The sequence below is a fragment of the Chionomys nivalis genome, chromosome 18 (assembly GCF_950005125.1).
Source record: "Chionomys nivalis chromosome 18, mChiNiv1.1, whole genome shotgun sequence".
Taxonomy (NCBI): domain Eukaryota; kingdom Metazoa; phylum Chordata; class Mammalia; order Rodentia; family Cricetidae; genus Chionomys; species Chionomys nivalis.
The window spans coordinates 26,340,147-26,484,325 of NC_080103.1; the positions used below are offsets into that span (position 1 = coordinate 26,340,147).

A 144,179-nucleotide genomic window follows, 5' to 3' on the forward strand; every position below is an offset into this window, starting at 1 on the left:
TTTTTAATCTAAAATATTCATATCACCACTATTGCACTGATGAGCATAACCTGCCTAGTTTGTCAGTATTGTAGCATAAATAATTTGGAGCTGAATAATATAGGTGATGCATTTTCAACCTCAATATCCTATATGCCATCATCAGACACTGTGAACCCTAGGTAGCAGGAAGAGTGCTACCAGTTAGGTTCTATCTTGTTTACTCTGGCACATGTAACCTAAATGTGGTATTTTCATCAATATGGATTACCACCAAGGTATGGTGGTCAAATGAGATGAATTACAATCTATATTTTGTTGGGTTTCTCTGGGGCTTCTTTAGCCAACAAATAATAAGGAGGTAGGTAGCTCCCATCAGACACTAGGATTTTTGTTTCAAAGTCTATGATTCTGTGAACAATATTATCTGTCTGATAAGGGTGCCTCTGTTCTAATTTGTTTTATTAATTTTTACTTGAGTTGTAATTAAATGTTGTATTTATAAATCAATGGGGTTTTTTTATGGTTTTTTTGTGTATTCTTAGATGTTCTTAGCCCCTGTTCTCATTTCCCTTCTCCCCTTATCCAACCTATCACAAGCATTTAAACCTCTTTACATCTAGTATCTCCCCAGTTTCAAATTTAGTGTTTTTATAATTCCCCCTATAGTTTGCCACTTACATGCCTTTATTCTTGCTCATTGGCTTCTGTAAGCCCACTTAAATTTAAAAACAAAAATCTCCATTTGAAGCGAGTCTCTGGATTCAACATTTTCTTCCTGAGCCTGGCTACTTCACTCAGAATAATATTTTTCATTTTCATCAACTTTTATTCAAAGTTCAGTTTTATTTTTATGGATGAATAGAATTACATTATATAAATGTACATTACATATTTCATTATGCATGTATGTGTGTATATGTATGTTTCAGTCATCAGTTGATGTACATCTAGTCTGATTAAATTACTGAGATATTGTAAATAGATCCATGAATTGGGCTGTAAAGTCCTTTAGGCACACACCCAAGTTTGATGTAGCTAGATCATAAAGAAGTTACACTTTTAGCTTTTCAACAAACCTCCACACTGATTTGCATAGAGGTGGCACGAATCTACGTTCCTACCAATGAGGAGTAAGGATCCTACTTTCCCACTACCTCTCCAGAATCTGCTGTAATTTTCTTATATCCATTCTGACTGAGGCAAAATGAAATCATAAAGTACTTTTAATTCACATTTGTCTGGGGCCTCATGATGTTTAAACACTTTTTTGTGTGTGTGTTTAACACTTTTTGAACTGTTCATATTTCATTTTGGGGGGCAGAATTTTCTGTTTAATTCCATGAACCAATTTTTGATTGGGTTGTTTTCCTTCTTGGTGTTTAATTTCTTGAGATCTTTGACTTTTCTAGATATTTTTTTCCTCTATCAGATATTTAGCGGGCATGGGGTGTTTTTTCCATTCTATAAGTGGCTTCGTCACATGATTGCCAATTTACATTCTGGTACAAAAATTTTATAACTTCACAACACTCCATTTGTAAATTGCTGTTCTTATTTCCTGAGCAATTAAAGTCCTATTTTTAAAGTCATTGCCTGTTTCTGTATCTAGTCGTGTACTTTCTTTTTTTTTCTCTAACAATTTCAAAGATTTGGGTTTTGCGTTGAAATCCTTGATTCATTTGGAGTTGAATTTTGTGCAATGTGAGAGAAATACAGTTCCATTCTTCTACATATAGATATTTCATTTTTAGTATCATTTGGTAAGGAAGCTGTCTTTTTCTCTATTTATTTTTTGAAGCCTGTCAAAAAAATATCAGGAGGTTGTAGGTCTATATCTGGGTCCCCAAATTATTGACTAGCTTGTACATTTAAACCAATTTATTCCTATTCATCTACGTATTGTCATGTGATCCATGGCTTACTCATCCCCAGCATCCTCCTTCTTGGATAGCTTGTGGCATCTTCTCCAATTCTGCCACTTTCTTTGAGCTCCTACTTTGATTCCTAAATCCAGCTTTTCCTGCCTTGCCAAGGGCCAAAACAGATTATTATCAACTAATGAGAGTAACACATATTCACAGTGTACAAAAGAATCATCACACAGCAATTTACACAATTCAGATTTTATATTCTGTGAAAGGACAATGTTATCAAGTGTTAACTTAGCACTTTCGAAATAATATTTAAAACATACTTTTCAACATTTTTTATGTTGAAAATAAATGTTTCCACCCAAATGGTCATTTTTATTTTCTGTTACTTTATAGATAAATTGGTTTTAAATTTCTACTTGTGACCTGTGAAATATTTCCGGGAGTACCACTTTGGCTTTAGGATGCTACCACTTTAATCATGGACTTCACGTTATTCAACATAAGGGCCACTCTTTTCAAACTTCTTTTTTCCTCAGATTAGGTGGAAAGGTATTTTTCTTCACATTGTCATTCCCTCATATAAGACCAGATGACAGCAAGACACATATTTTCTTCAGGGAATCCAAAACACAGAATGAGCAGAGATATTTTCAGACAAAAAGTTTTCAAAGATTGAAATTGCCAAATGAAAGGTTACAATGAAAACAGGATAAAAGTTCTGGTCAATCTCAAGCATCCTTCCAACAGGTGGTGCCCTTAGCTATCATCTATCATTAGCTCCTTCTACATTCATCTCACACAAAAGCCTGGGAATCTATTACTGACATGTTGCAGGCACCCTCACCCATAGATAAATTCAGTAACAGATGGCCAGCTAGATAACTAAATGTCTGAAACTTCTCACTATTAGGGAGGGGAAAAGATGGGAGACCAGGATTAGAATCAATTTTCAAAATTTGTCTTCTTTTTTTTGGTGGGGGGGGGAGTTGGAGTTTTTCAGTGCTGAAGAGTTTTATCCTGATGGGCTATCCACCCAGAGGAGGATACCAGGCATCCCTGTTTCAGTGCGGAGGAGTTCCATCCAGACAGGGACAGTTCCTGCTCCTACAGTGAGGAGATCCACCCAGAGAGTCAGTCACAGCAAAGTCTGGACCAAGACACCAGGCCTCTCCTGGCTCCATTTGAAGGAAGAAAAGGCCAGGCGCCAATGCAAGAATTCCTCCAACAACCTGAAAGGCAACATGACATCACCTGAATCCAGGGATCCCAAAACAAGAAGAATTGAACACCCTACTCCAGAAGAAATAGAAGAAATCGACTTTAAACGGAACTATATGAAAATAATAGAGGACCTTAAACAGGAGGTGAAAAACTGCCATAAAGAAATAGAGATGAAGCCGGGCGGTGGTGGCGCACGCCTTTAATCCCAGCACTCGGGAGGCAGAGGCAGGAGGATCTCTGTGAGTTCGAGGCCAGCCTGGTCTACAAGAGCTAGTTCCAGGACAGGAACCAAAAAGCTACGGAGAAACCCTGTCTCAAAAATAAAAAAATAAATAAAAAAGAAAAAGAAAGAAAGAAAGAAGTAGGTCGTCCACGTACTGGAGAAGCATCGTGGAACCTGTTCCAATGTTTGAGAGATCTCAAACCAGAGAAATGGGGACTGTCTCGAAAACCTTGAGGGAGAATAGTCCACGTAAGCTGTCTGGAGGACCGGGAGTCAGGGTCCTCCCAGGTGAAGGCAAAAAGGAAGTATGAGTCAGGGTGTAAAGGAAAAGTGAAAAGGGCATCTTTTAGGTCTAGAACTGTAAAGTAGGAGGTGGCAGGAGAGATGTCAGACAGAAGATTGTAAAGGTTGTTAACCACTGGGTGAACTGGAATGAACTAGGCGGTGGGTGCCAGAGGACTTCCACACAGGAAGAATTGGAGTGTTACAAGGTGAGTCGATAGGAATTAAAAGTCCTTGAGACAGGAGATGGGTGATGATAGGCTTAAGGCCTCAGTGGTGGGTTTCAGAAATAGGAGACTGGGGTCTGGAAGGGAAGGATGAAGGGTCTTTAAGGTGAACTGGCACTGGCTGGTAGTGAGTAGCAATCAGAGGAGTAGAAGTGTCCCATACTTGAGGCTCTACTGGGTAAGGGAGTGTAGGAACAGAATAGTCTGGGGCAGCAACCTGAGAGGCTGTTAAAGTGAAAAGAAAGTGTGACTCAGAAGAGTGGGGGGCGGGGGCGAAAGTGAGTGTGACCCTGAAGTGGCTAAGGACCCAGTAAATGTGCTGGGCAAGCAGGTATTAAGAAAGAATGAGAGAAAAATTGTCCTGCAAGAATGCAGGGCAGTGGCAAAGTTTTAAGTGGGGGAGGAACAGGTCATGTCTACCCCCATAACTGAAACTGCTGAGGGGAATGTAAAGCCTGAGTGAGAAGTTAGAACAGTATAGGTAGCTCCCGTGTCCAATAGAAAAGTAATGGACTCACCCACTACCTGTAGCATTACCCTAGGCACGGATAGGATTACAGGATACACCAAGTCTGGGCAGCATCAATCCTCTGAGAAGTTCGAGGGCTGGCACAGTTTCACTTGCTGATGTTGGTGAGGCTGGACCTCCATGGCGTGGCATATAGGACAAGCCTGCATGGGGGCATTGTGATATCCAGTCTCTAGGTTGCTGGCAGATAGGACATAACCTCGGAGGAGGCATAGTGCAATATTATGCCACATGACCATTTAGGCCACACTTGAAATAGCTTGCCTGTGAGGTTGACTTATGCTGGGCTCTATCAGGGTAGAGCCTTGTTGTTGGCTTCCTTTGTCCCCCCTTCCTGTGGCCTTAGGGCGGCTGCTAAGGCCTGGGTATGTAAGGTACCTACCTGTTGTAGTCTTGTTTGTTGGGAAGACTCAGCTGTTTCTTTTTGGGCATTAAAAACTTTAAAGGCCGTTTTCACCAATTCCCATATGGGGACACTCCTAAACCTTTCTTAACGTTTTCCTAATATCTGGTGCTGCCTGAGAAATGAAATGGGTAGCCAAGACCATGGCTCCTGCTGGGGAGGCTGGATCTAGCCTGGTATATTGTACCATGGTCTCTTGTAACTGATTTTAAAAAATGGCTGGATTTTCATCTGTTAGCTGTGTAATCTCTTGGAATTTGTCAAAATTAACTACTTTTTCTGAGACCATTTCCATACCCTGAAGGAGACAACGGACCATGATGTCCCGCCTCTGTTAGCTACTTTGGCCAGGTTGATAGTCCCAGTTTGGTTCTCTGACCAGCACAGCCACTTCTCCCACAGGGACTGTAGTGTCGATCATATTACCTAGCTGCTACCTGAATTCTATTTCGCTCCTCAGTAGTGAGAGTAGAAGCTTGGATGATGTGATAGTCATGCCAGGTAAGATTGTAGGTCTGGGACAAATAAAACTCCTTGATATATGCAGAAGGATTATTAGAAAAGGAATCTAGTCACTTTTCTATCAGAGAGATCTGGAAGAGAAAAGGGAACATGAACTTTCATAATGCCATCAACTCCCACCACCTCCCTAAGAGGACAGAAAAGGGCAGAGCTACACTGAGATCTGGTATGGGAGGAAACTGGGGAGGCTTGGGAGGGGCTAGCTCAGTGTGCAAAGGGGGTCCAAAGGCAGAGAGATGAGGTAGGAAGGGGAGGGGAGGTGGGGAAGGTGGAAGTTGACCTTGAACCTTCAGATTAGGATGGGAGAAGTTTTTCTGGGAAGGAGAGGAATGAAGAGAATGTTGCTCCACGGGAGGGGGTTGGGTAGTGTAGGCTTGAGTGAGTGGGCGAGGGGGCTGTGCCTCTGGCTGTATATTTCAGCTGGAATTGTCGGGGTCCCAATTCCCAGATGACTGGGAATTCGGAGGCATTGCAGATTTAGCTATGGAGATTGGTGCTGCGAGACGCTGGCTACTAAGGGAAGGGTGGAAGCACAGAGCCCAAAAATCGTGGACGTACGTAAGATCTGCCCATTTGTCCTTATGGTGACAAAAATTTTCTAGGTCCCAGACGTCGGTAAGCTCAAGGCTTCCTTCTGTTGACCAACACATCCCATTTTCAAGATTATACTGAGGCCAAATCTTAGTGCATAGGGAAATTAGCCGTTCGGGACAAATTGTGTCAGACAAGCCCAATTTTAAGATTTTGTAAGAGGCATTCCAAGGGAGACAGTGGATCTGACTTTCAACTGCAAGTGCCCATTTTAAAGTCTATGCCCAACCAAGCAGCCTAAATCTATTACAGCCCGTCTGCTAAAATAGTTCTCAGGCCCAACGGGGTTGTGGAAATTGAATACTTGGTGTCCCAAAACAAACAAATCCCACCTCAGCCAAGCCCAGTCTTGCCAGTCTGGCTGCTGCTGAGATAAAACCCTTAGCGTGAGCTCACAGCTTCAACAAGAGTCCAATAATTGACAAAAGTAAGTACAAATGGGTCCCCCCAACACCCTGTAGTATAGACAAGAAAAAGGGACTCACCAAGACGCAGCTGCTGTAGGCCCAGGGGCCCGTTTTAACATGGTGTAGAGAGCTCAGATTGTGGACTAGAGACTTTTGACACCTGGCCTAGGGCCACATGGAAATGCCACCCTACCCAGTGGGACCTCCAAGATGTTAGAAATTTTTCCTAATGCGAGCTCTCTGCCCATACAAAAATCCCAATCAAGACAAATCACAACAAACCAAATTTTAAAATATTCAGGTTTAATGGGATTCCTGCACTCTCCAGTGGCCCCAAGGGGGAACCGGGAGGCGGCTAATATGACCAGGAGGAAGGAAAAGAGACCATGAGGAAACTTTCCAGGAAGGCAGTTTAAATGGACTAAGGGCATGGTCAAGATTTTGGTGGGCTCATCTTGACCCTCCTCCAGGGAGGGATTGATCTTGAGACTTGGAGGGCACAGGGATGGGGCCTCCAAAGATGGAGACCAGAGACCGGGGCTTACAGAATAATTTTTCTTGCCATTCTAATCAAGGTCCATATAGAAAAGAACAATAAATATAGTAGAAAGATATATATTTAAAATGTTCAGTTTTGGAGGATAAATGGCTCACAAACTACAGATAAGGCCAGTTTATGAAAAGCAATTGTAATCCTTAAGGAAAAGCCTATTGTTAATGACTGGAACAAATGAAAGAGCTGTCCGAAAGGGGCTGTTCCACACATCACAAGCTTCAGTGCATGGAAATGCACATTTGCTTGAAAAGACAAAGTCACTAAAGTAATTTCCAGGTCTTAAAAGGAATTCTCTAAGGCAGGATTTCTTCAGAGTCAACAAAATAAGCAGTATGGAGGGCTGGAAATTTACACATTAGACCTTTAAAAAGAAAAGACAAGAAAAAATAGAGGAGTAAGTGATTTGTCAGGAAGAAGAAGAAGGCATCTGGTAGAAAATGGAAGAAAATAATGGAAGATAAGTGAGTGAATAAGATAAGAATAATTATATATACGTATATACTTTATATATGAAATAAAGAAAAATATATTCAATAAAGAAGAGACATTAGGGTACTATGGAACAAATGGTACTTGTGATAAAACAGTATGTTTGACAGGACATCATCTTAAATCTGGGAATTGCCTTTGACAAATAATTGAAAGATAATCATCTAAAATATATTAAAAGCCTGTATGTAACTTTCTTAAACTTATGTACAATTTTAATATGCTTTTTTACCAATTCAGTTTTATTGCTGTAATAGATTTTACTAAATGTGGCTGAAGTATAAAAATTAAATTATGCAAAAGAAAAAAAAACAAATGATTTTTTGATGCTCTCAGTACGTATTTATTTTAAATTTTATATTTTTGATTCCACATGGATAGCAATAAATGGGTCTTCAGCAGAGTTACTAATAGAAAATTGAGCAGTGCCATCGTCAGAAACATAGACTTGAATTCCGGTGCAATAGCCATTAACTTTATCTCCAGAAATGATATCACAATATGTGCCAGCAGGGAGACCAGTTTGTAAAGTTGTTGACAAAGACCTGAAAAAGTAAAAGTAAAAAGTCAAGTTCAACAAAGCCAACTTCAAGAAAACAGACTATCTCCAAATTAAATAATTTCCTAAACTTGGTACTATAAAAATAAAACTTAGAATCAAGATAGATAGATATAGATAAATAGATAGGTAGATAATTGGAGATATTGTGTCATTGAAAGTAGACCTTGAGAAAAAAACACTCCTACATTATCTAATCAGCTCTTTCTGTGCTGTACTGTGGTTCATAGTGTAAGCCATCAGGGCTCCTCCCTTCATGCCCTGCTTTCACAAAGTCTAACCCCTGGATTTGCAGGCCAAATGAAATCTTTCTTCTGTAAGTTGACTTGTTCATGCTATTTAATCAATCACAGTATCAAAAAAGAAACTAATAAAATAATCCAAATGAGAAAAAATAAAAACCTCCCAACTGAGATTTTCAACTACTTGCACTGAGATTCTCTAAGTATAGTTGTATATATAGGAAAATGTTAAAGGAGAAAAAAAAAGAAGCTTGGATCAAAAATGGAAGGCCAATCTTTGGAATCTGTAGAACCAAACTCAACTGCCTCCTGAGGAAAACCATCAGCCATAGCAAGTTTACAAATGCATTGAAACTATTCATCACACAAAGGCAGAGAATTTAAGATTAGATAACAAAGAAACAGAAAAAGAAATAGTTGTGATACAGAGCTAGGAAATGGGGATATACTTTGAATATAATGTCCATGTTTGTTGCTGATTTTTAAGATTTTTATTGAATGTGTATATGCTTTGTACAGATGAGTATATGAGTGAGAATATATGCACATGACAGCGGAAGAATACATAAAGAACTATACCAAAACTCTACTTGGAATCTACAAAAATATAGAAACAAGTTAAGAGCAAGCATCATTTTTTTCTAGTTTTCAAGTCACTATGCTTATTTAAATCTATCAATGAAAATATTTTCAGCTACAAATGAACAGGAAGTGAAAGGAAGTGTCTAAAAAATAAGAATATACAATCCTACTTTAATTGATTTCCACTTACCAGTCATCATTGTTAAAGACAATGAATCCTTTGTTTCCTCTGCCAAAAGCTACTTGGTTGCTGCCATTATCCCACCAGTTTGAGAAAGGCTCAAAACCGACTATGTTTCTGAAGGCAACCATGTTCCTAAAAGCACAATTACACGTAAAATGCTCGTGCCCTTTATATTCAAAAATTTAAAACAAAAAGTTAAACAATTCTCTTATTAGACAAGATCTGTAGGGGACACTCCCAACCTGATCTGGCGCCATCGATGTTCACAGACCCAGCCATTGCCACAAGTGGTGTCTGCATTAATCGTCACTTCTTTGGTTGCTCCATTGTCATTTGGTGGTCCAACCCAATTATTGACATCCTTAATTAAAGAGAAAATTTTCAGGATTTTAACATGCATATTCTCATTTCCATTGCACTAAACTAAAAAAAATTCTGCTACTTGAGTCTCTAAAGTATCTACTTAGTGTCTAACTTTTTCAACATTTATACAGACCTTTACTGAGTTTTCCTATTTGAGTATATACACCATAATTTTCTAGAGCCATATTTCAAAGAATTACACATTTTTATTCACTCAGAGCCTTTTCATGCAATAACTTCTTATTATCTCTCTTACTTCTTTAATGTCACAAAAGTGGTAAGAGCATTTGTACCAGAAAGATAAGGATTAAAGAAAAGGTTTCAGTACCAATGATTTTAAAAACTCATTAAACATACATAAGATCTCTAGGCCTAAATTTCATCATTTATAAAATAGAAATAACAGTTTGTTGTTATAAAAATATGATGTCTGTAAAATTCTTTAACAAGTATAATTAATTTCCAAATTTATATTAGTTTATGTTCCATACCATCTTTTAAATAAAAGTACTAATAAATATACCCTGATATTCTGTAATAAATTTTCAAAAGTTTTAATATGCATTTCATGATTGTCAACACATTTACACATCTTCCTGAAGCAATTGAACAAGCATTCTCTCCACTGTCAATATAGGAAGGGTTTCTCTCCTAAACCTAGAGCTAACCATTTTGGTGGTCCAGAAATCTGTGATCTCCACCTATCGGGCAATTGTGTTGAGACAAACTTCTTAGCATTGCAAGATGTCAAGGAACTGAACCCTTATCCCTCCTGCAAGAGTTTTACCCTCTAAGTCATCTCCCTAGACCGTTATTGCTTTTTGAAACTGTTCAGATTAATGTATTGCATAATATTTTGCCATCTTTAGATTTCCTGAATGAGTCTTCAAATTTGTTTGCTTAGTTTAACATAATTTTGTAGGCGTATTTTTTAGATAACCCCAGTTCAACTGAATGATTTCTTTCCATTCCATTGAAAAATGTAAAAGTACATAGCAAATACTTATCTTGGTCAAGTTTTAAACTACAGGACTGGCCTGAAGCTAAGATGTTGAAGTATGCCTGAAACCTAGATTTTTCTCATTCTGAGAGGTAAGATTTGGCCACTTCTTCCTTCAACTCCATACCCATCCCCTGCCTTGCTCAGATGCTATCAGACCTCAGCAGAAAGACATCCCTGGGTGTAGTGCCTAGGTGCACATAGCAACTGATAAGTGCATGCATCTCCAAGGCCATGAGGACTGGTTGCCATTTATCTGACCACTAAAATATCCTTTCTTTTCTACATGACCTTATGAGGTTCCTTCTCCTGGCCCCAAAGGTATACCACCACATGATTCCAACTGGCTATTCTTCCTGGGCTATAACTGTCAGCTGCTTCCTCCTAATAAATGAGCTGTCCTTCAACTATCCTCTTTCAGCGCTGGCTGGTGCAATGCCCGAGATGAGGCAGAACTCCAGTATAGCATTAAGCAAACTTGTTTCCCTTCTTTAAAGGTATTACCATGCACAATCTCCATATCAAATTGACAAGGTAAGTATGATTAGATGCCTGTGTTTTGCTTTATGTACCTTGTTCTATAATTTTCAAGGTTTTTTTAATACTGAAAAAGCAGTGGATACTTCTGTAATAAGCTTATATTGCTAACATTACAGTAAATAAATATTTGATGACATGTATTTTATGAAAAAATTTTATGTAAAATTGAAACATGACTGCTTCCCTTTTCTTAGAAAAAATGTATTCAAACTTACCTCTCCATTCTCAAAATATCTTGGCCAGTAATAACTTGACATTACTCGTGTGAGTCCATAAGGATGAGCCAACATAAATCCAACTGCCATTTTATAGAGTCTGAAAATTACAAAATAATATTATAATAGAAGAATAAAAAACTTGCAATCACTAAAGGGCAAGTAACAAATCATCAAAGAATAGTTTTATTTACCTAGCATCCCAAAATGTCAGGATGGATGATCCTCCAGCCCCATGACCTCGCTGATTATCATGGTTGTCCACAAAGACAAGGGCTCTATCAGAAGGCATGAAACCCCAACCTTCGCCCCAGTTCCTATTTTTTAAAAAAATATGAATATATTATTATTTTACAACACCTTTAGACTACCCTAAATCTGTATCTCTTTCTACTTAGATTTAACTACTAAATCTATTGAGATTTAACTACTGATTCTCAAGCTAAGTGATTATTCCACAGGAAAAATTTCTTCTAGGTATGTGCATATACACATATATAATTGTCTAACATGTTTCATGATTCTATGTATGCTATTATTTGCTTTTCATTCACATTGCTCCTGTAACATTGTAATGTAGATAAACTCAAGAAGGGTAAAAATTCCATATCACATTATGTAAAATGAAAAACAAAATAAGATTGAATATTGCACTCTATATTATAAACAAACATTTCAAATTAATTATTGCACTATATAAGTAGAACAAAATGGCCACATTATAGCTTTATTTATGAGTAAATGGTTTTAAAGTAATGTCTGACTTTAGAAGATTATAATTACCAAAATCTAATTGAGAGATGGTGTATATTTACTTTAAATAGGCCATCTTCTCTCCATTCCACTTGCGGATAACATTGCCCAGTTTTGCTCCATACTTGAATTCTGTCACACGGCCATTTCCATAGTACTCAGAACTTGTCACCGCCTCACCACCCAGATCAATCACCTAGTAGAGATAAAGGGGGAAAACTGTCAGTTGGGTAAAGTAATATTAATATCCTATAAATTTCTTATGTCTTTGATGCTTTAACTGATTTTCTTTGATTCTTTATAAAACATATGCATCACTATTGAAAGAAACTTAATGCTAGTGCCATTTCTTGTCCAATAAAGAAGGCTGACATATTTCAATTTAACATATAATTGAAAATTTAGAAATTCATACAAATTACTTTCTGTCAGATAAACAATTTCAACACTTACAAATTTATTTAGTTTTCCAATGAAATCAAATAAAAAACAATTCTAACCTCTTCACATGAAAAATGTGAACAGAAATATTAATCCGTTTACCCAAATTTACACACTTAATACCTCAGACAAGAGTTAAATTTAGGAGTCGCCATGATTCTCTCACCCGACACAGACGCAGGTTAAGATCTTTCCTGGTTTCTAGATCCAGACATGTACTCTCTGCTAGAAGATTCAACAGGTGATTTAAGAAGCCAAAATTTCTAGAAATTGACAAAAGCTGTGTGTGGCTTGATTGATGACTACAGCATGGTTCGGTTTCTGCCATACGATCAGTCGGACGAGGAGAGCATGAACATTGTGCTCCAGCACATCGACTTTGCCATTCAGTATGGCGAGGACTTGGAGTTTAAGGAGCCAAAGGAACAGGAAGAAGAATCTTCCTCCATGTTTGATGAGTATTTTCAGGAACGGCAGAAAGAGTGAGGTTGACTGCACAGTGACCATCTGATTGTGGCTGTAGGAATGCATTTCTGGAGGAGGTGACTGGAAGCCGCTGCTTGTTTTAATGTAAACAACACTGGACCCTCCCCTCAGTGGGCCTGGATTGTGCTTGGAGCTTTGAAACCATTACTCTTTCTTTTTCTTTCTTTTTCTTTCTTTTCTTCTTCTTTTTTTTTTTTTTTTTTGTTTGTTTTTTTGTTTTTTTGGTTTTTCAAGACAGAGTTTCTCTGTAGCTTTGGAACCTGTCCTGGAACTACCTCTTGTAAACCAGGCTGGCTTCAAACTCACAGAGATCCGCCTGCCTCTGCCTTCCAAGTGCTGGGACTAAAGGCTTGTGCCACCATTGCCCAGTGAAACTACTACTCTTTTAAGAGATTCTATTCTGACAGCATCATTTTGGATTTAAAAAAAAAAATCAAAGTAGCAATTGATGCACAAAGGCTTGTATATAATATAAATCAACCGATCCACACACATATATCTCATGTGTGTATGTGTTTGTGTGTGAGAGAGAGAGAGAGATTGAGAGAGAGAGAGAGTGTATGTCTAACTTTATTTTTACGGTTGGATTTTTGGTTTTTGAGGGGTTTTCTTTTGATTAATTTGTTTCTGGAGAGAAACAATTATTGCAACAACCATATATCTCCATCCAAATGAAAAAACTGAAAAGGTATACATAAATCTTATTTTCCCAAATCAAACATGTATTATTTATATAATTAAAAATTAAAACTTTTTTTGAATATGTAAAAAACGAGTTAAATTTAGAAAGACTTGCTGATGTCAATGACAAAGATTTTCTGTCTTGCATAATTGTCTCCGAGTATACACTAAATGGCCCAATAATGTCACAGGCTACACAAATTTTCTACACTCCCTTAGACTCTTATTTTAGTAAAGAATTAATTTATTTTTTTTTAAATAAATTTAAAAAAACTGCATTGTGTTAACTTAGAAAAGATGGTATATTAGCCTTCCTTTTCTGGGAATAAAGCCTGACATCTGTTTATTACAGCAAACTTGATACTATTACTCATTAAACACATGTATAAATAAAAAAAAAGAATTAAACCTATTATCACCCAATAAAAGTGTTAAATAAATTGCACATTTCATAAGGCACTCAGGCATTAACCTATTGAAATTGTCTTTAATAAAATCTTCCATCCATCTTCTGGTTAACAAAAATGATGTCATTTACATATACATATATATGGATTACTTTACCTCTTGATAAATGAGAGGTCTGCTTCCTTCAGAGAACCATTGTGTATTTAAGTTATTCAGTTTGTCCAGAATCGCCTTTATATCTCCAGGCCACATGTGTTTAGAAGCATCAAGTCTGAACCCTGCCACACCAATGTCAATGAGATGGTTCAAATAGTTAGCCAACGTGGTACGAACATAGTCTTTTCCAAGTGCAAGATCCAAAAGACCAGTAAGACGGCAGTCTCTGACCTATTGAAACAAACAAATAAGCAAGCAAGACAAAATGGTTATTGTTTCAAATGTTACCTGTCACCTGAGAATCTTTTTGACTATTCGCGTATTCATGTCTATAGGAAGCTTCATAAAGCCTGTTCCTGGGACACTGGGAACATTCACAATCTATTGTGAATACACCTTAAGAAGATTTCCATTATGAAGACTGAACTATGGGGAAATAAAGTAGTTAATATTATTAGTTGATTGAGAAAATGCTTTGTTTCTTTCTCTTGTCTTTCTTTTAATGTGGTAAATAGTCAAACCCAGAAATTCTAATATTTAAAGCGCTTTCCTTGAGCCATTAAATAACTAGGAGAAGCTTTTTAAAGACTGATTTGCATTTCTAGATTTTAGTAATATGTTTACTAAGGATTCTAAACTGTGTTTCAAATAGTATTCTAAAAGATCTATATACATACTGAGGGCAGATTTTTTTTTTAAATTCTGATTATCTTCCTCACCTGAGCAGCATCATTGTAGCTTTCAATGCCTCCACTTGAAGTCGTACATTTGCCATCATTAAAATCCCAACCAGAGTATGGAACTTCTGGGAAGTCCCTGGTTCCTGGGTTGAAATAACTTCCACATGTGCTGCTTGTTCCTGCTTCAGCCCCTACTCCACACATGTGATTCATGACAGCATCCACATAAATACGGACCTCGAAGAGAAAAGTGTGTGCTTCAGCTTAATTTACAGACATAAAATGTGTGTACTTAAACTTTACAGAAAGCATGAGATAGATGCATAGATAGATGATAGATAGATAGATAGATAGATAGATAGATAGATAGATAGATAGATAGATAGATAAATTATGGACAGATAAAAGATAGATGGATGGATAGATAGATATATAGATATTGATACATTATAGTTTAATTTTAGACAATACAAAAAGTCATGTGTGAAAGAAAACCAATGTAAAATGAAGATCACAAACAGCTCTAATATTTAGTTGAAGATTTACAGAACAGATAAGTGGAAAGCCGGAAACTGTTATCACTATAAAATCAAATGAAAAGTACTGTTTTAAAAAAAACTAGAATTGTGTTAAAATTTGGATATTGTTGATTTTAAAAGGAGTTAATTTGAGTCATTTTTAATATCTGAAGGGAAAAAAGGGTAGATACTGATCTATATTAAATGGAGAAATAGTTATTTATCATAAAATGGCAGTAAATATTAAATCTGAAATTTCTAATTCTTGACTAGAAAAAGGGATCGTAGAAAATGAGTGTGACTGTGAGGATTAATAGCAAAGTTGTTCTTTATGAGTGTTCTTCTATAAATGGTTTCTATAAAAGAAATTTTCATGACCATAAAGCAGTAGTTACTTCTGAACTATAAGTAAAATATAAACAAAAATTAAAGTATGAAGCATTTTTCTCAAGAAGAATAAGAAATACAAGATTGAAATTGGTTTTTCAAATAATGACTTCAAAGGAAATATGACTTCACTTACCCCAACATTGTTACACCTAGTCACCATATCTTTGAATTCATCTTCATTTCCAGACCGTGAGCATATTTTGTAGCTAATTGGTTGATATCTTTCCCACCAAGGTCTTGAAGGATTGTTAACTACTAGATTTTCATTGGGTGGAGAGACCTACAAATAAAACAAACAAGATTATCAGATTACAGTTTACTTTAAATAAATAAATAAACCCTTTAGAAAAATATGAATGATTCTGCAAGTCTTAAGTTGTGTACTTGTAGACCTATTCTTTAGAACCACTAAAAACATTGACAGCACAATGGAGAGGGCCTCCTGGTGTCCTAAAACAAGACACAAACTTACCCTAAGTTTTTTCTTCCTCAAAAAAGTTATATATGAAGTAAAACATTGCTAAAAATAATCAAAAATATAATAGAAAACAATTTTATATATGCACAGTGAACTCTGCATTTAAATTGTGAACAAATATTACCTGCACCCCTCCAAATCCATTAGGAGCTAAGTATCTCTCACATTCCTTGGCAATATCAGCCCAGCGCCACTCAAACAAATGGACAATAGAGCTTCGTCCATATAGAGTATGTGGGTCATACTGAGCCCAGCAGAACCCAATGAAGGAAAGCAGAAGGAAGAACTTCATTTTGCTATGATGTTTTTAGTGTTTTTTTCTAGCAACCACTTTATTCCTGAAAAATAAAAATTAGAAAGAGTACAGTGAAATAAAAGCTAACGTGAATCAATATTCAAGTACTAGTTATTTATAAACTGTAAAGGATTGCAAACAATATGGTCCACAGTTGCCTAATAGCAAGAAAAAGAGAAATGCTAAACATCTAGGTTTTTGAAGGTACTACCACTTATTAAGGAGAATAAAGGAGAACGTATCAGACCTGAGAAGAATAACAAGACTGATACAGGTTTAATTATTCCTCTCTCAATTCTGATGCTCCTCTTTGCTCCTTCCCCCAACAAACTGCATAAACACTCTCTTAAAGAAAACTAGACTTTTTCATATTTCACAGACAATTCCAAGCTTCTATGATATTTCATGTTATTCTCATGACCCAAGTACTCAACTAAAAGAACATTTTTTAGTCTACATTTATAACCCAGGTAAAATTAGAAAATGTTTATGCATGACAGTTTTTAGATTACATTATTGAACTGATTGATTTGTATTATAAGTATATTAATATTTACAATTCACCATTCTAAACCAAATTTTATTAATATGTACTTAATATCTAATATTCATAGGCCTAGCAAATGATTGGTAAAGTCTCTTTTCTTCTCAGTAAATGGCTATAGCAGACATACACTAAGTTCCAGATATTACTCAGATATTGATATGAATTATGTTCCCATTTTTAATAAATGAACACAGTCTCAGAAAATATATATTATAGTCTATTTTAAGCCTTGCAATAAACACAAAAACATACACACAGGACCAGGGAGACCAAGTAAATTAGGTTTATGTAATGATTCACAATGGAAGAATATATCTACTAAAAATCAGTGTATTCTTTATTCCAGCAAAATTTCTGAAGTTCTACTTTGCAATATGATACCCAGTAGTAGTAATTACTTGTATAATATAACTAAATGGGGAGAAGTTTACAGAAAGTCCATTAAAATCAAGAGCATGACACAGCGTACTACCTCTCTATATCTATTCAATAAAGTAGTGAAAGTTCAAGTTAGAGCAGTAAGAAAAATGGTGGAGATCAAAGAGGTACAAAATGGAAAAGAAAAAGTCAAAGTACAATTATTTAAAGATTATATCAGAGTATAAATAAGTGGACTGAAAAATTCTACCAGGGAACTCCTACATCTAACAAATATCTTCAGTGAAGTGACTGGAAACAAGAATAACCCTGAAAAAATAAGCAGCCCTCCTAGATACAAATGACAAACATACTGAGAAAAAAAAATCAGGGAAACAACTTTAACAATAGTCTCAAATAGTAGAAAATACCTTGTGGTACATCTAACCAAGCAAGGGAAAGAGTTGTACAACAAAAACTTCAAGTCTTTGAAAAAAGAAGTTGAAGAATATATTAGAAGATGGAAAGATCTCCATGTTCATGGCTCAGAAGGATTAACATAGTAAAAAATGGCCATTTTTACTGTTAATGTAAAACAAAAGCAAACTAAAGATTCAGTGTAATCTCCATCAAAACTTAAACACAGTAATTTGCAGATCATTAAAAGCAAATTCTCAACATCATGAGAAAAAAAACAGAAAAACCCAGCATATCAAAAACTATCTTGAAAAATAAAAGAACAGCTGGAGGTAACACTGTCACTGATATAACTTTGTACTACAGAGCTATAGTAACAAAACCCATGTGGTGTTGAAGAAAACAGACATGCTGGTCAATGGAATCAACAAACACACAGGCATAAACCCAAACCCACATTGAAACTATTTTTTTTTTATAAATAAGCCAGAAAACAGAAAGTATCTTTAGCAAATTGGGCTGGTCAAGCTAGAGGTCAGAGCACAGAAGAGTGCAAATAGAACCATATCTTTCACCCTGCACAAAACTCAAGTCCAAATGGATTAAAGACATCAGCAACAGTGAGGAATAGCCTTGAAATCATTGGCACAGAAGATAATTTTCTGAACTGAACTTGATAGAACAGGCACTAAGATTAACACTTAATAAATGGGAACTCAGGAAAATGAAAAGTTTCCAGAAGATAAAAAACAAACTGGCAGCTACGAGAATAGAAAAAGAGTTTTAGCAACTCCACATCCAATATAAAGTCTTCTATCTAATAGCCAAATTGTATAAAGAACTCAAGAAACTAAATATCCAAACATCAGATAATGTAATTAAAAAAAAATGTCATGCAGATCTAAACAGAGAATTTTCAACAGAAGACTCTCAAATTGCTGAGAAATGATTGATGAAATGTTCTTGGCACCAAATCAGCTAAACAGAGCTCACAGGGGCTGAACACTGAAGTGGTAAGCACAGAACCTACATGCGTTTGCGTCAGGTTCTCTGCTTATTTATTATGGCTGTTAGTGGGTGAAGGTGTATCTCTGACTCCTTGGCCTGCTCTTGACAATTTTCTTCCTATGAAGTTGCCTCACCCAGCCTTGATATGAGGGCCTTTGCCTTGTCTATTGTATCTTGCTTTGTCCTGCTTGGTTATTGTCTCTAGAAGGCCTGTTCTTTGCTGAAGAGGGGACAAGGGGGGAGTGGATCTTGGTGAGAAGGGTGGAGGGAGAGGAAGCTATGATCAGGATGTATTATTGTAAGAGAGAAGAATATATTTTCAATTTTTTTAAAGAAAAATTAAAAAGTAGAAGTGTTCAACATCCTTAGCCACTAAGGAAATGCAATCATAACCATCTTGAGATTCGATCTTACATTTGTCAGAATGGCTAAGATCAATAATGTAAGTGATAGCTCAGGCGGGCAAGATTGTGGAGCAAGGGGAACTCCTCCATTGCTGGTGAGAGTGTAAACTTGTATAGTCACTATGGAAATCAAAACAGTGTTCTTAAGAATGTTGAGAATTAAAAAAAAAAAAAAAAAAAAAAAAAAAGAATGTTGAGAATTGGGTTGGAGAGATGGCTCAGTGGTTAAGAGCATTGCCTGCTCTTCCAAAGGTCCTGAGTTCAATTCCCAGCAATCACATGGTGGCTCATAACCATCTGTAATGAGGTCTGGTGCCCTCTTCTGGCCTTCAGTCATACATGCAGACAGAATATTGTATACATAATAAATAAATAAATAAATAAATAAATAAATAAATAAATAAATAATTTAAAAAAAAAAAAGAATGTTGGGAATTGATCTATCCCAAGAACCAGTTACACCATCTTGGTCATATAGCCAAAGAATGCTCTGTCCTACCACAAGGACACTTTCTCAACTATGTTCACTGCAGTTTTATTCATCATAGCCAGAACCTGGAAACAACCCAATCAACAAAAATATATATTAGCATTTTATATATATGGAAAATGGATGACATTATAAAAAAATTATCTTGAGTGAGGTAACCGAGAGCCAAAAAGATAAATATAGTATGTATTCAATTATTAAGGAGTATTAGCCATTAAGTAAATGATAACAAAGCTGTAGCCCATAGACTCAAAGTGGTTATGGAAAAAGGAGTGGTATAGGAGGAAATACAAGGATAACCTTGAGAGGGGAAAACAAAAATATGAGCAGACCGGAGGAGAGCAGAGACAAGAGCAGGGGGTGGGGAGAGATAGGGTTGAAGGAGAGAGTGCAGGAAGAGAGAGCTGGAACAATGGGCACTCAGGAGGTGGTATGGAAACTTATGACATCGGAAACTTCCTGAAACCTATAAAAAAAAAGTGATCATAATGAGGACTTCTAGTAATTAATGATGTGGAACCCCGGCCTTGTAGGCTTCCATTGTGGTACTAGGGTACATTCAGTTGATGTTGGACAAAGAGTTCCCATGTAAATCCCCAAACAGCCAAGCCTGTTAATAAGACAAAAATGCTGTTTTTCACAAACTGATAGCAGGACTCAATTGCTGAGAACAATGCCACACAATTCAGTGAATATGAAGAGGTTGAACTGGTGACTACATGGAGCCTCATCCTCATGCCCTACTCCCTGCAGTGGGAAGGCACTCCACACGCTACTGAAAGAGAAATGTGGACACTAAACTAGTCACAAGGTCTTTAATCTACAATATTCCCTACCTACAATGTATGCGAGGGCAATGGTGGCATAGAACTGTGGGAATAGCCAACCAGTTTCTGATTTGATCTAAGGTACACTTTAGAAAAATGAACCCATACCCAACATTGCTTGGGTAACCAATGACCAGAGACCAGATAGCCCAGAGGTCTAGCGAATAACCAAACACTACTAGTCAATAAGATGATTCTTAATGATGTTCTGTATATGCATAAATCAGTATGTTACCCAGTCATCATGATAGAGGAGATTTCTCTTTGAATTTTATTACTCTTGCTTTACATCATCATAACTTGTGGAGCCTTCTGTTTCACTTCCTACCGTTACTCAGAGGCATTTGGTAGACGATTGTGAAATGAAATCGCCTAAGTATTGTGGATAGCAATTACAGGTTTATCAAAAACTTTGTTTTACAATTAAGATTTTTATAGTTTTCTATAATCTCATCCTTTTAACATTCACTCTTAAAACCTTATATAATTCTCCAAATATGATGTCTGTTGGGAGCAGTGAGACCCCAGATCCTGAATTTCTTGTAAACAACTTGCTTTCCCCTGATCTGAGTGCCTACAGCTGCTATGAGCATGAGACCTTCAGGAGTTCCTGATGGCAGGAGAGTGGTTTCTGTTGGGTTTGGCTGGGGCGTGGCTATCTCTATATAATCTGCCCCTGAACACAATAAAGGGGGCATTCTTGGGGAATTCAAGGATGACCCGTGTCGCTGTCTCTTTGTCTGTGTGTGTCTGTGTATTTTAACCTCCAGCCCCCTTGCCTGAACCTCGCGAACTGGGTGCCAGAGCACAGATTGCAGACACGGGGGTGTGGTGCGCAGCAGATATCTGTCAGTATTGTGATATGATCTCCAAGGTGACCGACGGTGGACTGGGCACACCACCCTGATGTCCTTAACCAGCTGTACCACTTCTTCTATTACAACATAACTCACCAGTTTGCTTTCTGAAAACACAACTTTTCCTCCTACTTTCAAATTTTCCTCTGAATCATTTATGTAAAATATAAGGGTTAAGATTCTAGTGAAATAATTTTAAATATCATATTAGCTTATCACTGAGTCAAATTTAATCAATTAAAAAGATGACAGCATAATAGGAACAAACGTTTTATTTAGAGGCCTCCACATGTCAAAATGGACTTTTCATTTTCATTTCTTTCTTTTGATGGTGAAGAGACTCCTAAGAATCTCCTTGTTGATCTTAGATGAACATGAAAATCAAATTTGACATTTGTAAGTCACTGGAATTCAGGGTTTTATTTCCCTAAAACAGTATTTGCTCTAGTGATTAATAAACACATTTGTTTCTAGTGCTCAGTTTAAACCACATATTTAAATAGCATTCATTTCTCATGGGATGTATGATGCCAAAGGGAAATAAATCAAGTGTTGTAAAATATTAACAATGAAAGAAAATTTTGGAATAATTTAATTCAGTACTTTCCAAATGGTTAAATGGGTATAATCTACATTAAGACCCAGCAATACCACTCCAGGGCATATACCGAAAGCATATGCAAATATACCACAGGGACACTTGACCAATATTCACAGCAGCATTATTTCTAATAGCCAGAACCTGGAAATAGCCTAGATGCTCCTCACCTGAAGAAAGGATAAAGAAAATATGGCACATTTATGCAATGGAGTATTACTCAGTTGTGAAAAACAATGCCATCATGAAATTTGTAGGCAAGTGGATGGAGCTAGAAAAAAACATCTTCAGTGAGGTAACCCAGACTCAGACAAACAAGGTATGTAATCACTCATAAGTGGATATTAGGTGTAAAGCAAAAAATAACCAGACTACAATCCACAGCTCCAGAGAAGCTAGGTAACAAGGAGGGACACATGAAACACCCAGGGAAGGGGAATTAGATGAGATCTCCCAGGTAAACTAGTAGTGGGGAGGGGGGCGTTAAAGAGGGAGATGAAAGCGTAAGAGAACTGGGTGGTAGAGTCGGGAGAGGGACAGAGTGGGAAGGCAATGAAAGACAGATCTTGATAGAGAGAGCCACTGTCCTGTTAGGGAGAAACCTGGTATAGGGAAGTCCCCAAGAATCCACAATGACCCCAGCAATAATCCATGCAATAGGAGAGAGAGAGCCAGACTGTACTTCCCCTGTAATCAGATTGGTGAATACCCCAACTACAATCTTAGAGCTTTTATCCGGGAAATGAAAAAACCAGATTCAAAGATCGACAACTAAGCACAAGGCTGAGCTCCAGGAATCCAATCGAAGAGTGGAAGGAGGGAATAGATGAGCAAGGGAGGTCAAGATCATGATGGAGAAATCTACAGAGACAACTGAACCAAGCTCGTGGAAACTCAGCAACTCTAGACTGACAGCTGTGGAGACTCCATAAAACTGAACTAGACCCTCAATATGTGGAAGACAGTGGTGAAGCTTGAACTATCTGTGAGGTACCTGGCAGTAGGAACAAAATCTATCCCTGATGCATGAGATAGCTTTTTGGAGCCCATTCCCTATGGTTGGATGCCTTCCTCAATCTTAATGCAGTGGGGAGAGCTTGATGCTGCCCCAACTTAATGTGTCAGACTTTGTTGACTCCCATGGGAACCCTTACCCATTGAGAGGAGTGGATGGGGGGTTGGATGGAGGAGTAGGTATCAGGGGTAGGTAGGGAGGCAGGATGGCAGAGGAGCATGGGAGGAGGGATGGGGAAAGAACTGTGGATGGAATGTAAAATGAAATTTAAAAAATAAATTAAAATAAAATGGTAATATAACTTTCAATATTAATCAACCCCCACCCCATTTTATTGTAGCTGTGAAGATAAACCTGGAACTTTGGTTTGCTAGCAAAGAGCTCTAACTTAAGACAAATTTCTAGTCCAAGTGTGAAAAAAATTATAGAATGACTTTCCACTTTGATAAATCTATCTAATACGCATTTCTTAATTTTTTATTTAAAGTCACATATATCTATTTTTATTTAACGTCTATGAAAGATGAGGAGTAAGAACAGACAGTGGCATGTGCTTAAATAGCAAATTTTAACATTAAAAACAATTTTACAAAGTAAAAGTTTGAAAAAATAACTCTAGAATATCTATGGTGCTATCCTAATTACTAACCTATACACAACTAAACTTGTAGCAGAATAAGTACTGAAAAATAAGCAATAGGCTGGAAGAATCTAACAATATATTATAAAAATAATGAAAACAGCCGGGCGGTGGTGGCGCACGCCTTTAATCCCAGCACTCGGGAGGCAGAGGTAGGCGGATCTCTGTGAGTTCGAGGCCAGCCTGGTCTACAAGAGCTAGTTCCAGGACAGGCACCAAAGCTACAGAGAAACCCTGTCTCAAAAAACCAAAAGAAAAAAAAAAAATAATGAAAACATAAGAGCTCTAGGTACTAAATGAGAGGGAAAAATAGAAAGAAATTTGAAACAAAATGGCAAACCTTTTCAACAGGAAAGATGATCAAAGAAACATAGCATAGCTTAAACTACCTTTTTCAACCATAAAGGCAAAAATATGAAACACAAAAGCACAAATTATCTGTTAGAGTATGAAAAATAATTCAATAGTGCCCTATAAAGAAAAAAGAAAATATGTTGGGTGGTGTTGGCAGACAGAGGCAGGGGATCTCTGTGAGTTCAAGGCCAGTCTGGTCTACAAGGGCTAGTTCCAGGACAGGTTTCATAGCTGCAGAGAAGCCCTGTCTAAAAAAAAAAAAAAAAGAAAGAAAGAAAGAAAGAAAGAAAGAAAGAAAGAAAGAAAGAAAGAAGGAAAGAAAGAAAGAAAGAAAGAACAGAAAAGAAAATACAAAGTGCTATGTATTTTAAGGCATATTGGGCATTATAATTCTAAATATAGTGTAAATTCTGTTTATATTTATCTGTGCTGCAGGATGGCTCACCTATGCACACAGAGAAACATGCACACATGCTCATCAGAACCTTTCTTGTAACAGCAAAGTCTCAAATAATAAATGTCCATTGCATAAAATAATTAGGGCAATACAAGAATAAATATTTCCTATGTGATCTTTGTCCTGTTGACAGTAGATTACTGTCCTGTTCGAATTCTCTAGAAGAGTCACTGTCTGAACTCACGGGTAAATGACTGTGGAAAAGACAGGTATATTTATAGACATGTCCAAATGGTCCTTAATAATTACTTGTGTTAGTATTTTAAATATCTCCCAATTTGATTGTATATTTCTTTTTTTTTTGATTGTATATTTCTTAATATTCCTAATCTCCTCTCCCTCCCTTGGTCTTGACTTTTTTAACATAAAATTGATTCAATAATTTTGAAATTGGTGAGTTTCTAGTCAGAGTTATATATTTTGATATATAAAAGATTTACCATGGTCATTAATCTGGCCTCTCATTTATTTTGTGCTAAACTCACATTCAATGTTTTGTTGTTGCTGATTGATTTTGTTGTCACAGTTTGCATAGGCAGTTTTTGCTATAAAATCTTGTCTGAAAATGCTTGGGTTTTTGACAAAGACAATCTTCTTATATTGAATTATTCTTATTATTGAATTATATTTGGTTTCTTATAGTCTAAGTTTATAGTTCGTGTGTTTATTTTTAAACCATGCTCAAATTTAATCATATTACTTTTGAAATAGGGAAAATAGTGTAGGTTAGACCATATGCTTGCCACTTTATTTTCTACGTACGTGTCTGATAGCTCAGAAGTTTTACGTAGGATTACTTTGATCATCCAAAATACTTACTTTATAATTTTTGGTGACTATATTCTCAGACAAATTCTGTTACTTAGTGGTCTAAAACTGATACTGTCTTTTTTACTTTTACTGTTGAATTTATTGCATAAATAGAATTATAAAAATAGTTTTCTTTCAGTCTTTTGAAGGTATTCTGAAGACATCTGCTGTATTTAATAAACATTCAGTGTAAAAATATTTTCAGCAGTTCCTAATTTAAAATATTTTGTGTTTATGACAAGATGCCTTTACAAGTGTTAAATGCATGAATATTTATTTGCATATTTATTGGAGCTGGAGACATAACTTATAAGTGTTTGCTACTCTTGCAGAGGGCCCACTTTCAGTTTCTAGCACCTTCGTGGCAGTTCACATTCACCTGTAACTCCAATTCCAGGGGATCCAATGCCATTTTCTGAACATCGTGGACTCCAGCACATACACAATACACACACATACACTCAGGCACATACTCATCCATAAAAATTAAATGATCTTAAAATTTTATTTATTCCTTTCATATACACTAAGCTATATTTATCAGAAATGGGAACCATAAAAGTTGCAACGTTAAACTGTGTTTGACTTCTTAGGTATGTTTTGGTAGCTTCTTCCCACTTTTTTATAACTTAAAGGACATATACAAATGGTATTACTGATACTAACATTTCGATTAATACTACTTCCACATGGTCCATTTATAATTTTTTATTATCAAAGCTGGGTTTTGTAGAATCTCTTTAAATATATGTGGAGAAAAGCCTTGCCCTGATCTGGGGTTCGCTCTGATGGACAGAATAGTAACATTCAGGCTATGCTTTGCCTGAGTGAACTGATTTAATAAGGAGAAGTTTGCCACAAGGCACTACATCTTGAGTTTAAGTGTCAAAGAAGAATGCCCTGTTTAAACAAGTAAACGCCCATCACTCTGACACTTCTCCAGGGGACATTTTGGAAAAAGCACCTGAAAAAGAACTTCTTGCTTTCTCCAGGCTTCAGCTCAAGCATGGTTTCTCCTGTCAATGGTACATAGTTTTAGGGTGACACTCAGAATTGCCTGTCACATGAACCTGCACCTGGTTGTTTTGTGCCTTAGCATCTTTGTGGCTAAATAATATATTTTTTCAAATAAATTAAACCATTTGTTTAAAATGAAACTAAAAATTAACTCTGGTAAGTCAATGCATGCTTTGTACTGTAGTGTAATATTATATCCCTCTTTGTCATAGATGACCACAGAGTTAGAATAGCCTCAATTAACACAGATCAAAACTTCATGCTTAATGCGATGGGAAATCATACCACACGGAAGGAAGGGCCTTATTCTCATGAGGAACAGGCTAGTAAATGAAATACACAAAGCATCATAAAGAGGAGAAGCAAGCATCAGATAATGCACCTAACATTATTTTAATGAAAATTGCTGTGTCTCTTTTGACTAATTTGTGACAGTGTTTTTTTGTAAGATTTGTTTATTTATTTGATGTATAGATGCTTGCCTGCATCTATGTATTGTGACGGTGTCAGATCCCCTGGATTTGCCATGTGGGTGCTAGAAACTGAACCCTTATCTTTGGAGTGTAGCCAGTGCTCCTAACTGACGAGCCATCTCTCTAGCCCCTGTGACATAGTTTTAATCACATTGTAGGTTTCTGATTTAATGATGATATATATGTAGATTGTTGAGATAGAATTTTTAAATATAATTTTATATCTTATGGGACTGTTCATGTTATATTTTCCTTAACTAATTACTTTGTGAAATGATATGGATACCCAGTTACACTTAAGTATTGTCATGTCTAGTGAAATAATTACTGAATATCATTTAATTCCACTCAAAACAGCACACAATACCTTCCACAATCAATAAGCAAAGAAGACTATGGGCTTCAACAAACAAGCAGCCATAACATAAAATACAAATTCAACTGCACTGAAAAAATAACATAAAAATACAAACACAAAATTTGTATTCAAACAAGCTAGCATGTCCTTCAAAGAACACATACCATGTGCGGCCTTCCAGTGCAGTTGGACTATTCTGCTCTGGGTCAAGAATGGTTGCCCTAATCTTAGCAGCAGAATTTATTATCAGCTAGGAAAAACATTGTTCTTATTTTTGGCAATTCTATTTGGACTTTGCTTCCAAAAACCTTTCACAGATAATCTCTATAAAATGCACCATGTAGAAAGAACAATGTGTGTTTCCTCTGGACACATAGCCATTGCAATTCTGGTGTCAGAGTCATGGGGTAGATTGTAGTGAACAGGCTGTGCTTTGATTTTAAAAGTTCAGTGTGACTAGAACAGCAGCTTTTGGAGTATATGCTACCCTGAGTTTTCTATATTTTGTGGCAATAGTTTTTTATTAGTTATTCCATTATAAGAACAGTGATCAAAGTAGAACACTGTATCATGTTTAAACAACTAATCAGCAACTGTCTACTTACCAGCCCATCAAAAGACAGACTGAATATTAATTCATGGTAATTAAAAACTCCATTTGTGACTATTCAAAATGATATCAGAATTACCAGATACATGTGTTAATCAATGTAACTTCCTCCCATGAGATTATAAAGGAAGTGGTAATACTAGATGATAATGCTGTACTATTCAACCCATCACTCTGACACTTCTCAGGTGACATTTTGGAAAAAACACCCGAGAAAGAGCTTCTTGCTTTGTCCAGGCTTCAGGTCAAGCATGGTTTCTCATGTCAATGGTACATAGTTTCAGGGTGACACTCAGAATTGCCTGTCACATGAACCTGCTCCTGGTTGTTTTGTGCCTTAGCATCTTGTGGCTAAATTAATCTCTTACCTTCTGACAATCAATATTGTGTTCCAGCCACTGCTCTCTACAAGTGACTTCAGTACCAACTCTATGTTCATTGACTTGTTTAAATATGTTCATAGCTATTCTATAACTTATATACTATATACATATGATGTAGGTCATGTATGTATTATTATACAAAGTGTAATGTGAAATCTGACTGTTACTGGCATTAATGGTTAAGTTTGAATGGTATAGAAGCGGAGACTGCTGTAGTACACGTTATGAAGCAACTCAGTTGTTCACAGAGACTAAAGTTGCTGAAGCTGAGATAGGAATAGCTATCTTTTATTCAATAATTGGTGATAATATTTATACAAACATGTTTGTTTAAGCCAATAAACTCCTTCCTGGCAATTGCTAGAGTTTGTAGAATTCAATTCATTAAAGAAAGAATGCCATAAATAGACTGACCACTGACATAATATTCGAAGTTATATAACTTTATCACAAACAAGTTAATCAGCTCAGTGATATATACAAAATATATTTACAATACAGTGTAAGATTATTCTTCCTACTGTTATCCCTATTTTCTGTGATGGGAAGCAGCACAACTTTAACATTAATATCAACAACTGAAACTTAAGAGACCCTGGAAGGCACACACTTTCTTTTCTGCCTACACAGCAAAGAGTATCAGTCTTGGAGAAAAGTACCTAGCAAAAGAACTATACAAAGCTTCAATAAGTAATAAATAATAAAAATAAATAATAAAAAACACAAATTTCAGATCAAACATAATGTCAGAGTAAATTGGAATGTAGAGTTATCATATACTAAGAAATTATTTGAATTAGCCTGAAGACCGGACTAGGCAGAAGCTATGCCAAGAAACAACAACAAATAAAATAATGAGCATTTTACCAATCCAGAGAAAGAATATCTAAAATTTTCAATCATGAATGCAATTGTTGATTTTCAGAAGGCACTTAATATACTATCACCAGTATAACAGCCATCATGATGTCCCAATCACATAAAATATTATTAATAACAAAACAACTTCCAATATTAGTACCTCCCACAGTCAGAAAAAATTAAATCTAGAATACTGAACTAACCAAACACATCTCTGATGAACTAAAATCAATCCAGAATTATAGACTATAACAGAAAGCATACAAAATTTTTACAATAGATAAGTGATGAATATGAGAGGCCTAGGGAAATATAGGACAACAGGTTACATGAATGTAAGCAAAAGGGCAGAACAAGTTTTTTTTTTTTTTTTTTTTTTTTTTTTTTTTTTTTTTTTGGAATTCCTACTATGTGTTTATTCAAGTCTCCTCCTGTATTTGAAAATTCAAGGGCAGACCAGTCAGCAATACTCCCATACAGAACCCAAGAGTCTAATGTAAGACTAACACTTTTCTTTGGAATGTCAACAATAACATACTTGTAGTTTGAGATGACTCATTTGTATAACTATTAATCACTGTTGTTATTTTTAAAGATTTGTTGTATTTTATCTCTCTGGGTATATGTATGTCTCTGTGTATATATAAAAATGCATACAGGCTTCCATGGAGGCCAGAAAAAAAAAATCTGATCTCTTGGAGTCGGAATTTTACATGACTGTGAGCTGATTAACGCGGGGGCTAGGAACCAAATTTAGGTCCTTAACTGTGGAGTCCAGTCACCACTATTATCAACAATTCTTTTTCTAAAACTTTTCATCAAAATTGTAAAAGGAAACTCACGAATTCCTTTAATTCTTTCCCCTGCAGATGGGAGGCAATTTCTCCGATTCTGGTTTCCTTGGCACATGGATAACACATGGGTGTGGCGGGAGAGGTTCATTCTAATTCTTTCTCAGGGACTTGACTCACACCCATAGGATGTATATCAATAAAGAATTTATCAAGTGAGAGCACAAATCATGGGATACTCTAGTGGTCCAGCGCACAAGTACTTCCTGATGCCTGGCAACTTGGAATTGGCAGCAGGATGATGAGGCTATGTTGCTCAGGATTAGGATGTGGTTTCCCTGTCTTGCTGCCGAACACATCCTGCAAAGACGCCCTTGGAACTCGTGGTTTCTTCAGGGAGGTACGTTAGCTAATCAGATTGTCCTCTGTTGTGGCTTTGGAAGAACAACTGGGTAGAGTTACTGTGTTTAGAACACATTCCCTTCAAGAATTCCAAGATAACAGGAAAAAAACACAAAAAAACTTAGGGTAATATATAATACATACAATAAGAAATAGAAATTCAAAAAATAGAAAATCACATTTACATACTACAGTGACCCCATTTTACATATGAGAGCATATATGAAAAATTGTGGAGGGCTCAATTTGTAGAAAAGAGGCTAACTAATATGATAGTAAAAATTCCAGAGCAGCTCAGCACTCAAGTGGTATTATAGGGCTATTTTTTTTTTTTTTTTGGCTGCTTTCAGCAATACAATGGGAATCAGAAACATAAAGCAAAGCGGGATTAAAAAACTTTCAGTTTGGTGAGGAAAGAAACAAGCTTAAAGTTGGGACTTAAAAACCTAGTAGCTAAAGAAATTAGCATCATGAGAAAATAATGAAGAAATTCACCTTGAAGGTTTAGTAAAAGTCCAATGAAGGTTTCTCAGGAATTGGTCAGACCATATCCACAACAAGCTACACTAAGTCAAAACATATAATCATTGGGAAGACACTGACTTTTAAAGAATTTATCTTCAGATTTCCTGTCTCAAAGTTCACATCCCCACACTTAGTTCTCCTGGTTCTCAGTGGTTACTGCAGCAGTGATTAGTGATGGAACACATATTGCTCAAGTTTTTAGTAGATATTCCTGACATCCATATGACAATGGAGGTCTTTCAGGTATAGTGATGGAAACTTGAGTCATACAAACTTCAACCAAACTTTTACAAGAAGATGTGGGAGGCTAGGAGAATCAAAATTCCTCTAACATATGATTCAAGAAACATTAAAAAATGAAGCTAAGATGTTATTTAAGAGTTACAGGTATTTATGGATATTGAATATCTGTTGAGGAAAGCACAGGGCATGAACAGAGCCAAAATACGTTAGTTTATGTCTGCTGTATCTGGCGAGGTGATGGAGATGTGAATTCCCAAGATTTGGAAGCTCACACCACAGTGCAATGTGGTCAAAGTGCTAGGTGTAGAGACACAGGATTTGGCATTTTTTTTATTGGGTCTTGTTCTTTCCTTGGTTTTGCTTTCACTATTTTCTATTCCTCCTCTTGAAAATGAACCTTTCACCCCATGGCACCTTACACTGAAAGCGCAGAGTAAATTTTCTACAGAGTATCACAGATCAGATGCTTTCTTTAGTTCTCAAAGGAAATTCAGGACTTGAATTTTAAGATATACATGATGACTGAGACGTTTGGAACTCCTATAGTCTGGCTAAATGTACTTTGAATTTTGATGTGCACATGAATCTGTTGCGGCCAGAAGAGGAAGGTTGCTATTTGAATATATGGCATCTTCCAAAAATACACATATAGAGGAAGTTTCATCCCCAACTTATGAACATATTAAAAAGTGATAAAATAAGTAGGGTAGTTACTACATCAATGAATTAATCTGGTCATGAGTTATTATTCAGAGGTAACATAAAGGATTGCACGGTTGAAGAAGAACATCACTGAGGACATACCTTTGAAGAATGTTTTGTCCCTGGCTCCCTCCTATCTCTCTCCACTTCATGAACATGAAATGAAAAGCTTTACTCCAACTCATGATCTCTGTCATTATTTTCTCCCTCATCACAGTTTACACATAATAGAGGAAGCGGATTATAATGAAATCTTTTAAACTGTGAAACAAAGTAAATCTTTCCTTCCATTTATATCTGGGATTTTTCTACAGTGATTGAAAATTACTAATGCACTTTTAGTATTGGAAATTGTATTTGTATTCTATATTCTTAAAACTTGCGCCGCCAAATTCTGCACTGCATCATTGAAAAAGAATAATGTGTGTTTTTTGTCACTGGGGAAACTTTGGGCTCCTGCTATCAAGAGTGACAGCGTACACTACCATGTATTGAAGTACTCTCTGTTGTTTAGAAGAGAGGCTTAAGTTTGTACATTCTGCTGTTTTATTCTACTGAAAGAACCAGAAGTTTCTTTGTACACATCTGAAATACAATAAAGAATGAAAACTCTAACATGTTAAATTATTACTTGAAACTTTTAACCAGACTTCACATCTAGCAATAAAACTTACATATTAAATAGCATAGTAATAGAATAATTTGATTTGCTTTTGAACAGAAGAAAAATAGGAAATTTTCAGTTAAAAAAAAAACAAAAACCTCACCTTGAAACATATTTTAATTGCTTACTCTAAATAAGCCAATGTGACAAATATCCTTAGTAACTAGTGTGTCTAAGTCTTATTGCTTAATAATCAGTAGAATTAAAAGAAAAAATGAACTTTCAAGATCATTTCCTCAAAACAGTGACAAAGGAAATTCATGTTTGATTCTTTGGAATAGGAAAATAGTATTACTTCTTCAATACGCAGAAAGTTGAAATCACACATTTATCATGATGTGGTGACTATAATGGAACTGAAATTAGGAGAAATATCTTTACATACATATTTTTTTATGATTCTTGTGCCACATATTTTTTTATGATTCTTGTGCCTTTTTTCTATATTCCATTCTTTCTTATCACCTAATGTTATACTGTCTAGGTCTCCTTTCTAAATTTTTAGATTTTACCTATGTGTATGTCCATTTATACACATACATACACACACACACACATATATATATATACACACATACATATATACAATATGGATTTACATTAAAGGCTGGAACAGAATATGACAGAGAATTTGCTGGGTTTTTTTCCCATTCTTTCTTCCTTCTGAGTTTGGGTCATCTCACTTAATATTATACTTTCTATGCTCGGGCATTTTCTTCAATTTTTATTACTCCATTTTTCTTAACACTTGGATAATATTCCATGATGCATGTATATGATATTTTCATTATTCATCAGCTTTTGATTGAAATCTAGGCAATTCCCTTTTTGTTGTGAGTGTAGCAGTAATAAACATGCATGTGCAACTCTCTCCATGGTAAGAAATGTCACTATTGCCCTACATGCCAATGAGTGGCATGGGTGTAGCCTACACTAGTTCGACTTTTATTTTGTGAAGAGTTTCCAAGTTAATTTCCCTAATAGCTACATTAATTTGCAATCCTGCCAATAGTGAATAAGAGTTTTTCTTTCCCTTTATCCTTTGCCACATTTATTGACAGATTTCTTAATGATAGCCATTCTGACTAAGGTGAGACTCTGTAGTAAGTTTAATTTATTTGAACACTGAACACTTTTAAAATAGTCTGTCCATTTCAGTTTCTTCTGGTGAGAGGTATCTATTTTATTGACCCATTTGTTCATTTTGCTTCCTTGGTATTTAATTATTTATATTATTTATAAATTATGAGTTTTGGACCTCTGTCTGTTGGAAATATAGCTGATAAAGATTTTCTCCCAGAAAGGGGCACACTCATCCATTGCTGGTGGGAATGCAAACTTGTGCAACCACTTTGGAAATCAGTGTGGCGATTTCTCAGGAAATTTGGGATCAACCTACCCCAAGATCCAGTAATACCACTCTTGGGAATATACCCAAGAGATGCCCTATCATATGACAAAAGTATCTGTTCAACTATGTTCATAGCAGCATTGTTTGTAATAGCCAGAACCTGGAAACAACCTAGATGCCCTTCAATGGAGGAATGGATGAAGAAAGTGTGGAATATATACATATTAGAGTACTACTCAGCGGTAAAAAACAATGACTTCTCGAATTTTGCGTGCAAATGGATGGAAATAGAAAACACTATCCTGAGTGAGGTATCCCAGACCCAAAAAGAGGAACATGGGATGTACTCACTCATAATCGGTTTCTAGCCATAAATAAAGGACATTGAGCATATAATTTGTGATCCTAGAGAAGCTAATAAGAAAGTGAACCCAAAGAAAATCGTATAGTCATCCGCCTGGAGAGGGGAAGTAGACAAGATTGCAGGGCAAAAACTGGGAACTTGCGGGTGAGGTGGCATGGGGCGAAGGGGAAATGGGATGAGAAATGTGAGAAGGGGAGGATGGGAGGAGCTTGGGGGATTGGGATGGTTGGGATATAGGAAGGGTGGATACGGGAGCAGCGAAGTATATATCCTAACTAAGGGAGCCATCTTAGGGTTGGCAAAAGACTTGACTCTAGAGGGGTTCGCAGGTGTCCAGGGAGATGTCCCCAGCTGGTACCTTGGGCAACTGAGGAGAGGGAACCTGAAATGACCCTATCCTATACTGATGAATATCTTACATATCACCTTAGAACCTTCATCTGGCAAGGGATCGAGGTAGAGACAGAGACTCAATTTGGAGCAACGGTCTGAGCTCTTAAGGTCCAAATGAGGAGCAGAAGGAAGGAGAACATGAGCAAAGAAATCAGGACCACGAGGGATGCACTCACCCACTGTGACAGTGGAACTGATTTATTGGGAGCCCACCAAGGCCAGCTGGACTGGGACTGAATAAGCATGGGTTGAAACTGGACTCTCTGAGCATGGTGGACAATGAAGGCTGATGAGAAGCCAAGGACAATGGCACTAGGTTTCGATCCTAATACATGAACTGGCTTTGTGGGAGCTTAGCTTGTTTAGACGCTCACCTTCCTGGACATAGATAGAAGACCTTCGTCTTCCCGCAGGGCAGGGAATTTGGACTGCTCTTCAGTATCGAGAGGGAGGGGGAATGGTGTGGGGGGAGGAGAAGAGGAGTGGGGATGGGGGAGGGGAGTGGGAGGAGGGGGTAATATTTGGGAGGAGGGGAGGGAAATGGGAAACGGGGAGCAGGTGGAAATTTTAATTAAAAAAGAATAAAAATTTAAAAAAAAGATTTTCTCCCATTCTGTGAACTTTTTTAAACGGTTGGTAGGTTTTTTTTCTGTTTTGTTTTGTTTTTTGTGCTGTACATAAAATTTTTTAGTCTCATATAAACCCATCTGTTGATTCTACTGCATTTTGTATAAAAGTTATAAACATAATCTGCCAGTATACCACAAGAGTAACTCGATCATATCAATAAAAAGTCTGCCTCTGAATATGTCGTCATCTCTGAAATGCCATGCTGTGAACTGATCCATACCTCATTATAATTCTAATAGCCTAGACTACAAAAAAAACTGGCCCCCAACAGACTTCATAGCATGTGACTAAACAGTCATTTGTTAGGGAACTCTTTCAGGAAGATCACCTGAGAACAAACTTTTGACTGTCCCTGGATCTCAGGTCAAGCATACTTTCTCCTGACCAGGATACATGGTTCATTTCAAGAAGATACTCCAAACTGACACTCAAAACTGCCTGCCATGTACATTTGTAAAGAAAAATTCTATTCCTTGGCAGCCCTGTATCTGTGTTTCTTAATCCCTTATCCAGTCATGGGAATCCCATTTCTCCACAAGTATCTACTTTATATTTTTGCTTTCAGTATTAACCCTTCATATCCTACAGCCTCAATCATTTTTTGGCTGATTAGAAACTGGCATATAATATTTTTATGTGAAATAAGACATGTCAACTGTTACTGATTTTAGCAATCATTTTTGGGATGAATGAAGATGGCAAGTTCGAATATTCTGCATATGATGAATGAATTTTAAAAGAATTACAAATATACACTGTATCCTAACTAGATAGTTTGAAAGAGATTCAGAAATCACAGATGGGATGATAAGACATTGGGAAAGTGCAGAGAAACAGAAATCTAACTAAGCACAAAGTGCAAATGTCCCTCAAGGCTTGGCTGCCAAAGGGTTGTAGGTGTGAATGGGACATAACAGAGGCTTCTTGTTCAATGCTAAAGCACATGTTCCTCGTGGGAAGTAATTGGCAGTCATGCCCACACCATAAGCCTGAAGTTCTTTAAACCTTGGATCTAGTTTGAGAATTTGATGAAACAATGCTTATTCCTTCAAGCCAGTTCTGCAATCAATAAATCAATTTTGTTACTCCTCTAGTTCCAGAGAGCTGTAGGAGAGTACCATCTTCAGCAACAATGTATCATTTAATGTTATGCTATGCTAAGACTCTGAAAACAGGGAACAACCACAAGGCAATAAGCACCTGGAAGTAATTTAAATGAAATAAACTTTAACCAAAAAACTTCTAACAGAGTTGAAGGTCATATTTGTCCATCAACTTTAAATACTCTAGAGTCTATACTTTATATGAATAATTCACCTGACAGTTGAGGTATAAATGGTCATCATATATTTTAGATGGCACTCAGTTGAGAAAGACATCCTTTTTGCTTTACTGCAAAAGCATAATATGAATGGAAGAATTTTCAGGAGGGCTCAACCTTAGATGAAAAGCTAAAGGCAATTAATGGCAACTGAGATAAGGAAAACTGAACTTCTCTTGTGACAAGTCTCCTGATAGATTAACAAGTGATCAATCCAAAGGACATACTCAAATGAACTCTCTCTTTCTCTCTCTTGCTCCCTCTCTCTATGTATGTGTGTGTGTGTGTGTGTGTGTGTAACAATAAATAAATAAGAGAACATAAATTTGAGAACAATATAGAATATACATGGGGCATGGAAAGAGTTGATGGGTTGAAATGGCATAATTACAATAATCATGCATGATATTCTCAAATTTTTTAAAAAAGAAAAGATTCAGCCTCTCACCCATGTTTCTATGTATATGTGTCAAACTAAAGAAAAAGAAGAGCAAGAAGAGAGAGGAGGTATTTCAGGATTGGGAATGTAGCTCAGTTAGAGTAATGGTTGCCTATCACATTGCATGAGGCCAAAGATAACTATCCCCAGAACCACAAAGACTATTTTAATAGTTAATTAGATGAGATCTCCTGTGTATACCAGGGACAAGGGGGAGTGGTAAAATGAGAGGGGAAGTGGGATGAGAACATGAGGCTATGGGAAGTTCCTGTTGGGGGGAAGAGTGGGAGAGCAGTGAATGAGATACCTTCAAAGAGCCACTATGGAATTAAGGAGAAACCTGGTTCTAGGGAAATTTCCAAGAATTAATAACAATGACCCCATCTAAGACTCCTAGCAATAATGGGAAGGGTATCTGAACCGCCCTTCTCCTATAATCAGATTGGTGAATACCACAACTATAATCATAGAGCCTCCATCCAATAACTGATGGAATGAGATGCAGACATACCCAAGCATCAGGCCAAGCTCTGAGAAACCAGTCAAAGAGAGGGAGGAGGGAATATATGAGCAAGGGTGGTCAAGATCATGATGGAGAAATCTACAGAGACAGCTAAACCATTCTCATGGAAAATCGTGAACTCTAGGCTGACAGCTGTGGAGCATTGACCAAACTAGCCCCCCCACTTTATGTGGAACACACTGGTAAAGCTTGAACTGTATGTGAGACACCGAACAGTTGGATCAGGATCTATCCCTGGTGCATGAACTAGCTTGTTGGAGCATATTCTCTTTATTAGAATGTCATGCTAAGTCTTAATGCACCCGTGGGGAGTAGGGATGGGGGACCCAACTTAATGTGCCAGGCTTTGTCGACTTTCCATCAGAGCCCTTACCCATTGGGAGGAGTGGATGAGAGGGGCATGGGGGGAAGGCAAACTTATGGAAGGGAGAACTGTGGCTGGAATGTAAAATGAAATTAAAATAACCAATTAAAAAATTCTTTGTAGTGATACTTTGTGTTTTAACAAATAAAGCTTGCCTGAATATCAGAGTGCAAAGCTAAGCCACTAGAGGCCAGGGAGTGGTGGGGTATACATCTTTAATCCCAGGGTATGATATGAAAGAGAAAGATAGAAGGATCTTGTTTAGTTCAAGACCACCATGCCCTAAAGGAGATTGACTGTCTAAAAGAGAAACAAAGCTCACACAAAGGTGATCCCAGTACGTGGGATCCCAAGCCTTTAATACCAGCACTAGGAGGGAGGTGACAGGAGTGATATGGCTGGGTAGAAAGAGAAATATAAGGTGGGAGGAGGCAAGAGCTCAGTGTAATCTGAAGCAGTTAGTCTGAGGACTCGTCAGTCTGAGGATGCAGTCTAAAGAGGGGTCTGAGGACAGGATTGCCCCTTTTGTCTGAGTATTAGTAGAAGTAAAATTTCTATCTAGTGACTGGCTGCTCTGCTTCTCTGATCCTTCAGCTTTTCCTCCCTGATAGCTGACAACAGCTTTTTTTTTAATTAAGATCAATTAAAGTTTGTGCAACATTTGTTTGACAGGAGAGCCCCAAGGGTCAGATTCCTGACTGCTTGGAGGGACAGAGGCTAGAGAACTCTCATAAATAATTCTGCAGTCTCAACACCCTTGCAAAGGTTGTGCAGGTAGACCTGCGCAGTCTCGTGGCAGGTCAGGCTCTGCTACAGTGGACTGTGACAGGTTTACAGCCTACATTCAGTTACCCCAGATCTCTCCCCCTTCTTTGAGGGTAGGGAGAGCCACAAAAGACAGTCTGCGAGACCTTAAATCACCTGAAATGTTGTCAGAGGAAAGGGAGGAGCAGGTAGCAGTCATCCCATCCCCAGGCTGGGGCTTCCTGCTCATTCCTCAAGTTACCAGCTTTTCTAGACTGGGATTTACAACCTTGAAGTCTATTGGAGCCAAGTAGACCCCTAGGAAGGATCCAGGAACTGATTCAATAGAATAAGGTACACTGATATTGCCTGAGACTCTCACCTCTCTGCCTGCTTGCTCATTTTGCCACAGTGCTGTTTGTGAAGACCTTATATAAGCAGAGGTCTGTGTCCTTTGTGTGTGCATCCTGTCTGGAGATGGGGATGTGCTAACAAACTGACGTATGTATGAAAAGAAGCCATTTCTCACTGCACTCCAGTATCAGGCTGGGCCTAAATACCTATGGATTTGAACTGTATATATAGGTGGAAGGAGAGGGCCAGGGACATATTCAAAGGTCATAGGTTCCAGATCCCTGTCCTTGCCAGCCCGATAAATAAGTCTAGGACAATAAAAGAGAGTTTATATACTGAAAACTGCTGCCGGTTGTTTTTGTCTTATTTTGCATGTTTTTGTTGTTACTATTGTTTTGAGACAGGGTCTGAAAGACCCATGTCTTAATACCTGACTGGCCTAGCACTTATTGTATAGTTCATTCTACCTCACCCTCATAATAATCCTCCTATCTCAACCTGGGGATTACGGGCATGCTCTACTATGCCTGGTGGCTGATGTTTAACAGAAAGACAACTTCTGCAGATTCAAAATGATGGGAGGAAAGAGAAGCAGATATGAATAGAGAAAGTAGTAAGAAACAGAAAGAGATGGGGAAAGAACCCAGATGTCCATAGAGTGCAGTCAATTTGACCTCAAATGAGGTCAGAGGGAACAGCAGGATGTGCATGTGGTAGAGAAGATGTCCAAGAAGAAAAGCAAAAAGAAAAGCAGGGAAGATGACCCAAGAAAGGAAGGGAGCCAGAGCGGGAGGTGACCAGCGGGGGACCATCTGCTCCAGAGCACACCAGGACCTACATCAGAGCAGGAGGTGACCAGCGGGGTACCATCTGCTCCAGAGGGCACCAGGACCGAGGTTTGGTAAATGTTTCCAACTTAGCCACGTCAGTGAGTGACAGCTGGCTTAGCAGCAGGATCCAGGACAGCCTGCCCTCTGGTCACTCCCCTACCATAGACTGGCAGTCACCCAACTCCAGTCCAGAGCATAAGAAGTCAATTCAGGTCAGGCATCCAGAAGTAAACTTGTCCCCTCAGAAGAGTGTGCACAGAGCAGGGCCTCCATGTGCAGGCATGTGTGAGCTGATGTATGTGAGTAGGCACCTGACAAAGTCCAGTTGGGATCACTGTAGAACTGTGACACCCTTCACATGCCCGGGGCTCCCCAGGAATAGTTCTCTCTTGGTTGTATGCTCTATCACTTGTGGGGAGAAAAACTGGTCTGGTTATCTCTTTCTATAGCCCTAGCAGTTCCTCCCTTGACTCTGCAAGGCCTTCCCTGTATGTCCTTGACTGTGTAGCACAGACTCTTTTAACAGACTGGCTGGATTGGACTGGACTAGGTCAACTCGGTTCTAGCAGCCTGAACTCAGAAAGGCCATACGTATCTTGCCCTGACAATGATAGTGGACATCAACTCACTTCTTCAAATCAGACTACACTGTTGACCCCACTCTATGATCTGAGGTGTGGTACAAGATAGGAGAATCTTTATGCTTATAAGCGTGCATCTTGGAAGTTTCTGTGTCTCTAAGCATCATGGATGTTGTGAAGCATCCAGAAAGGTGAGATGTGTGGGATACTCAGAAGTGTCCTGTGGACCCGAGGTGTCATGAAAAGCCCCCTGTGACTACAGTCCTTCAATTCCCAGACTTTACTAGCTCAAATGTATCCTCCTCCATGAAGCTTCCTTAAGACATAGCTAGGAATGAGCACTCTTCCTCTGTGCTCTGCTAGGACCAACAGAATACAGCAATTGGCTCATTTCCAGTGATTTTTATGTATGCAGAAATGCAGTGACATAATCATACGATCTGCACGGAGGTGTGAGGGCCCCGATGATCTTGACCTCCTGATTTCTGTGACTTTGTATAATGGCCCCCAACTCAGAATGTAGACAGTGTCTCTGACTTCCTTTAGTTACTTCATTACATTAGGTTGAGTAGAGCTTGGTCTATTTCCCTCTAGAAATTCTCCTTGCAGGCCTGAAAAAGGAAGCATCCATGTTGAAAATTCTGTGTGATGAGGACAGAAGGCGGTTTTGAGAAACTGTGGATGGCCTGCACCAACATCCCATTAAACCTAAGCCCCTGGGTCCTATGATAGCAAGAACTCCAGTGAATCTCTGCTTGAGTTTTTTTTTTGTTTTGTTTTGTTTTTTGCCTGATCTGGCTGCTGTGGCCTGCACTTGAGCAAGAAACATCTGCCCTAGTTGGGAATTGTGACATAGTAGCTGAGTTAGGGGTGGGGAGGAAAGTGGTGGCAGCTGATTGGGTCTGTGGGAACTGAACCAAGGGAGTGGGAGAGTTCTGTGTGCAGGTTCCCTACCTGTTCTTCTGACTGGTATGGCCTTGAGCATGGGATGTCCACCCAAGTTGGTGGAGGGGAGCAGCAATTTATTTGTTGACCTCTCAAGCCCCTCTTTCAGTACTTAAGACATATCATTATACGGCCTCCAACAACATCAAATTTTTGCTGAAAAATTCACTTGTAACCTATAAGTAGGTTAATTTTACACAAGTCATTTATTTGATGCTAATTTTAATAAACTAATTGCAACATGCCTCAGGGTAGGTTTGTTATATTTAAGTTCACTGGATTCTTTAAGTTTCTTGTATTGGATTGTCCAGTTCTTTCCTTAGGTCTAGTAAAGTTTCAGTCATTGTTATTTCAAATATGCCCTCCCTCTATTTCCCTGCCCTGGAAATTTTGTAATGTGCACACTGTTTCATTTTATAATGCACTATAAGTGTTTTAGGACACATTTACTGGCATTGCTGAAATATTTTCTGGATGTCTTTAATAAATCAATTCCATGTGTGGCCAAGAGACTGCAGATGAATATGGGCATCCGTAACAACCAGCTCATATTTTGAAAACAAAAATGTACCTTGCATTGGCATGTAGCTGTGGCAGAACTGTATTCATATGTAGTGCCAGCTTGTTGACTTTTTCAGTTAACAGTGCTCTGAAATGGTAATTATAATCTGATCTAAAACATTATTTAATAAATCAAAATTAACAATAAAATAATATTGGATTAAATGAGATATAAGGACAAAAACTCCTACTTTTACTTCTAATTACAATAGTTCTTACTTTCAGTAGTTTCAGACAGAGTGAATCTGTTAATAACATTACTCTACATTATTAAAATTGTTCCCACAATATTTAAAACAGCTTGACAAATTAATTTTTAGAAATATGAATCTTGTCCATGCATACATACTATAAATTCATTTCTATATTATCTCTAATGTCTTTATTTTAAATTATTTCTATATAGTAAAAATTTAATTTCCATGAAGTTGAAATCAAGACATTAAAAGGTTTGATATTTGCAACAGGCATTCACTTTGTCATATCCTCTTAATCAGGCAATACTGTTTGATCAAATGACAGAATGTGGAAAGCAAAAGATTTTGGCACTTTACCACACAATATGAATACAAACCTTTTATGACAGTCATAAAAGGTACCTTGGATTAACATCACAATGGAACTAACTTTCTGTACTTTTTTTTTTTTGAGACAGGGTTTCTCTAGGTAGCCTTGACTGTCTCAGAACTCACTTAGTAGACAAAATTGGCAGAAATCTGTCTCTGCTTCCCAAGTGTTGGGATCAAAGGTGTGTATGGCAACCACCCAACTCAATACAATTTTTTTAACATGATTTGATTAGATAGATTTGAGAAATAGTTTTTAAACTATTCTATTTTGAAATTATAAAATGATTATGTCATTTACCTATTCAATTTCATCCACTCAAACCCTTCTATATACCGCTCCTTGCTTCTTTTCAAATCCATGGCTTGTTTTTTAAATGCATATATGTACACTCACACACATCCATCTCAGTCTAAATAAAGCTACTTGTTAATGTTTTATTAAAATATTACTTTTCGGTTTACATACCAACCCCAGTTCGCCTTCTTTCACCCCCTCACTTACCGCTTAACACCTCCCAGCCACTCCTCAGAGCTGGTAAGGCCTTCCTTTGAGAGTCAACAAAGACAGGCATACCAACTTGAACCAAGCACCTCACTCATGTATCAAGGCTGAGAAGGGTATCCTACCATAGGGAATGGGCTCCAAAAAGCTTGCGCATACACATGGAATAGGTCCTGATGCCACTACCAAGGAACTCCCACAACAGATCAAGTCACATAACTGTCACCCACATTCTGAGAATCTGATTTGGTCCTTTGCAGGCTGCCCAGATGGCAGTCCATAGGCCCTGAGCTCCTAACAGCTTAGGTCAGCTGTCTTTCTGGTTTTGCCCTTCATGCTTTTGAACCTTGTTTATATGATCCCTCCTTCCTCTCTTCAGCTGAAGTCCAGGAGCTCAGTCCAGCGTTTCTTGGCTATGGTTCACCACATCTTCTATCAGCTACTAGATGTAGGTTCTATGACAATTAGGGTAGTCATTAATCTGATTAAAAAGGAAACGTCCCCTCCACTATTGCTAGGAGTCTTCTCTGGGGTCACTCTGTGGATTCCTGAGAATTTCTCTAACACCAAGTTTCTCTCTAAACTCATAATGGCTCCCTTTATCAAGATACGTCTTTCATCGCTCTCCCATTTTGTCCCTCTGTCAACTTGGTCTTCTTGATCTCTCACGTTCCCATCCCCCATCTTCTCACTTCTACACCACTCCAGTTTACCCAGCAGATTTTATCAATTTTTCTTCCTGAGGCCCTCCATATATGTCCCACTTAGGCTCTTCCTTTTTACTTAGCTTCTCTAGGATTGTGGACTGAAGCTTGGTTATCCTTTGCTTTACACCTAATATGTACTTCTAAGGGAATACGTACCATGTTTGTATTTCTGGGTCTGTGTTACCTCACTTAGGATTTTTTTTTTCTAGGTTCATTCATTTTCCTGCCAATTTCAAGATGTCATTGTTACTGCTGAGTAGTACTCCATTGTGTAAACGTATCTCATTTTCTTTTTCCATTATTTTTGGTTGAGGGGCATTATAGGTTCCGGCTATTACAAATAAGACTGATATGAACATGGCATGTCTTTGTGGTATAAGTGTGTAACCTTTGGGTGTATTCCCAAGAGTAGTATTGCTGGGTCTTGATGTAGACTGATTACTAATTTTCTGAGAAGCCATCATATTGATTTCCAAAATGTCTGTACAAGTCTGCACTCCTACCAGTAATGGAGGAGTGTTCCCTGTCTGCACATCCTCACAAGCATAAGCTATCATTGATGCTTTCTTTTTTTAATCTTAGCCATTCTGACAGGTATAAGATGGTATTACAAAGTCATTTTGACTTGCATTTCACTGATAGCTAAGGATGTCAAGAAATTTCTTAAATTTCGTTCGGCCATTTGAGTTTATTTTGTTGAGAATTCTACTTGGATCTGTATGTCATTTTTTAAAATTTGATTATTTGGTATTTTGATATCTACTTTCTTGAGTTGTATATTGGAGATCATCCCTCTTTTTCTGTAGGCTGTCATTTTGTCTTATTGACAATGTCCTTTGCTTTACTGAAGATTCTGTTTCAGGAGGTTCCATTTATTGTTTGTTGCTCTCATAGTCTGTGCTACTAAGGTTATATTTAGAAAGCAATCTCCTGTGCCAATGCATTCAAGGCTATTTCACACGTTCTCTTCTATCAGGTTCAGTGTTTCTGGATTTATGTTGAAGCGTTTGATCCACTTGGACTGTGCTTTTTCCATGGGGAAAGATATGGATATATTTGCATTCTGCTACATGTCAACATCCAGTTAAGTCACATTTTTTGTAGAGTTCTTTTTTTTTAAGATTTATTTATTAGATATACAATATTCTGTCTGCATGTATCCCTGTGGGCCAGAAGAGGGCACCAGACCTCATTACAGATGGTTGTGAGCCACCATGTGGTTGCTGGGAATTGAACTCAGGACCTCTGGAAGAGCAGCCAGTGCTCCTATCCTCTGAGCCATCTCTCCAGCCCCATGTCACAAACATTTATTGAAATGCTTTTGTTTTTCCATTGTACAATTTTGAGTTGTCAAAAATCAGGTGTTCATAGGTGTGTGGATTAGTATCAGGGTCTTTAATTCAATTCCATTGATTCATGTGTCTGTTTTTACGTCAATATCAAGCTGTTTTCATTACTATAGCTCTACAGTAGAGCTTGAAGTCAGAAACGGTGATGCCTTTAAAAGTTCTTCTGTTGTACAAAATTGTTTTGCTTATCCTGGGATTTTTGTTTTTTCATATTGAGTATTGTTCTTTCAAGGTCTGTGAAAAATTATGTTGGCATTTTGATGGAGATTACATTGAGTCTGTAGATTGCATTGGTAAGATGGCAATTTTTACTATGTTAATCCTACCCATCCAAGAACATGGGAGATCTTTCCATTGTCTGATATCTTAAAGTTCTTGTGATACAGATCTTTCATTTGTTTGGTTAGAGTTACCCCAAGATATTTTGTTATTTGTGGCTATTGTAAAGGGTAATGTTTCCCTAGTTTCTTTTTCAGCCCATTTATCATTTGTGTATGAGAGGGCTACAGATTTTTTTGAGTTCATCTTGTATCATGGCACATTACTGAAGGTGTTTATCAGCTGTGGGTGTTATCTGGTAGAATTTTGGGGGTCACTTATGTATATTATCATATCATCTGCAAACAGTGAAAGTTTGACTTCTTCCCTTCCAGTCTGCATCCCCTTGATTCCCTTTATTGTCTTATTGCTCTAGTCAGTACTTCAAGTACTATTATGAATGGATATGGAGTGAATAAGCTTTCTGTTGTTCTTGATTTTAGTGGGATCATGTTGAGTTTCTCTTCATTTAGTTTGATGTTAGCTGTTGACTTGCTGTATATTGCTTTTGTTATGTTTAAGTATGTTTCTTGTATGTCTGATCTCTCCAAGACCTTTATCATGAAAGGGTGTTAGATTTTGCCAAAGGCTTTTTCAGAACCTAATAATATGATCATGTTTTTATTTCTTTCAGTTTATTTATAGGGTAGATATTGACAAAATTTTATATGTTGGAATATCTCTATATCTCTAGGCTGAAGCCTACTTGATCATAGTGAATGATTTTTTTGTGTTCTTGAATTTCATTTGCTGATATTTTATTGAATATTTTCACATAAATGTTCATGAAGGAGATTGAGCTGTTAAATTCTTTTTCTTGAATCTTAATGTGATTTGGTTATCAGGTAACTGTAACATCAAAAAGAGTTTGGCAGTGTTCCTCTTTCTATTGTGTGGAACAAACAACTTGAGTATTGGTATTAGCTCCTCTTTCAAATTCTGCATGGAAACCCACCTGGTCCTAGGGTGTTTTTGTTGTTGTAATTATTGTGGTTGGGAGAATTCTGATAATGACTTCTATTTCCTCAAGGGTTGTAGATCTATGTAAATTGTTTATTTGGCTTTAATTTTGGTATGTGGTATCAAATCCAGAAAATTTCCCATTTATTTTAAATTTTCCAATTTTGTGAAGTACAGGTTTTCAAAGTATGATCTAACTGTTCTCTGGATTTCCTCAGTGTCTGTTGTTATGTCCCTGTTTTCATTTCTGATCTTGTTAATTTGGGTAATCTCTCTGCCTTTTAATTTTGATAAGGGTTTATCTATCTTGTGGATTTTCTCAAAGTACCAAAACTTTATTTCATTGATTCTTTATATTGTTTTTATTTGATTTCATCCTTCAAATTATTTCCTGGAATCTACTCCTTTTGGGTGTCTGCTTCTTTTTGTTCTAGAGCTTTCAGATATGCTGTTAAGTCATTAGTGTGAGAGTTCTTCCATGTTCTTTATGTAGGCAGTTAGTGCTATGAACTTCCCTCTTAGCACTGCTTTCATTGTGTCATAAGTTTGGTTATGTTGTATTTCTATTTTCATTTTCTAGGAAGTCTTTATTTCTTCCTTGACCCAGTGCTGATTCAGTTGAGCACTGTTCAATTTCCATGAGCTTGTAGGTTTTCTGCGATTAGTGTTGTTGAATTCTAAGTTTATGTCATGGTTTTCTGATAAGATGCAGGTTATTCCATTTTTTAAAAATATCTGTTGATATTTTCTTTGCTACCGAGTATGTGGTCAATTTTTGAGAAGATTCCATGAGATGAGAAGGTATATTCTTTTATGTTTGAATGAAATGTTCTATAGATATCTTTTAAGTCCATCTGAATCATTTCCCTTATTTCTCTGCTATGATTCTGTCTGGAAGACCTGTCCAATGGTGAGAGTAGGATATTGAAGTCTGCCACTATTAGTATGTGCGGTTTGATATATGATTTAAGTTTTAGTAATGTCTCTTTGGTAAATGTTTGTGGACTTGTATTTGGGGTAGAGATGTTTAGAACTGAGACTTCATCTTGACAAATTTTCACTGTGATGAATATGAAATATCCTTCTCCATCTTTTTCCATTTTAGTTTGAAATCTATTTTATTAGATATTAGGAAAGGTACACCAGTTTGCTTCTTAAGTCCATTTGATTAGAAAGTTTTTTCTTAACCCTTTATCCTGTGTTACAAGGAGCAGGGCCCTTTGTTTATTCCTGCTGCCCGGCTAGCTTGGCCCCCTAAATAACACAGAAACTTCATTAATTTAAACACTGCCTGGCCCATTAGCTCTAACTTATTAGCTAACTCTCACATATTAGTTTTACTCAATTCCATTAATCTGTGTATTGCCACGTGACTGTGGCTTACCGGCAAGTTTCTAACCAGCAACCCTCTCAGGCAGAAGATCCATGGTGTCTCTTACTCTGCCCTTCTTTCCAGCATTCAGTTCTGTCTTCTCTGCCTACCTAAGTTCTGCTCTATCAGGCCCAAAGCAGTTTCTTTATTCATAAACCAATGAAAGCAACACATGAACAGAAGAACCTCTACACCAATCCTGAGGTAATGGTTTGTCTTTGAAATTAAGATGTTTCTTGCATGCAGCAAGTCATTCCCTGTTTTTCTATCCATTCAGTTAACATGTGTCTTTTTAAGGGTCAATTGAGTCCATTGGTATTAAGAAATTATTAATGATCATTGTTAATGTTATTTTTGGTTTTATTGTTGTTGGTGGTATTGTGTGGCTTTCCCTTCTTCGGGTTTTGCTAGTGTGGGATTATCTATTGCCTGTATTTTCATGGGTGCAACTAACTTTTGGGGTTGTAGTTTTCTTTCTGGTAGTTTCTGTAGGACTAAATTTTTTTTTTAAAAAAAATCTGGTTTTAGCCGGGCGGTGGCGGCGCACGCCTTTAATCCCAGCACTCGGGAGGCAGAGGCAGGCGGATCTTTGTGAGTTCAAGACCAGCCTGGTCTACAAGAGCTAGTTCCAGGACAGGCTCCAAAACCACAGAGAAACCCTGTCTAGAAAACCACCCCCCCCAGTGGTCCTTGGACCTCCCACAGGGCAGAGAAACCTGCTTGCTCTTTGGGCTGAGGAGGAAGGAAGACTTGATTGGGGGAGGGGGAGGGAATGGGGGGTGGTGGCGGGGAAGAGGCAGAAATCTTTAATAATTAAATTAATTAATTAATAAAAAAAATAAATAAAATAAAAAAAACCACCCCCCCAAAAGAAATAAATAAATTTAAAAAAAATCTGGTTTTGTCATGGAATAGCTTGTCTTTTCGTCTATGGCAATTTAAAGCTTTGCTGGCTATAGTAGTCTGGGCTGGCATTTACAGTCTCTTAGTGTCTGCAGAATGTCTGTCCAGAACCTTCTGGCTTGTAGAGTTTCTTTTGAGAAATTGAGTGTAATTATGATATGTTTGCCTTTATATGCCTCCTAATCCTTTTCAAAATCCTTTTATGACAACTTAAAACCAACCTTCCAAACACATTTCTATGGGAATCATTCTCACATTTTCATTCAACCACAGTGGTCCTTGGTTCTTAGAATAAATATTGCCATCGCAAATGAAAAGTGTTCATTAAAACTTTTTATGTGTTTTATATTTACGTGTATTATAGGGCTTTAAAATAGTAAGTAGTATGATTGTATGTGACTTTTGCAGATATCATTATGGTTATTCTACCATGTCCCACACACTTTTCTCCCATCTCTCTCCCTAATGAGAACATCCCCCCCCCCTTTTTTTCCTACTTTGCTAATCAGATCATTTGTACCATACTATTCTTCCCTATTGATCCCACAACAATGCACCATTGCAATGGTCTCATTTCCTGGTTTCTCTAGTTACTTCATTATCATTATATATACTCACATCTGAAGATTTAGAGCTAGGAGACTCCAGAGAGAGAGAACATGTGACATATGCCTTTCTGAGGGTTGCATCACACAATATGATCCTTTCTAGTTCTATTTACTTGTAAATTACATGGTTTCATTTTATTAACTGAATAGTATTCTATGGTGTATAGTCACATTTCTTTCTTTTTTTTTTTTTTAAAGTTTTTCGAGACAAGGTTTCTCTGTAGCTTTGGAGCCTGTCCTGGCACTAGCTCTTATAGACCAGGCTGGCCTCGAACTCACAGAGATCCGCCTGCCTCTGCCTCCCGAGTGCTGGGATTAAAGGCGTGCGCCACCACTATCGACTCCTTGACATTTCAGTTGCTTCCATTTGCTATTTTGAATATAGAATTAATGTAAATATGTAGAGCTATAAATTTCTCTTATGAGTTTGCTTTCAATGTGTCCCTGGGTTCTATTTCCATTCATTTAGTTGCAGGAAACCTTTGCTTTCTTGATTTCCTTTTTTACACTCATCATTTGGTAATGTTTAATCTCCAAAAATGCACTTATTACAGATTTGTTTGCTGTCGATTTGTTTAACTGCACTTTTGCCAAAGAAGTCATTTCATTATCTTTGAATTCATAGCAATTTGTCCCAGGATGTAGTCTATTATAAAAGTTTCTATGTGCTGCTGGAAAGAATGTATATTCTTTGGTGTTTGGGTAAAATTATTTTGTAGGCATCTGTCAAGTCCATTTGATTTTTGTCAATTAAGTCTAATATGCTTAGTTTTTTCCACATGATCTGTCATTTGGAGAAGGGAATTGAAATCACCTATTAATGGGTTAGTATTAATCTTTGTCTTTAAATTCAGTACTTGTATGTTTTTAATGAAACTGGGTACCAAAGAGTTTGGTGCAAATATGTTCCAGACAGTAGTATCTTTTTGATTAATTGTGCCCTTAATTAGAATGAAGTTTCTTTACCTTTTCTGATCATAGTTTGAAGTCTTTTTGTCAGATAAAAGGATAGCAACACCTACATGCTTCCTACTCCCATTTAATTATTGTTATCCACCCTTTTACTCTAAGGCAGTGCCTATGTTTAAAGCAGTGGTAGACAGAAGATACATGGATTTTGCTTTCATTCCTTATAAAATTTAGGTTAAGTACAAAATTCTCTCTGAAATTTAGTAGTTGGGGAACATCAGAGCAATAATAAGTGCGATTCTTTTTGGTAAACTATAACTCCTTACTTTTTCTAAATTAAAAGTAGGACATTGGGCTGGAGAGATGGCTCAATGGTTAAGAGCACTGACTGCTCTTCCCCTGAGTTCAATTCCCAGCAACCACATGGTGGCTCACAATCACCTACAATGAGATCTGGTGCCCTCTTCTGGCCTACAGGCAGGATACTTGACTGACTGACTGAATGAATACATAAATAAATAAATCTTTAAAAAAATAATAATAAAAAAAATAAAAGTAGGACATTGCTATATTTTCCCATAAATGACATATGTTCTATATTAGAAATTACTTTGTAAATTTTGTCACACAGAAACTGTAGATATATGTCATTTAATAAGCAGCAGTAGTAACAGATGTTTTATAAATTTATGTGGACAGTTCACACCTATTAATATGGAAATCAAGGTTCAGAGAGGTATGAAAGGAAATAATTAAGACCAAAAAAATTGCATTGACATCTGCAGATACAGGCAAAATGCTCCTATTAACAGCAATAGTAACGACAAATATCCTCAAATGGGCTGATACTTCATACATAAAATAAATCACAGATTAAGAAAAATCCTTAAAAAGCATACTTAAAATTACTTTAAATGAGGTAAAAAATTGTGTTTAATAAGCTTGGTATCTCATGATAAAATATCCAAGGCAAATCAAAGCTTATCATGGGAAACTCTATACTACTTAACACAAGCATATACACAAATCACAAAAGGCATAGAATAGGACAAATGAACTTTATTATGTATATTTACATATTAAAATGTTGTTTGATCTACAGTTTCGATACAGTACCTTTATAGAGAGAACTATAATAAAGTTATAGTGTCCCAAACTCTCAAATAAAATTTTACACCCAACTTGTTCATCTACATTTGAATTGAGTAGTTACAGTTATGCCTTGTGCATCCTAGAGTCAGCCTTCACAAAAATTTTTGAAAATGCTGTGACAATAAGTTTTAAGCTTGTTTCCTTTACAGTTACATTTCCCAAAGGCATGTGATGTTCACAAACATTTGGGTGCTAACTTGCTAAAATGCCCTTGGACTAAGTGTCTATTCAATTCTGTTCCTCAGTTTTGTGTGTGTTGCCCATTTTCTGTTCTTTCCTATTTTGATTCCTTTATGTTTTAAATACAATTGCCATGAAATGTATGCTTTACAAAAATTTCTCTATATCAATTACATCTCCTTATTAAGGGCTTTTGCAATGCAAAATTACTGTCTGAAATCCACATCTTAAATGAATCAACCAATTGATGTTGGAGTCAGTTATTTTATCTCGTATGTTTAAGTTTTAGTTTTCCATTCTACAATAGGCACATCTCTTGAATATGTTTTTGTGTGAGGACTATATATGTTTTTTATATGGGTGTTCAAATATTCCATTTGTGCATAGATGTATTTTAAAAACACCAAAACACAACTTTATGTCTACTGAATAGGCATCTCACTGTGTCAAAGTCCCAATTGACTGAATATATGTGAAATAAGTTCCTGAAATTTTATTTCATTACTTATATTTTTTATTCTCAAAAAAGTCATGTGGATGACTTTTGGACTTATTTGAGTTATTCTGTCAGCATAAACACAGTATCTAATATTTGAATAAGAATTAATCACAGGAAAAAAACAAAAAAGTCTTCGGACTAATGTACATAGTATATCAAAAAAATCACATTTAATACATGAAGTCATCAAAGAGCAGTGGCACTTCTGCATACTATTCATAATATTTAATTTGCCAGTCTTTGGCATTTTAAAATTCCGAAGACATTTTTTGCTAATTATTTGATATTTCTAATACTATCATTTGATTTCTACAGTCTCAAGCTTTTTTGTTTGTTTGTTTGTTTTTCCTTTTTGAGACAGGGTTTACCAGTATAGCTCTGGCTATCATGGAATTCAATTTGTAGACTGGTGTTCCAAACTCAGAGATCTGCCTGCCTCAGGAGTACTGGGATTAAAGGCCTGTGCCATCACCCAGCCTGTCTCAACTTCTACTTCACTTTATCCCTTGGACTATCCTTCTTAAGTTCAAGACCCTTGTTCCTTTTTAGCTTTTGTTACACTCATTCAGGAAAATCTCATCTTTGATTAAATTCATACCCTGAACCTGTATTCAAGGACAGCACTTAGGCAGAAGACAGTACTTCACTATTTTGTGAAGTACTATAAATTTTTAGAGGGGACCTATGTGAAAAAAAAATTGATCATGTGGATTGTTCTTGTCATGGTCTTTCCAAGTTTTTGTCTTTAAGGTTTCTGTCTGCTGCAATGTAGCAATTCATTCCTAAATGGCCTTCAACCACGTTGTACTATCTGACCATAGGCCCAGAATTAATGGGAGTCAGCAACTATGGACTAAACTTTCTGAAACTTTAAGACAAAATGAATCTTTCCTCCTTTAGGATGATGATATTCTCAGGCATTTGCCATGTAAACATAAAAGTTTTAACATAATATCAACAAAAATGTTACATGACCTATCAAACTAAAAATATATAGACTGAAAATTTGTCTTTCACAGTATTAGTATTTATGAGCTACTTGTTTTCCTCTTTAAAACTATCCTATTAATATGCAAGATTTCTTTCTTTTTTTTTTTTTTTTTTTTTGGTTTTTCGAGACAGGGTTGCTCTGTGGTTTTGGAGCCTGTCCTGGAACTAGCTCTTGTAGACCAGGCTGGTCTCGAACTCACAGAGATCCGCCTGCCTCTGCCTCCCGAGTGCTGGGATTAAAGGCGTGCGCCACCACCGCCAGGCTTAATATGCAAAATTTCTAATTCAGAAATATTTCTCTCCTTTCTACAATGTTTCATCATCTAATCAGTCCCATTACCACAGTTTCCTTGTCAATCTTTTAATTTTTTATTCATTTGATATATCAACCATAGTTCGCCCTCCCTCCTCTTCTGTTCACTCCCCTAACCCACCTCCATCCCCTCCTCAAAAAGGGGAAGGCCTCTGACTCAACAAAGCCTGGCATATTAAGCTGAAGCAGAACCAAGCCCCTCCTCCTTCCATCAAGGCGGAGCAAGGTATCCACCATAGGGAATGGGCTCCAAAAAGCCTGCTTATGCACCAGGGAAAGATCCTGGTCCTTGTCAATCTTAAAAGCAAAACAAAAACTTGTTAATAAATGGCCCATTAAAGACTTATTTCTCTTGTCCACTTAAAAGACAAATTTTAGACAGCAAATTTTTTTTATATAGAAGATCATTAATTAAATTTAATCTAGAAAATACATCATTACAATGGTATAACTATTACTATCTTTATCATTATGAGCAATTAAATCACATCCTTAAGATGAAATACCTATTTTAAAAAATGACAATCAAGAAATGTCCATACATTGGTCTAATTTAATACATATTTTTACTTATATTCTTTGTCAAAGTCATATTATGGGTGGTTTAGAAATTATTTTGATATTGAGTATTATTTTATGGATTCTACAATGTAATTTAATTAGAATAACTATAATTAATGTGGAGAACTAGTAATTTCACTGATATTTAATCTCAACACAAATGAAAAATGTATTTAAAAATCCATCTATTCAGTAAAATAAATTACAGTCCTGTCTTGGAATAATATTTTATGATTCATGATAAATATGTGGAAAACTTCTTCACAGAGAAAAAAAAAAGACAAATTTTAGGAGTTATCTTCTAAATGGATGAGATAATGCAAGACAGTATATGCACATATAATTTTGAAACAAAAAGTTTTAGACAACTAAACATACAAGGATTATTTACCTGAAAGAATTGCTCTCAATTTTTTTTTTTTTTAAAAAACCTTCTCTTCCATTTGACTGAATATTATTTCTCATTTCATCCAGCTAACTAGTTCATTCTGATCCAGGTCACGTGTACAGCTAAACCTTAATCTTAACAACTCATTGTTAGTGACTCATTGAGGAATTACTGTATTTGTCTACTGTCTGCATCAGATCAAGATTTTCCTTTTTGTTCTCTGTTTATGGCAAGCTAAACATTATCAGCATGTCTCAGGGTTCACCTCTATTTCTAATCCCTATATTGAATTCTTTTATTCTGCCAATTTTGCAATGCCATAAAAACAAAGGAAACAGTTATAATTCTCAAGGACATATCAATGAAGGCACCAGCCTTTGGAGAGCAGCTCTAAGGTTAAGGTATATTCTATATATAAATATATAAGTGACAAATAAAAGCCTTTGTAAAAACATCTAATTCTTCTATTAAAAATAAATTTTATCAGTCGGGCGGTGGTGGCGCACGCCTTTAATCCCAGCACTCAGGAGGCAGAGGCAGGCGGATCTCTGTGAGTTCGAGACCAGCCTGGTCTACAAGAGCTAGTTCCAGGACAGGCTCCAAAACCACAGAGAAACCCTGTCTCGAAAAACCAAAATAAATAAATAAATAAATAAAAATAAATTTTATCAAGCAAAAGAAATAATTAACTATGAGAAACATCTTTACCTTTCAGCAATATTTCTACAGAAATTAATTTTAAAGATATAAAATTCAAATTCTAGGTTAGAAATGATCACTAATATTAATACTTTATAACAGACAAATCTACCATTACCAAAACAGCAGGCAATAGTATCAGTAAAAACTGAAACTCCTCTTAAAATAATTACCCAAATAATATTTTTTAAAAATATGTGTGAAAGTGCATTGTATATAGGTAGGAATGGAAAATAGGATTAGGAAGTATAAAGGAAAATGTATAGCTAGTACTAAAAAATTAATTTATAATAATTATTTTATAGTTAATTAGTTTATATTAATTGCTAAGTTACACTTCCTTAGCCATATAGGTTAAGTAATGAAAAATTATGAACACTGCTGAGAAGAAAATAATTTATTATATATGCAATAAACTATTATAAAGTATCTTCAAACACTAATGTGAAAACATGAGATTTTTGAGTGCTTTCAAAGTTGTTACGCACAGTTCCATAGTCCAGAGGGCAAATTTCTTCTCTCATAATTCCACAGTACTTGAAAGGCAGAGAATTCAGAAGGAACCTAAAACACCATAAAATTCCATTGAAAATAATTCAATTCATTAACTTTAAAAAGCCCGAATACTTATACGGAGAAAATTAGTGAATCATGTCAATACAACAAAATAACTGCTACTTATAATATTTAAATCTAAATATTTAAATTGTATATAGCAAGTGACTATAATCTCAGTTTTGGAAAGCTTCTACTATTAGGGTGACAAGAGAATTTCGAGTAGTTTTACACAATTATATTAGCACCATTTCCCACAAAATGTTGAGCATTTTTATTTTACTGCTAAAATAACATTGTATGCCTTATTAAGTTGGTATACAATGGTCAATCACTTTAACAAAGTATTATCTACAGTTCTCAGTGGTCCTTTCTACTACTAAGGGAACCATTCAAAATATATTACTGGAAGTTATTCCAAGTGATTTTTATTTATTAGCTCTATAATAAAGAGTCTAGAAATATTTATACATAGAAACTCTTCCATGGTGGTTCTCTCTACATTAGTAATACACTAGAATCAAACTCTTAAGATAGAAAGCAGGTAATTCATTATTACCTAATTTAAAGTTCTCAGGATATAAATGTGCAGGAAAATTTGAGACCGATTGTTCAGAGAGATTGTAGTTATCATACAGCCTGGAATCATTGTTCTTAGTTCTAGAAAAAAATTGACTAAGCTATCTGAAGTCTAGCATGTCTTATCTGTTATTCTTTTCAAATTTATATATACGTATGTCAAAATTTGAACACACATACATAAATTTTGTTTTTGAATTTTTCACTTTAGTTTTGAAAAGACCAAGAATAAGGAAAATCCTTCCAATTGTCAAAGACATTTCAGTTAGACTTTCAATGTGATAAGTACTGTTGAGAATTTTATAGAAATCTTATTAGTTTTCAATATATTTATTACTAAAGAAAAAATATCCTTTCCCAGCCAAATTTTAGAACATAGTATATAGAACTGTGCTAGACAGCTTTAACTGTCAACTTGACACAACACCGAATAACCTGGGAAGACAGTCATAATAAATACTATCTAGGCTATGTTGGTCTGAGGGCATAACCTGGCCTTGATAGATGTTAAGACTCAGTCAATTTTGGGTAGCACTGTTCCTTAGGAAAGGGGACCCTGAGAGGAAAAACTAGCTCAGACTAATCAAGAAAAGATCTATGGGTTTATTCTCTTTCTGATTGACTGTGGATATTATACTTTAAATTCATGCCGTGCCTTCCCCACAACAATGAGTTGTAACTTGGAATTATAACACAAATAAGTCCCTCCATCCCTAAGTTGTTTTTTGTCAGCGTATTTGTCATAGCAACAAAATGAAACTAGAACAACACTTAAATGGGATATACCATGAAACGGAAAGCATGTTCCTGAAGTAGATTGAGGAAATTCACGTATAGAAGAAATACTACCAGATTCTGTAGTAAAGCATATGTATACAGTAAGGGACCTGATTCACTAACTTTCCTTGAACAAAACTCCTTGATTATATGATAATGTAGAAAATTAAACAGTCGATCTAAAATACACGTAAAATATCTGATCAAGCTACAAAACTAATTTGAGAAATATTTCATTTGATTATAAAAAGTATTGCTTACTCTAGATAGATGGCAGACAAAGCATTTCTAGAAAACAAAATGAAACAAAACCACTGCCCCAAAAAGGATACAACAAGAAAGGATACTCTTGTATGACAGTATTACAGCAGTATTTACGCAGGAATGCTTCTAAGGAAGAACAGCAGAACGTAGTTTATTTTCTTTGCTAATCGGTAGCAGTAGATTTATAAATGATTTACTAAAATACAGACTAAAATTCTTTTTCTGCACAGTATTTAAGACATCTGACTGTCTTGAAAGTAAGCTTAAATACTCCAAGAAACTCACAGAGATTATAAAGTATGCAAATCTTCCTATTTTGATACCCCCCCAACAGCAATTTTGAGCGATTATTTTTACATGTTCTTTCAGGATCTAAGAGTACAATAACTAAAAGTAAAATATCTCTAGCTCACACCCCAAAAAATCCTGAATGGATTATTTCCACTCGTTTCTCAAAGTAACATAATTTAAAATCTCTAACTCTACCCTTTGAAATCATTTTCTCACATAAGTAGTGACTGTGTTGTAAAAGATTATGCCACAAAATCATGTTTGAAAAAATTGATGATCATTCTAAATACACAGCACTGATGTTTTCAGTGAGGTCCCTAGAGCAATCACCTCATTGTTATTCACGAACTCAATGACTGTACAACTGGAACAGTGCCAGTAAGAATACCCAATTAGTCCTGGCTTCCCAGATACTGTTGCTTTCGGTATTACAATTACTAAATGCTGAGAAATTCCTTAACCATAGGATAAATGGGACTACCTGTCACCCACCTCTGAACTACTGACATAGAAAATCTTGGAGGGAAGGACCAGCAACCTGTTTTTATCAAGCTCTCCAAGTCATTACAACAATGGTTAGAAATTACAAACATCATGCAAGGAATATATACAAAGTAAAAACCAATGCATTCCACCCAGAAAATTTTCTCTAAAAGTTACATACAAGCTGATTTTATTCTAGTGACAATTTTGAAGCTAATGAGAATCGACTATATAGGCAGAAATTTTATTAAAAAATTATATGTCTGAATAGTAGTAATCCACAAGACTTTTATGCTTGCTTGCTTTTACTCCAAGTAACCATCGTATCTTTCACTGTTTTCTCCAAACTTACCTTTATCCATTCCTATCATTTTCGTTTTCCTTCTTTAGAGTCTTGTTTTGGTCTAGCAGATCGAGCAAACTGCTAATGCGTTAAAATTAAGGGTCCCATAGTGAACATAAAGTGCTATTTTTATCAAGATCTAATATATAAAAATACAAACTATACAGTCCTAATATCTAACGCAGAATAGAAAATAGCATTAAAATTTTTCCTAAGTCTTGCATAATGTTCACAATTTGAAAGGTATTAAAAAGTATCTGCTCTTCTTTATAATTGTCACATTTCTTAACTGTACCCTCACTAATTTAAAACGATTTTACTACAAGACAGCCGTGCAATGATAGATGTATTTTGGTCACTTAAATTCCAAAGTAGAAATGTGAATTACAATAACTCTATACTGAATCCCTTCAGTGACTCCAAGTATATTTCTAGATAGTATGTTTTTACCTTAACATAAAATAATTTAGAGCTGAATAAATGTATAAACTTGGCTGGACTTTCCCTTAAATTGCTAAAGTTAAATATTTTACAATAATGATTAAGGAAATTTGTCACTTGACTGAGCTAATGCATGTTGAACTATAAGTAACAACTCAACCTTGAATAACAATTGTTGATATTATTATAAATAACAACTTGAAATTAATTATTTATACCCCACTTATAAAAAACCCCAGGGTTTTAGAAGGGATTGAGTTAAAGGATACAACCACCATGGGTTTTCCAAAAAGAACATAGCCATTAGCTTCTTTTAAGGCTTTAGCAGCGGCTTTTTCATTTGGAAGTCCAATAAAAGCTTGTCCTTTCATGCGTCCTTCTTTCATCAAGCGAATATCAAACCTAGAAGTAAAAGAAAAAACCAAATAGTAATTAAAATCATGAGTCAAAGGTCTTAACTATTCAAAAATCTACTATTTCAATGTAACAACAGAGCTATTAGTTAAATATCTGAATTAGATATTCCAAAATTATATTTTGTATTGTTCTTAACAAGCAACAATTCTGCTATGCTCATAGTTTTAAAATTATATCACTAGCATGGATAAAAGCAAACTCTTAATTTCTTGTTTTACTATGATCCAGGGTTCTAGTATAGTTATACTAACAACAAAGCAAGCTAAAAATTTTTAATTAATCTTTTTACACACATCTTGCAATGAGTTCAATATTATATACTCAAGTGATTAAAAAAAGAATAAAAGGCTAAGAAATTAATTTAATTAAGTAATTGGTTTACAATATTGAATTTACATTATTATGAACATTTACAAACTTTTACAGTAGATAGAGGATTTGCTAGATACTCAAAGCTATCATTTTATTAATGGTACATAGACAAAGAATGACTCTTCCAAGCATAGGGATAATGTTACACATTATTCCTAGTATACTCCCCCAGTGTCTTATTATTCTACAACATAATTATATAAATATTGGGACATAAAACTATTTTAAAAATCTATTTATAAAAATGAGATTGCAAACTACAAAACATGATCCAGTATTATAAACTCAAAAAACAAACAAAAGAAAAAAAAACATATAGTATCAACTGGCAGGCCTCGTAAGAGTACAGATAGAAATGTGTTTACTTTGCTTGCACAAAAGTCCAACTTCAATCTCATAAACTCTCATTAAAACAAACAAATAAGCAAAGAAACAAAAGAAAAGGCTGGGCATAGTGATGTAATGCTTATAATTGCAGAAACAGGGAGGTAGAAACATATGGCCCCTGATTTACTGGTCAGCCAGACTACCCATTTTCACAACTTGGTATCAGGCCAATAAAAATACTTGTCTCGCCGGGCGGTGGTGGCGCACGCCTTTAATCCCAGCACTCGGGAGCCAGAGGCAGGAGGATCTCTGGGAGTTTGTAGCCAGCCTGGTCTACAAGAGCTAGTTCCGGGATGGGCACCAAAGCTACAGAGAAACCCTGTCTCGAAAAACCAAAAAAATACTTGTCTCAAGCACAAACACATAAAGAGGAGGGTGTGTAAAAACATATACAGGTGCATACACACAAACAGGTGTAATCATCCACCTAAGTATTTTTGTGAACACACAAATACACACAGTGAAAATGCAGTGCATTTTTTTGCAGTGAAATTTTCAACATTACTTCTCTCAGAAGTCATAGGGGGATCTACAGCTTTTCCTAAATCCATACTTTCTTTTACCTCAAATTGTAATTATAGGCAAGATAATACTGGAAATACAATCTTTATAATATCTATCTTGTATGTACTTATACATATGAACATAAAATATATCCAAATGACATACAAGGCAGGTAAGATTTGAAAGTATTGGTTTCACTTAGAAATGAGATAAAATTAAATAGCTAAAACCAATTTTAGAAATGCAAATCCAGAGCTCTGACCAAACTAGAAAACCTATTTTTGGAGATGGGCCAATAAAATCATTGAACCAAGCTCTCCACATAGTTCTTAGGCAACATAGAAATAAATAAATGAATAAATAAATAAGTTTTAAAAAAGGAAGCTGAGTAACAATACTTTAGTGTCAAAAGGTTTCAGACAAAATTTATCAGAAGTTCTGTACATACAGGTTATTTAGTAGAATATAACAATAAACATTTCTTTACATACAGTCAATATAAGCTTTCATACTAAGAAAAATTGAACAGTTGTAGGAAATATCTGATTTAAAATTTTAAAAATTTTATTTGCTCATTTACATAGAAATATATCTATTCCTGTTCTAGACTGATAAAAGGACATTTACACAGGAGAACAAATGAATTACCATGTGAGTTTCAGCGCTAAAGAAAAAAAACAAGCGTAACAGAACATGGTGAATTTGTAACACATAAAACACAATTTGCAATTATGTCTGCCACTTACATTATCCGCTGTGTTTCTGAAGAAAAGTCAACATATCTTCCAAAGATAAATTTAAGGTCCTAGAATTTGAAATTAACAATAATAAAAAAGGGTAAGAAGAACATAGACAAATAAGAAAACCGGGGGGGGGGAGCAAAACAACAAAATCAAATTGCAAATTTCACCTTACCTTTTCTTGAACATGTCTAGCTAAATTCTTTACATAAATTCGGCAGTTTGGTTCACCAGGTTCGTAACTTCTGAAAACCGACAGGGTTTCCATTTCTTTTTAAGAACAAAGCAAAATAAAGATACAAAATTAAAATACCTTTAGCAATTTTTAAAATAACATTCAATTGTAACTGCTAAAAAAGGCAAAATATAAGCTTTATGAAAATGTTAACAGATAGTAATAACAATATTTCACAAATTTATATTAAAATCTAAAATGTATTACTTAAAAAATTGAACCTTTGTTTAAAATTTCTCAACTATATAGAATAAAAATTTGTTCCACAATCCATTTGAAGAGTTCTACCAAAATAAAAGCCATTTTACTAAACTCCTAAATATGGATGAAAACCATTTATTAACTATTCTGCTTAAAATGCATTTCCCAAATCATTAGTCACTGTCATGTTCAAATGTAGGAATAAAGGATTCACAATTTATAGCCAGAAATTTCAGACAAAGGTCTCCAAACCTCTTTATGGTTCCTCATATTTATCTGCTTTGGAAAATTAGATTTTATATTCAAAGATATTAATTGAAGGCTAATTCCTTATTATTGTGAAGAAAGGTATTAAAAAAAATACTAAAATAAAAAAAAAATAATAGTATGTTGGTTTGAATGGGGGCTAGGAGCTCCTATGTTTGAACACATAATCACCAGTTGGCAGAATTGTTTAGAAACAATTAGAAGGTGTGGCTTTGGAGGAGGAGGTGTGTCACTGGCAAAAGGCTTTATGATTTCTAAAGACTTGCGTTATTTCTATTGTGTTCTCTCTTCCTACAGTTTGTGGATACAGACATGAACATTCAGTTGCCTCTACCATGTCTTTGTTCTGCAATCATGGAGTCTAAAGCTCTGAAAACAATAACCCAGTTAAATGCTTCTTTTGTAGTTTCTTTGGTCCTGGTATTTTGTCACATAGAAAATGGTTAAAATATATGAAAATAATTTTAAGAATAATGTTGCTATATAAAATCCTAAATTCAGATTTCTAATCACTGAATTTTAATAATGACCTTGTATCTACTTTAGATATTCTATGATAATGATTTGTCAACTCTTTTATATACACAATACGTAACTTCAGCCTTGTGAAACTGATTACCAAATATTTACTGCAAACACTGTATGGTAAGGAACTTCCCCAGTATGAAGTGAGTTTTTAAAAAAACAAAGAAGTGTCATTAAACTAATTCTAGAAAGATACTAAAGTGTCTATCTTAATGTAAATGACCTGTAGAGTTCTAATTTCAGTAAGACATGAGATACAAAGTATGAGATGGATTATGAGTTGGTTTATGTCATTAAATTACCTTCTCTAGAAATTCGACCTTTGTCCAACTCCCTTCGAGAAATACATTCTGAAGGCATTTCATCAGAATCGTCTTTAACCTCTTCTGTGATGTTCAAATTGGGTTTGGGGAAGATTTTTCCAAATCCTGTATTGGAGTCATCAAGTTCAGTGTCTGGTGAATCTAAGAGTTCAACGTTAATATCAGTCATAAGAATAAAACCAAAAGAAAACAAACCAACAAAAAATCCTTTCATATTCCAAAACATATTTTAGGTTTATTTTCCTGTTTTCTACTTACAATTTACAAAAGTACAATTTGGTAATTTAATGTTTCTCAGTATTTCAGAACAGAAACAGGATAATCTTTCCTATAAATATTCAAAGAAGAGTGCTTTAGGGTTTTGTGGGCCAAGGCAAGACTTTGGTTTTGACCCTTCAGTTCTGTTATTGTAGCATGAAGGCAGATATAGACAACAGCTAAAGAGTCAAACGCTTGATTTGTAGTACTCCTTAGGGGGCAAAGAGGAAAGAAAAGGAATTAAGCCTTAGCATATTCCGTTTGATGTACCAAATGGGAATCTGATGAAAATGCTCAACATTAGATAAGAATGTGTATACTGTATGTAGCAATTGATTGTTTATCCTACTCATTCTAAAATAGTAGTAACTATATGCTAAGCTAAATGTGCAATTAATTAAATTATAAAAATGATAATATTCTAGCCAAATACAGTGACTCAAGATAATCTAAAATGGTTATAAGAATTTCAGAATGTGACATCAGAATGCTGTTAAACAGCCTCACTCCTTTCAACATAAATTAAAAGATTTGTGTCAACATGTTAGTCTGGAAAAAAAATACAAAAGATACATTTGGGGATACAAACATTCCATTAACCTCCCTACCCCTCGATAATCAGCAAAACCCTAAATTTCATGGAGATGTTATCACTTGCAAAAAATTAATAAGAAGAGACAGGAATTAATAAACACAGCCTTGATGTTTAGCACTTGGGAAAGGAGAACTCCATGGGTTTTAACATGCTTTGGTATGCATAGAGAATCCTATCTCAAAATACCAGAAAATAAAAAGCAACGGTAACAATCTTTCCACTTAGCTTAAGTTTTATTAAGTAAGAGTTGAAAATGTTAGTCCATGATATTGAGACTCATCTAACCATATATATGTTAATGTTTGATAATTTTTTCTTACATTTTGGATAAAGTCTAATTTATTCCAACCATTAACCAAGGACGTCCCAAACTTCTGAGTCTCCTGCCTCCGTTTCACAAACATTGGAATTAATTACAAGCTACATTTCCATGCTGTTTATGAAGTACTGGGGACTAAACACAGAGTTCCATGCATGTTCTCTATCAAATGAGCTAGAATCTCAAGTCTCTAACTGCATACTTTAAGTAAAGCTGACAAACACTATTATAAAATTTTATTTTAACATTAAAAAAAGGTTGAAAAGTCTATGAAATAACTAATTTCTCTTACCAGATTTCTTTTCCTCATTATTCTGCTCCTTCTCCAAATCTTTCTTAAATGCCGCTGGCATGTTGTTAGATATATTGAATTCAATTTTTTTATTACCTACAGGTTGTGGTTGGTCAAATACATCTGATGGTAACAGCACAGGATGCAAACTGGTATTTATAATAAAAAACAATCACAACATATGATTATAATTTAAAATAAAATTCTAAGAACATTACTTCAGATATTCTTTAAAAAGCTCATGATGACAAATAAAACATTCTATATATTTTAGGGAATATACAAACTGACTAGAGTTAGTAGTCCAATAAAGCTCAATAGTTGGTAATGATACTATTAAACACCTAATTTATAGATGAGGAAACTAAAATTAAAAGATGTTCAAAGTTTAAAGTCAATGGTAAATGAAAAAGTTAGGATTTAACCATTCATTTTAAACAGCAGATTTTTTTTTTGTTTTACATGTATTTTGCATGTGTGGTAGGGAATATTTTTACATCAGAAGACAAACTGTGACAGTTATTTTCTTCCACAATATGGATATTTAGGATCAAACTCTAATTATCATCACTGGCCACAGGAACCTTTACCCAGGGAACTACCTTGCCAGTCAATTTAAGACAGGCTTAAGCTTGGTTTATATAGTAGAGAATTACTTTGACTTCTAAGCATTCTGCGCCCTTCTCCCAAGTGCCAGGATTACAGCTATATACCTCATCATCTGGCAGTGCTTTTAATGCAGTATATATTGTACACTGTGTAATCAGTGATGTGGTATGCAACTCAACAGTCAGCAGCTACATGCAATTAGTGAATTTCTGTAAAGAAAAATGTCTAACTGCTCAGTAACTTTTATATACAGATTGTATGATGAAATACTTGAGTATAATGGATTAAATAATTATCATTATTGGCCCTGATTTGCTTATTTTTTACTGTATAAAACAGCTACCAGAAAATGTGACTTACAGTGTTTTTGCTATTTCGCAATGCTATAAGAATTAAAAGCAAAGAAATGCCCTATCAAGCCGGGCGGTGGTGGCGCACGCCTTTAATCCCAGCACTTGGGAGGCAGAGGCAGGCAGATCTCTGTGAGTTCGAGGCCAGCCTGGTCTACAAGAGTTAGTTCCAGGACAGGCACCAAAGCTACAGAGAAACCCTGTCTCGAAAAAACCAAAAAAAAAAAAAAAAAAAAAAAAGCCTATCAACATAGAAAGAGGTTAAGATGTCATTAATTTATACATAAGATTATTTCTATTAAAATGTAACTTGCAGAAGAGTGAAATGAAGTTAAAACTGCAAACACTAGTAAGAAGTAGTAAATATACCTGATAAAAGATGCTAATCTGAAATAAATACTGAGTATTATCAAATGCTGGTAAACAAATAGAATTTTAAAAACTCTGTGAGTTTGGCAAACAGAAACCCAGTAACCAACCAAGTGTGCTACCATGATCAGTTTTTTTAATAAAAGTTTTTAGAAAACTTGACTGCTGTGAAATCTCATACTATGTAGTATATGCTTATACTTTCACCTGTTTACTAGAAAAAAGCCTAGCCACACCCTCCTTTTGATATAACATGTTATATGCGTGTCTATTTTAACTGCAAGTTTCATAAATTCCTGAGAGTGCTGTTTTTAATATCTCCTTTGTGATAGATACCAAAATATCCAAATAAGATCCATACTAAACATTAACTGCCCAGAGTTGTAACAGAAGAAAAGTTGTATATAATACCAGTAATCAATTAACAAACTGTCAGACTGAAGAATAACCTGAGTTAAGTGAATACACAAAGAACATACAAACAACCTTCATTTCATAAGTATACATAAAGCTACCTATGTGAAGTTGATGAAGGTATATTCAACATGTCCTTTAATTTTCGCTTTTTTCTCACTTGGCGTGGCTTTGTGGCTTTGGGTCTTTTGGGCTGAAGATTTGCTAGCTCCATTAGTTTGTTCATTCTGTTAAGAAACGGGGAGGCAAATAAGAGTTGGTATTCTAGAATATAGTTTTTATCTTTAATAAGAAATATATTTAAACCTAATTAGGTTAACTTTAAAGCCACCAATACACACATAATCGATTTGACAAAAATTCACATCTTAAATTGACCTGTACCATTTAAATCCTATTTTTAAAATATTGGCCAGATTTTACATTACCAATTTAAAAATTTTCATTATGAATATCAGATATTCAAATAAAATGCCATAAAACTTATAATACACAAAAATATTGTATTATTTGTGCCTTTTATTTTAATTTACTAACAGAACATGGCCAGGTATATATAGCAAATTCCTAGCAGCTAGGGCTGAACAGCTAGGACATTTTCTAGAAGTCTCCAAACCAAACACAATAAAAATGTTATTAAAAATACAAATATTTAGCCAGGTAGCGTTGGCACACGCCTTTAATCCCAGCACTGGGGAGACAGAGGCAGGAGGATCTCTGTGAGTTCGAGACCAGCCTGGTCTACAAGAGCTAGTTCCAGGACAGGCTCCAAAACTAGAAAAACCCTGTCTTGAAACCCCCCTCCCCAAAAAATCAAACATTTAAATATTTAAACTACACATCAATATCAAAATTATCCACCAAAAATACACTAACCTTCTAAAACAAGACCAGGCACATAATAAGACATTAATAAATATCTGACAACTAAATATATTTCTTAAAAATTGTTTTGTTCCCAGAAAGTAATAAAAACGTAGCACAAATTCTATTTGGTTTTAATAAATAAATGCTGACTAACCTGTAGTCAGACATTAGGGCATGAAAGCTGAAGGATCAGAGAAGCAGTGCAGCCGGCCACTAAAGAGACCTTTTAGTTCTACCAATGCTCAGACCAAAGGGTGGGCCCTGTCTGCCGACTGTCTCCTCAGATTTTGTCCTCTGGCTGCAACTGTCTCCATCAAACTTCAGAATGCAGTAAGCTCCAGTCTCTTCTCATATCATATTTCTCTCTGTCAGCCATATAACTCTGGTCTCCACCTCCCTAGTGATGGGATTAAAAGGTGTAGGATTCCCAAGTGCTGGGATCACCTTTGTGTGAGTTGTTTCTCTTCAGAGTCAATCTCATTTAGTGCACGGTAGCCTTGAAATAAACAAGATCCATCTCTCTGCCTGTCTTGAGTCCTGGGATTAAAGGTGTGTACCACTACTCCTTGGCCTCTAGCGGCTTAGTTCTGCACTCTGATCACCAGGCAAGCTTTATTTGTTAAAATGTAAATAAATTATCACTAAATAAAAACATGCATTAGAAACTGGTTTTGTTCTCTTTTAAGATTGAAGATGAATTTTAGGCAGTATTTCATACGACATTTCTAAATATAAACTTATAAAAATTAAATCGAGTTTGGTCTAGAATATGACAGTATTTGTAATTAGAATCACTACAAATACTTTTTAAAGTATTTCTAAATAGCACCACAAGTTTACTAAATTTTTTTAAGTTATCTAAGGGAATCGTTAATAAAATTAATATTTTATACTACTCTTCAGTTTGCACATACTAATCTTTGTATCCAATTTAGAATTCTCTGTATTCCAGTTTTTGTATATATTCTGCCAAACAGAGCAGTGCTAGCTCATAGTGAGATAGATTACTATGAAGAACTACCTGCTTTGCTAAATATCTCTCTTCCACTATATTCTATCTATTCTTACTTGGTAGTATGAGTCCCACCTGCAATTTAATTTTTCCATAGAGAGGAAAATCACTACTTAGATGGGCAATGGCTTAGTAAAATTGTTATATATTTTCAAAATCTCTGAGGCCTGACTCATACTAATACTTCCTTTTAGATCCGACTTCTTGCGTAGTTAGTTAAGATTCACATCACTTACTCATTGAAGGTGGGTGTTGGTCCAAGGATCAAATCAAGCTAGTTATCTGCTCTTGCATATACATAAAGTTTTGCTGGAACACAGCCACTTCTATTCATCAACTATAAACATGGCTGCTTTCCTGACAGGAGAGTAGAACTAAGTTATAGTTGTGACATGTGACCAACACCATGCCTCACTCACAAAGGAAAAAGTATTTATTCTTTTGGACTTATAAAGAAAATGTTAGATTATATGCCAGAAAATTGCCAAGAAATTCACAATTTTTTTTTCTTTACAGAATCTTTAAATAAACATGTAGAATCTCAAGCTAACCAATGAAGGGAGTTATTTATTGGCAGTACTAACATGTAAGTTCTGTAGAGAACGGTATATGATTCCTCTAGAAATCATTCTGAAGACAAGAGTACAGGGCACTCAACTGTTTAAAATGTAAAGCCAATTAATGCTTATTATCTAAGAAGCTATCTTCTATGATGTCACGGCAAACACCAAATTAGTGAAACACCTTATTAACAAGCCCTTGTAAAGAAAAATTATGAGTTAGAAAAATAATTCAACTTTTTAATGAAAAAGTAATTTTAGAGCTACAAAAATTTTAACAAGCAAAATAATAAATATGGAACCATAAATAATGAGGCTCCATTGCACTCTGTAATACTAAAAAAAAAAAAAATCTAAAAAATTATTCTTTATCCAAAAATTTTTCCAAAGACCCTAGTATTCACTGACCTACTATATATATGTTCAAGATCTTGGGGAGGTTTGGGATACAATTCAATGCACTCTAATTTTGGATAAAGTATATGTGAAATATAGAAGAGCATGTCTTTTTCACATTCTTATTCTTAGAACAAAATTAAGTATGTCACATCACAAACCTCTGCCGGTCCTCCTCATCACTGCTTTCATATTCCGATTCTTTACTAGATAAATCCTCATCCTCGTCTGGTAAGGGAGGTTCCTCAGGTGGTTGAGGCGATGTAGGTGGAAGGGGTGCATGCAATGGCATATAGTCCTCATACTATTTAAAAGAACAAAACAGATACTATGTAAACTAATGATATTTACACAACAGACTATTTTGTATAACTTCTTAACCGTCATCAACAGAATCTCATTCAACATAAATTCTTGAGTCTCTTAAATATTTCTCTTCTTTGATACATTCAACATACATTCAGGGAATATCTGTGGTAGCAGATTGCTAGATGGTAACAGTTAGGTTTTCTTTATTCCCTAGCCATCAAAAACTTGGAAAAATACCTTATAGTTCACCATGTAAATTACCCCAAGGAATAAGAGCATAAGAACTTGATATGTAATCCTTCCTTTGTTTCTGACCTACAGTATATCCTAACCAGCATGGACAGGCACATAATAAAGACAACCTGGGTCTTCTGAATGACTCAAACATCCCTCCTTCCCTGTTATTTGAAATGGAATAGCTATGACAAGACATAACTTACTGTATTAATAGTATCTAATATTACTTTCTAAACAACAAGTACATGGTGGTATTACAATAAAAAGTTAGGAAGTTAATAGTTCATAGAATAGTAGCCAACTACAAAGAAAACTCAGGTTTACCTGTATGTTAAAAGCAAAAAATAATTTTGCATTAGTATTACTGATAAATACACAGTATCACTGTGAAATAACCTCAAGAGCAGACACCCTACTATGTAAATTATTGAACAATTTTAGCAACCTTACTTATCCTTTCCAAATGAAGCTAGCTGCCATTTGGATCAAAACCACAGCAACGAATTTTTAGATAGTTCAGTTAAATACAATTATCTTATACTTATACTTACAGATTAATATACTATCAATTGTGATTCTTGGGATTAAAGAATAGAAAACCGGAAGAAATTACAAAATTGATAAAATTTACCTCTCAGGAAAGAAAACCATGGTTCCTAAAATTTCTAAGAATTTCTTACCATAGGGGGTCGTGCAGTAATAGGTCCAAATGGTGTGGGCAAATTCATTTTATTCATAAGATGAAGCACCTTAAAGTAGCAAAATATTTAAGTAACATAGAATTAATGTCATGATTAATCTCATATATTTCATATACCAAAAAAAAAAAATCTGGAAAAACATTCTTTTGTTTTGAGAAAGTCTCACTATACAGACCAAGCTGATCTAGACTCACAGAGATCTCCTGCCTCTGTCCTCTGAGTGCTGGAATTTAAGGCAAGTACTACCACACCTAGCATGTAAGCACACTTAGACCAAGAGAAAATAAGGCACCAGTATTTCAGAACCTTAATCCTCCTACAATATTTGTCATTTCTACAAATACATTGATTTTAATTCCTAACACTAAGAATATAATGGTCTTGTAGTGTAAAAATCTATTGAAAATGTTCTCATATAACTGCCCAGTTTACTGTGACTATGAAACAAAGAAAAAAGAAAATATATACTACCTATATTTTATAATTCTGAGAAGTAATATTATTATCAAAGTTCTCAACCATTTACTGAACCAATACCTTTTCTTAAGGATTTCTATAAGCCAATGTTATACTCAAGAAACAATTATAACAAATTACATCTTCAAATGCAGCCTCAATCTCCATTCACTCTATTTATGAAGTTACTACTTGAGAGTAGCATGGGACAATTCATTACATTTAAAAACACTACGTAAAACACTGTCTCTCTGGAATTCGTAAGATTCCAAAAATGTTATGAGTATCAGCATCAGCACAGTATCTACAGTACCAAGTTATAAACTTTATCCCATAAGCAAAAGCTAAGTTGATTCTGCATACCTGTACATAGAATTTGGGCACACTTGCCAAAGCATTTACTATATTTGCAAGGATTGTGCTTGAAGGTGGTGGGTACATATATTTGAGGCATGAATTCAGAGGAAAAGTCAGCCTACAAAAACAAAATGAAATATGCTTATTACATTTTAATAATTCCATATCAGTAACTCACTTTAGATAATATATTATTAACACATAAAACTGCCCAAATGATATAAGTCATGTATTTATCTTATTCCTTAATATACACATTACCTTAAAGAAAATAGCAGCATTTACCAGAGCACTTATCGGAGTTCATTTACAGACCTGAACACTTTAATAGACTTATGCCTTATTAAATTCAATGAAAAAAACCTCATACCTCAAAATTTAAAACATTAAATTATACATGAGATACTAAAATGCTGACTTTAAAAACAATCTTACTTATAACATGTTTGTATATGTATACACACATACACACAACAACAAAGACAGAATAATAAAAAATAACAAAAATACAAACCCATGACTCGGTGCAATTCCATTTTCTATTGTTAAAAAGTCAGGTTCTTTCTTCTCTTTATCATCTTCCACAGTGTCATCTGACCTAGAACAAAGAGAAACACAAATGATACTATCATTGGAAAGAGTACGAAACTGTATATAGAAAAGAAAAAGCTTTTCAAACACATCATTACAAAACCAATTTCATTAAAAAAAAAAGAAAGAAAGGAAGAAAACCACAAAAACCTTTAAAGGGCTTCTCAAACAAGCACCACTGAGAAAAAATGAGAATATAATTAAACTCTACTTAATCCTTACACTTAGATTTTAGTCAGTTTATGAACATGGTAGGGCAATTCCAAATGATCCCAAGGAAACAAAAATATACATTATATAATGTATACATTATATAATGTATACATTATATAATACATCTGTATTAGGGAACTCAAGTCTTTTTAATGTGCATCTACGCATAAAATTAGAGACTTGTAGTGCCTTACTTCTTTCACCTTCATCTCTTAAATTTCTGAGTCTAATAAAATTAGGTTTTACATTAAAAGGACTAGGATGCTGTAATTCAGCCAAGTTTCTAGAAGATGAAGATTTTTTTGCATATTACTCGTCAACTACCGTAATGAAACTCTGCAAAGGCTAGTCTTGGAACTAAAATACTGCTCTTTAATTTGCTTTTATCAGTAAGATTTTTTTCTTATACAATATCTCCTGATTACAGTTTCCCCTCCTCCTCCTCCTCCCAGCTCCTTCCCTCTGGATCTGCTCTCTTTCTGCCTCTCATTAGAAAAGAACAGCCTTCTAAGAGATAACAACCAAATACGACAAAATATAGTAAGGATGGCCGGGCGGTGGTGGCGCACGCCTTTAATCCCAGCACTTGGGAGGCAGAGGCAGGCGGATCTCTGTGAGTTCGAGACCAGCCTGGTCTACAAGAGCTAGTTCCAGGACAGGCTCCAAAACCACAGAGAAACCCTGTCTCGAAAAACCAAAAAAAAAAAAAAAAAAATGACTAGACAAACATGCACACACATAAGCACTTTTCAAAATGGGAGTAGAACATGAATATCTACAAACCTTTTCTTTTTCTCTGTATTTGAAGTGGGACAGGGGGAATGAACTCGATCTTGCTCTTTTGCGAATTCAACAACTAAAGTATGACCTAGAAGTTTCAGCTGATGGAGTCTTGTCAACGCCTTTAGGTGCAACAATAAAAAATACAACAAAAAAAAGAAGAAAAATCACTTAAGTCATCTTAATTGAACAAAATTTATAGTTTTTTCACTACTAATATTGTACATACTTCCTTCTCAGGCTATTTTACTACTATTACTTCTCGACCTACCGTTCTTTAGTAAGATGAAATCTGACTTCAATATTCTGCTAACTGCTTATACCTAAACTGAATACAGATTAAAAAAAAACATAATAAATCTTCTGGTCATACACTAAATTTCAACCACAAAAAGCTCAAGATGACCCTTACTGACACCAGACAATTATATATCACAATCTTGGCATAAATTGCACTGATCTCTAAGAGAAATTTCTGTACTTTTTTTTCCTTAACCACAGTCTCTTCTCCTATCTTAGCATAGCACCTTGATTCCTACTTTGAGACAAATGAGGAGACTAAATGAGAAAACTGAACTTTAACTCTCTAACCCTAGCATTTGTATCCCCATGTTCCATTTTGCTGTGCTACTACATATTAACTGTTCATATTCTAAATCCAGCTGTTAGTGATGAAATTCCATCCTCTATCATTTCATGTCTTTCTTTAGCTACTCTTTGGACTAGTGATTCTCATAAGCTGAGACCCTCTAATACATCTCCTCATATTGTGGTTATTCTCTACATAAAATTATTTCATTGCTACTTCGGTCGAGCTTTCGTAATTTATTAGTCTCGATATTATTATTTGGGAGCTTGGGGTACAGACAAGGGAAAATGTTATCTACATTAAGTTTTACATCTTTATTCAGGTACATGAGCTATATTCCCTAATAATAGTCATATAAAATCATTCAGACAATTATAGTCCAAAACATGGATGCAAACAACTTTAATATCTCTGATATGTCTGGGATCTGAATTCAAGATTTTTGGTTTCTTTCATCTTTTAAATATTTGCAGTCATAATCTAGCATCATGCAGTAACATCTAAGTCTTAACAGGGCATTTCCTTACATCATACATGACACACTTAGACTGAAGAACTTTATGCTTTTCTTGTGTACAGTTTGACTGTGGCCTGTTAACTGAGACATGGTTTAAACCTTCTTAGTTGTAACAACAAGTTTAAAAATACAGTATTATTTCTTGATGAAGATTTCTGCTTTTTTCGTGTTTTATAAAAAGCAAACATTATTTCTAGTTTTCCCTGTTTTTTGAAGGTAGAGTGCCAAGGTACATCTCTGAGTCAGATGCCAGCCTGGTCTAAACAGTGAGCTCTGGGCCAACCAGGACCACACTGTGAGATTCTGTTTCCAAACAAACAAAAAAAAAAAAAAAAAAAAAAAAAAAAAGGCTGATTAACCCTGATTAGTAGATTATGCTCATTTCTCAGTTGTCTCATCACAGACTCTCTCCCTCATTTCTTTTTCAATTAATATAGCATGTTTTTCAATTTTGCAATTCCTTTTCCTTCGTTTCTTTTTTTTAAAACACAACATTTCTCTAGGTTTTTTTGTTGTTTTTATCTCTTGACTAATCTTCCCTTGGACTATCATAGCCATTTATATATTTGAAGAAGCTTTCTTAACCTTGCTCTCAGCTCAAGAAAATATTTTAAAATGTTCACGATTTTCACAGAAGTACTCCAAAGATTCCTCAAAATAAACAGACAACATAAGAATTCAATACACGTTGATGTAAAGATCCTCATGGTTTTTGTCATATAAGTTTATCAGTTCAAAGACCTCAACTAGGGCTAGAAAGATAGCTCAGATGGGTAAAAGTGCTTGCTGTTAAGACTGATATAATCTTAGTTCTATCCCTGAGACATATGCTGTGAAAGGACACACCAACTCCTGTCCTCTGACCTCCGCATGTGTGTAGTGGCAAATGTGCAAATAAAATGTGCATGCACACACATATAAGTAAATAAAAATGTAAAACAACTTAAGAACCGGAACTACTCTTTTTGTTGTCGAATTCTATATATCTAAGACCTACAAACTTTATTTCCGTAGAACTGTGATTTCAACTCAGACCCTGTGTATTTTATGCAACACTTTATTTACTTAATTACTTCTGTAGTCTAAGACCCACAAACAATTTCTCTCCAAAGTATACAAATACTTCTCTCCCTTAATTTTCTTATTGCCCTCTTCAGATTCATATTCTTGCCTTTGCCTCTAAAACAGCATCCCATGTAGCCTTCTCAGCTCCAATTTTTCTCTACATCCACTGCACTATTTAAGTGTATCAACCGAATCTAATAGTTTTCATGGGTCTAACCATATTTTTGCCTTCTCAAAATAATCAGTTCAGTTAGGTCACCTCCTAAACAAAATTTACTACCTCTCTTCTACATATATAGAGACTCAGTTTTTTATTCTTATTTCTGCCACTGCATTTAGCACCTGGCTGACTTATAACATTCCACGCCCAATTTTACTGTTTTCTAAACCCGAAATAACAATTTGTTTTCTTCTCAAAATTTAATGACTCATCTGAGGCCTAGCTCAAAGGTGACAGCTTTACAAATGATTCCTTAGATTTATATCTTTTAATATTAATAAGGTATCATAAACATTACAAATAATTGTCTAGCTAATATCCTTTCAAATTTCTTTTTAAAAAATTATACATGATGTTATCCTTACCTTGCTTAATAACCTATGATTCTTACATCTCAGTTTCTAATCACTGGACAAGCTTTAACATCTGCCAAGTCAACTGTAGCCTTTTGGGGAAAGTCTTGGAACACAAATGATTTTGCTTCTAAAAATGACAGCTTACTATTACCTTCCACTCTGTCCTAAGAATGGAAAAGAAATCTCCGAAAGCTTTAGTAATAAGGAAAAATGCATACCTTTACTGCTGCTTTTTCATTAGGGAAAGTAGCAAATGCTGTATGTTTCTGAAACAAAATGGAATGGTCTTAGTATATTTAGACTGAGCCAGAGAATATTTTCGTTTCCATTTGTTAGAATTCATAACACTGTAAATGCGTAAATATCGGGGTCTTTCTTCTAAATCAGCAATTCTCAATTTTGAGTACACAATCAAAGTCTCCTAAAACTTTTTAAAACCTGTCTGGCTCCACCACAGGCTATTATCTTTTGTTGTTGTTGTTGTTTATTTGGTTTTTCGAGACAGGGTTTCTCTGTGGTTTTGGAGCCTGTCCTGGAACTAGCTCTTGTAGACCAGGCTGGTCTCGAACTCACAGAGATCCCCCTGCCTCTGCCTCCCGAGTGCTGGGATTAAAGGCGTGCGGCACTGCCCTTTTAAAAACGTAGAAAAATCAAACACCCGCACCAAGAAAAAAAATACCTAAGCATTCCACAAGGACTTTCAACTTTCAAAATATCGTTACCTTGGGGAAAGTTTTCTGTCAAAAATAGGCGTCACATAGCTCACTCGCTTTTCCGAAAACAACGTAGTCCCTGCTCTACAACCGCGAGTTTTCAAAGAATCCTTTTCCAGACGTCTATAACCCTCTAACAGAAATATGTGCACGTCTGGGGGTAGGCGCACAAACGGCACGTAAAGGGGCACTGGGTCGGGCAGCGGCTGGGCAGCAGCCGCCGTCTGAGCCAAGGCCGGGATCACAGCAGAACCAGGGACGCCGCGCACGCGCAGATCGCCTTCACCCCGGCCCGGCCCTCCTCCCCCGCCATCCCCCGCTTACCAGGCGCCCCTTATCGGACAGGACGCGCACCGACTGCGCCCCGAAGTACTTCAGCAAGTCCTCCTTCTCCTCGGCCGTCAGCTCGGCCGGCAGGTGCCTGACGAGGAGGGTGCGGTCTCCCCGGGGCGGGGAGAGCGAAGCGGAGCCCGGGCCTCCTCGCGGCAGCGGCGGCTCGGGCCCCGCCATCTTCCGCGAAGCAGCGGCCGGATGAGGGTCGCCCCGCGGGAGCTTCCGTCCAAACGGCGGCGTCCGCGGAGGGTGAGCTGCAGGAAGGTTCCGCCTCGCGCTAAGGAGTCTGGAACCCGGGAGATACCGCGAGAGTTGGTCGTACTCTCGCGAGAATGACTTCCCGGTGACCTTCGCTTCGCTTCTGGATCGCTGCCCGGTTGCGGGGAGAGTAGCTAGAGCCGCTGTTCAAATTCAGTGAGTCGTTGCCATCAAACAGGGGCCAAAGAGACGGCATTAGGAGGCCACACGTCTAATCGAAGAAGAGGAACCTCAGTCATGTGAAAGAAAAGAGGCTGCAGCCCCAAGAACCGAGTACTGACGGAACCGTGTACCGGCTGTTGCTCTCTGAGAACGTAATGGAGGTTTTCAGGAAATCAGTGTGGCTGGCGGAGGGAACTAACTCTCTGGAGACGCAGACTGTGTTCTAGAATTTGGAAGTGGTGGAAAACTTTATTGCCAGTTGTGGTTCAGGCAACCCCTACATCCAAATAACAAGTGAAGGCACCAGGCTTACCATTAATGCTTTCCACAATGTATTCATCTCAATTTGGTTTCCATAGATCTTTTCCACGTCAAACCTATTGAGAAGTCTTCTGAACAGCCTCAGGCCAGTACAATAGATTGCAGCGTAATTTGTCAGGCCAATTTTTACGCTGTATTTTGGCCGTTCTGTGCAGTCTATCATATCCCCTTGTACAGGCATACACGTCTGGCAGATGATATCTCTGTTAGTTACACAAACTATCACCCTGTGTTTGAATGAATTGTACTTATTTTTGTCCTGGATCACCAATCGTTTGTGAGCATAGTAGTAGTTTTACCCTCTCACTGCCTTCTGAATCTCACGTGATTTCTCTGAAAGTAGCCCTTATTCTTTCCAACTTTCATAAACCCCATTCTAAGGAAGAGAAACTCACAATCTCGGTTCCACACAGGTGTGCAGGCCTGGTGGCACTGGGTGGGGAAAGAATGGAGTTTCGTGTACCCATCTTAAGCTACCTCTCCCCTCAAAAAGTATTCTGTTTTATAATGATCTATTGAATATTCCTTTCTTGCCCTATCACTTAGCTTACACATTCATTTTGATTTCTGCTTTGATTTTTAAACAGTACTCCTAGAATTGGAAAAACAGCTCGATCCTTATCTGTGCTTATCTGGAAAGCAGGTAGACTTGAGTTTGAACCCAGAATCCAAATTGTAAAAGCTGAGTGTTGTAATTATATTGTGATCTTAAAACAAAAAAACTGAGCATGGTGATCTGCTCTAGTAATCTCAGGACCAACAGATCCATGGGACTTGTTGACTAGTCAAGGTTCCCTAAAGTAACAGAACTTATAGAATGAGCCTCTCTATATAATCACAGAAAGGGGATGTATTAGATTGGCTTACAGGCTGTGGTCTAGCCAATCCAACAATGACTGTATACTGTATAGTCCAAGAATCTACTAACTGTTCAGTCCCTTAGTTGGGGTGTCTCAGTTACTCATCAGCATATACTAGAATCCCAAAGAAATGGGCTCTAATGCCAGTGAAGGGATGGACTTAGTCGTGAGGTGAGAGTAAGCAGGCAAAGAGCAGAGGCTTCCTTCTTCCACGTGTTTATATAGGTTTCCAGCAGAAGGTGTGGCCCAGATTAGATCTGAATTAAAGGTGTGTTTTTCTACCTCAAAGATCCAGATTAGAAGTAGCTCTTTCCACTTAAAATTAATCAAAAATGCTTCACAGCTGTGCTGTCTATTTTTGTGTTTTAATTCCAGATTTAGCCAAATTGACTACTAAGAATAGCTATCACAAGTGCACTCCTTTTCAACTTCACACACAATCATATCATGTAATGATTAATTGCCAAATGAAAACAATAGCCAGGTCATAATAACACCTAAACATGATACAACTAGCCCATGTACCATCACAAAGGCATTTCATATTTAACCAGGTCAAAATTACACCTAAAGTGGTATACCTATACCTCCACAAGCACATTGTAAATTTAAAATAGGTGGCAATGTCCCTTGAGGGGCATTTCTTTAGTAGCTCAAACTTAAAAATTATATAACCATTAATATTCTCTTAATTGATGTTATATCACATGGTAAGTTGAGGAAAGAAAACAAAGACCTTTCAAACACATTCTTAACAAAAATAAGAAAATCTCATGTCAATTTTAATCTCTGCAACTGGTTATGTGACCTTAGCAGGTATTTATTTATAACTATTTTCCTCTACTACCCAATCTGTCTTCCTTCCACTGTTGACAAGCACCTCATATCTTGGCACTTTTCGTGGAGGAGTTGCCCATTCCTTAACTCGTGATGGCTCTGTGCCCTTTGTCAGCCCGCCTGGGATAGACTGTTGTAATTTCTCACTTACTTTAAATCACAGGACATGGTTGCACCAAGAGAAACCCTAAAGGATATCCTGCACTCCAGACATGAACTTTCTTACCTCCATTGTGTAGAAGCAATTCAGTTTCACCATGGTAGTTGTAAAATGGCACAGGTGGGACCCCTGCAGAAGCCCCCAAACAGGTAAGGGACAAACATGGCCAGTCAGATACAACTTAAGTGGGAAGATTTGTTGAGATAAAGGGAGTGGGGAAAGAGAAAGGGGAGGGGAAAGAGAAGAGAGAGAGACAGAGTGAAAGAGGAGACAGGAAAAGTCCTGCCTGCCCCTTCAGATGAATAGCAGAAAAGAACAGGAACAGGAGCTTAGCTCTTAAAGGGACCTTTTCATCTTGCACCTCCATACAGGCTATGGAGTGATGTAGCAGCCATAGGACCGTGGGCTGGTCAGGGTCCTGCCTACGTGCATCCTGCCAGAGGACAGAGCAAGCCAGTATAGTGCCTGAGTCCCAGCATTCTCATCTTTTTCTTACTATGAAAAGTTGTGGAGACTAAAGGGGATCCAGGTGACACTGGGGTAGGGGCACCAGGTTCTCAAGACTTCTGGCTAATGTGTGGCATTGAACTTCTTTGGGGGACCTGAGAAGGCTGGGATGCTGGCCACGTCCTGCAGTTTCTAGTTGTTCACTTCACTGTCCAGGCTATGTGGAACCGTCTGGTGCCTCTTGGACCTGACAAGATGTTGGTAGAGCACAGGACAAGGTTAAGCTAGGGAAAAATTTTTTCTTAAGTCCTGGTGATCAAAGGGGAGGGTTCAGGATTAAGGGTCCCAAGATCAGGGAAAAGTTGAATGATCCTTATCTTGATGAAGGATTAATTTTTCTCAGTCAAAAGTGAAAAAGGCAGTATTTCAGGGGGTGGCTATGTGAGTTCTTCCTCTGTGGAGGCTAGAGAGACCACGTCCTTAGGAGATATAAACCCTTGAGAACTGGAGGATTCAAAGTTCTCAGCTTCAATAGGGTCCTCCCACACATCACATGACAAGTTACAATATCCTGGTCTTTAACAATTAGTGTCCTTACTTTAACTGCCATCACCTTCCAAGGATAAGGCTTGAATTTTTCATTGTAATTCAGTCAGCTTCCAATGAGGGCTTCAGTTTGGTTTTCCACAACATGACCCCTGTGGCTGCTGGAGAGATCTCTTTAAGGGCACACTTGGAAAGCTTTAGACTGTTTGTGCACATCTGGAAATGCTCAATATTATCACTAAGTTCATTGTTGTTCTTCACTGCATTCTGAGATGCTAGAAGTTGATTAATTTTTATCATGAGATCATTCCTTTCCTGTGTTAATGTATCCAAAGACGCTAGGAGCACTCAGCCAGCATCATTATTTTTGTTGTTTTTCCACAAACTGTCAAAAGTTTTATATGACTCTGTGTATAAAACTTTTGATAGTTTGTGGAAAAACAAGAAAAAATAATGATGCTGGCTGGTGAATTGAGGCTACTTACATATAATGCTGTTATTGAAAGATGTTTACTAATTGATAAAATTTTGTTAGGTGTCCCTAGCATGATTTTCATCATATATTTCTCTTTTGAAATTTCTTCTTTCTTGTACTTCATACTGTTTTTCTTCTCTGTATAGAATATCCCTTTATTATCTTGTGTAGTACTAGCATGGTGGGGTTTGGTTTTTTTTTTTTTTTTTTTTTTTTTTTTGGTTTTTTTGAGACAGGGTTTCTCTGTAGCTTTGGTGCCTGTCCCGGAACTAGTTCTTGTAAACCAGGCTGGCCTCGAACTCACAGAGGTCCGCCTGCCTCTGCCTCCCGAGTGCTGGGATTAAAGGCGTGTGCCACCACCGCCCGGCAGCATGGTGGTTATGAACTGCCCAAGCCTGTGCTTTTCTTGAAATGACCTTATTTTTCCACCAGTTTTAAAATACAGCTCTGCTAAAATAGCAGTATTTATTGCTAATTATCTACTGCCAAGACTTAAAACGCACTGTCCCGTGCTTTCCTAGCTTTGTAATTTTCAGCTGAGAGACCCCATGTCATTGAAGTGTCTAACTTTGTGCTTGATTACATATTTTAATTTTATCCCTTTCTATTTATTACATCTTGACTGATATATTCCCAAAAGAGAGTAGTCTCTGGTTATTATGACTAGTGTTAATCATCAACTTGAAAAGATTTGTACAAGCCAGGAGGCCAGTTTCCCTGTATACCTGTGAGAGATTACTTTGGTTAAAGTAGCTTCTGGGTAAGCCTGTAGGGTTTCCTTGTTTAGCCTGGTTGACTTGGGGAATCCACCACTGGAGATGACACCATCCCCTGTATGGTATGCCGGACTGTTTGAAAAGCTGAGCTAAGCACAAATATTCCTTGCAGTCTGTTTCTTGACTGTGGATGCAGCTCCCTCATGTCCCTGCAGTCTTGACTTCCCCTAAATGATATACTTTAAACTGAGCCAAAACAAATGCTTTATTAAGCAACGTTTATATTTATTATTTTTAAGTTCCTATTTATGTCCATATTTGTGTGTTTGTGTGTCTGTATTTGCACCATATGCACTTTTGGAGGCTAGAAGATGGCATTTGAACACCTAGAACTGGAGTTACAGTCAGTACACCAACGTGGGAGCTGGAAGCTGAGCCCTATCATCTTCAAGAGTATTAAGTTATCTTACCTGCTAAGACTTCTCTCCCAATCTAATTAAGCTGTTTTTGTCAGGGTATTTTTATCACACTAAAAAGAAAACTAACTAAAACCCTGGTCATGCTTGTTTGTGTTGTAAGTGCCTCATACCTGGATATTTATTTCTTATCCTAGATTTGTGTCATTTTCCACTGTGATTCACTCAGTAGTTTCTGCATTTAGTTTTTATCTCAGGCCCTTTTATACTGTAGATGTTTAGGTTTAGTGTCTTGACCATTTATTAAGGTTTCTAAATTTTGTGGCCATCCCACCCTCCAACACTAATATTTGAATATTGTATTTCATAACCTTGTGACCCATCCTTAGTATTGTTCTTACTCTTTGTTGAGTCTAGTGGTGATACTTTCCAATATTGTTTTTATTCGATTGACATTTTACCTACAACATTTCTGTATTTTTCCCCCTGAAAATCTGTTTCCTTGGGGCTGGAGAGATGGCTCAGAGGGTAAGAGCACTGGCTGCTCTTCCAGAAGTCCCAAGTTCAATTCCCAGCAACCACATGGTGGCTCACAACCATCTGTAATGAGACCTGGTGCCTTCCTTGCCAGCAGTCTTAATAAATAAATAAATCTTTAAAAAAAATTCTGTTTCCTTCCTGACTTTTCTTCATCTGCGTTAGTTCTCTCATCTACTTTGTTGAGGTTTTACTGTGCGTGAATGACTTTCCTTTTCAGGTCCTAGTTTGGATTTATCCTCTTATTTGTTCCTTTCCAGGTCATTAGTTGTTTTTCTTTGTAAAATACCATATTCTGCATTTGCACTGCTCTGTCACTAGATGGCAATCTTGTCCAGGCAATATAAATGCCTGCTTCAAGCTTTCCTAAATTAAGCATGGCTTATAGGGAAATTCTCAGGAACCCACAAGGATGACCCCAGCTAAGACACCTAGCAATAGTGGGGAGGGTGGCTGAACTGGCTTCTTCTATAATCAGACTGATATACCTAACTGACATCATAGAGCCTTCATCCAGTAACTGATGAAACCAGATGAACAGATCCACAACCAAGCATCAGGCTGAACTCCTGAATCAAGTTAGAGAGGGAAGAGGGGAATATATAGTAACCGATGTCAAGATCATGATGGAGAACTCCACAGAGCCAGCTGAATCAAGTTTGTGGGAACTCATGAACTCTAGACCACCAGCCGTGGAGCCTCATTAGGACTAAACTAGGCCTGCATGTGGGAGACCATTGTTTAGCTTGATTTTTGGAGCCCATTCCCTATGGTGGGATGCCACGCTCAGCCTTAATACAGGGGGGAGGGGTTTGGTCCTGTCTTAATGTGTCAGACTTTGTTGATTTCTCATAGGAGGCCTTACCCTATGGGAGGAGTGGATGGGAGGTGGACTGGGAGGGAAGCGAGGGGCAGGTGGTAGGAGGAGTGGGAGGGAGAACTGTGGTTGAAATGTAAAATAAAATTTAGAAAAATATTAAATCATTTATTAAAGAATAAATTAATTAGGCCTGGCTTCCAATAGGGGTAAATGTTGAATATGTTTTGTTAGACTGGTAAAATCATAGAAAAAGGACAGTTTAATCGTGCAACACCAACCACTTATGACTTATTCCTGTTCATTCCATTTCTTTCAGCATTTTCCTGACAAGTTCTTCTCTTGAATAATGATGTTGTTTTATCATCTCTACTAACTTATTACTATATTAACATCTATCTAGTAAAAAAAAGTTTTCAAATAACATTTAATATTTCTGGATCCTGTCAAACCTGGAGTCCTTACTACTTGTCCAAAGTACATTTTCATTTTGACTGGGACATAAATTACCTAATGTTATAGTTCATGTCTAATCTCATATACATGTAATAATATAAACTGTAATATAATGTAATGCCTACACTATAAAAGAGTCTACAAATAACATGATAATTTTACAGGTCGTTTTTGAAATTATTGATTTATCTATCAATTACAGAGAACTAGATATGCTTTGACAAATTTTATTTATCAAATATTAAAATTGTAGTCATTTACAAATAAACAATAATACCGTAAGACAGTAGTAAAACCATTAATTATAGTAATATTTAAAGTTATTATACTCACATTTACTCTTTAATTTATCTTTTGAACTGTGTGGACTTACAAATTTAACTTTAAAAATACTTTTTATGACTAGATAAAGCCCAGAGCTCGGCCCAATGTTTGGCTGTGGGTTTCTGCATCTGTTTCTGTCAGTTACTGAATGAAGACTCTCTCATGACAATTGGAGTATTCACCAATATGACATTTCTCCAATGATGTTGACACTTAAGTTGTCCATGGTCATGTAAATAACACTAATTAAATGCAACGGTTTCCCAAGACTTGAATAATTTCTTTAATCTTTTATTGGTTTTCTGTTTGGAGAAAATGACCTTGTTTGTCTCCCCAAGAAAAATTCACACAGAAGTGCTTGGCCAGTTTTCATCAAAAAAGCCATTATTAATACTTGAGAGTGTAGAAGCATTTAACCTGATTTACGCACCGCACTGCATATACACAGAGGAAAAACACAGTACTCCACTAATACATATAATTTCTGTGATTTTTCAGTAATTAGTTTAAAAATAAATTCAGGAAAACAGTAAAAGGCAATGACCCTTGCCAGCAAAAATAAATTGTTCTAAAATTTATAAAAATAGTTGTAGCAGTGTACAGTTGTTTCAGTTTACTAATTTTAGAAGCTTAAGCTAAATAGTTGGTCATCCATTTTTCTTTCTTTTTTTTTTTTTGGTTTTTCGAGACAGGGTTTCTCTGTGGTTTTGGAGCCTGTCCTGGAACTAGCTCTTGTAGACCAGGTTGGTCTCGAACTCACAGAGATCCGCCTGCCTCTGCCTCCCAAGTGCTGGGATTAAAGGGATCATCCATTTTTCTAATTTCTTTCAAATCCACTTGATACATATGCCCTGTATACAGCACAGTCATTTAGTGTCATGCAGTGCAATGAGTCAATGTGAATTCAGCTAATGGAAATTTTATCATAGAACTATATTTTAAATTTAAGATTCCTCTAAATTTGAATGGCAGGTGTGGCCATTCAGGGTAGGAAAGACTGCAAAGTATCTAGCAGACACAAAATGAGAGTCAGGACAAGAGTGAATTACTTTAGGTATTTCATATTCCAGATAGGGACCCCATTACAAAATATGGATACCACCAAAACCCAATTTGGTGAATCAATAAGTTTTGTTGGATACTTACAGGATTATGGGTAAGGGGTTATTTGCAGCCGCGTTATCAAATCTCACTCCAGCAGTATAACATTCTAAACTTTTAGGAGAGTCCTTAATAGATAAGGATTTAAACCTTATCAGGTCACTATTTGCTCAAGGGTTTCTAGTTACAGCAAGGCTATACTATTAACCTCTCACATTAAAGTCAATTCCAATGGGCCTGTTAATCACCAGGACAGAAAACATCCCTCTGGCCATAAGCTATTAACATTTGTGGCCATTATCCACTATTACACCAAGTGTGTTCTACTTTTATCCCATTTAAACTCAGCCTATCTTCTCTACTATGTTCTGTGTGTCCTCTCTAAATTCTTTTGATGAAGATCCCAAAGACCAGGGAGCACAGGAAGAGTCGAGATTGAGACTCTGGTGATGTTGCAAACTAGTCTTTTCTTTTTATTAAAATCGTGATTATTTTTGCCCAGAATATCTGATAACTGTTGAAAAGAATATTTGGAGTTAAAAATATTCACCTACAGGGGGCTGGAGAGATGGCTCAGTGGTTAAGAGCATTGCCTGCTCTTCCAAAGGTCTTGAGTTCAATTCCCGGCAACCACATGGTGGCCCACAACCATCTGTAATGAGGTCTGGTGCCCTCTTCTGGCCTGCAGACATACACACAGACAGAATATTGTATACGTAATGAATAAATAAATTTAGTTGGTCAGGACCAAGCCTCTCAAGTCTGAGCAGGACATCCCACCGTGGGGAATGGGCTTCAAAAAGCTAGCTCATGCATCAGCTATCAATCTTGGTCCCACTGCCTGGGACCCCTGAGATAGACCAGTTTATACAACTCTCCGGAGTGGATGGGGGTGTGGACTGCGGGGAAGATGGGGGGACGGGAGAACTGTGGTTGGAATGTAAAATATGTGTATTCATTTTACAGATATATATATATATATATATATATATATCAGAATTTTAAAAAAACGTTGCTCAGTGGGTGGAAAAAAAGCATTTTCTTAGCAAGCTTGAGGACTTGCTAAGTACTGAGACCCAGTACTCACCCACATAAGAAGTCAAAGGGTTCCTTGTGTTCCAGTAACCTCAGCAGTTACTGGAGGTTGAGGGTAGAGATAGGAAGATCTCTGGAGTTTACTGTACCCCCTGTTCCCCAACTTATCCGAAGGTTTCCAGCATGAGGATTGGTGGGATTTCAAGTCCATAGCTTTTTTTCTCTGTTAGGGTGTGTTGGGGGCTGTGAACCCAGACCCTGAATTTCCTGTAAACAGCTTGTTAAGCTTGTAGGTGCTCTGAGCAAAACAACTTGTTTTCCTGTGTTTGCAGCTACTCTGAGCATGAGACCCTCAGGAGTTCCTGATAGCAGGGAAGTGGTTTCTGGTGGGTTTGGCTGGGGTGTGGCTATCAGTTAAGGATCCATATTTAAGCAGCGCTGGTACACAATAAAGGGGGCATTCTTATTTCAAGGATGACCCATGTCTCTGTGTGTTTAAATCTCCAGGCCCTTGCCCGGCTCACAAATGGTTCTCTAGTGCAGGCTCTGCACTATAGGCTTAGTACCATAGTACATGTAGTAGTACGGACAGTACAAGGGTGTGGGCAGGATCCAGCAATTAGGACAGTTAGAGTGTTCTGTAGGTGGAGCCTGGCAGTTGGAGATCCTCAGGGGAGGGGCCTGGTCATTGGTGTGCCTCATGGGGCTTATAGCAATAGCTTGTAAATCTCTTAAAAAGTTATTCTCCCAGCCGGGCGGTGGTGGCGCACGCCTTTAATCCCAGCACTTGGGAGGCAGAGGCAGGTGGATCTCTGTGAGTTCGAGACCAGCCTGGTCTACAAGAGCTAGTTCCAGGAAAGGCTCCAAAACCACAGAGAAACCCTGTCTCGAAAAACCAAAAAAAAAAAAAAAAAAGTTATTCTCCCATTTTTGGTTTATTATTGATAAACCAAATGGAGGGGCGATGCTATCATTAGACTACTTCTTGTTGAATGGAGCACTGAAGTCTTTGGGGCAAGCTGATCTTCGCAGTAAGGATATTATCAGGAGTCTCTGGTCTCTGGCTCTGTAGCTAGGGGCCGGTAATCCTGTAATAGCAATTGATTAGAGGTCTAGTTAGAAATCTTCTGAATCTGTTGTTGAAATCTAGACAAGACATTTATACGGCAAAGTGTGACTAGTAGAATTAAGAAAAGAAGAAGGCTGGGTTAAGAAGGGAAGTATCCAATTCCATATAGGATTGTCAACGATCCACTGGCCAGAAGCATTGAGCTATTTCTTACAATTTTGAAGATCCATATGGAGTTGTCAGATATTGTCTTTTACTATACCTAATTGGTTGACTAAGAAGCAATATTTCTCCATGAGGAAGAAATAGAAACCACCTCTTTTTGCTGTTAGTAAATCTAACCCTCGCCATCTTTGTAGCACTACATTGACCAGCGAGACTGTTTGCCCTGGAATGTAAGGATGATCTCAGACAGCCATTTGGAGCTCCTGGATGACCTGACAGGAAAACTGATGCTAAATAGCTAAGGGAGTACCCAGTCCTGCTGCTCCAGTAGTGATACCAGCGGTGAATCTCAGGACTGCTAGAGAGGATATGACCTGAACAGTGAGTTCCTTTGTCATTCCATGCTGCTCTAAACCTGGAATGTGAATCAGCAAGGGTTCTTCACTGGGTAACACCCCTATTTTTGGAAAATGGAAGACTAGACCACATGTCCCAGACCACTCAGCAAGTAGGCAGTGATAAACTTGAGTGCTGCAGAGAATCAAGGCAGTGTGACTATTTGGGCATAGGGGCTGGGTTGTAGTACCAAGGGTTGAGGTATTATTGCAGTCCGCAAAGTCCAGTGTGCCCACAAAGCATGTTCCCGGGTTGATAATACAGTTTGTGATACCAAAAAGAGAGAGGTTGTGTGATACTTTGATCATATTCTGACAATAAATTTGGTTTGAATCAGAGGTCAGAGCTAGTCACTAGCTGACAAAAATTAACTATAGAGGCTCTGAAGGATTGAGGACAGAAAGACAGGAAGTTGTAGGATGGGATTTAAAGATGATCTCAGCCCTTTTGGATAGAGGAACAGAAGAGATAGGTCGTTGGTCTCTTCTCTGTTGCTTCTGTTATCATTCAGGTTTATATTCTGGGGTAAAAAAAAACTTCTCAGAACAGTTTCAAGGTGGTTAGCTGAGATAGTTCAGCCTCATGCACGACTCTAGCCAGAACTTGAGAAGCCCTATACTTTCCCAGTACACAGAGACAAGCAACAAATGATATAATTAGCTCTCCCAGGACTTGGCCATTATCTCAGTTTTTCAGAGTCCCCTAGAGATGCTGTTTCTCCCCAGACAAAAGGAAACAATCTAGAGACCATGACACTCACCTTTCCATGAGGTAGGGTGGATGGTTTTTGATCATTCAGTGGGTTATGAATATTTGCTATCTTTTAAGGGGATTGGTTACAAGTTGTTACTGATAATGGTCAGGATAAAAGAAGAACAAAGGAGATGAGATTAAGGAATCTTGTTCTAAAAAGAAAAAGAGGTGATATATAAATGACAGCATAAAAGGGTAGATTATTGAATCTATATTAAACTATATAAAAACAACTACTAATTGTAAATATTTTACATTGGTATGGAATTTTTGTACAGTGATTCAAATTTAAGGTCATTTTTGTTTGAACATAATGTACATATGTTTTTACTCTTTTTAAAGATAGTGTACCTTTGCAGCTCATTTAATAATAAAATGTAAACTTCTAGTCCTTGGAAATTATTATTACAAACTATTTAGGATAGTAAAGAAATGCAGATCTGTAGTTAGTCACCTCTTATAATCAAACTTATGTCATGTTAGGTGTGTTCTCAAGGTCAAACAGAGATATATTTTGAGCACATTAATCAGAGGGTGGGGCTAGCTACCAGCTGACCAAAACTATCCATAGAGATTTTCGATGACTGAGGACAGATAGGCGGCAGGAAGTATTAAGGTGAGGCTTAGAGAGAATCTCAGCCCTTTTGGTTGGAGAAAAGAGAAGAGATAGGAGGTCACGGGTCTCTTCTCTACTACTTCTCTGATCATTCATATTCTTACCCCCATATCTGATTACAGATTTTTTTTATTGATAAAGAATAATTATATAAACACATCAGGGAGATGTGGGAGAAATAAGGGGTGTTAGTGATATTTGGCTTAGAGCAACCAGATAAGAGAGTCTAATAAAACAATGGGTGATGCCATAAATGATGGTTATGAGTTTAACTCAGGGGGGACACAGAACCAGCATTTTCCAAGCATTATTCTGCAATTAATATGCAGATGTTAAGGTCTGACACAGAGATGGTATGACAGGGTGGTAGGGTTAATATCATCTAAAAGGGTGATGTACAGAATATAAGAACCTTTGCGAAGCTTTGGGTCTCTTCTACTATGTCTATAATTAGAGGTTGAGAGGGGTTATAGGGGTTGTGTACCCTCTGTTTTTTGATTGTGCCTAATGGGTGGCTGTGATAAATACTATAGTAAAGTTCACCAGTGACCACTGTCTCCCATCTGAAATGCCATGGTCATTAGTTAGAATATAAAGAATGGTCATTTTGCATAAAAGAGAGACTGTCTTCCTGAATATGCATCATGTCTTCTACAGAACTAATAAGGGTAGACTCCATAAATCTTGGCCAATATCAACAATAATCTCTTGTTTGATCATAGAGAAAACAAGTATGGAGAGATGTGTTTTAGAAGTTGATTTAGGTGTTTTAGGCACAAGTATCTCCTTTTGGTTGCTTGCTAGTGAACAGTCTCAGGAAACCAGAGTGGTCTGGTTGAACCATTAAGTATAGGTTTCCTAAACCTTTGAAATAACAATATATATTATATTAATATATATTAATATAACAATTAACATAGCAACATAACAATATATAACTATATATTAATATGTAATATATATTAATATAATATAATAATGCTTAATATAACAATAGCATAGAGGTTGAAAGAAATTGAAATTTTTAAATTATCTTAGATCACTTTCTTATACCTTCAGAATTTTCATTTGCATGCCTTAAAACACGTTCTTATACCTTCAGAACATTCTTCAGCTTTCATTTCCTCAGACCTTAATATACTTTCTTAGACCCTCAGAACTTACTGATGCTTTCACAGTCTCAGGTTTTCATAATACTTTCTTAGACCCTCGTTCAACTGGGTTATGTTTTCATCCATACCCATATTTCTTACTACCTTCTGCAAAATGGTGGTACCTTTTTTCAACACAGCACATTCATCTTGCTTCTATCTGCATCTCTTGAATCTTTTACCTTATTCTTTTCTACAAAAATTCTACTCAACTATCAGTCAATCAGTTTTTTATTAATAGTGAGAGCAACACACTTTAACAATGCACAAAAAAAAATGGAATGGGTACTGTTAATATAATTCTTACCTGCACATACTTGTATATAGTTACTATACTTATTATATATAGTTTTTCAATGTTAGGTTTTAAAAACAACTTCCCTTTTTATACAGGCAGAAGGGGGAAATGTGTGCTACTTTGATAGTATTCTGACAATGAAGCTTATATAGTTAGAGTCAGAGGGTGAAGCTAGCCACTAGCTGACCAAAATTAGCCATAGAGGTATTGGAGAACTGAGGACAGACAGGTGACAGGAAATAATAAGGTGGACCTGAGAGAGGATCTCAGCCCTTTTGCATAAAGAAACAGAAGAGATAGGAGGTTGTTGGTGGGTTCGCTGCTGTTTCTCTGATCATCCAGGTTCTTACCCTGACATCTGACTCCTGATTTTTTATTGATAAAGAATAATTGGAATTGAGATGGATTGTCATGTTTGTACAGGATGACATCTTAGTTTTTTTTTTGTTGATGTTGTTGTTGTTTTTCATAATTTACCACTTTAATAGTAGCCTTATGAAGACCAGCCAGGGGGCAAGTTACAAACTGATCCCTAGCAAAGATGCTCCCTGGGATATTGTCATTCTATTCAGGGTTCTGGTCAGGAACTGCCTCGTCCTTGACTTGGTGAGCTGCCTGTTACTGAAGAGGGAGACAGGGAAACCAGAGAGGCTAGAGGAGAAGAGAGGGACTGTGGGTTGAGGCTGATAAGAGGGATGCAAGTTTGTGTGATGGAAAATAGTGGAAGAATCATCTGGTTTAAGCCTCATTGCTAGGAGGAGTTGTGTTTTTCTTGTGTATGCCATGTGGTCACTTTTAATCAAGATTAAAGTTGAAGTCACATGACAAAATCCATCCTTTCAAACCCTAACCAAGATGGTTGTCAGCACGTGCCTAACTCCATTCTGATGGGGGTACAGTTAAAATGAAAACAAGCCACATGTTTCCATTAAGATTAACTAACTATGTACAGATTTTTAACTATCAATCCCAGTGGTGTGAATTTTAAATTATTTCTTTTGTTATAGATTTTACAGGGTTTAATCATACCCAATATGCTTACAAATCTGAGGTGTATAAAGTTTACACAATTGTTTCATAAATCTTGAGATAATATTTATACTTTAAAAAAAATTTTAGAGAGTAAAACCAAAACCAAGCATGAGTAGCAATAATCCCCACTGGCAATATTCTATCCCCCCCCTTTTTTTCTCTCCTTATCTCACACATAGTCAGGTGGCTTGCCTTATATGGGACAGAGACTTTGGAGGAAACTTTTAAGAAGCATGCTTGGGTCTAGAGGAGATGGAGCCATAACCCCAACTCTAGAGCCAGCTTTTAATTGAAGTGAAGCAGCATAAAACAACAGTCTAATGCCTCTCATGACACCTAAAAGACAATTAAATCCCTGTAAAACTGAATCTAGTAAGCTGAGAACAAAGACGGCTTAGCAATAGGAAATTTTTGAGCTCTGGCTATAGACAGAGTGCCGGCATTGCAGGAAGAAGCAGAAAGATGCACCAGCTTGTGAAAAGTGCAATTTGCAACTGGTCTGTTCCTTTGTTTTCTCTCCCTCTTGCTATGTCCAGCTCCTGGCTCCCACTTAGCAGCAAAATTAATGATCCATCAACTGACAACTTAAAACACAGAATATTCAACCATGGAGGGTGGGTGAGACCAAACAAAATCAAACATGATTTGAAGCCGGGTGGTGGTGGCGCACGCCTTTAATCCCAGCACTTGGGAGACAGAGGCAGGAGGATCTCTGTGAGTTCGAGACCAGTCTGGTCTACAAGAGCTAGTTCCAGGACAGGCTCCAAAACCACAGAGAAACCCTGTCTCGAAAAACCAAAAAAAAAAAAAAAAAAAAAAAAAAAAAAAAAACATGATTTGAATCAGAGAAAAGGGAAAAAAGGGATGCGGAATCTTTTTCCATTCCTCCAGTTGCTGAGAGTATTTGTAAAGGTCCTGAATAATAGTAGGATCTAGGGTACTATTAGGCAGACCCTTGTATTGATTATCTAAGTGGTATTGAGGAAAAATTCAATTGCAAAAGTGAATAAATTTAGGGTTCTTCAGGTTGGGGGGCAGATGGAGAGACTAGAGGTTTCATAAAAGACATCCAAGGAAGAATGAGACAGGACGGAAGACATTCCCATGGATGAGAGAGGGGGAGGAAAATGTCACTGCAGCCTGTGGGCACAGGAATTTATAGCACTGAGGGAAGACTGAACAAAGGCCAAATCATTCAGGGGTCATCACCACACTCAACAGGGATCAGGGGCTGAGCCTGTCTGAGCTGAATGAGAGAATCAGAGCCGGTACCAGGGTCCTTGTAGATGCAGCAAGGAGAGGACAAAAACCCTAGGGGGGATTGATCTACAGAAAAAGGTTGGGGAGTCGAATCACAAAAGCCACTGGGACCTAGAGCAGCTTGGGGATTGCAGGAATCTCCAAAGGGAAGGGTGGAGAAAAGGGCAGGAAGGGACATAATAGCCCAGTTGGGCCCAAGGAAACTGCATAATTGCAGCTACAGTGGATGGGGGATGGGGTCAGGTGAAGAAGGCCAGTCATAGCCTTAAAGACTATGGCTTGGTTTTACTCTACCTTCAGGATACACACAATCACTTTCTCAGATGCATGGAAATGTTTACAATGACATAAGGGAAAACGCACCTAATTGCTGCTGGTGGACAGGGTGCTTAGTGACCAATGAGCTGGCATGAGAGTCTGCTCAGATGGACTGAAGATGAGGGATAGGGCAGCCCCAGTGCAGCTTAGCTCCAGTGCAGTTTAGAAGGGAAAGACAGGCAGTAGGAGAGCCTGTTGCAGGTTTCAGCACCAAATTATTAAGTGTTACAGTTCAGATGGAAAGGTATCCTGGCAGTTGGGAGTGAAAGAAGAACATAAAGTCACGCTGCACAACAAACCTCACGAGATTTATAGGAAAGGGAGAATACCAGGAGGGTAGTTGCCTCTGCTCAAGTGGGAAACAGCAAAGACCTGAGCAGAAAGCAGAGCTTACACAGAATGTCTTAGGGAAGGTGGGTGGAACTTTTCAGGGTGAAGCTTTTCCTGGCTGGGAGTCGTGGGGTTTCAAGTCCAGAACTAGGGCTTTTTACTCTGTAGGCAGGGGCAGGGTCCAGTCATTAGGACAGTTAGAGTGTTCTGTGGGTAGAACCTGTCAGTTGGAGGTCCTCAATAGAAGGGCCTGGTCAGTGGTGTGCCTTGAGGGCTTATAGCAATAGCTTGTTAATCTCTAATGAAAATTGTTTTTTATGTAATTAACAAGTAACTCACACAATTGATTTTATATTCTTAGAAAAATTGTCCAGTGTTTGCAAATTGTCATAATCAAAATTAATCTAGTATGCTTTATACCATAAAAATTCTTGTAAGAGAATTAATTTTGCATAATAGGTAACAGTTTCAATTGTAATTTATTTCAGTTATGTGAGTCACATTGCTGGCATCGTACACCAGGGTCGAAGTTCCTGAAGAGAGCCCAGGAAAGGCCATTGGGTAAAGCGTAGCCCAGTTACAGCAGATGCCAGTACCATGGGATGATTACCAAGAACAGCAGCACCAGAGGAGTGCAGCCAGCTGAACCTTGAAGACAAGCTGTATAGGACAGAGCCAGAGAAGAGACCCAAGCCCTGTGGAGAAGCCCAGAAGATCATGAGTTAATTCCAGACATTGGATATTGAGTTATTTATTTGGTTAGAGTTTGCTTTTACTTTGTTCAGATTATGACTATGCCCTGTTTCCTCCCTCTTGAAGTGAGGAATTCTTTATTATTTTTTTTTCAGGAGCCCACAATTGAGAGACTCGGGATTTTAAAAGAGACTGGATTTTTAAGAGTTTGAATTTTAAAGGCTGTGGACTTTTAAAATTTGGAATGTTTATATTGTAATGTTGATAATAATATATGATTTTGGGCAAGAACAAGAAAGGAAAGGTTGGCATAACAGTGATGTGTCTGGGGGTCAAGTTGGCAAGGGGTCAATTATACTTGTTACTTTTATGCCAACTTGACACAAGCTAGAGTTATCTAAAAGGAAGCTTCAATTGAGAAAATTCCGTCTTTCAAAGATCAAGCTGACAGGCATTTTCTTAATTAGTAATTGATGGGGGGACTCAGCCCATTGAGGGTGGTGCTATCCTTTGGCTGGTGGTCCTGGATGCTCACAGGCCCACTTATACTAATCACCTGGGTTGGTAGAAGACACTTGGGCAGGTAGAGGACATCTGAGATACCCTGCCTGTAGCCATGCAACAAGGCAGGGTGGGTACCGTGGTGATGAGCAAGTGCATCATGGAGAGATGTATGGAAAGAGAAGCAGAATGACTTGTGCACTATGAAAAGAGGCAGAACTGGAGAAGCAAGGGTGGTGAGGAACAATCTGATGTGAGTAGTCTGCACCTGAGGCCACAGAGATGCCTGGACCCATTCTGCCACCGACAGCCATTTCTGGGTCCGTGGCCATGCAGCAAACAGCAGTCTGTGTGGTTGTCTGTGGCCCTTTTTACCAGCAAAGGCCTTAGGGACATTCCTGGTCTGGGCTATCACCTGAGGCCATGTTGAAGTCTGAGGGCTGTGAGAGCTGGCCCCACCCCTCATTGGCTGCAGCTCCAGGTAGAGGTGGCCCCATCTCCCTAGTAAGAGAGGGAGGACTGGGGCTTGAGGGCATGGTAGTGGGAGAGGTGACACCTTACCAGCTGCAGTACTTGGGCGAGCAGGCCTCAAACCTTCCTGGACTGGACAGTAGATCTGGTCATGCTGGTAGAGGCGAGGATAAGCTATCCTGAGGGTGTGAACTCCAGAGAGCTAGCCCCAACCCATGCCAACCTTTAGTGGTATGGGCACCGGGTAACTGCAACACCCAACCTGCTCCCAGCTGCTTAAGGCCTGTAGAAGAGCCAGCTCCACCCCTCGCTGGCTACAACACTCAGGAGTGTAGTAGGTCCTCTTCCCTCACTGTAACCCGCCCAGCGGGTCAGTTATTCCAAGGTCCCGCAGGGCAGTGGTAGAGTGTTGGCCCTGGTGGTATGGGTTTGGGAGAGCTCACCCAATAATAGCTTAAGTGGTGGAGATTTGGTCCTGCCCCTTGCCAACTACCACAGGCAGGACAGTTAGTCCTGCTCTTACCTGGGCAAAGCAGGACAGCTGGTCCTGGCTGCATGGATGTAGGAGAGCAGGCTGGCTAACTGCCTCAGCTGCCACCCAGGTCAAACTCCAGGTCCTTGGACTGGCTCACCTCAGCATCTGCCTCACCTAAGAACTGCTAAAGCATGGGAAGGGGTATACATCCTGCAGACCCAAAGCTGTGGGATCTCCATGACACAGGGCAACAACAGGAGTCTGAGAGGAGTCCCACTTAGGATTTAGTATTGATAGTGGAGCAGAAGCCAGTGACTTCAGACTAGACCAATGACTCATCACAATGAACATTTGCAAGTAATGCTATTTGGGCAAAACTAACACTATTTGAGCTAAATGGTAAACTGGGTAACACATCATAACACACTGCTGTTTCCAAGGCAAGATACTCTTGGATTTTTTTTTTTATGGTTTTTACTTTTTGTTTTCTTTTGAGGGGGATTTTGCAAGGGAAGAGGGCATAAATGGAGGGATGGGGAGATGAGTGAGATTAGTTTGCATGATATTAAATTCACAACAAATCAATAAAAAGCTAAAAATAAAAAAGAATGCTGGCTGAACAAGCCTCAATGAGCAAGACCGTAAGCAGCACTCCTCTGTGGCCTGTATAGCCTTCCTCCAGGTTCTGTCCTGCTTGAGTTCCTGTCCTAACTCCATGTAATGCTGGACTGTGATATGGAAAGGTAAGCCAAATAAATAGTTCTCTCCCCAACTTCTTTTGGTCATGGTGTTTCATTATAGAAATACACAATAGAAACTCTAAGTAAGCTAATGGCCAACAGAAAACAAACTCAGTGATATCATTGGAGGTTTTTTTGATCTCACAATATCATTTCAGGGGTTCTTCTCTCTCTCTCTCTCTCTCTCTCTCTCTTTCTCTCTCTCTCTCTCTCTCATTGGAGGATATTTGTATACTGTTTGAAGATATGTCATTCTGATCGGTTTAATAAAAAGCTTAAATGGCCAATAGCTAGGCAGGAGAAAATAGGCAAGACTTCCAGGGAGAGAGGAACTCTGGGAAGAACAGAGGTGAGAGATGCCAGCAAGACATGGAGGGAGGCAGACATATATTATGGATGGAAGATAATGAGCCATGTGTCAGAATATAGTTTAATGGAAGCAGGTTAATTTACATTATAAGAGCTAGCTGGAAAAAAAAAAACCCTAACCTAAAAGCCAAGCTTTTATAATCAATAATAAGTCTCTGTGTCATTATTGGGAAGCTGGAGGTCCCAAAGAACATCTGACAAGATATATTTGGCGCTTTGGCGCTCCTACTGTTAGGTTGGGAGTGTAGACCCCAGTCCCTGGCATCTATTTCAGCCCCCAGGCCTGGTCTGGACTTCAAATCCCAGCAGGCCAGGTCAGGACCACTCCCCAGGGTACTTAAGTGATTCCCCCAAAAGAAGAACACGTGGTCTCCCTTTCTTCCTCCCGGAAGTCACGGTCCTGTGGCTTCCCGGTTTCCCCCTCAGGGCCACCCGAGAGCGCAGATCTCCCATTAGACCTGGATGTTTCTTAATTTGGCTTGTTTGATTTGGCTTGATTGGGAATTTTTGCGTTGTCAGAGAGCTCACTTAGGAAATATTCCTAACATTTGGAGGTTCCCACCGAGCTAGGGCAGGTCCTTTCCACGTGGCAGGCCTCCTGTTGAAAGGCCCCTAGTCTGTAGTTCGAGCTCTACGCCACGCTTAAAACCGGCTTCTGGGCTACAGCGGCTGCGTCTTGGTGAGTTTCTTTTCTTGTCTATGCTATAGGGTTTTGGGGGACCCATTCATACTTATTTTTGTCATTTTCGGATTTCCATTGAAGTCATGAGCTCACACTGGGAATTCGAGTGAGGTTGCGGTCAATAATTCAGGATCAGGGTCGGCTGAGGCGGAGATCTGTTTGTATCGGGACGCCGGGCATTCGGTCTCCGCAACCCCATTTGGACCTAAGAGCCACTTTGGAGGACGCTCTGAAATGGACTTAGGCCACATGGTTGGGCATAGACTATAAAATGGGCACTTCCAGTTCAAAGGTCTGTTTTTGCCCCTGTAAGTCTCTTACAGAAATCTTTTAAATTGAGCCTGTCTGATACAAATAAACAAAACTTACATATATATGGCTTTTTGTCCATGTTTTTCCCCTCCCCCCTTAGCCTGCCTCTCCAGCACCGCGCTGCGGCACTGGCCCCTCCCCCATTCCCTCAAGCCTACACTCCCAACCCCTTCTGGTGGAGCTGCGTTCTTTCCCCTCCCTAGCCCAATTTGGATGTTCAAGGTCAACTTCCACCTTTCCCTCCCCCTCCTACCTCCCCCCCCCCCCACTCCTAAACCCCCTCAGTGCACTGGGCTAGTCCCTCCCCTGTTTCCTTTTCTCTTCCAAATCTCTCTCAGGTAGAAAAGCAGCTAGGTTTCTTTTCTACTAATCATTCTGCTTCCTCAGTCAGTACCAGATATTAGAGGGAAAAAAAAAGGAGGTTGAGGATGGTTCCCAAACTCCCATACGGGAATTGGTGAAAATGGCCTTTAAAGTTTTTAATGCCCCCAAAAATCAGCTGAGTCTTCCCGACAGACAAAGCTACAACAATCTCAGGCCCAGGCCTTACCAGCTGCCCTAAGGTCACAGTAAGGGACAAGGGTAATCAATCACAGCTCTATCAAGTGTGGCCTAAATGGTCACATGGCATGATATTGCACTACACCTGCTCTGAGGTTGTGCCCTATCTGCCAGCAACCTGGACACTGGAAATTACAATGCCCCTGTGTGGGCTTGTCCTCTATGCCAAGCCACGGAGGTCCAGCCTCATCACCATCGGCAAGTGAAACTGTGCCAGCCTTCAAACATCTCAGCCTTGCAGAAGATTGACGCTACCAAACGTGGTATATCCCGTAACCCTCTCCTAGTCTAGGGTCGTGCTACAAGTGGCGGGTAAGTCCATTACTTTTATTCTCACTCGGGCCTTAAGTTTCCCTCACCAATTTCAGCTATGGGGGTAGACGGGATCTGCTCCTTCCCACTTAAACTCTGCCACTGTCCTACATTCTTGTAGGACAATTTTTCTCTCATTCTTTCTTAGCGATACCGGCTTGCCCAGCACATTTACTGGGTGGAGATATCCTTAGCTGCTTCCCCAAAGCTTTGTTCCACTTCTTGGAGCTCCTTTTAACCCCGCCCGTCTCCAAGATTCTATTTTACAGGTTCACTCCTCCTGCCAGATGTGTGCCCAGGCCAACCCACAAGGAGCTCTTCACATACACCAGCTTCGTGGACACCAACCGGACAAAGATTGGCAGGTTAATTTCACCCATATGCCTACTTATAAAAAACTCTGTTGTCTCTTACCACTTGTGGACACTTTTACAGGATCGATAGAAGTGTTTCCAGTCTCCAGGGAAACAGCAGATGCGGTGGCTCAGAGTCATGGAGCTCATGTCAGAAGCTCTCAACATCTCCTGGACAATGGGATTCATCAAACAACAACCTACCAGGCTCTCCACTGAACTAAGGTTATCTTGGCCTTCGCCTCAGGGCCACCCCACTATCCCCTACGGGCCTGAGCCCTTTTGAACTGCTTTATGGCAGGCCCTTTCTCCTTAACCATCACGTCCCAGTTCAAACTCCTCCACTGGCGGGGTACCTACCCTACCTCTCCCTTTTAAGGTCCCTTCTCCGTTCACACGCTGACAGTTGTCTCCCTGCCCCCACACCAGTGGACCCTAATGCCCCTAAACCTGCCCCGCTCTCCCCGGGCGACAGACTACTCAAACAGTTAACTCCTAGGTCTCTCGAGCCTCAATAGACAGGACCTCACACGGTAATCCTCACCACCCCCTCGGCTGCCAAGCTCTTGGGACACCCATGCTAGTACCGTCTCTTCAGGCTCAAGCGGGCACCTACTCAAAACACTTGGTCTGTCCAGCAGACAGGACCTTCCACCCTCCGGTTTTCCAGGATGCCGCAATGAAAGGCCTACCTGCTCCTCATTCTGGCACACTCATCTTTAGCGATAACAATTTTTTTCCTAGACACCTGCCTTCTCATCTCCCCCAAGGAACAGATGCCTGCCTTCTCAGGGTTGACAGTTCATGGGATGCCTTTCCAGCCACACCTCTCGCTAAACAGACACCTGGCTCTACCCTTCCCCGGGCCGCCCCATGCCCGCAGGAAGTAGCTGGATTTGAGTCTACACCCTTTGTTCCCAAAGAGAGCCTACGTGTTTGTCATAATTACCATTCCAATTTTCTTTTTTTTTTTTTTTTTTTTTTTTTTTTTGGTTTTTCGAGACAGGGTTTCTCTGTGGTTTTGGAGCCTGTCCTGGAACTAGCTCTTGTAGACCAGGCTGGTCTCGAACTCACAGAGATCCGCCTGCCTCTGCCTCCCAAGTGCTGGGATTAAAGGCGTGCGCCACCACCGCCCGGCACCATTCCAATTTTCTGTCACGCCTATAGCCAAAGAGTCTGGAATGTTAGGTTGGGAGCGTAGACCCCAGTCCCTGGCATCTATTTCAGCCCCCAGGCCTGGTCTGGACTTCAAATCCCAGCAGGCTAGGTCAGGACCACTCCCCAGGGCACTTAAGTGATTCCCCCAAAGAAGAACACGTGGTCTCCCTTTCTTCCTCCCGGAAGTCGCGGTCCTGTGGCTTCCCGGTTTCCCCCTCAGGGCCACCCGAGAGCGCAGATCTCCCATTATACCTGGATATTTCTTAATTTGGCTTGTTTTGATTTGGCTTGATTGGGAATTTTTGCGTCCTCAGAGAGCTCGGTTAGGAAATATTCTTAACACCAACATGGAACAGGACTACAGATAAGAGAATCACATCAGAGAGCTTTACCACAGGTGCCATCCGGGACTTTCCGTGAGTACTCACTGAAGTTGGCTAATGCTCAGGGGAACTCTGGGAAGTGGGCTCAGCACCTTCCCAGAGCTGGAGCTGGTAGATTTGACAGTCATAAAGCTAGACTCACAGAAAGGAAAACAGCAGTTGCAGCCCAGAACCAGTGTGGTAGACTGCTGGCCCAATCCCAGGGATCTAGAGCCGTTCACCAGAGCTATGGGCTAAGTATGTAGCTTGTAGCCTAACTGCCAGCTAACTAAGATTTGGTTCAAATGGTTACAGAAGGTTACAGACATGCATAAATCCAGGTACAGACTGAAAAAAAAATGCTAAACAGTTATACAATGTTTGAAAATTGTGCTAAGGAAAGAAACAGTAGTTAATAAAGACAGTCATAAAAATAGTTTAAAAACAGGACAGGCTCCAAAACCACAGAGAAACCCTGTCTCGAAAAACCAAAAAAAAAAAAAAAAAAAAATAGTTTAAAAAGCCGGGCGGTGGTGGCGCACGCCTTTAATCCCAGCACTCAGGAGGCAGAGACAGGCGGATCTTTGTGAGTTCGAGGCCAGCCTGGTCTTCAAGAGCTAGTTCCAGGCCAGGCTCCGTAGCTACAGAGAAACCCTGTCTCGAAAAACAAAAATTGTTTAAAAATAATAAAGTCTTAGCCGGGCGATGGTGGCGCACGCCTTTAATCGCAGCACTCGGGAGGCAGAGGCAGGCGGATCTCTGTGAGTTCGAGACCAGCCTGGTCTACAGAGCTAGTTCCAAGACAGGCTCCAAAGCCACAGAGAAACCCTGTCTCGAAAAACCAAAATAAATAAATAAATAAATAAATAAATAAATAAATAAATAAATAAATAAATAAATAAAATAAAGTCTTGAGGGACGAGGGAATGAACTCCACAGAACCAGGCCTGAGTCAGTGATATCCACAGGAGCTGGTACAAGGAAGTGGCCTCCGAGGGAACAGGACCAAGCTAGCGAGCGACCTCTGTAGAACTGGGCCCAATCCAGCAACCTTCCTGGGAGCAGGCCTGAGCAAGCGACCTCCATGAGAGCAGGCACAGGCCAGTGACCTCCACGAGATGAGGCCCAGACCGGTGACCTCTGCAGGTCAGTTCACAATCCCAGAGAACTTAGACTACAAAGACGACACTATGAGAGATGTACTTGGATCTAATCTACACGGGAAGTAGAAAAAGGTAGGATCTTCTGAGTAAATTCGGAGCGTGGGGAGTATGGGACATGGTAGAAGGAGAGGGGGAGGAAGGGAGGAGAGCAGAGAAATGTACATAGCTCAATAAAAAAGAAAAAAGTCTTTAAAGAGATAGTAAATTAATATTAAAAAAAAAACCTCATAAAGATGGGAAATACACAGGGTGTCTGGATCCTGTATGGTGTTTGGTGACTTTGAATTTTTGAGTTTTTATTTTTTATTTATTTTTTATTTTTTTGGTTTTTCGAGACAGGGTTTCTCTGTGGTTTTGGAGCCTGTCCTGGAACTAGCTCTTGTAGACCAGGCTGGTCTCGAACTCACAGAGATCCTCCTGCCTCTGCCTCCCAAGTGCTGGGATTAAAGGCGTGCGCCACCACCGCCCGGCTGAATTTTTGAGTTTTTAAATTAAAACAATAGCAGCTGCTGAGAGATATTGGATTATGGAAAGGAAGAAAGATGGATCTGGATGGGAGGGAAGGTAGGGAGAAACAGGGAGGAGTAGAGAGATGGGAAATCATAATCGGAATATATTGTATGGAAAGAATAACTTTTCGATAAAAGAAAAGAGTTTAATATAGTTTTTATTTATACCTAACTAGTTCAATTTTAGTTGGCCCCCTTGCTCAGGTATATTGTAGATCATTATTATGGATGTTTGTGTGAGAATGTTTCTGCATGTTGTTAACACTGATTTCTTTCAAGCAAGGCATCTATCCAGCCTCAGCAATATAAGTAGGTTACGTTCAGTCAGTTGAAGGCCTGAGCAGACAGGGACAGACAGGCTTGTCCTCCACAAGATAGAGCTTTGAAGCATGCAACCACTGTCCACGTTTTTTATTTTGTATCCTGCGTATTAATATTAACTGTTTCCTTAAAATAAAGTGTGTGTCTTTTTCAGGAGAACCTTGAATAATAGGAGAGACAGTTCCAACACACTTACACACTATGATGTATGTTCACGCTAATTTTCTAGGAGAAAAAATTTATTTCATATAAAAGTAAAATGGTGATGATAATGTAGATAATAGTTACAACCCAGATGTGTGAAGTACAACTTTCTTTATGACTCCTCTTGTTATATGCTACCCTTTGCGTAACGTGGTCCATTCTTCCTAGCTCCTATATGGTTTTGTTAATGATTTGACACACAAAAGTACTGTGTACAATGGAATCTAATAATTTCTGAGAAGTAAGCAAGAATGTTTCTCCAGTAAGATTTACCTTTGGTTTGGCTTGTAACTGTGGAAAATGCCTCCTGTGTTAATGAGTAGTTTCAGGGAGGCGGGCCAAAACACCTGCCAAAAGCACCTTTAAAATGTTCCTTTTTACACAACTCCCAGATTAAAAGTGTTCAAAATGTTAATTTGAAGCAATAAAGGAACAAACGCCTGCCCTGTATTAAGTAGTGTTTATGTAAAGTAGGAATTCAAATTACTGAGGCTTAATTATGTTATCTGAGCCTTTGCTATAATTTGGGGTAAAGTGTTTGGATAAGGTACTATTAAAAGTAAACACATGGCTTGTCAGTTTTTGAAGAATATAATTAATGATTATTTTAAAAATTTGTAAAACACCAATGAGTTGAAAACAGTGCTGACGAGAGCTGGTGTGACACACATGAGCCAAAATTGAATAATTGTCCAACTTTAAGTACTGACTATGTGACTAGAAGTTATTCTAAGTGTTCGCTCTTACGTACTTCCCCGGTGATTAAGCACTGATCAAACTCTTTGCCCAAGTGTCTTTGTTTGCTTAGTCCTCATGACATCACTATGAAGTGAATACTCTCACTCATTAATCTATTCCATGGTTCTCTGCTAATCCATAAAAAAATGGCTTTTGTTGAAAATTATCTTTGCAATGAAAAGTCAGATGAATGTTTCATCTTGATTTTATTTATTCTTGGTGGCACTTAGTACTTTTAGTTAATCTTCATGGAGGAAGATAACTTCACTGAATTTAAATTTAGAAAGAATCTACCTTACACATTTTTATAATAGGAAACTTTGAAAGTACTAATCTTAAGGATAGCAATAATTATTCAATTATGAAATTATTAAATATTGTTTTTTATTCATATATATTTATCTTTATATGGCAAAAGTAGCAATGTTTTTTCATTCCTTGGGTGGTTCATGTCTGAGTTCCTTACAAAGAAGCAGAGAAATGTATTTTGTTTTGTTTTACAATTATGCATCTGTACAACCGAAGGACAAAATGGTGATAAACAGTGTAGGAGGGTCCTTAACAAAACCTACTTATTAAGATTCTTTTGGGATTCAGTGATTAGAACATTTCTTTCTTCCAGATACAGGGAGGATGTTGCTGGAATGAGGCTTTTATGACCCACATCTGGGAAAGATCAACTAGGGCTTATGGCTCTCCTTAGAGGAGAAGAGAGGAAGTGTGAGCGTGGCTTTCCTCCCGTTTTCAGCAAGCTTAGTTTATATTTAGAGGTTGCATATCTAAAAGGCAGCCGTACACATATGTGGTTATAGAGTGTAGCTATGCCATTACTTATTTAATCAGTGTCTTCTGTTTTGAAATTTTATTTGTTTTAAAAATGCTGTGTTTTTTTTGTTACGATTTTCCAAAAGTATATACATGTATTTTAAAGTCTATAAACATACTACAAACAAACCTCTCTTAGAATCCTCCTTGAGTACAGCTTTCCTTGGACTCCTTTTTCCTGCATCTTGCTTGCCTTGTATACTAAAGCTCCATTTTCCCCTTGTTCTATAGATATTGGTTTTCCAGACACCACTTCTCATAGAGTCATGCCTGTGGCAAGTGTGTGATTCTTTCTGACAGTTTTCTGCACTGGGTATTTTTTTTCTTCTATGCTTTTCTTTTCTTCCTTCTTTTATTTTTTTATTTTTGTTTGTTTGTTTTTGACAAAAGTTCATTATGTAGCTCAGAATGGTCTCAAACCTTCGTGGGTGTGGGAATTTCAGGCATATGTTGCCATGTCCAACCCTCTTTTCTACTTTATCAAGTTTCCACTCATCAATCAAACCCCAGGTCAGTGTTATTTATTTTCTATTTTTAATATTGGATTCATTATACATATCTTTTAGTAAGCTATATGTTGATGCTTGACAAGTCACTCAGAATTTCTCTGGCTTAAAACATAAAATAATTATGTGGGCTAGAAGTTGGGTTCAACTTAGTTTAGATCGCCATGTGATTATCGTCATGTGAAGGCTTCGTATGTGTGTGGAGGGAGAAGTAAATGCTGAAGGTCCTATTTTAGTAGACTAGATTCCTATACTACTAAAAACAAACTACCCCAAATTTAGGGGCTTGAAGCACTACAAATTTATTATCTCATAATTCTACAGGTCAGATGTCTTGTGTCTAGATTATTTGGCTGATTCCTCTGTTCTGGGTTTCATAAGACCAAATGAAATGAGTTGTCCAGCTGGCTTTTATAGAGAAAGGCTCTAAGAATAATATGCTGCCAAGCAGGTTCAGAGTGTTCATAGAGTTTAATTAGTTCATAAGACTAATGTCCTTTCTTCTGCATTGATAGTCATATTTGGGATTGTCATTAACATTGTGAGCAATCTTTGTTCCAAAGTTGTTGTATATAGATTTTGACGTTTTAACCTACTTCAATTATTGAATTAATCTTAAGCTCGGAATTTCCATTCCACTGATCCAACTCATTCCGCCTTTGAGTGAAACACACCAGTGAGGTAATAGAAAGCACAGCAACATCAGATCAGAGAGTTAAAGACTTACAGACACAACTGAGATTTGTAACTTGCTACTTAGTGCCCATTTTCTAGTTTTTCATACAAAATGACACACACACACACATATATGTACCTGTCCCATTCTTTGGTTTTCAAGTTAGACTAAGAAGTTAAACCCATAGAAACTAAGGTAAATAAAACAAAAATATAAGAAACAAACAGAATTAGAATCGTAAAAGCATAGCTGTCCTGAGAATGAAAACAAGTAAGGTTGGGTCTCATGTGGGCTGAATTAGGGGCATAAGGAGCAGATGGGACTCTGTTCTCAGACGCCCTTTCAATTTTCACACCTGTTTTCTAGCTTCTAATTTTTGTTCAGCTGCACCCTTCTCTCTCACAATCATCTTGCTGAAAACACCATCAAAGACAGATGTTTTGTAAGTGATTCCAAATGCAGGTAAGTTAGAAGAAAAATTAACTATGACCAGCTGTCACAGATGGCATTGAGACTGTGGTTTTTCTATCACTAGAGACAGGAAAAGTAGATGAGAAGATCTCGACTTATGTTGCGTGGTTATAGAAGCTTTTTTTTTTTTTTGGTTTTTCGAGACAGGGTTTCTCTGTGGTTTTGGAGCCTGTCCTGGAACTAGCTCTTGTAGACCAGGCTGGTCTCGAACTCACAGAGATCCGCCTGCCTCTGCCTCCCGAGTGCTGGGATTAAAGGCGTGCGCCACCACCGCCCGGCTAGAAGCTTTAGAAGAATGAGTGTTTAGGAGAGAAATAAGTGACATTAAAATTTAAGTAAAAATAGAAAAGTTTTAGGAGTGTTTAATTGGTATTTATATATTTACAGTTAGTATATTGATTTATGTCTAGTCTTTGTAGGAACATTTGTGATTACGTTGAAAAAGGTTATGTTGACAAATATGTGTGAATGTGTGTGTAAAATATTTTGCTTTGATTTCTTTTTTTTTTTTTTTTTTTTTTGGTTTTTCGAGACAGGGTTTCTCTGTAGGTTTGGTGCCCGTCCCGGAACTAGCTCTTGTAGACCAGGCTGGCCTCGAACTCACAAAGATCCGCCTACCTCTGCCTCCCGAGTGCTGGGATTAAAGGCGTGCGCCACCACCGCCCGGCTTTGCTTTGATTTCTTGTTATTTATTTATATAGTATAAATACTTCCCAGATCTTAAGTGTTGTTACTACACACACAAAAAAGAAAAAAGTTGTATAAAGTAGGAGATGTTAGTTTACTTGATTGTAAATGTGATTATTACATATCATACATATTCATAATTGAGTTATACATAAATATACATATAGTTTTTACTTTTTAATTATGTCTCAGTAGAGCTAAAAACAAGACAAATGTTTAATGACTACATTGTATTATATAGATATACAGAATTCACTTGGTTTTTGCTTTAATGGTGGAGACTTGGGTTATTTATAATATTACTGGATTTTGATTTGATGAATATCTATTCTTTAGTAAGTTTGGTACTATAATTTAGATTTTACTTTTTTTGTAGTTCCTTAAAGCATATACTAAGTAAGCCAAATGTAACTACTTTTAAGGTTTTCCAATTTTTCTAACTTATTGTCAAGTTGTTTCTCGAAGAATTCTATCATGTTGCCTCTTGGATTCTGCTGCACCTGTTTTAGTTGTGCTGTCATATTGAACTACACTGTTCTGATATTTGTTTTGTTTTACATTGTTTTGTGGTGATATAGAGTGCACAGGAAATTTAGTGGATAGGGAGTTTAGGAAAATTTCAGAGGAGTTGAGGGAGAGGAAAGAATGTGATCAAAATATATTGTCTAAATTTTTAATAAATAGAAAATAATAAATAGTCCTGAACATAAGATCTTAGTTGAAATTTTCAGTATAGCTCCAAGAAGAAAAATCTGAACTTATACTTTCTCTAAACTCAACCTTTGTTTTATGAAATATAGTTCATGAAATGTAGCCCCTTTCTTTTGAAAGATCTATTCATTAAGAAGTAATTTAATAACTTCTTTTGTTTGACACTTAGATTTATATTTCAACATAGAACATTACCTGATTAATCTTTTCTGAGGTTGCAGTTACCTTCTTCTGTTTTGTTTTGTTTTTACAGAACACTTCATATGGTTTCTCTATTCTTTCTTATCTACTACTGCAGTTTATGTCTTGTCTAAAATACATAATATTCTCTGGGACCACATCCTAGTGTTAGGACGGCTCAAAAATCGTAAACACTGTGATTAATGATCCGAATACAGAAACTCCTTAGAAGCAGAAGTATTAGCATAGATATTGAGGACAAGACTCGGAATGTAGAGATCTCCAACTTGGCATCACAGATCTGGTTCTGCTCTGTCTTAACTAGGATGACCGTCTCTTGTCGTCTTTTCCGACATCTATTGAAAAGACATATTAGAAATCAAATCATCTCACGTTGTTGTAGGGAGTAAGTTAATTTCTACATGTCAGTAACTTGACCTATGGCAAACACTCAGAGTGCTGGGTGATATTATTGATCTGTAAAGCAAATATGTTAGTGTGGTGGTTTGAAAGAAAATGCCCCCCAAAAGGAGTGACACAATTAGGAGGTATGGCGTTGTTGGTTGAGGTGTGTCACTGTGGGGGTGGGCTTTGAAGTCTCTTTTTCTCATGCCTTCCTCAGTGTGACTGTTGGGTAACCTCTGTTACTTGCGTGATCTAGCACTCTCAGCTCCAGCACCACCTCTGCCTGCAGGCTGTCATGCTCTTCTTCATGATCATAATGGGCTGAACTTCTGAAACTGTAAGCAAGTTACCCTCAATTAAATGTTTTCTTTATGAGTTGCTGTGGTCATAGTGTCTCTTCACAGCAATACTAAACCCTAGCTAAGACAGTTAGTTTTTAGTTATTCTTCTTCTTTATAAATTTTTCCTTATCTAAATTTTAATTTTCTGAAGAAAATTTAAAAATCTGGCTCTTACCCAACCTTGTTTCCTCCATATTTGTTTTCAAGTTTTATTGGGATAATGATTTTGATGATAAACTTTCCACTCCATGAACCAAATGTAAAGTGGAACCGTATTAAGTACTAAGAAAGCATGTTTTTTAAAATTACAATAAAAATTAGTTTACCAAAATTAATATTAAGTTTATTGCAGCCATATTATTTAGCAGCACAACACAAATCATGATGTGGTACAGAATTTATAAAAACAAAGTCACCTTGCATTTGTTTGTCCAATTAAAATACATTGTCATCATCTTTTGAAACTCTCCATGGGGGTATTTATCTCAATATTCTTCAATACTAAAATCGATGGATGCTCATTTCCCTTATATAAAATGGCATAATTATGTACATACAATTTATACATATTATTTTATTTATTTCATATTTAGATTACTTAGAATACCCAATACAATGTAAATATTATGTAGCTAGGTATTATAGTGCATTTTATTGAGTAATGGTAAAAATACTTGTAAATTCTAAATACAAATTCAGTTTCTTTCCAAATATTTTTGATTCTTGGTAACTTGAGTCTATGGATTTGGAACCTTTGGTTATGGCTGGATGAACCTAGTTATTTCCATAAGTGCCTATTTGTAGAGAGATAAGAAGCTTCCTAGCCATGTGTTGGTGTTTCTGTGAACAAGTCTAGTATTTACAGCTAAATTCTAATCTTTCTTCTATTAAAACATATTTTCTTTTTTTTTTCTCATTTTTTTTATTCTTTTTTAATTAAAATTTCCAACTGCTCCCCGTTTCCCATTACCCTCCCCCTCCTCCCACACATTGCCCCCTCCCACCACTCCCCTCCCCCATCCCCACTCCTCTTCTCCTCCCCCCAGTCCATTCCCCCTCCCTCTCGATACTGAAGAGCAGTCCAAATTCCCTGCCCTACAGGAAGACCAAGGTCCTCCCACTTCCATCCAGGCCCAGGAAGGTGAGCATCCAAACAGGCTAAGCTCCCACAAAGCCAGTTCATGTATTAGGATCGAAACCTAGTGCCATTGCCCTTGGCTTCTCATCAGCCTTCATTGTCCGCCATGTTCAGAGAGTCCCGTAAAACATATTTTCTGCCAGCATCAATATCACACAAGAACACTCTGGCACCATGATAGGAAAATACAAAATTGGCCTAATTTGTTATGGTGTCTGAATGAATGAAAACTGTGAACAACATGGAAGCAAGGAAAGAAAAGGCTTACTAACTGAAATGAGCAGTCATTGTGTTCTGCTACTTGGGCTTCAATCTACAGAGGGGATTTACTGAATTACAAGCTAAAAATATTGTCTCTTATTTTTTGGCAGAATCTGATTTAGGGGATTCTCATTCGATTTTCTCCCAAATTGTAAATATAATCTTAATCCTGTAATTCCTTTCTAACATCTCTGTAGAGAAAAGCCCTCAATTTCCATGCTTAACCTATTCACCTATGAGTGTTTGGTAGACTTTGGTACAGGAACCTTGGCAGTTATTACTGCAGTTAGATATTTATTTTTCACTTTTGCCTAACATTAATTACTATATATTTTGGTAAATAATAAGACTGCTTTTGCATTATTACAGTATTTTAATTTGCAGTTTCAGAGGCTAGAGACAGGTCTCAGTTGAAGAGCATTTGGTGGTTCCAGAGGAATCAAGTTCAGTTTTCATCACTCACATCAAACTGTCACAGTCACCTGTAACTCCCAACTCTGGGGACTTCAACTCCTTCTGGCCTCTTCAGGCAATGCATACATATATATGGTACACACACAGACACACACACACAGACACACACACACATCCACACAAAGAAATGCATGATTTTTGTTTAAGCACATAAAATTTATTTTAAAAATTTTCTATTTTTTTAACTTCAAAAAATCCAGTCCTATTTTTCATTGAATACTGTATGTTATTTTATATTTGATAATAACTGTTAAATGCTCTTTACCAAATAGTTGCTCTTTCTTTTAATTTCTAAAGTATTTGAATTGCATTCATGAAGATGGCCATTTATGTAATTGAAACCAGAATGTAATATTTAATATTGAACTGAGACCACGGATAATTTGTGATTTCAAAGTATAGTGTGAAAACTTCAAAGTGCTGTATTTTTCAGCTGAGTAAAACAAGAGAATGTTACATTAATTCATGTGTTGAACAACTGCTTGGATGAACTGTTTGATAAAATTTATCCCAGTTTCTATGATCTATAAATCAGTACTTTCAAGCATTTTTCTTTCTAAAAACTCTAAATTTAGGTTTAAGGATATGCATTATCTTTATGTTAAAATACTCCCTAACTGGTTGATTATCTGTGTTCAGCTGGCCTTAAGGAAGAATTTATCTATACATCATTTAATCGCCCTCATCCTTCTTACATGTTAGAGAAGTAACTTCTTTATTATAATCTTTGTGCTGAATTTTCTCAGTGAGCTACTTCATTCAGCAATGATAAAAAGATTATTTATTTATTTATTTTAGTGTGTGTGTGTGTGTATGTGTGTGTGTGCGTGTATTTGGATGCACTTGTGGAGGCCAGAATAGGGTGTTGAGTTCCTTGGAGTGGTGGTTCTCTACAGCCTCATGTGGATGCTGGGAAACAAACAAATTCTGATCCTTTGGAAGAACAGCAAACACTCTGAACCCTTAAAACATTTAACACTCTTAACACTTAAGCCATTTCTCCAGCTGTTTAGAAAGATCATTATAAGAAGTCATTAAAGGAGAAAGCAAGCTCCACAGGAGTTAGAGCAGATAGAGTCTAGCTGACCAGGACTGAGCCAGCAACCTGGGCCAGAGCAGACCTGAGACAGCAAACTCCATAGGAACAGTTACAGGGGAGCAACCACTGATCGAGTGAGCCAGAGCCAGAGACTGCTGAGGGTCTGGATGTGAATCTGGGACCTTCCAGAGAGTAGATCTAAGCCAGGACCACTGTGGGTCTGGGCATGAGTCTAGGACCTCTGAGGAAGTAGGCCTGAGCCAGGACCTCTGCCAGTCTGGACGTGAATCTGGGACCTCCAAGGGAGTAGGCAGTAACCAGAGATCTCTGCGGGTTCAGGCATGAGTCTAGGACCTCAGAGGGAGTAGGCCTGAGCCACGACCACTGTGGGTCCAGTCTGGAAAATCAAAGGGAAGAGGCAGTAAGCCTGAGCCAGCTGCTCTGTGGGTCTGGGCACACCCAAGCCTAGGAACTTTGAGGGAGTAGAATAGAGCAATCTGGTACAGCCTCTTTGGATCTCAGTGTGGTGTTTTCTCAGAAAATTAGGAAACAACCTTCCTCAAGACCCAGTAATACCACTTTTGGGTATATATCCAAAAATTGCTCAATTGTGTCACAAGGACATGTGCTCAACTATGTTCATTGCAGTTTTGTTTGTCATAGCCACAACCTGGAAACAACCTAATGCCCCTCAACTGAAGAATGGATGAGGAAAATATGGTACATTTACACAACGGAGTGCTACACAGCAGAAAAAATAACATCATGAATTTTGCAGGCAAATGGATGGAGCTAGAAAACTCAGGAGCTAGAAAACTCATTTTGAGTGACGTAATCCAGACCCAGAAAGACAGTTATCACATGTACTCACTAATAAGTGGCTTTTAAACATAAAGCTAGCAAAACCAGCCTACAATTCACAATCGCAGAGACCTTAGACAATAATGAGGACCTTAAGAGAGACATACATAGATATAATCTACATGGGAAGTAGAAAAAGACAAGATCTCCTGAGTAAATTGGGAGCATCAGGACCTTGGGGGAGGGCTAAATGGGAGGGGAGACCCAGGGATGGGAGCAGAGAAAAATGTAGAGCTCAATAAAAATCAATAAAGAAATAATACAAAAAAGTCATTAAAGTATGAAGGAGGACACAAACTGAGAGGAATTAAACACACTTTCCTGTAGTGAATCTGAGTTTGACTTCAAGCACTCTGAGTTTACAATCTCTGCTCTTTGCCTCTGTACCAGAGAGGATGCAGTTCTGTCTGGTGATTAAGACACAGACTTTAAAACCTGATTTGTTGGGTTTCAAATTCTACTTTGTCATTAGGCAGTTGTGAGACCTCTGTGCCTTGTTTTCTTTTATAAAATGATGATAAACATTATTATACTAGTGTTTCTTTCATTGGGATGCTGTGAGAAACAGACGTAAGATAATAAGTATTAGCTAGATGATAGCTATTGGTTCAACATCTCTTTTTATTATGATTACCCACAATAGAAATTATTTGCCTTGAAAGAAATAAATGAGAGATCACAGAACAATCAATCAGGCATTAAAAAAATTCCTGCTATATACTCTCTACCTTTTTTTTTTTTGCAGAAAACTAAGTAGCACAGTTCTTTTCCAACGTTTTATGTTGCAGATCAAATACGACTAAAACCCGTATTTTACTCTATAAGATTTCCTATCACTATAATGTTATAGAGAACAGGCTTAAATCCAAGAAAGATAAAGTATTTTATACATATTAAGGAAACACTCCATCAACAGGACAATATAACTCTTAATTCCATAAAAAGCAAACATGGATGCATCCAATTTCATGAAGGAAAGAGTACACGATAAAATCCACAGATGACCCGATAGCAATTAGAAATAGCAAGACTCCTCTACTCTCACCAGCTGGCAGGTCATTCTGACAAATATAAAAATAAATAAAAAGAGGGACAGTTCAATTAAATGATAGTATTGATCAAAAAGAATTAGTAAACATCTATAGGGCATTCCATCTAAACTGAAGAAAGCACATTCTTCCCAGCAATCTAGGGCAGTCTCTCTAAAATGAGTCATGTAGTGTAACGTAAAACAAGCCTTAAAATTATAGAAAGACCAAAGTGATTCTTTGTATTCTATATGACCATAATGGAATAGAGTTAGAAAGGAGCCCAGTCCCGGTGATACATCTGCAAGACACTCAGCACCAAAGACTCAGGGAACATTGTAGACGAGGGGGCAGAAAGAGGGTCAGGGAACTTGCTGAGAGATTACGTCTCCAAGTAACATAACAAGCATTCTGAGGAAGTAATCAGACAAATAATATCACTGACAATTGTCTAGAAAAAAATGAAATGAAACTGACCAAGGGTGTGGTAGACCCCTGCAATGAAAACTCGAAAGAACTAAGGATGATACTAGAAGATGGAAATGTCTCTAAAGCTCAAGAAGTAGTATGGTGAATACAGCTCTAAAGCCACAATCAATCTATAGATTCAATGGATATGATATCCATAATTCCAAAGCCATTTTTAATACAGAACCATAATAACAAAATAAAGATTGTACGGGCACAAAAACAAATAGATCAATGTAATAGAAGGCCTATGTATCAAACTACACAGCTACAGATACCATATTTTTGACAACAATCCTGAAAATACAGTTGGGGAAAATACAGCACCTTTAGAAAATGCTTGAAAACTGGGTATGACCATATAGAAAAATAAAACTATATCTGTATATCTCACCCTGCATGATTATCAATTTCAAGTGGATGAAAGCTCATAGTATAAGACTTTAAACTCTGAAACTATTAGAGGGACAGTAGGAAATGAGAATCAAAATTATGTCAATATTCCATTTACCCGTTCAGTATGATACTCTTAACAAAACAAGTAAAAGTAAATTCTGGTGATGATGTGGATGAAAGGAAACTCTTATAACTGCGGGTGATGTGGATTAATGAAGTTAGTATGGAGGTTTCTCTTTAAATTACAAATAGCTCATCCAGATGACTCAGTCATACCACACCTGATTATTTACTCAAAGGATTTCAAATGAAGATACCAGAGATTCTTAGACACCAATGTTTGTTGTAATACTCTGTATAATGGTTAAGAGGACTAGCATAGGTGTCCAAAATAGAGGAACATGTAAAGAAAATGTGATATATATATATACTATATATATACTATGAATAAAAACTATTATATATAAGTTATATATATTATATAATATATTAATTTCATTTGTATCCACTGTGCTGCAAACTATAATTTTTGTTTCTCACTAAATAGTTTTTATTCATAGTGAGAAACAAAAATTATAGTTTGCAGCATAGTGGATACAAATGAAATGAGTTATCTTAAAGAAATTATGCCAAGCCCGGTGTAATGGCACATACCATTAATCCCAGCCCAAGGAAGGCAGAGGCTGATGGATCTTTTTGAGTTTGAGGTCATCCTGGTCTACAGAGTTCCAAAACAGTCAGAGCTACCTAGTGAGACCCTGTCTTGAAAAATCAAAACCAAATTATGTCAGTCTCCGAAAAACAAATATCATACATTTTCATAGTTCTTAGACTTCTATAGGTAATGCATTCATTTACGAGCATATACAATGGAAGTCAAGGTAGAGCTTGCGAGAGGAGCACAAGGGACTGGTGTGAGGAGGGGCTCTGATGAAAGGAATGGTAATGGAGTGTAAGGAGAATATCCTTGTCTTACAAAACAGACTTTTATGGAAATTTCAAATTTAACTGTATTTATATTTATAATATAAATATAATTGCAAACTAGAATGTAGATATTGTATGATTTTGGCTAATCTGAGCTAGAAATCTTTAGAATGAATTTCCAAAATAATTTGCATATCTAAATACTACAGAATTACTGTTTATTTATTCAGATTATCAAGTTTAATAAAACTAAAAAAAATCTATCTATAGAAATATTTATACTATTGCTTTCAGAAGTACTTCGTAAGGAAAAACACTTACTAGCAATGCCTTCAGGGGAGATAGATTTATTCCTTTATGTTGACTTTTGATTTATTTATTTATTTTCAGAAAAAGAATTCACACTATGATATTTTCATTTTTCATAGCAGAGTATTAACCATAGCACACTTATTAGGTCTTTCTTTTTCTAAGTGGATAAAGGGATATTTTTTGTTGTTGTAATCAGGGAATACTTTGAATTGAAATTAGAATTCTCAGATTTCTACATTCTGAGCCTACATTTTTTGTTATATTTTAAATACAATGCGTCATTTGGCATTGAAGTTTTCCATGTTTTTAATTTAATATTTCTGCCACAATTCTCTAGGGCAGTTACTGTCTAAGGGCATGATATTGTTTTAGCTGACCTGTAGAGGTCACTGTTAGCAGACATATGAGCTTCTTGAAATTATGTCAGTATAACTAAATTTTAATTTCTGCCTGCTCCAAATCACTAGAATGACAAGCATATTATTCAGTATTAGAACATTATACCAATGCAATATAACTTACAAATTATATTTTGTTTAGAAAATTAAGTAATAAAACAGCTGCTACTGCTTGAGTGGTTTAGCCAAGTTCTGTGATTTCCTGCCTACAGTTTCTTAGGCTTCCTGACACAAGATACCCCATGAAGTTGAGTTCTTGTGATTTCCTACTTAATTATCTTGTCTCATGTGGAAGAAATTGACATGGAACAAGGAAAACAACACCTAATTTAGATACTTCACACCTGTAGCAAACCAATATATTAGAAAATATGAACTTGACTTATTAAGAAAAATACTGAGGAGGTAATTCTTGTAGAAAAGTAATTTAAAGTGATTTTTTTTAAATTTTTACTTAGTTAGGTAGCATTCAAATGGGCACAGACAGGGGAAAAGACTAGGGCTGTTCAATAGAGTAAAACTCTCTCAAAATGAAGGGAATCGGTCATTTTTTGTAAGTTCTCCTCTGCTTCTATAAACACAGCCGTAATCAATTAAAGGCCGAATTTTGAGGGAGCTATTGTTTGTAGCTGATTCAAACATTGCTGAGTCGTCTTTTAGACTACCCGTGTGGAAACCCTGGGAAGGTAACAAGAAAGTTCAAAGTACCTAACTCTTCAATGTGAAGTTTGTTCTTGACAACTCACTCTGTCTTTACTCATTCGGAGGAACTGGAATGTAAACTATGCATTAGAAGGCTTAGGAATATAACAAGTACCCTCCCCATGTACGTGTAGGTAGCAATTCGTTATTTATGAAAAGAGAATCAATATTGACTGTTTGGTAAGAAAATAAACAGTCTGTGTCCCTTGGAAGAAAGGGAGAGCGCTTTCTCCAACACTAAGGAATTATTCATTAATTTTAGTTGTGACTGCTGACTTATTTTGGTGCTCAGCCTCTTCCCTACACCGCTGATTTGAGGGAGACAGTGTTGCCAACACTGAAATTGGCAGTGTTCGATTATGAATCTTAGATTTGGGGGACCTGTGGAAGCTTACTATCAAAGCACTTGTGTAAACACTTTTGGGTAAGAATTTGGCATACCTATTTTTAAAAATTAGCAAGCTAAAGTTGAATTAACATTAAATGTTTAATGCGACTGCTATGTATTCACTATAGAGAATAGGCAAATTTTCTTTCAGATGCAAACAGTAAAGCGTTCTTAGTAATAAAAATAAATTCTGAGGCTTTTCTAAGTAGGAATGGCCAAATTTCTTCTCTAGCTGTGTAAATAATAATCAGGAGTAGGCTTGGAGGAAGTCCCATTCAGACCTATTTCAATGGATATTTATGCCAAATATGAATATGTTTGGAGTGGAAACTAAGGAAGTGATCATTAAGAATGTTTTGTCTCCTAAGCCTTTTGCTTTCTGGATCAAATGAAGAGAACTTTTTTTTTTTTTTTTTTTTTTTTTTTGCGTGTTCAATTTAATAAAACTTCTGTGTTATGCCACTGCTATTCAAGCACAGAAGCCTCTCTCTTTTCTTTGAGTGACTCATCTGGGAGGTTAGAAGGCAGAGCCTTACCGCCCAGACGAGCCACTGTAGGGATGACTCAGGACACCTTCACTACATCCATTCATTACCTTGGCCCTGGTGGGAGTTGCAAGGAGAGCCTGCCAATTAGATGTTGGTAATGTGGACTGTGCTTTAGGGAATTGGGTACAACTGACAGAATTCATTCCTGAACTTTAGCGGCCACAAAAGAGTATTTTTTTCTGTCCTCTGAAACTGGTTCTAAACCAGGTCCCAAAAGGACAAGCTTTCTTTTGTGCACCACCTACCCCAAGTCCAGTTACTAACAATGGCACAACATTCAGTTTTCCCGAAATCACAGGAAACATCTGAGGAAGGAGAAAAGGACTGAAAACGAGTCATCTAGTGAGCTTATTAGCATCTGTGTTGATTTGGTTTTTCTTCTGAATTTTGAGCATTCCTTCTGTAAAATAATTCCACGGTGACAGCTTACCAGAAAATAATAGTGCTTTATTACGAAATGAGAGGGTAAGGCTGTGATGTGTCTGGACCACCTTACCACAAATCTTTAGATGTCGAGTAGAAATTAATGTCAGTTTATATTCAAGACTACTTATACTTTTTCTTTGGAAAAAAATAATTCTGAAAATCCCTGGTCCCACAGCTGTGTGAGCATCAGTACTTCGTTGTCTTCTCATACATAAACATAAAGATGCTCTGGATTCAGATGCGTTTGTATCATTGGTGTTTATTGATACTACTTTTATGTTTTATTCAGTTTGAATGCTTAGGTGATATTTTGAAATTTTGATAGGCCAAGTGATCTTTAAGGATTCATAAAGATATTATTAGTAAAATAACAAATCTTGGTAAATTCTCGAAGCATCTATCAGAAAATGTCAGAGTAGCTTAACAGTAGAGAGTTAGAGAACCCACTATGCAGTCCCTATGTGCTGTAATTAGAAAAAAAAGTAGCCCCTGACCCCTTTAAAGAAATGTATTCTTTTGGCTTCTATTCTCAACTTCACATTAGAAATTATTTTTAATATATCTCAGACAGGCCCCTTCTATCCTAGTGTGGAATGAATGCGAGTACTGTATCTTTAGTTTGTAGTCTTGTACAAACATATTTTATTGGAACCTACTTCAAATTCTTGTTAAACATATGAGCTTATTCACATGAATGCACATAGGAGTAGAAGCTGGAACAGAGAAACCAATGTCTCCTATGCTTGGCTGCAGGTCAACCTTAGGGGGAAGAGGTTTCTCCAGCAGCTTTCTGCTGGTGCTCATGTTGTGTTTCACACATGCTTCCTCCTTTCTGCTTTGACATGTACACACCCATGCACTTGTGCGCATTGCTGTGATTTAAGGGAGAGACAGCGATTAGTCAGAATGCTTAGGAGTTGAAAGTAAGCGAACATGATCACGACAATAACTGTTCAGAACTTGAATGAATCGCCACAGTTTTCACCAAGCAACTGGCTGGCCTTCTCAGGCAGGCTCCAAATTCCTGTTGAAATTAAGACTTTCTTTCCTGGACTGGGCCTGGCATTCCTAGGAAACAATGGTTCTTTTCAACTAGGCTCTGAAATTTCACAGGTGAAGGGAGAGGGGCAGTCATTTGATCCCACCCTCAAGAAGCCTGTTAGTATTTTAAAGAGCGAAGACAGAGCCGATCATGGAAATGCAGGCAAAACTGGCTAGTGGCTGAGAGCTGCAATCTAGACTCGCAGTTCCACAGATCCCTGTGCAATATGGATCAGTTTCAGCGTTCTGACTTGGACTCGCGCTGCAACTCTGTTTCTGGATTTTTTCAAGAACAGATTACAGGCCCACTGTAATGGCTTTTAACTTTATAGCACGTCTTATGGAAGAGAAGTATTCATGTTTTTTTCTCATTAGGAATTGGCAGTAGATTATAAAAGCAGGCATTTACATATGTATATGTTTGTATAAATTCATTTTAGATAAGATGAAAGGTAATACTTTGTATATGTATAGACCAGTATGTAATTTCATAAATAATGTAAAATGACAATTCTAACTAGCATCCTTTTCAAAACACTTGTCTATAATACAATTCAAGTTTCAAAAATACTTAGGCAATTTTAGTACATGTTTATGAAAATGTGAACAATATATGCAATTAGGGAGAATTAGTGCATCTCTCTCTATCTATATCTATATCTATCTATCTATCTATCTATCTATCTATCTATCTATCTATCTATCTATCTATCTAAAACCAATACCAGAGCAATTAAAAAAATTTTATGGAAAGTTTTGTGAATAAATTCCTGGCTGTTTGTAACTTTTATTTGATCAAATCTCTTTATAATTGAGACATTCGGCACTGATTCATATATGTGAAAAATGAAATTTCAGCTTGTATTTTTGTTAGTCAAATGTGTTTAAAATAAGTTCCATGTCTCAAAAAAAGAGATCACAATTCCAACTTCAGTGTTTGGACAAGGCAGACTTTACTGTGATCAGGATATGCTTGGGAAGCCAGAATATACCTAGACAGGAATGCACCTAGTTTTTATTTTAACTCAGGAGGTGACCATGTCTTTTCCCACTTGGCTGGGGTCAGAACCCCCATATTTAGATGGCTACTCTGAAAAGAACCGATGAATAGGAAATGGAGGAAGGAAAAAGGAGTCAGTGAGAAAAAGGTCAAACTTCCAGGCCATTGAGTAAATAAATTACTGGATGGATACGATTAAAACCTTTACAAATCTTACCCGGTTGACGACACAAAATACTTTAAGCATTTCATAGAAAATTGTCAAACTTGATATTTCTTATACTTAGTGAGTGAACACTTGTCTGTTTGGGATGAATGATTTGTTCTAGTTGCATCCATTTACTTGCAGATTTCGTTACTTTTAACCACTTAACAGTGTCCTATTTTGCAAATATACAACATTTCCATTCATTTGTTGAGGAATTTCAAGACTGCTTCACATTCTGTATATTATGGATATAGTAGCAGTGAATATGTTTGAGCAAATATCTCAGCGTTAGAAAATAGTAGTCTTTGGGAATATGACCCAGAGTGGTACAGATGGATCTTTAGGTAGATCAATTTCTATCTTCCTGAGGAAACACCACACTGATTTCCATAGATGGACTGGCTGCTTCACTTCCTGGTTAAGGAGAAATGTTCAGTAGTACAGAGGCCACCAGGTAAGGAGTTTTATTGCCTCCATTACTCGCTTTCTCTGATTGTCTTACCTCAGTTGTACAACATCTTCATTTTCGGCTTTATCACATATCAAAATGAGTAAACAGGTAATGATGTGAAGGCTTTCCTCATCAAAAGAAATAATTTAAATAAAATTTATGAGCTGAATAAATACAATATTAAAATAATAATTTCTACCCCCTTAGTAGAACCTATGAGATAAAATTATCTTGTTAAAGAAAAGGTGACTTTATTAAAGTTTGGGATTATATTTATTTTAGAATTTTTGGGAACACATATATGCATCTTGCACACGCAGTTTTTATGACTTGATATATTTTATTGTTTATATAGTATCTCTCACTTAGATATTTGTATGTTATTGTGATAACACCTTAAATTGGTACCTTTCTCAGTTTTGAAACATGCAGACTCAAAACAATATAGGTGATGAAGCGGTATATATATATATATTTAATTAGTGACTAAGGATTTATACAATGTATATACATGTCACATCATATAGGCATACATGCAGACTCAAAACAATATAGGTGATGAAGCGGTATATATATATATATTTAATTAGTGACTAAGGATTTATACAATGTATATACATGTCACATCATATAGGCATATATGTGTGTGTGTTCAGCTTTGTGTAGAAAACACATATGTGTGTTGCATATAGGAATATATGTGAGAACTGTAGTTAAATCTCCTAATAACCATATGACAAACTGATCTACAATGTAGCCTATTTCTAATTACAAATGAAGTAGTTAAAGATCAGCATTGTAAATGTCACATATAGAAGTGAAGATTGGTAATTCACTTGTAAGTATGAGTTTCAAAACTCTTCTGAGAGTGCTCTGAGCCCCACTGATGACAGCAGACTACATTCTACCTATACTAAGTCCAATAACTTAGGATAGGTCCAGAAACTTGATGATTCAGTTTATAGTTTTGATGGACATAAAGTCTCACAATTTTCTGATTCGTATAAAAGACCTAAACAGAAAAACCAGGCCGAGGACTAACAATAAAGGCAGTTGATAAAGCATTTTTCCAGTACATGAAATGCCCTGGGTTGAGCCTCATCAATATATAAATCCAGGTGTAGCGGCTCATGCTTATAATCCCAGAATTTGGAATAAGAGATCAATAGTTCATGATCATTCTTAGCTACAGAGTGAGTTCAAGGAATGTCTAGGCTACATTAGATCAAGATCTGTGCTTTGTGGGGCATGTTAGCTCTTGCATGTAAACAAAATTCACTTTCACTGAGATGAAAGTTGTATTAATGTAACCCCCCTCTTCCATATGTGGCCTAACATTATAAGAAAATCTATTGGAGTTGTCTTAAACCTGCTCAGAGTCCTATCCAAAGGAGATACCACAATGAAAAAAATCTCTAGCATAAATATGGGAATCATGTCAATCACCTACTAGAGATGTATTCACACTTACCAATGTATCTATTAGAGATCTCAGAAAAATCTACAAACTTCACCATGACTCTAGTGGTATAGATTCCTACTATGACCAATACTAATGAGTGCTGACATATGTTTTTAACCCATCACAGAATCTTTCCTGATTCTTGCTTTTCCCAGAGGAATCAGGTGCTAAAGATCTACTACCACTTGTCTTGGAGTAAGTGGTGTTTTTAGTCCTGTGCTTCATTCCATTCTTCAAAAACATCTTCACTACCTCAGGGTTTTCACTTTAGTTATAAAAACTCTGTGCATCCACATTATGGTTTTTTTTTTTTTTTTTTTTTTTTTTTTTTGCTCTTTCAAGACAGGGTTTCTCTGTGGTTTTGGAGCCTGTCCTGGAACTAGCTCTTGTAGACCAGGCTGGTCTCGAACTCACAGAGATCCGCCTGCCTCTGCCTCCCAAGTGCTGGGATTAAAGGCGTGCGCCACCACCGCCCGGCTGCATCCACATTATGGGTATCAAGTTGGCTTTCTAATTAAAATAGTAAGTTTTGTCTTTTCAGAGAAGTCTTCTGTCTTCTTGCTGCTCTAACAGACTGAGTGATTTATAAACAGTAAAGCCTTTAAAGAGTCCTGGAAGCTAAGAAGCCAAGAATCATACTGCCAGGGGTTTTGGTGTCTAGTGAGGGTTGCTTTCTGCTTTCAAGGGGATGCTTTTTTGGCTGTATTATGCAGAGAAGTAGCAAAATGACATCTTGTAAGGGGAAGGTGAGACTTGAGAACATATAGGAATTTGTTTTTGCTCCCAGGTATCAGTAATAAAATGTGCACACTGAATATAGCAAAAAGAAAATGACATTTGTCAATAGCCTGAATGAGCTTAAACAAGCACTCCAAGTCTAGATGATACAAGCTGCAGCCAACATACCTTTTTTTTGTGTCATGTATGTGGTAGAGTAGACTATGCAGCCACTTAGGCTGATCTTTAGAAACTGTGGACCTGAATTCAAATCCCCAGGACCTACATAAAATGTGGAGTCTAGCCATGCAGTGTACAACCCCAGAACTGTGAGAACGTGTGTAAATTGTGGGGTATAGCCATGCAATGTAGAACACCAGAACTGTGGGAGTGTGCAAGAAAAGAGGACTGCTTAGGCTTCCTAGCTAGAACCATAGCTCCAGGTTTAGTGAAAAATTCCATCCCCAAGGCATAAGATAGACAGTTATATAGCAGAACATCTTATATCCTCAACTGACTTCCATACACATGAAAGAATGTGTACCTATACACATGTGTTAATCTGTGTTATATTCATATATCACACATGGGTACATCATATACATATAAAACATACATACAGAGACACATGTAAACACACACCTGCACACACATACACTCACATTCACACATACAGGTACAGAAACATATACACACAGAGACAGAGAGACACAGAAAGAGCCAGAGAGCCAGAGGGGCAGATGGACAGATTGACACACACACAGATAGACATTTATTTGGAAGGGATGGCCCAAGCCAAAAAGACCCACATAGAAGTTCTATGTTTCTCTAACCCCATGGAGCACTGATTAGCACTAACATCTCATTGGTCCTGATAATAACTGTAAAGTGCTTTTGACAGGTTAGTGAGTTTACAAAATTATGTCCTGTCTGTATTCAGCATTGTAATGACATAAAACATAAATGACCTCAGTTTCTCTGTAGGTAATGTCATACTATTTGATACCATGAATTTTCTCATGTGAGAACTATATTGAATAACTTCTGGTCAAATTATTACTTGAACAAAGGTAGGGAATCATTGTAGCCAGTCTCTGGATTAGATCATCTTGTCTAAACTAGGGGCCATTTAGAAAATGATCACAGTGCATTGGGAAGGGATTTTCACTGTAGCTTCTGATTATTGAAAAAAAAAAATTTATGGTCCTCACCATGTTTTGTAGGTGTTTTTTCCTCAAAAAGGTTAGAATTTTAAAAAAATAAAAATTAGATATTGCTTAGTATCTATCATGGTATCCTGAATGGATGGGGTTGAAATTTGATATTTACAAATATATTTGCAATACAGGTCGATGTGGAAAATAAAATATATTTATGCTTGTTGAGATTGAAATGGGTTATTTGGAGTACATTTCTTCCTAGAAGAACTTAGTTGAAATATCCAGTTACTCTAGCACATAGTTTTAGGTTTTGTCTTACAGCCACCACTCGTAATTAGTAGCTAAGTAAAGAAAAAATAAAGCCAGAGTGTACTAGGCCCCTTTCATTTTGTACGTGTAGAACTGGTTCATGGTTAGTTGTTTTTTTTTTTTTTTTGTTTTGTTTTTTTTTAAACTCGGCTTCACCAAATTGGTGTTTTACTTGGCTTGGTAACATTTTTATTTAAATAAATGCAGAAACTCAGGAAACATAAAATAGAAGGCTCTCTGTGTTCAGCACAGTTCAGGGGGAAAAGGTTTAAACATTTAGCCATATCTAGTCTGACAGCTAAGAGCTAAATAGATCTTTTATAGTGAAGTCAGGGAAATAAGACTGAAAATTATTCTCCTGGGTTCTATATAACATCCAGTTTTAAAAGTTTAAAATTATTCAAATTAGAGTATTTTAGAGATTTCTTTAATATATACTATCTCCATTAATCTATCAGCTAGAAAATATATTTTTAAAGTGAACAGTTTTATGAAGATATTAAAGTAATTAAAATATAAAATTCCTGGATGCAGAGGTGAACTACAAATCCAATTTAGTTTCTTAATTCTTAAAAGGTCAAGTAAAGAAAATGAACTTCATAAATGTCATATGCAGATGTAGCACAGTAAGCCAACAAAATAGATAACACCAATATTTGAGGAGTAAAATTTTATGCATATATCCACCAGAATTTGCATTTTAATATATATCATTGTCATTTTCTTTCAGAATATTATAACTGATTTCTGTTTCATATTGTGAGATGAGAAGAGTTAGAGGCAGTAAATGTTTGCATATGATATAATCCTCTTTCAGTATTATTTAAAAACAGTAATATGAGCATATATTTTAATAAACTTGTTTGTTTTAGAAGAGGTTTAGAATTGGGGAGTTCCTGGAATGATAGCAGAGAATGCCTTTGCACACAGAAACCTAGAGTCTTCTATTGTTAGTGCCTCGTTTCTCATCTCATGGTGAGGATGGCACACTTATCAAAGTTAATTAACTGGTGTTAATGCACTCCTGTTAACCGTCATGTTTCAGTCACAGTTCTGCAGGATTTCCTTAATGTTCCCCTTCTTTTCTAAAATCCCTTTCAGAATAGCACATTACTTTTATTTTCATGTCTCCCTTAGTTTCTCATACCAGTGGCAGTTTCTCAGACTTTCCTTCTTTTGATGACCTTGACAGCTTGTGGAACTGGTCAAATATTTTTAGGCTGTCCATCAATTAAAATTGTTATGATGGTTGGTTTTCTCAGGTTTTCACTTGGGGTAATGGGCTGGGGGGAAGGTGACTGGTAAAATGGCATTCATATTATATCACATTGGCACATACTACCAATATGACTTACGTTATCAGTATTAGTGCTGGCCACTAGCATGAGCCAAGCTTTGTTAGAATTACCCACTCTAAAGTTTCTTGTTTTTTCCTTTTCAATGCTGTAGTCTTTAGGAGCAGTCATTCAGTACAGCTCACACTTGGTTAGTGGGAAGCTGGATTCTTCTTTCTTTGGTAAAGTAGTTTTTAAAAAAATACCTTTAATTCTTTTGGATGAGATATTTCTCTCTTCTCCATTAATTTGGTTATTTTTTTCTATCAGTACAACACAAAAAAAATCCCTGTTTTTTTAAAAATTGGGATTATATTGCAAATAGTTTAAATGTGTTGCTTAGGTTATTTCATCTTTGGTTATGAAGAGTTCTTCAATTGTCTGCCATAACCCTTTGACATACTTTCCCCTCATTATGGTGAAATATATTTAAAAAATCTATGCTTCCTGTTATAAGGTGCTCTAGGTTTATCTTGCATTATATCTAGCTCTCTCTCTATATATATATATAGTTTCAAAACTAGCCATTTCTTAAAATAGCTTATGTTCCTCGTATGAATAACAGTATTGAGATATCCTATGCAGGCACTAGGTGTGCTCAATGTTACAGGTGTCACATTTGTGCCCTTTCCCCTACTGAGCAAGATAATGCGTGTATGTTTACTTACATATTGGTGCATTTAGCATATTGAATCTACCCATGTTTATGTTTTAATTTCTATGGTTTTAATAATTTCTGGATATCCATAGTCCAATGCAAACAAATGGAATGTTACAAGAATAATTTATGTCTTAAATTGTGTATTATTCTGCGCAATGTAATAAAATCTCACAGCCCGTTTCAGGACATGAATCATCTCTTTGTCCAGTGTATCCCTGTGACCTAAACTGCCTTCCCATTAGTCACTTAGACATCTCAGTTATCATATTATTAAAATTTTAAGTCTCCACGTCCATTTATCCTTATTTTATTTATGATTCAAAAAATAATGTAAAAAGTAATCATGTTTACCATTTACTATAATACATTGGCATAACTATTCTGTATTATTATTGAATATTATTACTTGTATTTTATTGTATATTGGAAACTAAAGTTTGCGATAGTGTTTATATTTATATATGAGACAAAATATAATACACACAGTGTTTGGTAATATATGAAGTTTCAGAGATCAAGTGGAGGCCTTAGGACATATCCTTGAAACGGAAAGAATTATATACATTTATGTATAATGCATTCATAGAGATGTCTCCAAATTTCTTGCATTACTGCTTGGATCATTGCCTAATTGTACAAAATTGCTTATTGATAGCCTCCTACAATTAACACCAAGAAACATGGCTTGTATACCTTATTATCCCGTCCTCAAATAAATACATAATGGTTGCAGAGGCTACCTTTAACCTCAGTAGTGAAGTACTGCATGTATGAACCAAAGCATAATACTGTGATAGTATTTTATTCCTTTAAGATAGAGTGTATTCATTTGTATATTACTGTTTTCTATCTCTTGATTTTTTCAGTTGGTTTAGTTTATGCATTTACCTCATATAAGATTTTTTACAATACAGAATTTCACCCTGAATTTCATTTCATTTGAGTAATGATTCCACACATTACTCATAATTCTTTTGTACACAAAAGTAAGTTTATACCTCTGTAAAATTTACTTTTCTTTTATGGTTTTTAGAGACATCGTTTCTTTGTGTAGCTTTGGAGCCTGTCCTGGAACTCACTCTGTGGACCAGGCTGGCCTCGAACTCACAGGCAGTTATCCAACTGTCTCTGCTCTCCAAGTGCTGGGATTAAAGGTGTGTGCCACTACCACCCAGCTATTCACCAATTTTTATGTACTAGTTAGTGCCTGGTAATATCCTTACAAATTTGCTTAATCATCATGACGTTTGGGTTGCAATAAGGCAGGAATAGGCAGAATACCAAAATTGACTCAAAGTCTATGATTGCATGATACTCCAGGCTAACCTACTACATACCCACTTTTGCTTAATGAAATGGATGATTCTTTAAAGAAAATATAATCCACATGTACAATGAAGTATTATTTTTTGTAAAGAATAATGAAATAGAGAAGGGCGGTGGTGGCACACGCCTTTATTTTCAGTACTCATGAGGCAGAGACAGGTGGATCTCATTGAGTTCGAGGTCAGTCTGGTCTACAGGAGCTAGTTTCAGGACAGGCTCCAAAGCCACAGAGAAACCCTGTCTCGACAAACCAAAAAAAAAAAAAAAAGAATGACATTGTTTGGTTTCCTGGGAAATGTGTGGAAGCAGAGAGATCATCATATAAGGTAAAATAAGCCATACTCAAAAATTCAAATATCACATTTTTTTCTCACATGTAAAATCTAGATTTAATAAGATCTGTGGAAATATAATTATTTTTGTAAAATTGGCATATACTATCAATAAAAATTGAAAAGATCTCATGTTTATAACATTCTCAGCTAAAGTTTTGTATCATCTTAGAAGACCAATTTGTGATGTATAACTCAAATCACACTTTACTCCTTACTCCACCATTTGATGTAGGATGTCTTTCTGTATATGTGTTGCTTTTATTGATTGATGAATGAAGTTTTGGCCAAAGGCTTAGCAGAGTAAAACTAGGTGGGAAGTCCAAAAAAAGACACACACACACACATGCGCGCGCGCACACACACACACACACACACAGAGAGAGAGAGAGAGAGAGAGAGAGAGAGAGAGAGAGAGTAGGTGGACTCTAGGGTACAGTCATGTTGCTGCCAAAGGAGAATGAGGTCCGAACATTCCCGGCAAGCCATGAGCCTTATGGTAAAATATCAACTATTAGAAATGGATTAACTTATAGTTAGAGCTAGCCAAAAATAGCCTAAACCACTGGCCAAACAATTATAACTTATATTAAGCCTTAGAGTGGCTATTTAATAAGCGGATTCAAGAACAGGCAGGAGGAGAGAAACCGGTCTAGCTTATTGTCTGATGGTCTTCTGTTCGTCATTTGTGTATAGTTGCCCTTCTATGTTAAACCCTGATCTTTGCACTTTTTCTGCTTGATAAAGGCAATTCCCAATCAGCTAATGTTTTTAATGACCTGAGAGACTGTTACTAAATGTCATTAAAGGTTATATTTTAACCTTTTTTTATATTTGAGGCATGGAAGGGAGAAATCTGATGTTATATGCGCAGTAGCAAATAATGTATATACTGGATGGTTTCAGTTTAGGAAGCTGACAATTTAAGTCGAATTTTTAATTTGGTATGGAAACAAAAAACATTTTGCCAGAGCAAAGATTAAAGTGTAACCAGTTCTTTTTCCACCTTGAAGTTATGTCAAATTATTTTTATTCATTTTCTGTCCAAACTGTTACATAGACAAATGTTATATTAGCACCTCTATGTATATTCAAAGGACTTTCTGTTTGTTCTCAATGATGGGAATTCCAGGAATGTCCCTAAGGAAAGATATATTTTTCAGGTGGGGCCTCTTGATATTTCTCAGATCATGCCACTTGCTCGGATGGCCAGTCTTTGAAGCCACTGGAATCTGAGATATGTTTTCCTAGATCTCACTGGAGTTAAGAGTTAAATGATAAAAAAGAAAATTGCAGTTTAAGTTTTCCTTTGAGATGACTTCTTCCCTCAGGGCTTGTCAGACATTGTGCACACTCTCTTTAAATCACAGCACGACAAATTTCTGGGCAAGTGAGGTGAAGTCGAAGGCCATGACATGGCATAAAGGAATGGTGCAGTTACCACCGTATGTTTATTATTGGTTTTCTACTTGAATTTAGAAAAATAGAGATAACACTACTTTATATTCATATAAGCGTAAACAGTGTCTAAAACACAGCACATATTATCTTATTTGAATTGCACACCATGTTGTGTCTGAAGACAAATGTTCATATGTGTAAATAAGAAAAATCTTGTACTACCCCGATACTTCATCTGAACTTAGTAATTCACATAGAGACTTCACTTACACTATTAGACCCACACAGTATCTCTCACTGAGCATTAATTTTCCTTAGGGAGATAAGAAAGTATGGTGAGTTGTACAGGGTCACTGACTTGCTGCACACACTATTAGATAGAATGTTAATTTAGGATATCAGGCTCCTGAATATTTTGGTTTCTAACAGACCCTTACCTAAAAATCTTTAATGATCTCAATGTCTTTGTCCTAATTAGAAAAAAAATTAGTTTTCAAACCACTAAAACTTAAAAACTTTAAACTTGACAAGTGCCAGTCACTGACATGTATGTTTCTAAGACACCATTTCCACATCTTCTGCACAGGTTCTCGTGGGTGTTACTTAGAGAAATTGTAGGAGGTATTTATAAAAACTTAGGCAGAGGTAAACATGGCTAGTGTCTGCCTAATGAGTGAAATCACATATGCTAGAGTTATGGAAAAATATGTTAATATGGATATGAAAACATAATATGTTTTCTTCTGAAAATAAAGATTACTCTGCCATCTTCCTAATTTTGTTTCCCCAACTATCAAGAAATACCAGAGAAATAGTCAAAGACAAACTTTTAATTCCTGAAAAAAGATCTCTAAGCCAAAATTCCTATTTATTCATTCACTTGCGATCTGCTTTCAAAGTCAGTCCACTTATCTCATTGACTTATTATCATGTTTCCTCTACATTTCTGATTCTTTTCCCAAACGAACCTTTTGGATCAGAGGAAAACAAGCAACTTTTGCTGTCAATGGATATGAAAGAAGGGCATAGACATCCAATATGAGACTCTTTCTTATAAACTAGAAGTCTGGCAACCCAGGTCTAATTTGGCAGCATTTTCTCCACAGAGTAGGCCAACAAATTCCCATTCAGAGCACTACAGAAAGCCCCTCTTCATTGGAACCAGAGATGCCCATGATAAGGCTTGTAGGGTAGTCCAGCTGGAAAATGTGTCAAGTGTTCATGTGCCCATCAGGTCCAATTTTGTTATCGGCAGCTACCTTCAAAGCTTCTGGCTTCAGTCAAAGAGGTGAGAGTGTTTTAAAAATAGAAAGAATACTAAACATATAATACCTCCTTCTAAACAGCTCTGGGCTGGCAAACACAGTAGAAGGGCCAACAGTTTGTGTGAATGAAGATTGTATTCGGGGTAAGACTGCAACATTTTAGTGTCTGACAAAGCACACAGAGGTGTAAACCTTGAAAGCAAAATGACACTTGAGGCTTCCATTCTAGTCAAGGAAGTCAAATTGGTCACTGACATCTGAAGAAATAAACCAATGACAGTAAGAATCCTCAAGTAATTAACATAAAAAAGTCTTCCTATTCCCATTCAGTATTTTGAATGACATCTGTAGTTAATTCTTTATTGTTTTATTTTGTTGCATCTCATTTGATTTTCTCTTTAAAGATTTCGAACAAAAACGTCATGGGAGGCGTGCCCCTTTCTGAACAGAAACAGAATGAGTGAATGGGGAGGCAGAGATGAAGCAGGGAGGGAATAGGAGAGAAGAAGAGGGGAAACTGTGGTTGGGATGTAAAATGAATGAAAATTTTAATTAATAAAAAATTTGAAAATTTAAAAAGGGAAAGCAAAATTCAGGGGTCTGCATTAGGTGGCTCAGGGAATAAAGGCCTCCCAGTCCTGAAAAAAATAAATTTGGACAAATAAATTTTATTCATTTAAGAATACATAATTACCCTTTAGCTTTAAGAACAGAACACCTGAAACAGAATCAGATTCAATTTCATATATTCAATATGTGAAAACTAGGAACAGTAGCAATTTTACATAATACTATACTTGGCATGCATGTTAGAAAACCTAGAAATGTATTTGCTTTTTAATGTGAGTACAACTAAATTCCCTTGAATATGATCCAAGATAAATTGGCTTTATACTATTTTTTGGTCAAGGTGTCTAGGGATCATGGAATTGGCACTGGATTCAGGCAGAAACTATGTTCTCTTCTTGGCATGGATGCTAACTACCTGTGCAATTTAAATTCCCTGTATCTCAATTTACTCATTCATTTTTAAATGGATAGGAATGTACATTCTCTGCCATCGCATCAAAGGTTAATGTAAGGGTCGAATAGGATAGTTCTCTGCCAAAAGTAGTATCTGAGGGATTAAGGAATCCTTTTCATTGATAGCTTTATAAAAGCATTTTCATCTTGTTTAAGAAGGTGGAAAAGATCACCTGCTATCTCAACTATGCTGTGCTTCTGAGACACTGATCTGTGTGCTGCCGAAAGTTGCTTTGTGACCTGCCATAATACTACAAGGAAAATGCCGAATATTTTTATGCAATGCCAATATCTCTTCAAAATTTGTGCAGAAACTATTACAGTTTGTTTTTTTCTATTAAAAATAGATTCTTTTCGCATACAATATGTACTGATTATAGTTTCCTCTCCATCTTCTCCTCCTAGTTTTTCCCTGCTTCTCCTCCTTTCTGGATCTATTCTGTTTTTCAAGAACAGGCTTCTTAGAGATGATAACCAAACATGACAAAATAAAATATAACAAGGTGAAGCAAAACTTTCATGTTAAAGTTGGACAAGGCAACCCAAAAGGAAGAAAAGAGTTCCAAGAGTAGGCAAAAGAGTCAGAGACAAACTCATTCTCAAAATAAGGAGTACCATAAAAACGCTAAGTTAATAGTGATAATATATATGCAGAGGACCTTGTGCAGACCCATGTAGGCCCTGTGATTCCTGCTTCAGTCTCTGTGAGCTCATATACGTTGTTTTGTTGATTCAGAGGGTCTTGTTCTCCTGGTGTCATCCTTTTCCTCTGCCTCTTACAATTTTTTCACCTTCTCTTTCATGGGAGTCCCTGATTTCTGAGGGGAGGGATCTGATGGAGACTGTGTAATGTCTGACTATGGGTATTTCTTCCCATCTGCTGCTGATTACTGGATAAAGGCATGTAGGGACATAGCCCCACCCATTGGGGGCGTGTTCGCCTCGGGCTAATGTTTACGGATAAATCTGCCGGGCGTGAGCCCAGCAGCCTTTTTTTTCTTTTGCTCCGCTTTTCCGGTACACCGCGGGAACCTGTGGTCCTGTAAGTTTATTTCCTTATTAAAGCTGTATATATCTATATAATCTGTCTACATTCATTTGCGCCACCACAAAGGCACTGACTGATCTATGAGTATAGTAGTAGAATATCATCAGAACTCATTTTGTTTATTGATTCATTTTTCAATGCTTGGGATCAGATCCAGATCTGGTTAAGCAATAAATGTTATACTGAGAGTAACAATGAACAAAAGTTAGACAAGTTGTCTACCACAGAACAGTACCCTATAGTTTTTGACAAAGCTTTTATCTTTTGATAAATAACAATAATAGCCAATATTAATTATTTAGCATTCATTTTCCCTGAATTTTAAGGTTTGTATGAAGTGGCAAGTAGCTTTCAACAGTATTTTCAAAACCTTAAGAAATGGGTACTTATTTTTCTCTCTGTTATTAGAGACAGGCAGACAAATGTGAGAAGCCCTTGACTGTATTAAGTGTATTTTGATTTAGCACATGGCTTTCTGCAGTATGGGATCTAATTGCCTATTGATTCTAGTACTCAGTCTATGGTCTGATTGGTCTAACTTTTCCTACTTGTTACAGAATGAGTTCTGGGGTGAATTCAGTATTTTTAAAATAGTTTTTTTTTAATAGAAAATGTTTATTATTTTTAATGGTATTTCATTGATTATAGAATTTAGGCTTGAGTTTATTTCCTTTCAGCAATTTAATACTGAAATCTCGATATTCTGAACAGCTCACTTCATGCCTAAAGAGTCTTTTTTGCTTAGGCTGCTCCCCTCTTCTGAAGTCCTTGTCTTCTGGTTCCATTCTTCTTATTCTTTTACTTTCAGTAGCACCTTCTACCTTTCCTTGAACCATTATTCTCTGAATTTTTGGTTCAGTGATCTACTTTATTATATTAAATATAATTTCATCCATCACATCCTAAAACATTTAAAAACATTTTAAAAGCTATTTTGGTGCTCTTAGTATTAACTCAAATGACACTGTTAGTCTACTTGATTTTTGTTTCATCACATATTTTTTATTTGATATATCCCACCCCCTTCCTTTTTGTGGTCTAGTGGAGATTAACTGTATTCATGAATTGTAAAGTTTACTGAATTTTTTTTTTTTTTTTGTTTTTCGAGACAGGGTTTCTCTGTGGCTTTGGAGCCTGTCCTGGAACTAGCTCTTGTAGACCAGGCTGGTCTCGAACTCACAGAGATCCGCCTGCCTCTGCCTCCCAAGTGCTGGGATTAAAGGCGTGCGCCACCACCGCCCGGCAGTTTACTGAATTTTTAATGTCTGTTCATGGGCCCCTTACAGATATGCAGGCAGCTTCCTGTCTTACCACACATGCATTGACCACCTACAGGTATGCAGGCAACTTCCTGTCTTACCGTGTACATGTATGGACCATTTACAGATATACAGGCAGCTTCCTGTCTTACTGTGTACATGCATGGATCATTTACAGGTATGCAGGAAACTTCCTGTCTAACCACACACATGCTCTTACAGATATGCAGGCAATTTCCTGTCTTACTGTGCACATGCCTGGGCCCCTTACAGATATGCAGACAACTTCCTGCCTTACTGTGCACATGCATGGACCACTTACAGATATGCAGGCAGCTTTCTGTCTTACCACACACACTTCACAAGGCTTCATTATTTGAATCTTTTAGCCCTTATCTCTTTAAAAGGCTCCCGTTAGTATGGATAGGTGTATGCACTTTCTTTTTCAGCAGATTAGGTATAGTTATTTAAAATTCCCATTCTGATATATCTGATATCTAGATCTGACCTAAGTACAGTTTCCCTGAGAGTTGATCATATTATCTTTATTGTGTGTGCATTTGTCATACATATGTATCCCATGTAGACTGATAAAGGCTCAGATCAATACTGTTGATGCCTAGAAGCAAGAAAGTTTCTTCTTTTACAAGACTCTTTCTGAAGTTTTGCATATACTAAATGGCAGTGATACTAGCTTTTGTTTGTTTCATTTCAGTATCAACTTCACACTGGTCCCTGAGTTCACAGTGCTGAGAGTCGGTTGATGTTCTACCCTTTAAGTTTTCCTCATGGTCTAATCATCTTGGACAGATTCTCTGGATGCTCCTTTGTGGTAGAGTGCTTTCTTTTGATCACAGTGCGCCATGCTTGTTAACAAGGTGGTGGATTTGAGAAGGATGGAAGGCATCAGGAAAGAATCCTATCTACCGTCTGTTGTTTTATTCATGCTCGCTGTCCTTGCATAGTGAAATTGTGAGTTTCTCCAAGAAAACACTGTGGACTAGGCTTCTGTTTAGGGACAGGAGCTATGGGTGATCGATGAGGGTAATTGGAATTAACAGTGTGGTTTGGGGGTTCCCTACCTGAAGAGGAGATAGTTGTTAAGGAGATAGTAAGGTAGGCATAGCACATGTGGTCCTAAGCACAGGTGTGAGCACCAATGTCACTGGTAAGGAAAGTGCCTGGTGTTTCTGAAGGATGCTTAATGACATGCCCAATTGACTTAATGTCTTTGTTTTGTTTTGTTTTGTTTTTTTTTCAGTAGACACCTAATAGGAAGAGAAAACCAAGAGGTTTTCTCTCCCTGCTGTATGTGATATACCTAAGCATGTAACAGATTTTTTTTCTCAATGGACTAGCATTGAGAGTAATATATTGCTTATAAATGCAAGTTTCCTAACTAAAACTTTTAAATACTCTTCTTCCTTTTCTCCCTTCTTCCTTCCCCCTTTTCTTCCTCCCTTCCTTCTTTTTTTGAACTCCAACTCCACAGAGTCACGTTTAAATCACTTGTGCTGCATACATAATAGAGCTTAGAGAAAGACGTGCTGACAAGGCTGCAGCAAGCAGCAGTGTTATTCCAAATTAATTGTTATTCTTAATTAATCCCCACAGGTCTAGAAAGCATTCAAAGGCACTACTGTCCATTGCCCTTGCTATGCAACGGCTTCCTCAAGGAAGGCCAGCACTTCTGGCTCATGTCCACAGCCAGCACTGAGTAAAAGTGATGTGTAACACAGCTGACGAGAGGCCTTATGTGTATTGCCTGGTTCTGACATGGCTTCCTTCTTCTGGGACATTTATTTCAGGTTGGGTACTGAAAGCAAGACAATGTGAAGAGAAACTCTCGCCATACTGTGAAGAATAAGCAGCATTAGCAGAATCACCCCTTTGTGCTTAGAACTTTCCTATTGTGACATCAGTCTTGCTTTGCACTGCAAAAATAATTTAGCAAACATTATGAGCAAAACTTTTATAGCTTTAAAAATCAGTAATATAAACAACTGGCTTTGCTGACACACATTCAAATGTTAGTTCCAGAATTTTCCCTTCTTTTTTTCTTTCCTGTATTTTTCCTTCTGTGTTTATATGTGTAATTATGTATACACGCACAAACATCTATCATCCGTAGCAAAATCAAACATGTTTCTAATAACTTTAGAACTGACCATTTAGGACTATTGAGTATACTTAAGCTGAAACAGAAACATTAAAAAACAAAAAACAAAACAAAACAACAACAACAACAACAAAAAAACACTAGCTGCAAAGTTAGCCTCAAAAAATGAAAGAAACCAACTGAAAAAAATGTAAATGGAATTAATCATCTTATTGGAATTGCTGTAGCAAGCAAAAAAATTTTTAATTTCTTTGGTTTGTTGAGTGGTCAGTGTTTTATTTCTCTCTCTTATTTCGTGAAATGAGAGAAAATTTACATAACTATTATATTTTATCCTCCTTCCTATCATACTGGTGGTATAAACAAGGATAATAAATCTAATCAAAGAACCTGAGTTTATGTCTGTGCCATGAATGAGAAGCAGTCATTTTCTTGGAAGCTGGTTCTCCAATATTTTCTCTGCTACTCATGATGCTGCAGTCATATTTCTGGTCATTTAAAAGATGGAACTCATCCAAATTATCACTTCTGTTTTTGGATTAAGATGCATGTTTCTGCTTCACATGACAAGAACTCTCAGGAGCCATTGTGTGATGGCTAGTCTCAGTTGTTAGCTTGACTACATCTAGAATTAACTAAAACCCACGTAGCTGGGTATACCTAAGATAGATTTTCTTAATTAAATTATTTGAAGTGGGGAAATCCAACTTTACTTGGGATCTCTTGTGCTGGGAAGATAGACTGTTAATCTGAGCCTCTCCTTCTGGTAGTAGCCTTTATAAAGGGCTTTTGCCCTTTGCCTGGGTGCCCTCACTCTCAACTGACTGTTAGGAGAGTTTGCTTATTCAGGACTTCAGACTGACAGGCAACTGAGACATCGAGCCTCATGGACTGAAGAACTACTGAATTTTCAGGCTTCCCATTGGAAGACAGCCACTGTTGAACTAGCTGAATGACCGTCTGTACGTGACAGTAATGACATTCGTCATTTATATACATAGTCTCATTGTGTCAGTTCTGTTCCTCCAAAGAACCCTGTTGTTTTTTGGTTACTGTTTTGGTTGTCTTAATCTAGACCAAGTCCTTTGTAAAGTTTTTGTTTGTTTAGATAGCATCTTAACACGTGGCCTTGGCTGGCCTGGAACTCTCCATGTTAATTGGACTGCCTTCAAGCTCACAAAGATCCGTTTGCTTCGGCTTTCTGAGCACCAGTATTAAAGGAGTGTGCCAACATGCCAGGTTCTATTTGAAAAGCTGTAGGGTGCAAAGGTGGTTTTATTCTAAACACCTGTGTTTCTTCCAAAAGTAAAGAGGCTTTCCTTTGATGGTAAGGCAAAATTTTAAAATTCTTTTCCAGGCACAAATATATTGTTCTACCTAATTATTTTCAAACTAGTATTTATTAAATGGAGTATTCAGTTTGGGAACTTTTCAAAGAAAAATATTTTATTTTACAGTTATATTTATAAAAATATCAAAATAATGATAAAAAGAGAAAATATTGTGATGTGTTTCTAAAAAATTTATTCAGTCTTTTCCATGCTTCCTTATCAAGCTGCTACTCAAAAGAGGAATCTTATTAATTAATTAATTTTAACAATGAAGGCTGCTTTAATTCCATAACCTCAAAATCTGGAACTGAGGATAATTTTTCAGGTTTGTGAGGGCTGAGATTACCAAACTGTAATCTCAGTTTGAAAGAAATTGGAGGCTGGGTGGTGGCGCACGCCTTTAATCCCAGTAGAGGCAGGCCAGATCTCTGTGGAACCAGTCTGGTGTACAAGAGCTAGTTCCAGGACAGGCTCTCAAGCTACAGAGAATCCTGTCTCGACAAACCAAAAACCAAAAAATAGAAAAAGAAAAATGAAAAAAAAAAAAAAACTATGAAGCAAATAAGGCTATGCTAAATTCTGAATTTGGTAACAAAACTTCCTTTTTGGTGTTGCCTTTCTCTTCCCCCACTCTACCAATGCTACTGCTGCTAGTAGTGTCTTTGCTTGCTTTGCTACTCACATCAAAGGAAGAATATGACATCTCTCTCCATGCTCAGTCCATTCCCAACAAAGAAAAACTCCCCACTATATTTTAAGAGGTCTCAATTTACACTAACCAGCCATACTTTCAAGGGTGAAAGAACATTGCTTTGTTTGTTTTGTTATTGCTGTTATTTTGAAACAGGGATTAAAGAAAGGTGTGCACCACTAGTGCCAGTCAGAACATTGTTTTCTTAAACAGAATTATTCCAGAGATGTAAACAATGAGAGTGAGTTTTCATTGGGGTCAGAAAATGTGGTTAACACAAGAAGATGAAGTTAACTTGAGGTTTTCAAAGAAGTTGTTACTGATCCTTGTACTGGCTTTTTGGAACACATTCTCTTTGGATGGATACCCTGCTTAGCCTAGATATCGTAGGGAGGTCCTTGGACCTTCCCCAAAGCAATGTGCCTTGTCCTCTCTGAGGAGTGAATTGGGGGGAAGGGTTGGGGTAGCGGTGGGGGGAGTGGGAACAGCGATTGGTAAACAGGATGAAAAAACATAGTTTGTTTTCTTTCTATAAAAAGTAAACTTAAAAAAGAAAAAAAAACAAGAAAATTATAGAGTTGAATTAATACCAGTTATATGTAGGGTAATTTGGAGATCAAAAAATCTTCTGCCAACATATACTTGTAAGAATGATTAACCGAGCCGGGCGATGGTGGCGCACGCCTTTAATCCCAGCACTCGGGAGGCAGAGGCAGGTGGATCTCTGTGAGTTCGAGCCCAGCCTGGTCTACAAGAGCTAGTTCCAGAACAGGCTCCAAAGCTACAGAGAAACCCTGTCTCGAAAAACTAAAAAAAAAAAAAAAAAAAAAAAAAAGAATGATTAACCGATATACTTAGAATTATGACTAATTTTATTCTGAGATATGGTTGTTGCCATTGTGGAGAATTAATGGCTAAGAGGAACTTTTATAAAGCTTCACAAATTTGGAGAATGATAGTAGACTGATATGAAATTTAGTATGGAAGACAAAAAGTGCTTTAAAAACTATAAAAGAATACATAGTTATTCAGAAAATATTTGTTAACAAGGGAATTCTGGGCATTCCAATTAAATTTCTATCTTATTTCCAAGATCACTGAAAAATGCAGAAGCTGGAAAGGGACATTTATAAGGTTCCTTTTTCAGACTTTGATTTTCAAAAATGATTCAGCTTTTTGTATCCAAGACAAGAACACACATTAGCTACTGGTCCGCATATGTTTCTTGCTGTCTTTTGCACTTCATTTGTGAATGATACACCAGTCTTGAAAATTACAAGTACTTAAAAAAAAACCCAGAAATTAGTTACAAAAGGATAAAGTAAAATTACAAAATTACATATGCTAAGAACCTACAGTGCTTTTTATAATATGTATTAGTTGCATATATTTCTGCCTGAGATTCAGTTTCTTTCAGTTTGAGAGTCCCATCTGCACTACACAAACTTTCAGCTGCTCTAAAAGCATGAATAATGTTTAGATATAGGCTGGAATTTTATGGCAAGGCATACGGCAGAATGCATTGCTGTAAAAAAATGTGATAAAGTTCCACAAGCTGAACATTTTGAAATATACAAAAATTCTTCATTGGCTAAACATTTGGAGAGAATTCAGTACTCAGACAATGGAAGACATCTGAGGTCACATTACATTAACATTGGTGAAAATGGTTAGTCTTGAGTACTACTGGAGGCTTAAAGTTGATCATTGCTGTAGCTGAATGTCTGAATAATTTAGAATAAGCTTCAGGTCAGGTCAGTTTTTAAAATACCAACCAGAGGCCCAACTGAAATATTTCAACATTGACTCGAGATCTTATCCTTGGCCAGAAGAGCCATAGACCCAGGGAGCATGGCTCAGGCCCAGTATGGACAGAAACAGGGAGGAGCTGCATGAAGCAAACTATCCACTGTGAGCTCAGCCTGTTAGAGACAGAGCCACTCCCTACAACTGTTCTCAACTTCAAAAACTCATTAAGGAAGCAAATGAGGGCAAAATACTTATTCACTTCAGGGTGGAGGAATCCCAGCATGAAGGAGACTCACCTTCATGCTCTGCCAGCTAGAACACAGGAAGACCTAATTTACAAACTGAAGCCTTGATTGCTCCTTTGCAACCTATTGGCCCCTTGGTATCCAAAACCCAGTATCTGGGAAACCTATTTATTCAGCAAGCTGTTGCAGCTCTGGCTATCATACAAAATTCATGATTCCTATGCAGAGTCTGATCTTGAGGGAAAATAGAAGGCACTGCTCGCCTACAGAAACTATAAGAGCATTTCAGTGCCAGTGGCACAAGATTTAAAAGAAGAAGGTTGGCATTTTCTTTTACTTACTTTGAGAGGATGACATTAGGTATTTCATCCAGCCTGTTCTTAAAGTCATGCAAACAGGAATGAAAGCTTTTATATTTGAGCCTGTGATGAACAAAAGAAGGCCTGTAAGGGCCAACTTTGAGTCCGTATGATGCGTCAGTGTTCACTAAACAGAAAATTGTTATCACAATTCTTTTTTTTTTTTTTTGGTTTTTCGAGACAGGGTTTCTCTGTGGTTTTGGAGCCTGTCCTGGAACTAGCTCTTGTAGACCAGGCTGGTCTCGAACTCACAGAGATCCGCCTGCCTCTGCCTCCCGAGTGCTGGGATTAAAGGCGTGCGCCACCACTGCCCGGCCTGTTACCACAATTCTAAAGTGGCATCATCATGCCCAAAATATCCATAGTAGGGATTGGAACAGTTTAGGAGTTATGCTAGACACAACCCCGGTTCTGACAAGAGAAACTCAGTCTTTGTGTGATACTAGGGATCCATGATGATCTAGATGACTCCAAAATGAATGACCTTGACTTTTGTGGAGCACAGTTGGGTAATATGTAACAGAAATATCACACGACCTCAAGCAAAAATATATTATACAAGGTTGTGTTTGTGTGGTGTTCTGTGAAACCTTCATACAAATACACACATATATAGATATATGTAAATGCATATAACATACTAGTTTGCTTTTCTCATGTATGTAGTTTTCATTCCAAATTTATTCCCATACATTAAGTTATCTGAACAGTTTAGCTGTATGGGCTCAACTTGCTAATTACATTATCTTGAACATCCTTCTTGCTTCTGAATTTCAAATTCTCATTCATAAAATACAAATTATAATCTTGCCCATTTGATTGAGTGTTGCTGCTTGCTTTATTTCTTACTTAGGTCTCTGGATCACAGCTTGAATGTAATAAATGGTAGATCTGTTACTTAATGTCCTTTATCTGGTATGTACAATATCCTTTGCCCATATGGCCAGCCTCTCTCTGAGGATCAGTTTATGTCAGAAATACATGATTAACATGAGCATTCTTGTGAGACCTTTTCTCAACAGTATCCTTTATGAGAGAATAAGGCATTTTCTCTACTTGTAGTATGTATTTGATTTAGCTAATTTTGCGATATTTTGGTTGAGTCCTATGTTGATTCCTCCATTGCGCATTGCTCCTGCCACTCCAAATATTTCTACTGTTTCACCCTGCGGACTTATTTCTGCTGCTGCATTCCCTCATCAAGGTCCTCTGGCACAGTCTTAACTCAATTTCTTTAAGGTTGTCTTATCTTCCATTTGTAGTTACAGGTTTCTTCCAAGGCATTTAAATTTTGAATGTGATATTGCCTCATGGTTGAGATAGAGCATCAACCTGTTCTTGATGTCTATCACATTATTCAATCCTTCATACTGGAACCAAGACAGCTCTTAATCTAGTCATTAAATTAACATATGTTTGTTGTTTTCTCTGTGTTCGACACTGTGATCCTCATACTGTGACCATCAAAGGAAGAATAATCCTTGATTTCAATTGGTACAGCTGCAAATTTTACATTTCATGGAATGGTTTCTTTCTCCAATATATCTACTCCTTCCCCTGAAAATTGTGCCTTTGTATATTTTGCCTCCTATAAAATGTATAAAAGCTTAGATGTGCTATACCAAAGAAATTTATTTCTGATAACTCTGAATCCTGAAATGTCTAAAATCAAGAGGCCAGCAGATTGTGTATTTGGTTTCTGGTGAACACTCTTTTTACAGATTGTGCGGTGTGCCTGCCATTCTACTCTCATGACACAATCACCTCTCCAAAGTTCTACTTCCTAATACCATAATATAAGAGATTCAATTTCAACTTTTCACTTTGGGAGGAACTCAAACCTTCAATACTATTGCAGCTAGTCTAAGGTCTATTATCTTTCAGTGTTAAATCTTCAATATTCGGAATGAGGTTGGGCGGTTTCATCATATAGTTAGTATTGCTTTGTGCACTACAGCCCTGCACTACACCATCTAGATCATTCAGTGACTCTTGGTGTATGGCAGCTCTTCTGTTGCAGTGATGTATTACTTAGTATTTTACAGATGGGCCTTCTCTTATCCTGCATTCAAAATACATTATTTTTATATTTCATATGTTGATTTTTTTAAAAAAATTAGCATTAAATTTATTTTGAAGTTTTTTCTTTTAGAACAGGAGCAAGAGCAGTACATGACTAAACCTCCTGAAATCTGAGCATTTAGAGAAAGATGGAGACAGGACTGAGAGGTTGAGAACTGCCTGGATTGTACAAGGAAACTCATCTCAGAAATTAAGGTAGCCCAGTGGCAGAATTCTGATCTAGCATATGTGAGTTCCTAGGTTAGACACCTATACCACAAAAATGTCAATGAGAATGGTGAAGCGCATGCCTATCTTTCTGTTGAGAATATATTAGTTTTATGTACAATCTTGTTGCACTGGATATATGACAATGGATTTGGCATTATACAAATAAAATTTTACTTGCACTTATCCAAATCATAATTTATAAGATTTAGTGAATTTTAATGATTCTGGTACATTGCAGTTTGACTGCAGGATAGTGTAAAGATGTAAAATGTAGAAACAAAACAATTTGTTTTTCGTTTTCAGAGCAGCAATCAAAAAACCTTTAGGACATTAAAGAGTTTTTATGTTAAATAATATTTCCCAAGTGTAGTCAAATCAGTATCCTGAGATCAGTGCTCAGCAATGTATCAGCAGGTTAGGTGTATTAGACCAACTTCTGCATCATGATGGATTTATCATGATGTGGGCTCATCATACACAGCTTGATAAGCATTTCTTCACTGATTTCTGCATTGGGTGAGTACTGAAATATAAACATTGTGCATACAATTGCTTTGTTTGTTTTTTCTAAGATTTCATTCATCAAATTATTATGATTTTGTTAATAGTCTATACTGAAGTATTCTTACTTTTACTTCATTGATTATTTTTTGAATATTTATTCTGTCAAGAAAAATACTAGAAAGCTTGATTCCTCTGGTTTTTTGTTTAGCTAAGTAACTAAGCATGAGTTGTAACAATTATCCAGCTTCCAGCTTTAGAATGTTTATTTATTTGTTTGTTTGATTGATTGTTTTATGTGTGTGGTGTTTTGCCTACATGCATGTCAGTGCACCACATGCATGAATAGTACTCACAGAGAGCAAAAGAAGGCAGAGGATCCTCTGGGACTGAAGTTGCAGACAGTTATAAACCTCCCTATGCATAGTGGAAATCAGACCCCAGTTCTTTGCAAGAGCATCTCTTGCTCTTAACTGCTGACTCATCTCTCCAGCCACATGCATCCATCTTACTAGAAATATTTGCAAGGTCATTACACTTAAGTGTAATTTTCTGCCTCAAAAATTGCATGTGACTTTTTAATTTTGAATGCTTCTTTTATTATATTGGAAAGATCCTTATTTAATCACATAATACATGATCTAAAATTAATAAAGCAGTGAACATTTTTAGTTTTGACATGTCCAGGATAAATCCTTTTGAGTTTAACTAAATTTTATCTTAATATTTACTTATGATTTTTCCACTAATAATAATGGGAAACTATGACCTTTTGAATTTTAATGCTGAATTCTCATAATTTAGAAACATTTTTCTTTAATATGTGGGATGAAATTCAAGTATTGTTTGCCAACTCATTGTGTAACTGGAACTTCTGCTGAGGATAACATAATTGTGATAACTTATTTCTTCCAATATGTCATAAAAATACAGGCTAAAGATTTTTCTCCATCTTCTTAGACAAATAAATTATTCTGGTTTACGTGTAAACTATAAAAACCCAAGATACTTGCAAAAATACAACTGCAATATAAACGTGTATATATGTAACAATTATTTGTTTGAAATTTAATAGCTGTTTAGAATAATGAGTACTGACCTTCAGAAAATTGATGTGCTGATTAATCATGAATCTTTGTTTAGAAAGAGAAATGTTAAAATATTTCTACTTAAAAGCATTTTTACTGCTTTGCTGAATTCTTTAGAGTTTTCATCAAATCTTTCTGAAAACTTAGATGCATGTTTTATGACAATTTAAAAATTTACATTGAAAACATAGAGCACCAGACACAATAATCATGTCATATGTAGTTCTGCCACTGTTACCCCATGCACCTCTGTGATTTGAAATACGGCAGAAATATTTGTTCATATATTATTTTCTCAACAATATTTTTCTTTATTACTTATAAACAAAACTGTGTACTAGAAAATAAATACTTTCCGTGAATGCAGAATATTAAAAACCAAAACTGTTTCCATTGAGTAACTATTTTGATTGGAAAAACATTGAAGCATTCTGTACGTGGGTAAACATATATAAAAATTTCTCACCTTTGTCAAGGATCTATTACAAAGTGCTATGATACTATTTACTGTTTGATTTTTCTAGAGCGTGCTCATTTCTTCTACTCTAACTAGTACCACAGGAAATTTCACTGTTAAAATTCTTTTAGACATTTTATGCTATTAATGTATGAGCATGTATCATTTTCAAAATATCACATAATGGTTATCTACATTTTAATAACTGAAAAAATGACCTAATGTTTTAATGTTATACTAATATTGAAATATGTGAAAGGGATACAGGGCCAATGGAAATATAAAGTCTGCAACCTTCAGGTTGTTGTAATACAAGTCCAAGAACAAAGGAGAATTTAACGAGAGAATATTGTTGACAGGTGCAAAGAATTTAGGAAGTGTTGGTATTAGACAAGCTCTAGCTTAGAAACCTTGGTAGTAGAAGGTAATCTCCCTTTTAGAGTAAAGGCAGTCATATGGCCCACTTAAAATAATTCTCTGACCTTCAATCTCTCAATTAAAAGTTCTAAGTCCCAGGATTGAGAGTATAAAACTAAAACCATGATCCTTTTGTCAATATTTTGATACCTAGTGACTACCTGAGACAGTCGTCAGTGGGCCTATGCCTGTTTATCTTTCAGTGATGGTTGTGAGAGTAAAAGGGATTTCTGTTAGCTGATTCTGCTTGCTTTTAAAAAGTCTAGTATTGCCGGGCGGTGGTGGCGCACGCCTTTAATCCCAGCACTTGGGAGGCAGAGGCAGGTGGATCTCTGTG

General features: G+C 37.1%; 2 protein-coding genes across 5 annotated transcripts; both read right to left on the reverse strand.

The window, feature by feature from the left end:
• Positions 1–7,661: 7,661 nt before the first annotated feature.
• LOC130889327 (alpha-amylase 1-like) lies at positions 7,662–55,618 on the reverse strand. Of its 2 annotated transcripts, XM_057792976.1 has the most exons (12): positions 55,581–55,618; positions 54,955–55,030; positions 16,107–16,320; positions 15,638–15,784; positions 14,636–14,833; positions 13,917–14,147; positions 11,807–11,940; positions 11,186–11,308; positions 10,992–11,091; positions 9,116–9,234; positions 8,880–9,005; positions 7,662–7,851 (listed from the first exon to the last, which is right to left on the reverse strand). In XM_057792976.1, the coding sequence occupies exons 3-12, from the start codon at positions 16,272–16,274 to the stop codon at positions 7,662–7,664; spliced, it is 1,536 nt and encodes a 511-aa protein (XP_057648959.1). In that variant the 5' UTR covers positions 16,275–16,320; positions 54,955–55,030; positions 55,581–55,618. The 2 variants fall into 2 exon arrangements, with proteins under 2 accessions (XP_057648959.1, XP_057648960.1); XM_057792977.1 differs by lacking the exons at positions 54,955–55,030; positions 55,581–55,618 and adding an exon at positions 41,498–41,548.
• Positions 52,777–76,305, reverse strand: Rnpc3 (RNA binding region (RNP1, RRM) containing 3). 3 transcript variants are annotated; one of them, XM_057792980.1, is made up of 15 exons: positions 75,640–76,305; positions 74,821–74,868; positions 71,859–71,977; positions 70,786–70,869; positions 70,278–70,389; positions 69,438–69,506; positions 68,373–68,515; positions 65,478–65,603; positions 63,635–63,783; positions 62,150–62,275; positions 60,795–60,889; positions 60,626–60,684; positions 58,469–58,601; positions 57,768–57,839; positions 52,777–56,767 (listed from the first exon to the last, which is right to left on the reverse strand). In XM_057792980.1, exons 1-14 carry the CDS (start codon positions 75,823–75,825, stop codon positions 57,783–57,785), a joined length of 1,506 nt encoding a protein of 501 aa, XP_057648963.1. In that variant the 5' UTR covers positions 75,826–76,305; the 3' UTR covers positions 52,777–56,767; positions 57,768–57,782. The 3 variants fall into 3 exon arrangements, with proteins under 3 accessions (XP_057648963.1, XP_057648962.1, XP_057648961.1); XM_057792979.1 differs by having other exon boundaries at positions 52,777–55,030; positions 62,150–62,311; positions 75,640–76,302; XM_057792978.1 differs by having other exon boundaries at positions 54,541–56,767; positions 62,150–62,311; positions 75,640–76,301.
• Between the last annotated feature and the right edge of the window lie 67,874 nt (positions 76,306–144,179).

Excerpts from the sequence above, each read along its gene's own strand:
- LOC130889327 (XM_057792976.1), bottom strand. The coding sequence starts at position 16,274 with ATGAAGTTCTTCCTTCTGCTTTCCTTCATTGGGTTCTGCTGGGCTCAG. Across the intron at positions 11,092-11,185 it reads CTGACATTTTGGGATGCTAG|ACTCTATAAAATGGCAGTTG; the intron begins GTAAATAAAACT and ends TGTAATTTTCAG. Across the intron at positions 9,235-10,991 it reads GATATTTTGAGAATGGAGAG|GATGTCAATAATTGGGTTGG; the intron begins GTAAGTTTGAAT and ends TCTTTAATTAAG.
- Rnpc3 (XM_057792979.1), bottom strand. The coding sequence starts at position 75,825 with ATGGCGGGGCCCGAGCCGCCGCTGCCGCGAGGAGGCCCGGGCTCCGCT. Across the intron at positions 70,390-70,785 it reads GGAATTGCACCGAGTCATGG|GCTGACTTTTCCTCTGAATT; the intron begins GTTTGTATTTTT and ends TTGTTTTTGTAG. Across the intron at positions 60,890-62,149 it reads AGGTCGAATTTCTAGAGAAG|AAATGGAAACCCTGTCGGTT; the intron begins GTAATTTAATGA and ends GTTCTTAAAAAG.